Source organism: Salvia miltiorrhiza, chromosome 2 (assembly GCF_028751815.1).
Source record: "Salvia miltiorrhiza cultivar Shanhuang (shh) chromosome 2, IMPLAD_Smil_shh, whole genome shotgun sequence".
NCBI lineage: Eukaryota > Viridiplantae > Streptophyta > Magnoliopsida > Lamiales > Lamiaceae > Salvia > Salvia miltiorrhiza.
Genome location: NC_080388.1, coordinates 40,639,179 through 40,782,267, shown reverse-complemented (window position 1 = coordinate 40,782,267; position 143,089 = coordinate 40,639,179). Strand labels below are relative to the sequence as shown.

Genomic DNA, 143,089 nt, shown 5'->3' with positions numbered 1-143,089 from the left:
GTGAGGTAGGGTAGGGTCCACTTTTTGGAAAGTCAATAGTGGACAGAGAGAGAGAAAATCAGGAGAGAGAAAGTTTTGTACTAGCTAGTGCAAGAAAGAAGAATACAAAAGTCGCTATCTTGGAGAGGAGAATTACATCGGAGGTAAAGAGGCATGAATTAGACCAAAAATCTAAAAAGCAAAAACTGGGATTTACTTTTTTATCTTTTTCTCTTCGTAACGAACCGAAAACAACGACTCCCCAAAAATATCCCATCCCCGAAATTTTGCTTCTCAACCCTAATTTGTTTAATCTCACTCAATAAAAATTTACCTCACAAATCTCTCGATGCTGGTGGGCAGCGCTTCACCGCCGCTGCAACGGGAGGCGGGTGGCTGGCGGTGTGAAAGAAGGGCAAATTTGGCTAAGCTGATCAAAATCTAGGGTTTCAAACCGTCAATTAGTTACCAATTTAATATATAACACGATAATTGAAATTTTTGCAAATCGCTAAATTATTGTACTCCCACCGTCCCGTGAAGCGTGACTCACTTTCCTTTTTGGGTTGTCCCACGAAGCTTGACCTGTTTTTAAAAATGACAAAAAATTTACCCTTTATTCACCTTTTCACTTTTTCACCTACCACACTTAACACACAAAATATCAATTTCTTAATTTTCGTGCCGAAAGAAATGGGTCACGCTTCATGGGACGGAGGGAGTATACAGTTACTTTAAAAATAGGCCGAGAAATTTAACTAGCACTTTTGAGGATATAAATAAGTTATTCCTATTCCATAAAACTAAGAGTTTTATAGCACTTTTGTTGTAAATTTACAAATACACACTTAATGGTCCCACATGCTTTTTTAACTTATTCAATATTCATATAATTTGAAGAGAGAGAAAAATATGTTACAAGTAGTTCACATAATTACTATAAATTATATGATGATAATATGAGAATATTTAGATCAGAATCACTAACCTGAAGTCATGATGTATTTTGTATGGAGATTTGATCTTCCGGAATACGGTATTCTTTTGAATTTTACAGTCTCTAATGGAAATAAGAATACAGAAAAGCACTTACTGTTTTCTAGGAACAGACCCCATATATATATAACTTCTCAAGTTATCAATATTTATTATTTGATCCCTCAACAAATAATAAATACAACATTTAATATATACATAATATAAAGAATACAGAAAAGCATTTACTGTTTTCTAGGAACAGACCTCATATATATATAACTTCTCAAGTTATCAATATTTATTATTTGATCCCTCAACAAATAATAAATACAACACTTAATATATACATAATATAATAGTATTCAATTACATTAATTATATATATAGGGGTGGGCTACCGTGATAGCATATCTTAAAATAAGAAATAAGAGCAGATTCTAATGTATGAATTTTATGTAGAACACGTATGAATTCGCTGTATAAAGGTATGAATTGTGAAAAATAAATTTTTGCTACATTTGGGATTCGAACTCAGAACCATAAATCCATCAAACATGATTACGAATCAACCGTAGATCTTGATGATCTATGGGCTGAAAATGATTCTTATTTTATATCTTAAGAAATGCTCTTATTTTAGCCCTCCTCTTTATATATATATATATATATATAGGGTTAGGTTCAATGAAAAATGCCTAAATGTAAGAAAGAAGAGAGAAGTAATCTCATCCGTTGATCTTATCTAATCTAACGAACATGATTTATTCACGCCATGTTCAACGGATTTTTTCGTTGAACATTAGTGAACATATACAATATTTTTGGGGGTTCTGGGTTTCGACCCCCCATATGTTCAACGAAAAAATCCGTTGAACATGGCGTGAACAAATCATGTCTGTTAGATTAGATAAGATCAACGGATGAGATTACTTCTCTCTTCTTTCTTACATTTAGGCCTTCTTCATTGAACCTTGGCCTATATATATATATATATATATATATATATATATATATATATATATATAGGGTAGGGTTAATATAAAAACCCCTCTTAAGATGAAAACTAAGAACCAATTTAAAGCCATTGATTTAAATAAAATAGAGGGCTGAGATTAAACTACAGATGCACAGTTTCAATTGCATAGATGCACAATTTCGATTTGCTTGAGTATTTTACATTGTTGGTTTCAATTGCATAAATTGCATATTTTTTAAGTGCACATTAAAATATAATAGATGCACAGTTTCTTTTGTTGACTAAATCCTAACCATTAGATCTAATATTTAAAAGGTCAAGATTAGGTTCCTAGTTCTTATTTTAACAGAGGTTTTTATTAGAACCTCTTCCTATATATATATATATGGTGTGGTTCTAGAGAGAACTACATTATTTGTGAGAACTGGAGAACCATCAAATCTAATGCATCCACTGTAAAAATTAATGCATTCGCTGTTAAAATTAATGCACTAAAAAAATTAAAAAAAAAATGCTCCCTTCAGGATTCGAACCCAGGATCTGTATTCATCCAACAAGATGATGCATCCACCGTAGATCTTGATGATCGAATGGCTGAAAATGGTTCTCCGGTCTTCTTTTATTTATGGTTCTTTCTTGAACCTCTCCCTATATATATATATATATATATATATATATATATATATATATATATATATAGGGTGTGGTTCTAGAGAGAACTACATTATTTGTGAGAACGTGAGAACCATCAAATCTAATGCATTCACTATAAAAATTAATGCATTCGCTGTTAAAATTAATGCACTAAAAAAAATAAAAAAATTGCTCCATTCAGGATTCAAACCCAGAATCTGCATTAATCCAACAAGATGATACATCTACCGTAGATCTTGATAATCAAATGGCTGAAAGTGGTTCTCCGTTCTTTTTTTATTTATGGTTCTTTTTTTATTTATGGTTCTTTCTTGAACCTCTCCCTATATATATATGTCAACTAATTGGATCAATTTAATCCAACAAAATATACTATGTTTATTTAATTTATTTGATGGGAATTTAAAAGATATACTATTAAGCATTTCAATGCCTTTATATCTATAAAATTATATTTTTTATTTTATAGGTTATATAAGGAGCCAACTATCTCAAAATGGGTCTCTCTGAAAATTGTCACATAAAAAAGACATCAATGGATGGAAACTTGGAATTGAATAATGATTCTAGCAGTGGTAGCAGTAGGAAATTTGAAGATTCTACAATACTTGTTTACCTTCTCTCTATATATATGTCCCTTTCACTCACGAGAAAAATGAAGTTTCAACAATTAATCAGGTTTCAAAACGATTTCCATTTTGAAGATTATGCTAAAAATCACATTCCAATCTGCCAAGCATTTGCACACTAAAACACGTGACGCAACAAAAAACTAGAAACTCAAGAACTTTTCAAACCAACTTTTTCAAAAGTTTGACTAGTCTACAACTACAAGTCAATTTTTACAGTATCATATCATGTAAACCACGATTATTAAAAATTCAGACTCGTGTGAGGATTAATATAATTTGGGAATATGTTTTAAGATATTCGTCAATCATACGTGAAGAAATAAACCACAAAAATAGGGTATAATGCTTAAAGATATTCTTTACAAAATTTATTGACATTAAACAAAAAGTCAGCAATTTTTTTCAGCCCAATAAAATTTTGAAATTTTAAAAGAAAGAAAGTTAATAAAAATTAAATGCACCAGCCGGGAATCGAACCCGGGTCTGTACCGTGGCAGGGTACTATTCTACCACTAGACCACTGGTGCTTCATGCTTAATCCTCTCACGAAATTTTATTTCAACAATATGTTCCATTAAACTTTAATGTTATTGAATTTCTCTCAATATTCGACTTTCCCACATCCCTTCGGAGGACATTCTATATAAATCTAGAAACTAGTGTTTTACCCGTGCGATACACGGGATTACATATGTTGTTAAAGTTTTATTGTAATATTCTCAAAGATATTTTTGTATAATCTCTAAAATAAATGAGTTTTAAAAATATTTCATTAATATACAACTGTTATACCAATTATATTACTACTAAAATATATTTAAGACTATCATTTTTAATTACATAAAAATCAATGTAAAAATAATAATACATGAAAAGACAATTGGAAACTTCTCATCTTATTATTATAAATTTTGGAAAATTTCTTTATATACAACATTTGTAGTAGTCGAACATTCTATTTTGTCTTCATTACATATCAAGATTTCAGACCCCTTTAACTTGTCTTCCATCATTGCAAAACCACACCAATTACATCTACATATATAAATGCATACCAATAATGTAGATATATCAAAATGTTGAGTTTATAAAAATATGAATTTTGAGATTATCAATTGAATATGCATGTATAAGGAAATAATGAAATAAACACATTACCAAATAGCATATTGTCATTGCAATGGAGGCCAATTCTTCAAAACTTTTAAAGTTAAATAGTTGGCGTGGAAAACCTTCTTCATAAATTTCAACTATATGACTACTATTAATAAATTTAATATAGTAGACATTTGTCGTTGTTCTATATTTTTCGTTGGAATCATGCATCACCCAAAAAAATTTTATGGCATAAACACTGTCTTCTTTCAAGATATGTTTGAACTTGGGGATCAACGTGCGATCAAGTGTAGCATGGATGCGGTCACCCTATATTAAAAAATAACTAAATTAGAAAAACATAATAATGTTGCAAAAATGCTTAAATACGCAATAGTTTAGTGAATAGAGAATTTTTACCTCACGATCATGAAAAATACACTCATAGCTGATAACATTATTGGTGCTTTGAGATGAGCGGTTGTATGCACGCACAAGTCTCATTTTAATTGTAGATCTGACATTATTTGGTTGCAAGTTTTTTACTAAAGACCACATGGTCGGCATGCTTGTGATTAGAGAAATGATGAATATCAAAATGAGAAGGGAGTGTAAGTAAAATTTTAACACAAAAAGTTAGTTTATATAGGCCATGAGGATTCACATTTCATGGGAGATATATATGAAACTTATATATTTAATATATTATATTAAATGAGATGCTCAGTAAGAATTAATATGAGATATTGCTAGAGTTCGTAAATAAGTTTTTATTCTCTTGAATTGAAAAATATTGGCGACTTTAAATTTTAAATATTGGATATTTATATAAATTTATCTAAAAAAATATAAATTCACAAAAATAAAGGATATTTTTCACAAAACTATAAATTGCATGATATAAAAGAGCACTGTATAGATTGTAGCAAGTGGGCCCCGCAACTTATATATATCATCCTATGAATTAGTGAACTTTCTAAATATAAATCAACATTCCAAAAATAGATTGAGTAAAAGAGCGGGAAATTTTTTTTGCTAGATGGACCAGCTTTTATATATGTATAGATTTTAAATATTGGATATTTATATAAATTTATCTAAAAAAATATAAATTCACAAAAATAAAGGATATTTTTCACAAAACTATAAATTGCATGATATAAAAGAGCACTGTATAGATTGTAGCAAGTGGGCCCCGCAACTTATATATATCATCCTATGAATTAGTGAACTTTCTAAATATAAATCAACATTCCAAAAATAGATTGAGTAAAAGAGCGGGAAATTTTTTTTGCTAGATGGACCAGCTTTTATATATGTATAGATAGATTTATGTTCAAACCCCACCAATCTCTTCTCAATTAGAAAAAAAAAAATCTGACTTCCCACTTTTCCTTTCATTTCTGTTATGGTTAATTGCCAAATAAATAACGAATAGAGTCGTAAATAAATAAATCAATGATATACACCGTGATAGATAATTAGATACAACAAGAATGTAATCGAATATCACCCCTCACTAACATCTACTATAAAACTAATCTGGGCCATGAAATTATCTACAAACAGTAATATATCACAGTAATAAAAAAGAAAAAGAAATAACATCATCTACCCTCTACAACAGTAATATCACTCCAAGAGAGTGACATGGTAGAAGACATCCCCTGTCTAATTTCATCCAAAGTTGGATGCAAACCAAAACCATTTCCCAAATGCATAGGGAAAACCTCTCCATTTCTCATCTTCTCCAAGAGGTAAACACTCATATCCTCTCCTTCACCTTCAACCTCATTCCTCCCTTCAAACACCTTCACCACCTGCCTCATTGTAGGCCTTGCTTTGCTATCTGGATGAGCACACACCAACCCCAGCTGCAATACCCTCTCCGCCTCCTCCGCCTCCACCTCTCCCCTCAATCGAGCATCCACCACGTTCACCAACTCGCCTCTCCTAAACATCTCCCAAACCCAATCCACCAAGGGTGGCTTGCCTGCCTCAATAGGCCTCCTCCCACACATCACTTCCAAGATCAAGGCTCCATAACCAAACACATCCGCCTGCGTTGATGCCCTCCCGGTCTTCACAACCTCCGGTGCTAGGTACCCTATCGTCCCCACCACCTGTGTGGTCCCTGCAGCCTTGTCATGGTCGTGCATTCTGGCCAGGCCGAAGTCACCTAGCCTCGCGTTCATGTCCCTGTCGAGCAGCACGTTGCTCGCCTTGATGTCCCTATGCAGCACCTTGGACTCCCACCCCTCGTGCAGGTATAAGATTCCTGAGGCCACTTCCCTCAGGACTCGTATTCTGTTTTCGAAACCTAGCATCTTGCTCACATCGCACTCAAACACCCTTTGATCAAGACTCCCATTTTCCATGAAATCATACACCAAGATTAGGCTGCCTTTCTCCTTTTTGCACCATCCTCTCAATCCCACCAAATTCCTGTGCTTCACTCTTCCAAGGCTCGATATCTCAGCCAGGAATGCTCTCATTCCCTCTGCGTTTTCATGGGAGATTCGCTTCACAGCAACCTCTAATCCTCCATTCAGCACCCCTCTGTAAACCTTGCCATTCCCACCAATTCCAATCACATTTTCATCAGCAAAGCCTTTAGTTGCAGAGTCGATTTCTTGATAAGAAAGCCTATGAGGCCAGTACTCCATTTCCCAATCCTCCATTTCCTCTCTCTCTCGTCTCTCTCTCCTACTCTTTCTGACAAACAAGAAAACATTTGCACAACATACAACACCAAGAATCAAAACTCCTGCTGTTAAACCTGCAATAAAACCTCTAGTTCTATAAAACGGCGTCTCCGGCAGCTCAAAGGACGGCAATCCCGCCGTTATCAACCCCTCACTTAATGAAAAATTCGTATTGCTATAACTCCAAGCTAGAATTTTGTGGCTCTGAGTCATGTTCCCGGTCGAAGCAGTGAATCCAACATACATTTGATCCTCGAGAACCTGAGAAAGATCAATAGAAACATTCAACAATGGCTGCCGAGGCCTCGTCACACCCACAGGCGCCATTGTAACGCTCAAGACTCCATCAGTATAATCAATCCAAACTTGATACGTTCTCCCATTATTGAGGTCCAACTGCTCGAAGGAATTCCCCGCAGACCAGTAGCCCGCTTCACTTGAATTGAGCGATGTGAGCGAGTTCACATCAATTCCGACGTGGTTAGCGTTGATGTCGTCGAATTCCTGGTTCCTGAAAACATCGAATTCAACTCCGAATACGTGATTGTTGGGGTCTCCGTTGTTGGAAAAATTCAGGAAACCTAAATTCTGCGAGGAGGCCGACTCGATTCCGTCGTCAATTCCGGCGTAGGGGACGAACAGGAAGACCATGCCGTGGCCGGCGAGGCGGCCGGCGAAGGGCGCCATGGCGAAGATGAAGGAGGTGGAGAAGGGGAGGACGAGCGATGTGTTGGGGTCTTTGGTAGGGATTTTGGAGGGGTAGAGAGCGCGGCCGATCTCGAAGCCAGCGTCGCCGGTGAGGGAGAGGATGCGGGAGTCGAGGGTGGCGTTGCCGTAGTAGGAAACGGCGGAGTCATCGAAGCCGTTGAAGAGGAAATCGACGGCAGAAGTGAGGTGGGCGGTGAAGATTGTTGCTAGGATGAGTCGGTGGATGAGTTTCTTCATTGCATTTGCAGATTAGAGAGCCAATCCAAATTTTGGAATAACTGCATTGCTGTTTCTCTCAGTTTACATTATTTTTTCTAGAGAGAGAAAGAAAGAGAAAGGGTGGGAAATGGAAAGGTCGTATTAGCCTGCTCATTAAATTCAGCATGTAGAGTTCGACTTTGATTTGTTAAACAATGGACTCTGGATAAAGTAAATTCGATACAATTAATTTGAATTTGTTTATTCAAACTCATTCAATTTGCGTGGTTGTTTAAGTAAGCTCGTTGAATAAACTAGTTTGATATAATTTATATTTCAATAAATAATAAATATACAAGTTTTAATAATTTTATTTAAAATAAATTTTAGTAATATATTACTATCATCTTTGTGAATAAGTAGTTTTTTTAAGAGAATATGTACTCATATAGCCATATTGAGCAATTTTTTACAATTTCGATTCAAAATACTCTTGTTTGCGCCCCTTCTCTCCCTTTCTCATTGCCCCCGCTGCAACGTAGCCCCGTGGCCGCGACATTCTCTCGCGCCCTTTCTCTTGGCACAAATGGATATAATTGTGTCAAGTGTACCTAATTGTACCATCATTCAATTTTCAGTCACAAATGGACATAATTGTGTCACGTGTACATAATGAATGACACAATTGACACGAATTTATCCACTTGTACCAATTGTATCATCATAACCCTTGCTCACTATCTCGCTGCCACATCGCCCCGCAGCCGCTGGCAAGCTAGCGGTCGCACCTTCTCTCCCTCGCCTGTTCTCGCTCACGCTGCGTTGCCCAGCGGCCGCACCCTTCTCTCGCGCCTTTTCTCTTGGGCACAAATTGACATAATTGTGCCAAGTGTACTTAATGAATAAAACAATTGGCACGGATTTATTTATTTGTACCAACTAGTGTACCATCATAACTCGCACGCCCCAACCCGAACTCGAAGCCCAACTCGCGTGCAAACTCGAATCCGGTCCGCCCTAATTAAGGCAAAACAATCCTAAAGCGTAAAAAATGATTAAAATTTGTGTTTTTTAGATGGAATGCCAAATAATAAATTTCATTGCTCAATATGACTATCTCACAAGTTGATTTTTTTTAAAACAAAAAGAAATAATGAATCATAAGTTGTAATTATCTGTCGAAATATAATATTCATGTCATTGTTAAGCATATCAATCGTGATGCTAATGTATTAGCTCACCGTCTTACTAGACTCTCTAGGGACTTTCTTCTACCTAAGATATGGGTTGAGCCACCATCTGTTGTGGTAGCCAGTCGGCCTTCCCATTGTTGTTTGCAGCTGCAAGCCTGCAATTAATAAGAGATGATGTGCGAGCTTCAAAATGTTAGAGATACAGTTCTTGCAGGAGTATTACACTTGAAACAGAAATGTAGAACATCATAATTACAATGAACTAAACTATATTGAGATTACAAGAATGAAAAATCCGTAGAAAATATAGCCGAGTTGAGGAGGATCCTCTATTCGCAAGACGAGATACGCCCCGGTAGTGCTCTCGGTATGGCGTGTTGTCTCCAAAGATAAAATGGCTTCGTCTCGTGGGTAGCAGCACCACAGACCAACGAGCTCCGGCGAACTGAAACGAGGCGAGGACAAAACTCTGAACTATATGAGTGCAGAGTGAAAGCGTGAATGCAGGATTTTTCTAAGTGTGTTGGATGCATGGAGTGACTGTCCTATTTATAGGCACAGTCCACTTTATGGGGGAGCCTGCAGCATTAATTCCTATGGAGTTACAGGTAACTTCCCTCCCGTCCAATAATGACGGGAGTTACGGAGGTGTGGAAGCTTCTAGCTAGGAGACCAACGGGTCCTCCCGTCGGGTCGAGCCCCTTGTGCACGTGTAGGCCCAATCGAATTGGGCTTCGTTCTTTGGGCCGAGAAATCATTGGTCCAAAAAGATAAGGTCAGTTGCGAGCTAAGGCCCAAGGACCAGCCCAAAGACCAATTGCCAAGATCCAAGTCCACGGCCAAGGTCGGGGACTGGGTGCCGGGTGGGCGGCGGCGGTGGCGCGCGCGTGTGGGCTTTGCAACCCATCACTTGTGCACACAGTGTTATTATATGTATTGATGTAATAACTTATAAACTATAATAATTATTGTCCACAATTCAATATGGGATAAACATTAATATCTCTTTAATGCTTATCACTTTCCCACAACTCCACATTTCAAGTACCCAATTGTGGAGTGTTGGCCCAATAATCTTTATCGTTTTTGGCCCATTTCTGGGCCCAGCCCTCCCTCAGCCCATTCCTCCCTCTAACCCTAAAACAAATAACCCCCATCCGTCTCTCTACCCCCGAAAACTCGGCTGCTACCCCTTCATCTCCCTCCCCAAACCCTAAATTCCCTCCAACCCCTGGAATCCTTCCCATCGAGCTCTCCAACCCATTAATGGCTACTCCTCTTTGTGTTCCCAAACTATTAACTCCCCTTCACCCTATTTATCCCTGCTACAAATCTTTCCATCGGTGCAAGTTTTACACACTGTTTTTACTTGAAAGGCTCTGCTATTCCTTCTTGAAGTGTCACCGGATTCCTGTTCTTGGTCTCCTGTTGGTGACTGTTCTGATTGAGTGTTTGTGTAGCCAGATTCATGACCATCAAAATTCTATTGAGTGTTTGAGAGTTGACCTCCTCTGTCCACCTGAGTCGTTTGTGCTGACTGTTGTTGCCGGAAGGGCCCCCGCCGCCGTGGGAAAAATCTGAGCCAATAGTGTCTCTGAGACATAATTTTTCCCACCGATTAAACTCTGATTTCTTTCTTTATTCATTCATTTACGTTTATTCTCTGTTATTTAAAACTTCTAACCTTCTTGGTGGTTTTATTTGCAGGAAATAGGACTTGAGAGAAAGGCTCTGGAATAGTAAAGAGGAAGGAAAAGATAGAAGAAGATTTGGGATCCTAGATTGCTTGAGCAATCGTGAAGGCGACAGGACTATCGGGAAACAAGTGGTGAACCCCCGACTAGGCAAAGATACCCAACATTGGTATCAGAGCTACGGGGACCTAGCCAGGGCATCCACCAATAGCATCACCTTCACCCTGCCGCCCTTTGGCCGTGCCAACTCGCTCTCGACGAGCAAGGACTCCTGGTAAGTTCGATATCTCCCATTCCTGGGATAATCGGCTCTGGTAAATTGGCTGGAACCCTAGCTCCTAGATCTAGGCTTGGGCTTTCTGTTTTCTATGCAGAATGTTGATGTTTGTTGAGATTATTTTTTGAACTATGTGGTTTGAATGCTCTCTGTTTTGGTATCTTGCGATCTTCCCCTCGTGCTTCCGCTTATTGTTCTTCTCTGAGGTTTTCTTGCTCTTTCTCCTGTGAACCCTAACATTCTAAGCTTGAGAGCCTTGTGCTCGGACTATCTCTTGCTTACAGTCCAGTTCGTCTGGATTCCCTTAAGGGTCTCCTCGTGCGAGTAGCCTGGATAGCAAGTATAGTCAAGGGTTTTCAGAGGTTTTGTGTCTTTGTTTGGATCTGCCCTGTGTTTTTGTTCTTGTTCTGAAAATTGGTGAAACTCATTAGCTTATGAGTTTCTGTTACACTGACTTTACTTTCCTGGTCAGTTCTTGTTTGGAAAGCAAATTTAGGGTAGTCCTGAGTGAATCCTTGCTCCACAGATCAATCTGTGATGAGAATTGGGCTAGCCTCAGCACATTTTACCCTTGTTGTTTGTTTATCTGCCCAAAATGGTTCTTTCTTGGCATCTTGTGTGTTGTGCTTGTTGTTGTTTGTGTGACTTTGTGGCTGCTATCTTGAGTATTGCTACCTGCTGCCTTTTGTGTTTCCTTGACATCTTGAACAACCTGCATTTGGTACCATTTAATGGCAGAGATGATGCATTTGTGTTTCAGGATTGGAAAACCAAAATTGAGTGTATTTTGGTTAAAGAAAAGGTTAATAAAGCTATTTTAACAAAGATTGATGCATCTGTGACTGATGAAAAATTGCATGAATGATAGTGCTAGGGACACTATTTTATTGAATTTGGGCAATTATGTGGTTAGAAAAGTGTCACATCATAAATGTGCAAAAGATTTGTGGGATAATCTGACTTCCCTATATGCTGCATCCTCTTAAGTGTCTACATGGTCTTTGCAAAATCAATTTATGTCTTTCCAAATGGACCCTTCAAAAGATGTTGATGCCAATATGGATTATTTCAATAAACTGCTCCATGATTTGAAACTTGCTGGTGATGATTCCATTGAAAAATATACTCCTCAAATTTTGTTGGGATCAATCTATGAGTCTTTTGCTGAAGTCAAATCTGCTTTGAAATATGGTGGGTCTAAAATCACGTGTGATATGATTGTGACTGGTCTTAAGGCTAAAGAAAATGAACTTAAATTTCTGAAATCCAAGCCTTTGCATGGTGAAATTATATATGTTAATCAGAATAATCATAAAAATCAACACCACAGTTTTAATAAGGGCCTGAACTCTGAAAATCCTAAGGACTTGGTTGCTGAAAGGCAAAGAGAAGAAAAAAGGTTTGATCAAACTCAAAATCAGAATAAAAACCAAAACTCTGATAAAAAATCTAGAAAAGTCTGCTGGAATTTCAGAAAACCTGGTCACTTCATAAATAGGTGTAGACAACCTAAAAAGAACAAGAATTTTGTGAGTCATGAGCCTAAACAGCATGCACGATGACTATGATTTTCAATATATTAACTACACCAATGTTGTCTCCAAATCTGTGCAAAACAGTGAATGACTCATTGATTCTGGCTGCACCTTTCATGTCACACCTTTTAAGCATTGCTAAACATGCATTTTTACCTCTTGGTGTGTCATATTTGATGTTTAGTTATGAGGATTTTGTGTGTTTGATGGTTTATTTGAGCTTATATTGGTTTATGGTCAAGAACTTGTCACTTCCTTGTGTTTGAACGAATTTTCAGAAATAATGAAGCAGAATTTGGAAGAATTGGCTGAAATACAAGTTGTAGTTTCTCTCGAGAGGAGTTCGTGAACACAAACGGATCATCAATCGAAGTTTGGACGAGGAAGAACGAGCTAAAACAAAATTTCTGCGCAAAGCTGTCAGGACCTCGTCGAAAATTCGGCGCCTCATGCGGGCTGGGCGCGCAGCCGCGCCTTGGGCCGCATGACAGAACAGATTTTGCACGATTTTTCTATTATTTCAGCTATTTTTCGATCCTACAAGGTTTTGACCTATATTTTGAGACCTAGGGCATATAAATACTCCCCAGAAACATATTGAAAAGACATTTTATCAACCTTTCATCATATTTTATTTTTCCTGAGAGCTGTGAGAAACAGAGAACGGAGCAAGAGCAAGAACTGAAGATTCTCGATTCTACTACGGTTTTATTGTTGAATATTTTACAGTTTTATTGAGATATTGATTTTTAGTCATATGTCTATGTGTGGCTAAAATCCTTTTTTTAATTCCCAGGGTTTAGGGAGTAGACATGATTTGAATTGGTGACTGTTTGATTCAAATAATTGAGATTGTTATTCCTTTTTATGTTCTTATTATAATTGTTTGTTTTATTGCTTGATCACCAATTTAGCATAATCATAGGTTTTAATTTGAGATCGGGAGATGATGATTATTACCTGAACTAAGAACATAGAACACATTTATTTTAATTCTAAAGGGAATTGATAATTGTGAGGGCATTAATCATATGAACTTTTAGGAGTTACATGTTAGAAGTGTGATCCAGAGATGGTAGCCTTGCATGTAATCAACGGTTTGTATGCCACGGGAGTGGGTATGAACTAGCTTAGAGATTGCCTTAGGAATCATCTTATTAATTAAATTGAATATGTTAGTTAGGAGAATCTGTTGAAACCTTTGCCTTGGGAAATCTTCTCTTATCAGTTTCTCTGTTTCGCAGCTTGATTTATTTTGTTTCTTGTTATTTATTTATATAATTTTAAAAACAAAACTCTTAATTTCGTTTGTCCAGATAGTAGAATAATTTAGGATAGGAACTTGTTAATTCAGTCTCTATAGTATACGACCTTGCTTGCTACTGTACACAATTACACTCGTGCACTTGCGGCGTGTTAAAAAATTAGCGAACAAGCAATAAAAATTGATTGTGCAAGTCTGTTTGCATAAAAAGTACATGTGTTATATCATGCACGATGTCGGTTTGGAATTACAAGTGTGGTTGAGACATGGTACTTAAACAATAATATCTCTAAGTTTGAAATTTATGATTTAAATTATTCGAGTCAAAGATTTACCGTCAAACCCGATTAATTTAGGGGGTGTATTAGTTCAAGACTTTAATAGATTTCTACAGACTTTTAAAGTCTGGGTGTATTAGTCCAAGACTTTTAAAAGTCTATGAAAATCTGGATGTATTCGTTCAAGACTTTTAAAAGTCTATAAAAATCTGAGTGTATTCGTTCAAAACTTTTAAAAGTCTATGAAAATCTGGGTGTATTTAAAAATCTACGGATTTTATCATTGGTCTGATTCCCATGGATTTCATTTAAAAAATACACATAAACAAATCTGAGCTCGGACCACGAGAATTCACAAATCCTGCAAATCCCCACGCTCGCTGGGTTCTAACGCCCGCGGCCAAGAAGCCAGCGGCCGCTGGACCCGCGCGCCCGTTGCCAAATATGATATTAAAGACAGACAGAGAGAGTGATGAGCATCGTCATGCACGTAAATATCCAGTATGTTAATAAGTATAAATTAAAAGAATATGTGGATTAAGGTGCCACATGGCCCACATTCCATGTCTTGAAAAGAGAGTATGCATGTTAAAATTTTGGGTGGGCGTGTTAGATATGTGAATCATTTCATAGGTAGTTATGTAACACAATTTCACCAAATCTGCGTGCTCGCTGGAACCCAGCAGTCGCTGGGTATCCAACGCTCATGGGCCCCTAGCGGCCGCTGGAAGTGGGTCTAGTGCTCGTTCAATTCCCGCGCTCGCTGGGTTTGTGGATTTCAAGTCCGAAAATATCACGCCAAATTCTTGCTAATTCATTAAAAATCCGACCAAGAATTCATTCAAAATCATGAAGAATCCGTGAGAATTCTATAGACTTTTAAAATCAATGGACTTTTAAAATCTACATAAATCTTGAACTAATACACCCCCCTTAGTCAGAATTAACACAAATTGATCTATCGGCTATCATGTCCATTAAACTTAAATAAATACTTATACCATATTAAAAAAATTAAGATTTTAATTTAAAATTAAATTTAAATTAAGTGATAATTTTGTAATTATAATAAAATGAATCTATATTAAATTAGTCACTTTGTTATAGTAAAAATAAATATTGCGAGTACATTTTTTAAAAATTACTATTTTTTTATATAAAAATACAAATTTATACTTAACACAAAAATACTTAACACTTAACCATTTTTTTCTCCATCTTCTCCCTTTCTCTTTCCCTTCCGTCACCTACCGTCGCGGCGGGCGCCTAACCTCTACATTATTAATCTACGTGTTATCACTGTAATTGTTGGTGGCGATCGTCATATCCTGAGCTGTATATTTAATTTGGTGCGTGAATCTCTTGCACTTGGATAGCTTTTTTTTCAATATGTTTTCGCCATTATATCGAATAAGCTCATGTCTGTGGGGATTTTTGGTATGACATCGCCAATTTCCAAAGTCGTGCAAGTATCAAGACACACTCTTTGGGATTCGTGGGCTGTAGTTGTGCTAGTTAGATTTTAATAATCGCGGATGATGTACATGGAAATCGCCCGTTACATGTTTTGCACTCAAAATGCGGTTTGTTTTTTCTCTGTTGCGGCTGCCGAATAATAGCATCAACCAATTGGCCATGGTATGTTTGTCCTCGAGATCTCATCCTTCTCTACGTCTCTTCATGAAGTTGCCGGACTTGATTTTTGATGAATTTGTAGGCGAATGAATCTAATTTCTCTAGATCTTCATCATGATGAAATGCTTCACCATCTCCAGGTCTGTTAGCGCAACTCTTAGCCTTGTTGTCGAGTGAATTGTTGCAACTGCAACTTTGTAATGTTTGAAATGATTAATGTTCTTGAATTTACAATCAAATCGATGAATTCACAACTGAATCGTTAGTATTGGTCGTGAATTATTCGAGTTTTAAAACTTGAATTCACAACCAACACTATTCCTAGGTGTGGTTTGAAGTTTTAAAACTCGAATTCAAAACTGAGTAACTAGTATTGGTTGTGAATTCAAGCTATAAAACTTGAAATCACAACACACACTATTGCTAACTTAATTCATTTGCAAACTTAATTTAACATGAATATATAACACTACTTTCTTAACATTTAGTTAGAATGTATCACTTTTTTTTTGTTCGTCCCATAAGAATATATCATGTCTATTTTGGGACATAATCGTTTTATTCCTTAAAAATATTATATCTAAAAATAGTGAACCTCTTTCTCTACTCGACAGTCGACACATTATTTATCAAACATTTCTTAAAACTTATGTCATCTCCAAGCGAAATATTCTTAGGCGTGGTTGCAATGACAATTATTTTCTACATAAAAAAGTTGAGGATCCAACTTCTAACTAATGCGAACATGATGATTTGATAGAAAACTTAAACCCAACCTGCCATTTCAGAACCCAACTTTGCACAAATTTCAAGCCTTCAGGGAGAGAGAGTAGCAACTTCTATATTTTTAGAACCTTTTCCTTTCTTTTTCTTTTTCTCTTTTGTTTTTTTTTTCAGATTTTCTTTTCAAAATATTTTTCTCTCCTCACTTTTTTTTTTAAAATTTTAAAATTTTAGTTCATTTTATTTTTTATTTTCTATTGATTGTTTTCTATTTAACAATATATATAATTGAATAGCTAAATTAAATTAAATACATTCAATTTAATATCAAATTTAATTAAATTGAATATATAAATATACATGTATACCATGAAAAATATACAGTAATTTGATGGAACCCATACAAAAGTTGATTTTCTAGGTTCATTGTTGCAGAGATAAATTTATAAAAGTTGATGAGTTTAAATGTAACAGCCCAGTTTCAAACTTGACGGTTGTCTCCACATACCAACACGAATCTTTTATAGTGTATTTTGTGCTCAGTCGCACGTTCTCCGAGAAACTTCTCAAGGGGTCATCCATTCTGAAAGTTCTCATCGACTCCTCGAATATGCAGTCTCATACTTGCATATTTTCGGAATTCAGGGGTCATCCATTCTGAAAGTTGTCATCGACTCCTCGAATATGCAGTCTCATACCTGCATATTTTCGAAATCCCTCTCTTTTTGTTGTGTTTAAAGACCGCATCATAGGGGACTCGAACTTAAGACCTTTGACCTTAGACATTAATCCTTTATCGCTTGGCCAACACACGTCACATTAAACTTTTAATGTGGCGCTGGTGTGATACTATAAAAGTTATTTTTGTGAATTTATTGCCTTTGTGGTCTGGGGTGGAATATTATTTATGAACTTATCATGACAATAATGTTATACACTAAAATATATCTCATTGCGAACTATAAAAATTAAACATTATTATGATCATTTTATTTTGTATTTGTAGAAATCAAAGTTATGTAGCTTTCTATTTATTATTATTATTATTATTATTATTATTATTATTATTATTATTATTATTATTATTATTGAAGATTGATAATTGGATAATAAATATCAAATTTCTTCATACCATACATAATAGGTACACCGATTAAATAACTAAATACATTTTGATTTGCATTATAATCTAGTTTTCCAAAAATATTATTGAAATTAAGTGCAATCACTTTCATTAATAAAATTTAATTTGTATATTTTATTTGCATTTTATTTCACGATTTAAAAAAAGTCTCACTATATTTCCTTATCTAGTTATCTTACTACTTTTTATAATTTTCAATATTGAGTATATATTTTTTTCAAATTATATATTAGCTCATTAAAACGTTTCAATCAATAATTTCATACAAAAGAAATTATTAGTGGATAGCTTGATTATTTATATGTAAATTAGTTTTTAGTAAAATAAATACTCTTTCCATGGAATTTAAATTAGTACTCCCTTCCCTTCGTCCCACTTTAAATGTCTTTTTTCCTTTATAGAAAAATTACTTTCAGAAAGTGAGAATTTTTGGGATCCACATCACCTTTTCAACTCTATACTGTTGGGGATGAATCCAACGATTACGGATAAGGACGTCGGGGTCATCAACCTGAAACACGAACAACGTTAGAGCCCTTCTTGGAGCACCGGTGGGGGTGTCGATGGAAGGGCCTCCGACGCTCAAGTCAGTAAATAATATTAAGGAAAATTGTATTGAAAGTAATTGAAAGAAAATGAAAGAGTAAATCGGGTCGATTTGGTTAACGGAGTTGAAGAGCAATTGAGCAATGAGCGAGGGCCGTTGGGTCGTCCCAATTGATCTGATCACCGGAAAACCTAAAGCTGAAAGCGTGGGGGCAGAATAGTGCGAGTGGGGAGAGAAGGTGGAAAGAACGTGTTGGAGTGCGAATGATTGTGTCCCTGGAATGACCTAGTTGGTTATTATTTATACCGTGATCACCTGACGGCTAGGGTTTTGCTGGCACGTCTACTTAAACCCTAGTCGTTCCGATATTCGTGGGGTTGATATTCCTGAATCCTGATTAGTTTCAGCCTTCTTCTCCAAGTCGCCGCCCTATCTAGGGTTTGAGTCAATGTGCCTTGATGACCTAAAGTATAGGCTGAATTAATTGGAATTGATTCAGTTTTTTGGATTGGGCCAGACACTTGGGCTATGAACATTCATTCAAATGGGATATACGAATTTTGCCCTACTACATATACCACACCATTTAATAATGTAATTATAAAACGAAAAATAGAAATTAGAAATAGGTTTATGTCTTGTGTGTATCTCACTACCGTCTACCTGCTCTCCGTTCTCACTCTCTCTGTCGTCTCCGTCATCTCTCCGCCGCCCCCGCCTCCTCAGCTTACAGCAGCAGTGCGCCGCCCTCACCTAGTCTTCCCCGTCGCCCCACCCACCTCCTTCGGCCTCGGCACCTTCGCAGTTTCCAACGCTAAGGTTCCCAACAACAGGTAAGCGGCAGGCTATTTGGGTGTTTTGGAAGTTTGATTTCATATTTTTTTGGCCTTACCGAAGAATCCACCGATTAAGTCAAGCATTTTTTAGATCTACAAAAGTACTACGAATATTTTGTAGGTCTTATGAAAATAATGGAACATTAGACAAAGAAAAGAAATTATAGTTTTGGAAATTCGTCAATGTAAATCTAGTTAGTTTAGATTCACTACCATTTAAATTAATTACGGTAAAAATTAACTTCATTTCTTTCTTATGCGTATGAAGCTTCAGCTTGAGAGGCATATATCAAATAGTTGTCGTCTTTTTATTTTTATTTTCTGCAGAATCTGTACAAATTAGAGTCTTATCTTCATTGCTTTAAACATTGACCTCTGGTCAAACAGCGGCCAGCAACTCCGGTTACTGTACTCACTCCAGCTATAAACAAGGTTCAGCACCCAAATACATCGTCGTTTTGCTACATCACTTAGAGGCTGTGCCTTCTTTTCTCATTTCCCCCCTGTTTTTGTGGATTTTTTATTGCAGAGATATGTAATTTGGCGGTTTCAAGCATGTAAAAATATATTGGACTTCACGCTGATGTAGCAGCTGGTGTACTTCCTTTCTATTACTGCTTTAATTTCGGGTGTCAAAATGCTGAATTTAGCTTTTTTAATTTTGTTCAGTGCTTGAAATATGAGAATGTTTAGGTTTTTAGTGAATCTGTCTCCAAGTACAATTCTCTTTTTTTTTCCCATACCAACAGATTTGATGAAGTTTCCCAAAAGCAGGAAACAACAAAGAAGATGCGTGTTTGCTAGCTGCATTGTTGGCATGGGCGGCATTGGAAATACGACTCTCAGGTAATAAAAACATGAACTAAAAGCTTACATTGGTAATTAGTTAAAAGTGATCTGCACCTTGTTCTTGAAATTACATTTTGTAAATGTGATTTATGTGTTATTGCTTGCTTCGTCTATTACGTGATTTGTTGTAGGTGGCGAACTTTGTGCATCATTTGTTCATGGTTGATCATGGCTTGAATGGCAACCATATGATCATTGAGCATGTTAGTAGATAGATATGCATGTGTTAGGTAGATGTAGGGTACATATTTTTTGGCCGAGTATTTATTTAGTTAGATTTTTTTGAAATCAGGCGCAAAAACTGCCATTTTCTAGGAAATGCGTGTCTAATGCTCAACTTTAGCCGATATGATGACCTCTTTTCCAGGTGATTATTTATTTTAATACTTTAACATAGCTTCATTTACATATGTAGTTTGTGTTAGCAAGTTTCTTTAGATTTTAACAAGTTTTGGTCCACCCTTTGAACCCACGAAGTAGCCTATCTGGACTAGCCGTTCCGAGAAGGAAGTCTGAGGACCCGATTCCAGACTGTGTTCTGGAAGGCTTATTCTTTGAGTTAGCCACTGAATTTTTTACCACAAGAACCTTGATACGTGACCTACTGATCTAGAAAGTTTCGTGATTTCTCATAAGAGTCTAAGTTTACTTTCTAACGGTTCAAATTCGGTACCTCATAGAGTTCAAACCAATCTAGTTTTGGCAGCCTGTTTGCATACTTAAATAAATTTTGAGTGATTCAAGTTAGAGGTGATAGAACGCACCTCAAGATTTCTAGAATGACCTCTTGATTATACAAAAGGGGGATACTAGCTGGATTTAGTAACTTGTATATTTTCGCCTAAATTACTTTTCCAAATTTTGAAAGAGGCACTCTTGGGTGCACCCGGGTCATACCCGCATTAATATGGATACCACGCGGGTCGTTCAATTAATTTTACTTTCAGTAGATTTTTTTTACTTCACCGTTCCCGACAGAGAGAAACCGCGTTTCTACCATTTTCTTCTAGAAGCTTATCCTGCTTCTTCGTCTTCACCGTCTTCTTCACTCCTCTCCACCGTTCCTACCATTTTCTCCGGCGATAGCTGCGTGGTTTTGAAGACGGTGCACAGAGAGAAACCACGGTAAAATCTTCACGTCCCCCGACGGCGGCGATGAGCTCCTCTGTCAGGTTCTTCGGCCGGCCGAGAGCATTGAAATTCACGGCTTCTTCGCTTCTGATTCTATTTTCCGATCTCACGATCTGGTTATTCACCGCCTCCGCGCACAGCCTGCAGATCTCATGATTCTTCTTGACGATTCTCCTGCTTTTTCGTTTTCTATTGCTTGTGGCAGTCGCCTGTGACTTTGACCGTGGCGGAGCAGGCCTCGACGATGTCGTAATAGTGATTGTTTCATTATATAAATGTCATAGTTTCATTCCAATTGTTGTAGTTTTAACATGCATTTTTTCATTATATAAATGATATAGTTTCATTCCAATTCTTGTAGTTTTAACTTGCATTGTTTCATTATATAAGTAATATAGTTTCATTCCACATATTGTTTCATTATATAAATGATATAGTTTCAATCCAATTCTTGTAGTTTTAACTTGCATTGTTTCATTATATAATTGATATAGTTTCAACCGGTTCAGCATTCGTACATAATGCTGAATACTAAAATAGAATTTAGTTGTGTCATTCTCTTCGATTTTTGCCCTGTATTCTTGAGCTTTGTTCAACAACAAAGACCAAGTATCCAACACCCAAGAATGTATGAAATAAATAATCAACTTCCATAGTCGCTTGTTCTTTTGTTTATAGTAATGTATGTAATAAATAATCAATAAACACGAATTTGATGAATAAAATTTTGATGGATTTAGTATTTAGTCATTTTAGGAACTATACCTTGTTCAAGTCCTCTGGCAAACTCACATACTTTAGTTATTACGTCATCAGGTTGTATATCGCTGTCTGGCTGAGTCCACAAATGGAAACTATCATCATCATTTTTTCCCTCTTTGTCAGGTGCTGTAAAAAAATAATAAGTACATATTATCCTAATTAAGTAGATAAAGCCTATTCAGTGTTATTCATATAATGACATAATATATTTGTATTTGCATTTACCTCTTTAAATGTCATTTATTAGTATGATTTTGTTAATGTAACTTTTCTTACATAACAATTTCATTTTATATGTAGATCACTGACAACAAATAATGCTGCGGAGGATAAAAAGCAAATTGTACCTATAGAAAGGTAATATAATTTGTTCGCTTAACTAAGTTATAGCATTTTTTCTTTTTTATAATTCTGAGTTTGAAAATTAGTTATTGTTAATGAAAATATGTTTAAAGTCTTTCTAGTGTGATTTAGAAAAATGTCATTTTTTAATATACTACTGTTAGTGTCATTTTTAATGTTTATAATGTTATAATTTGTTTGTGATTTGTCATATAAATGAAGTCTCTTTGTTAGTGTCTTTTATATTGCTGAGTATTGTCAATTAAAAGTCTGTGCAGTAACATTTATTTGTGCTAGTGTCATTTTTATTGTGATGAGTAGTGTCATTTATTTGTGTTATTGTCTTTTATATTGATGAGTATTGTCATTTGAATGTTTGCGCCGCGTCATTTATTTGTGTTAGTATCATTTTTATATTGATGAGTAGTGTCATTTAAATGTCTATGCAGTGTCATTTAATTGTGTTAATAGTGTCATTTAAATGTCTATGCATTGTCATTTATTTGTTATAGTAAAATATGGAATGTTTAATCGCAGGCCCTTGAAAACAGAGGCAACTTATATAGTAAAGTGTAGGGCAGCTAGTATTTGTGAACTAATACCTTTGTTAAATAAAAGTCAATGTCAAGCTGTAGTTGAATTAGGATTTGGGGGCATTTTAGAGATTAAAGAACTCGGATACATTTCTTGGCGGATTATGAGCTAGTTTTGGAGAAATTTTAACCAAAAAAGCAGAGTCTTAAATCTTAAAAACCAGAAAACCATCGTTGTTACTTTTAACGACGTTGAAGATATTTTCATGATCCCAAACAACGAGCCAGATGTTTTATTGAATTCAAAAGAGGACTCGGACATTTTTATAGCATTTTCAAATACTACAACAAAATCCATCAAAAACTTAAATTTCAAATCAGTTTCATGTTAAGACAAATTTCTTAACTTCTTCAAGGACAGACTCCCTCATCTCATTGATTTCTGATAGTATGATCTGTGCTGCATACTTGCATCTTAGCTTTCTGCGCCCCGGAATCTGAATATAAAGAATTAAGAAACAATTATAATTACAATTAGCAAAGAAATTTTATTATGATAATAATGAGTTGTAAAATTACCTCATGCAGTATGTTGCACTGATAAACCTGTCCTGAGAAGTTCTCCATATGGTGTAACAAGAACACACCACAATCAACATTTATCGACTTCTGTTGCCATGCAAATTTCACATATTCAATTGGATATGATGTGAACTCCTCAGCCTTTTGATGGTTTATTTCTCTCAGGTACACAGCAAAGTTTTCCTTCTATATAAAAGATGCACATATACAAAGAACGAAAAACACTTTAGTGTTTGAGAAGTGACATTATATTGTTTAAAGAATGACAGTATCATCTATCACTAATATATGTATAAAAATATATATATGGTTTAAAAATTCATGTTTACCACAATTTTAACAAGCTTCCAGTTTGATGTTGCAGGATTTGCATTGGATTCTTGATTGTCAAGGTAATGTATTTTACCAGCTTCAAAATCCACTACACACCCAAAAAAGTGTCCTTGATGCCCGATTGGGAAGAAAACCTATAATGTTTAAAAATAATAGAAGATAACATTAAGCAACAAAATCATTTATAACAAATGACTTTATGTATAAAACTAATGATACTTTGAAGTTATATAATTAACACTATTAAAAATTAAACTATGACACAAAGCAGAATATAATGAAATAATAAACTATAATTACCATCTGTGTGTTGAGGACATGGGGTGTCATCTGCATATGGGAAATACATAATCTTTGATGTTTTGATTTTGTACATAATTTCATTTTTTTATTTCAATTCTTACTACCTTTTAAGCATAATTATAGTTTTTCTCTATAAATCTGTATCATGTGTTGATATCACAATTTTTTCAAATGTTTTTAACTTTTAGTTCGTGAAATTTTTCGATTGTGTGTTTTATAGTGTTTTTTTTAGTGTTTATAGCGTCATTTTCAAATACATGTATATAGTGTAATTTTTATATGAGTATAGTGTTATTGTTTTTGATAAAATGTTCTTTTAGTGCAAGTGTCATTTTGTAATAATAAAAGTTTCATTTCCTTACAGTTTATGTTTTATTTCTCAGTTTAAATCTCATACTAAATATGAGGAGGAAGCAAAGTGCATTAAAAACAAAAACAAACTATGAATCCTCAGAAGAGCAGAAACCTTGTTTGGATTTAGTTACTACAACGAAGCAAGTGTCCAGCTCAAATTATGTTAGCTGTGATGAAAAATTATCCAAATCAGAAAGAGTTCCTCTGAATAGTGTTGAAGATAATGATAAAGGTGTTTCTGAAGAAGATTCAGAAACCAATCCTGATGTTGTAATGATAGTATCACTGCTGCTAAGTGATTCTCCACGGTAATATATATGAAACACTAAATTATAACATCATTTACTTTGATAAAAACATTTTTACTCATTTATTTTCTTATACAAGATTCCTAAAAGAAAAAGAAAACCTCATGGAGAAATTGCTCGCGTTAAAGAGGACAAGCGCAAAAAGAAAATAAAAAACAACAAAGAATGTGAAAGGTAATGACTAGGAAAAGTGTTAGTTTTATATAATTATAGTGTTATTTTGTTAATGTAAGTTTTCTTAAATAACAGTTTCATTTTATATGTAGATCACTAACAACAAAAGCTAATGGTGACGATGAAAATCAAATACGTAATAGCATGTTTTTTTTTTATGATGCTCAGTTTGAAAATTAGTTATTGTTAATGAAAATATGTTTAAAGTCTTTCTAGTGTTATTTAAATGAAGTTTGTTTGTTAGTATATTTTATATTGGTCAGTAGTGTTATTTAAATGTGATTTATTAGTATGATTTTGTTACATAACAGTTTCATTTTATATGTAGATCACTGACAATAAATGCTGCTGCTGAGGATAAAAAGCAAAGCGTACCTATCGAAAGGTAATATAATTTGTTCGCTTAACTAAGTTATAGCATTTTTTCTTTTTTATAATTCTGAGTTTGAAAATTAGTTATTGTTAATGAAAATATGTTTAAAGTCTTTCTAGTGTGATTTAGAAAAATGTCATTTACATAACATTCTACTGTTAGTGTCATTTTTAATGTTTATAATGTTATAATTTGTTTGTGATTTGTCACATAAATGAAGTCTCTTTGTTAGTGTCTTTTATATTGCTGAGTATTGTCATTTAAAAGTCTGTGCATTTGTTAGTGTCTTTTATGTTGCTGAGTATTTTCAATTAAAAGTTTGTGCAGTAACATTTATTTGTGCTAGTATCATTTTTATTTTTATGAGTAGTGTCATTTATTTTGTGTTAATGTCTTTTATATTGATGAGTATTTTCATTTGAATGTCTGCGCAGTGTCATTTATTTGTGTTAGTATCATTTTTATATTGATGAGTAGTGTCATTTAAATGTCTATGCAGTGTCATTTATTTGTGTTAATAGTGTCATTTATTTGTTATAGTAAAATATGGAATGTTTAACTGCAGGGCCTTGAAAACAGAGGCAATTTATATAGTAAAGTGTAGGGCAGCTGGTATTTGTGAACTAATACCTTTGTTAAATAAAAGTCAGTGTGAAGCTGTAGTTGAATTAGGCTTTAATGAAAGAACTGGGATACATTTCTTGGCGGATTATGAGCTGGTTTTGGAGAAACTTTAACCAAAAAAGCAGAGTCTTAAGCTTTAAAAACCAGAAAACCATCGTCGTTACTTCTAACGACGTTGAGGATATTTTCATGATCCCAAAAAACGGGCCAGATGTTTTATTGAATTCAAAAGAGGACTCGGACATTTTTATAATGATCCATGAGTTCAAACAAAGATTTGATTTAAAGGAATCTGGTACTCATGCACAGCTTTTAAATATTCTGAAGCACAACAATGCTTTGAAAGATGGAGCTAATGATTTCAAAAGAATTTTCATCCTCTACATAATGTCTGCATTCTTAGCTTCTACAGCAAACCAAAGTGTTGATTTTAGTTTCTTCAAAACATTGACCAATATTGAAAGAGTAAAATCTTTTAATTGGTCCAAGTTTGTGTTAGAAAGGATGTTTTGAGGGTTTGACCCATTATTAGTGGCTGCCCACTAATACTAATTATACTCTATCTCCAACGGTTCAAATGGCTTGGCGATGCCGAGCCAACCGATCTTCCTTTGATAAAACATTGGACTGCTAAGAGAATAAAATTAAGATTAGAAGCTGAAAAGGATGCTGGAGATTTTGGAGTTGGTGAATAGGTAGAGGGTGTTTACCCTATTAGTAATGGAAGAAAAGAAACACAAACTATGGAAGAACTAGTAGGGCAAGAAGCAATGGTTGCAAAACAGGAAGCATTAAGGGGACATGAAATAGTCTCATTCCTAGAGGAAGACTGTATTGATGAGGAAAGGGATGGAGTTAGGTGGATCAAGTACTGGCTGCCTGATTATGAAAAAACAAACTTGGAGATAAAAAATATTGCCAAAGATATAAGTTAATTCAAAATACTTGTTAAGTAATTATTATGTTTTTTTATAATAAATGTTAATATTTTATTTGGCATTTTTGATAGCGCTTTGAAGAGTTATTGATGCAATTCGATCAGAACATGAAAATCATGGGCAGCAGGCATATAAAAAAGCTCTTGGATTACAAGGACCAATGTGTAAACCGTATCATGCAAAGGGAAGAATATGCTATGAAGCATAAATCCCCATACACATTTGATGAATATTATCATGATGACATAGCCTTTCTTAGCCAGCCATTGATTATTCAACATATTGATGAAGTTGTGGCAGAGTTTGTGAGACAAAATAAAGGTTATCTGAGTGAAGGTATGTATGTTTTATTAATTTTTTAGAAATATTAACTTTATGAAATACTGATGTTATGAAACTTTATATATGTAGGTGATTTGAAAAGGATAGCAAAGGAAACAGAAGATAAGTTGAAGAAAGAAGAAAAGAGAACAAGACCTGAAAAATCAAGAAATCTTGAGAAAGATGACCGCATAACTTGATAGAAGAAAGAAAGATTTAGCAGAATCAGAGTGCATAAAAATGGAAGAACTTGAGAGAAAGAAACAGGAGGAATTGAGAAACATGGAAGAACATAGAAAGAAAAATCAAGAGCTTGAGATAAAAAAGAAATAAGAAGAATCTCAGAGAAAGAAAGAGCAGCTAGAAAATGATAGAAGAAAGAAGGAGATTAGAACAAAATTTAGAGATGACAATATGAAGAAATATTAGGAGAGTCAAAAGAGAAAGCACGAGAATGAAATGAAGAATGCAGAGAGTAACAAGCAAGAAAAGGAAAAAGGTATTTATTACATCTTATTCTAAACTTACATATAACAAGCAATTTTTTTTAATAACTTTGTATTTTATATTTTTGCAGTGTATGTGAATCGTACAAAGAAACACAAGAAAGATCCTTAAATACCATCATTTGACTTGCTTATTTCATCCCAAACTGATTCAAGTTGTAATACCCCGTTTCCTCGAGCTAAGTTTAGAATAATTTTGAACTTAGATTTAAGATGATTCACGCTGGATTGAGAAAAATAATTTATTTTAATTCCAACAAAAATGATTTACAAAAGCATTTGTAAATTTAGTTATTAAATTTATAAAACAAATTATTTCATGTTCTACATGTATTCTAGGCAACTGTTTTGTCCTTCCAAAGCCGTTGACAAAAACGAACCATCTCGTATGTTGTCATCACTAAGATGGATACAAGATAACAGGATGGACATTGTCCTGAAAACTTGTGTTGGCAACTTAATGAAATATCATAATCCTTGTTTTGATGATACTAAAATCAATAGATTTCTTTTGTAATAGACTAGAATTGCTTGAACTCAAGTGTTTTTTCTAGTTCTTTTTCGGTTGTGTGCACCCGTAAGTACATGTTCAGGTTTGCAGTGCACCAGTAAGCACTTGCAGAGTGAAGTTTTTGTAGGAAGTGTTTTTCGAACCACGTAAAAATCTCTGTGTTATTTACAGATTTCAGTATTTACGTTCTTACTTGTGCTCTTCCTTTTGTAAACTGAAAATTGACTAATTGCAAAGAGAAACTTAAGACTAACAACGTGCTCAATTCACAGGCTATTGCGAAACAAAATTTTTTTGTTGCGTGTGTTATCAGTCTGACTGATTTATTTTTTGATAGTCAGTAAGATATATAACATCTCTGTTTATCAAACTCAACTGAAGCCTTACGTGCATCAGTTAAGCTCTTTTGACTTACTTGATAACTCCTTACTGAAGAGTATTCAGTATCAGTCGTCAACCCTATTTTGGTTAAAACTCTTTTCAGTAAATAGGTGTCTGAGTTTATGTTTGAAATTTCGTTTTGATCTCGTGTAAACATCGAAAATAGCCTATAGGTGTATTCTCCCCCTCCATACACCTATTCGAGACCCTCCGGACCTAACAATTGGTATCAGAGCGGGTTGTTCGCAACAACAATTTTGTTTTGATTAGGTTCTAATTGAACTAGATCATTCAGAGGGTTATTTTCACTGGTCAAAATCTTCTCAAGATTTTTCTTGAGGTTGCATGTTCTGTGCTCTTTTCTTTGTTCAAATGTTTCTTTTTCTCTTCCTCATGAACAGGATCAAGAAAGACTCATCCCGTGACTATATTAAAACTTTCTTTCGAGGAGTCAACGGGCTCGAGATTGGGCCACTGGACTCTGACCTCAACGATAGATTCATCTTTCCAGAAGAAAACCAGAGTCCAACCCACTCACCTTCAGGGGGAACTTGCAAATATGATCAAGTTCGACAAGAGTATCAAGACCTAAGAATGAGATTTGAAAATCTTCAAATCATCAGAGCACGGGCAAACAGGGACAGATCCAGAATTTTTGTGTTACGGGGGCACAAAATAATTATATATAAAAAATACGTTCAAAAAAATTACTACACGATAATTCAAGTCTATTACAATTGAAATCTGCGAGTTTTCATTGACTGAAACATTTGCATGATTGACTCATTATCAACACTATCAAAAATCTCTTTCTCAATATATACAACCAAACTATCATTCATCCACTGATCTCCCATCCGACCGCGTAGACGATTCTTTATGATATTCATTGCAGAAAATACCCTTTCAACTGTAGCAGTGGCAACCGGAAGAATAAGAGCTAGTGTTATAAGCAAATAAAGCAATGGATATACCTCATGCTTTTTCGTCTCAACCATCTTTTGTGCAAGAGCTCCAATACCTTTTAATCTTCCAAACCCATCAGTAGAACGCATATCAAGGATATAAGTTTCAAGCTGATCATCAAGTGCCTCAATCTGAAATGTAGAGAAGTCTTGAGGGTAGAATCTAGCAAGATTAATCAATCTATGCTTATCAAAAGCCGAGAATGAATCATCTGGACATAAACATGCAACAGAAAGTAACAAATCTGTATTTGCCTCACTGAAACGGTCATTTAACTCCATGAGCTGCATATCTATGATAGAAAAGAACACATCAAATCGATAATGATGAAGATTTGTAACTTCAGGAGCTTTACGCCTTGACCTGCATTGAACTACAAATTTATCACTCATATTTGGAACATCGATGTTTTCTTTGTTACAAAAGGAAGAAACTTGATCATAAAAAGAATCCCATCCTTCATCCCTCATCATTTGTAGTCGTTTCTTGGCTATTTTCACGAGAGCCATGGCATTGACAATATCTTGATCTTTCCTTTGCAATGCCTTTGACAATTCATTTGTAATTCCTAAGTTGGATCTCATCAAATGTAAGGTAAAAACAAAATCAAACGACTGCATCAATCCCAATAAATTGTTTGCCTCACCCTTTTGCTCAGAACTTACCCCGTCTTCCACAATTATCTCAAGAACCTTGATTGTAGAAGAAAACAAAGTGATCAAACTAATCAAAGTATCATAGTGAGAGCTCCATCGTGTATCACCTGGGCGTTTGAGTGTAGTTTCTTGATTTAAACCTCTTCCACTTACAAGATCACCATTGTTGAGGGCACTAAAAATTTTCTCAGCTTCTTTTTGGTGAAGAATGTCACACCTTTTGGAAGAAGCACCAACAACATTTACTACACTAGTAAATGAGAAGAATAGTGCAGAAACTAGAATATGTTTCTTTGCAACAGCTACAAGAGCAAGTTGAAGTTGGTGAGCGAAACAATGAATGTAAAAGGCACATGGATTCTCCTTCAAAATAAGAGCTTTTAAACCATTAAACGCACCCTGCATATTACTAGCTCCATCATAACCTTGACCTCGCAACCTCGAAATACTCAAGTTATATCTAGAAAAGAAACAACAAATTGCTTCTTTTAGTGCAAGAGCAGTAGTGCTAGTAACATGTTCAACACCGACAAACCTTTCAACTATACAACCATCCTTATTCACAAAACGTAGCACAATTGCCATCTGCTCTTTCATTGAAATATCGCGGGATTCATCAACTAGAATAGAAAATAGTGAACCTCCTATCTCTTCCATGATGATATTAATAGTTTTCGCTGCAGCAGCATTCACAATATCCTTTTGAATACTAGGTGCTATCAATTTGAGATTTTCAGGAGCACCATTTATAACATATTTAATATCATCATTGTGATCTGCCAGAAAATTCAAAAGCTCAAGAAAGTTACCCCGATTTGTTGAAGTCTTTGATTCATCATCACCGCGGAATGCAAGTCCCTGACGTAAAAGAAATCGAACACAGTCAATTGATGCATTTAACCTCATTCGATAATCTCTTCGATTTTGATCTGTCTGCTTGTCAAATGCATATTGGATATGTTGTTTCTGATTTTTCAAAGCTTCACACATAGCCCAAGCTTTATTGTGAGCACTATTTGGACCTCCGACATGTTCTTTCAGTCTTTCCCCCCTTTTTCTAGTTCCTAAACCCTTCACCAACAAAGTCTCCATTTGCTTGTTCTCCAGATTTTGCTTTAAAGAGATAACAACACAGGCAAAATGCAGCATCTTTGGATATACTATACTCCAACCAATTTGCATATTCAGAAAACCAATTAGAATTGAAACGCCTTGATTTTTTCCCGAAGGTTGTAAAAGGAAAATTATGCTTCAATGGTTGACAAGGACCCCTCGATATGTATGCCCTTCGAACTTCATCTCGAATATTTGGATTATATTCCAAAATCTGAATTCTTAATCCCGGATCTGTAGGAAGGTCTTTTGCATCAAAACTGTCCCTACTTGATTTGGCACTATCGTTATTTTTTCCAATAATAAATGGTGGTTCCAATGCTCTTTTATAAAATCTTTCCATGTAAACCTAAATTAAAATCATGTAATTCAATAAATCAAAATTAAAATAAAATTTTCGAAATAAACAATCATAAATCAGATTAATATATATTACTACAAATTTTCAAAATAAACAATCATACCTGCTGTCTGTTGAGAATTTGAGATAAAATGGGAGCTTCAAGCCTTCAATAGATTAGGATGAAAAGAGGAGAGAGAGAGAGCAATTCGTTTGAGGGTTTGGGTGGGATTGGGGATACTATAATTAAAAAGGAAAAAGTTGAGTGGGGAGGGGGCACGTGTGATATTGGGTTGGGCTTTGGGGAATGAAAACAAGTATATATAACATATACATATATAATTAGTAAAAAAAAAAAATGTTGTGGGGGCACGTGCCCCCATAGTGATGAACGTGCGTCCGTCTCTGCGGGCAAATCATCAGAGAAACTCTCTTTGTGCAAGATGCTCTAAGGAATGTCATGCGCTTTATCTCAGTCGAAGACGAAGCTGATAGAAGAAATGTTCAAGAGCGCAGACTGATCAACAGACTGAAACTTCTTCAGTCTCAGAAACAAGAACTTCTGCCACGTCTTGAAGAAATAGAAATGAACTTCAAAAGGACGTCAGAAATGTTTGAAGGAGTGATTCATGAAGCAACGCATCAGACTAGAAGAAAGATGAAACAAGAGAAGCAGGTGCAGTCACAGTCAAAACCGGAGTGCCTAAAGAAGAATCAGTCATCTATTAAGGGGGAACTTCCACTGCTCTTAACGTCTAATTCAAAGCTGGTTGACGTGTAAGTTTCTCTCAATGAGCTCATAAGTTTAAATGACTATTTTTCATTGACGACTCTCCACTGAAAACTGTTACAAGGCTGATTTGTCAAGATGATATATTTTCTCACTTTGTTTAATGATACTTAGAATTTTCGTCTAAACTTGGTTGTCACACGTTTGCACGATCCCGCCCTTTTTACTAACAAGCGGATTTATCCACACGTGTCACGTCTCTATTTGCACGGATTTTAAAAGATCATTGAAACCGCCTTGTGCACGATCTTTCACATTCTCTTCAAAATCGTTTCATCTTCTGTAAAGGATTTACTCAATCTCTGAGAACTCATTCGCTTCAAATCAAAAAGTGTCTTGTTTTTTTGACTCACCGTAAAATCCACAGTTCAATCTCTGTGAGTAAATTTTAAGATTTTTGCAGAAACCCTTCATCTCAAACTCATGGCAAGATCTTCGAAATCCGCCTCTCAACAAGTTGTTTGCTTCGAACTCATTGTCACAACTGAGGCTCTTCAGAAACTTTCTGAATACGACAAGATCAATGAGATCTTGAGCCGACATGGATGGACAAAGTTTCTTCACAGTGCACCAGAAGTCCTTCTCGACGAACAGACCATCAGAGGGTTCTATGACACCATTCAGATTGACGAGTCGACTGGTGAATGCACAACAAACATCGACATCTACACCAACGAAGATTTTTCAGAGTCGATAAAGTTTACTGTCAACATCTCTCAAGCAGCAAGAGAATTGTTCAACCTTCCAGCTGAAGGACCTGCACCAATCTTCTCAGATGAAGAAGCCGCCTATCTCATGAGAGATACCCTGATGAATGATGCCTCCTCCAACCTGGACATCAAGAACGTCTTGAGCATATCAAGACTGCATCCTCATCTCAGACCCATTGCCAAAATGATCAAGAAATGCTGGTTTGGCATTCTTGGATCACTTGGTCATCTGTCAAGACCACATAAACTCGTACTGATCGCACTGCTTCAAGAAGGCCCATTCAACTGGGAAAGGGCATATCTTCAAATCCTTGCTGAAGAAAAGAGAGAAACTCATTCCTCCAGACATTTACGTCAAGGGACAAGAGTGTCATCATTGATCCTTCACAGCACGAAAAAGATTCAATGCTTCTGGAAGAACATCGCCAAAGTGTCTTCAACAATTCATCTCTTTGAAGAGCAAAAGAGCTCAACCAGAGGGATTCCCTGTGTGATTAGTGAAACCCCTGTTTCAACAACAGAGGCTCACTACAGAACTCGAGGCTCAGTCAAAAGGAACCTCAACAATTCTTCAACTCCAGTCAAGATCCTTCTTGACTCTCCTCAGCAATAATTCAATGTACACTCTGAAGAAGTTGCACAAAAGACGTCAGAGGAAGTCCCAATTCCAGAAGGCAAAACTTCTCATCAACCACCGTCATCCTCTGATGTTCCTCCACAACGTCAAGAAGAACAACAGCCAAACAGGTCACAAGCGGCTGACAAAAAATGAAGCCCAACAGAAGAGCTTCATCCTCCTCTCACTGGATTCTTCCAATTCTACCTCGAAGGCTTCAACAAAAAGGTCAAGTTTGCAGAACCTGCTGATCTCGATGCTGCATCTTCATCCTCAGTGACTCCGCTCGCTCTTATCAAGAACTATCTAACACTTCTTGCTCAGCATTGTGTCTCTACCACTTTTCTTTCAATCATGGCAACCGAGCATGCTGAAGAGTTTCAAGACCTCGTCAGCTACTTCTTCTTCATCTTCGTCAAGACGATGCCCAGATCCAGATTTCATGGAATTGACGAAGTTCTTTCAAACGCTGAAATGGAAGCTCTCAAAGACAGTGTCTTTGATAAATTCAAAGTCACAAATCTCTGGGATGCAATCCATGACTGGTCTCCCAACTTTAGACAGTATCTGATATCAAAAGGTCTTCTCAAGGAAGATCACAACAATGATGATGAAACTCATCCTGAGTCTCCAACTCGTCAAACTCTCCCTTCTGATACAGTGAATGAAGACTCAGCTGATGAAGCTCCGAAATCAGCAAGGCCTCTCTCTGATGAAGAAATTCAAATGCTAGATGAAAGGCTGCTCATCCAAGAAAATGAGACCTACGATCTTAAAGTCAAACTTGTCATCCTTGAATCTACTGTCATGAACCTTCAACAACAATTGGGAATTCAGACCAAAGACAGCGTCGTGCCTGAATCTCACGACATCAAGAAGCAAGAAGAAGACAAGAAAGGAAAAGGGAAGAAAACTGCAGAGACAACTGAAAGTCCATAGAAGAAATCAAGCAAGAAACTTCGCATCAACTAAAGACAAAGGAAGGTCAAGAATGTCAATTATCTTTCAAATTCATACTTGTAAATGATGTTCTAGAACTGCTTTGGCGACCTCCTTTTGTTTAGGATTGTATTGCTATTTTTTTTCTTTTGATGCATTGAAACTGGTTAAACCTTGCTTATGTTTGTTTCTCCCGTTTTATCCTCTTCAGTCAACCTTTCTGTTGATTACTTATTGTCAAACTAAGGGGGAGCGTTGTTCAGTTCAAATCAGCTAATGATATTCTTCCTGACTTATTGTTGGGAACTTGACTAAAATGCTCTTTACTTTAACTGATAAGAGTTGAGATGATTTTATTTCTGCTGATTAACTGGTGACCATGTTTTCTTGATGAACGAGATTAATTCAAAATACCTTATTTGAACTTATCTTTTTCTGATCATCGCATGATTTGTTCTCCGCCCCTTTTTGCTAAGAAAGAGATTGCGTCAAATATTCTTCATCATTTAAAATCTCTAATTTAAAGGTATTTCTCTGACGGGCATTTATTACGGATTTCAAAAATCATTAAATACGATTTGGCGCGCAGACTTCAAACCGCTGATGTCTTTTCAATTACCTTAAGTAACTGTTCATCTTCCACGATCACACTTTGTCACCATGTCTCACATCTGCACTTTGTCTCCACAAACTACGTCTCTCATTCTCATCTCATCATCACGTTTCTCACTCTTTCTCTCTCGCATTCCAACTAACCACCCTCCACAGCCATCAACTGTGAGATTTTCCAGTCCCAAAACTCTTTTTCTGCAGAATCACAAAAATGACCAAATCCGATGGAAAGAAGTCTGATACAAAGGAAATCGATTGCATCACCAAATGAATCAGATACGAACAGACGAACAGTAGTTAGATACACCTTCTTTTCAGAAGAAGCTGGAGCACTTTGAAGCAGAAGAAGTTCTGACTCGACATCAATGGATGAAGTTCGTGACCAGGGAAGCAGATTACCTTCTCACTGATGCTGTCAAACAATTCTATTAGAATCTGCGTTTCAATGATTCTGGCGAGCTCCTCTCCACAATTACAATCTACACTGCATCAGACCTCTCTGACAAATATGAAGAAACTCTCAATGATACAAACATTATCAGAGATCTGTTCAATCTTCCGAACAGTGGTCCATCACTCTCATCTCTTCCAGATGAAGAAGCAAATGCCGCTCTCAAATCTGCCATGAAGAAACCAAACGAGTCGACCGAAGGGACTCTCGTTCTATCTCTACTCAAGTCTGAATACTCTATGTTAGGCAAAATCATTCAGAAGTGCTGGATAGGCGCAACGGGAACTCCGGATAAGGCTTCTCAGCCCCAAAAAAATATTTTGGCCGCTCTCTTGAAGGAAGGACCTTTCAACTGGGAAGAGGCTTATCTCAAACTCTTCTTCAGCGAGCGTCGCAACTCCAAGCCATCAAACTTGCTCCGACAGGGAAACAGGGTTTCCCAAATCATCATTCAAGGGACGAAGAAATTCCCTTTGGTTTTCTGGTCGGAGATGCTGTCATTTACTGACAGCTTTCGACTTCTCAAGATTGCGAAAGGTGGACCTAAGCCTTCCAAGAAGACGAAGGTAATTGTTCTCTCATCCCCTGAGTCAAATGAATCAGAACTCCCTGAACCCCCCACTTCTGAGCACCCCATTCCCCATTCCACAAACGTGCCTCGTCGTCCTCGCTCCTCTCTTCCGAAAAATACATCCCCAAACCAAAGTCCAAAGTCGTTTCCAGAACTCCAATCTCTCCCAAATCCAAAGGAAAGGCTGTACTGCAGACTCCTTCTGAACCTTCTCCCACTGGTTCATCAGCAAGAATCCAAGCAGTCACAGCAATGCAGTCTGAAGCCAGACAAGATGCAACAAATCACTTACTGCATCTTCTTGGTGATTTTGATACCTCTCTAGAAGTCTAAAAAAATATCCACAGACTTCTTACCTACACCTTTCTGAAGACGGTTCCCTGCCTTCAGGTCAACAATCTTCAAAGCATTGAAACCGAAGATTCATTTGAAGTTGAAGAAGCCTCTCTGATCAGCATCTTCCAATTCACCAGAGTGTGGGATGTAATCTATGGCTTTGACAAGTTCGCCATGGACTATCTTGAATCTCGAGGCTACTCCAAGAACACCCTGATTCTCAACAAAGATACTGGCAAATCCACTTCGAGAATCGTTGAAGAGACTCAAATCCTTGATTCTGCTGCTCCATCGTCTCCTTTTCATCAAAATCCAGAACCTGAAGTCATTCTTCAAGAAGCCCCTGCATCTGAGTCTGCTCCTCAAGCCGACTCTGCAGCTGGTTTCGCTTATCCGGATCTGCTAATGACTGATCCAATCAGTCAGTCAATGACAGAAACTTCAACTGACATGCCATCTTTCTTTGAGGATATTCAACCCTTTGATTTTGACAACGCTGAAAATCCGAGCTCTCCTCCTGCAACTGAGATGAAATCAGTTGACGATACTGATCCCTCCTCTCCGGAAGGACGTGTTGAGGACATCACAGAAACTCCTCTACCTTCCTCACCGCCAATCTTCACCACTGATGAGCCCACTCCAACCGAGGGCCACAACATCAGAAAAGCTCGCACTTTTGCTCCTTCCTCTCCCACAAATGAAGAAGGTTTCCCTCCTGCTCCAACCATAGCCCACTGATATTGCTACATCTTCTCATGAAGCTTCAACCTCTCAAGGGCAAGCACAGACACCTCTTGCTCCTCCTGAGCAACCAGATGAAGTCATCAAAATCACTCGCAAACCGGGTGTCATTCGATATGACTCAGATGTTGACACTGATGGATATCTCACTGAATGGAAAAAGAGATAACCTGTCAAGTCTCAGTTCAAAATCCCTGAAGGCACTGAGAATTCAATTGATGCTTTGCTGGATGTCATCTCTGATCAACAATTCGCAATTGAGACGCTCAAGCATGAGAGAGAACGTCAGGACATCTACGGCGCCAAGTTCCTAAGGTATCTCATTGCTGTTGAAGCACAGGCCCAAGATGGCATGATCAATCATGATGCTCGCATCATCGTTCTCCGAAGAAGAATTTTGCGAGCAGAAATTGATCATCTTACTCTCAAAAGGGACCTGATTTCAGTTCAAGAGGGATTTCCAAAAGCTCAAAAGGACATCAACGAGCTACAGCAACAAGTCCTGGAAGCAGAGATAAAATCCAAGCAACAACTTCTCGATCTACAAAATCACCTTGGAAAAATGCGCATCGAGTTCATGAAAGATTTCATGACTGCTACAGATGCTAAACTTATGATTGCAGAAGAACTCCGTCCCATCTTTGCTCGCCTGGCAAAATTTGAAAGTGAGCTGAACATGGTTCGTGATTCATCCAACCCATCGCTCATTCAATCGATGCTTCGCGACATCAAGGATCTTCAAAGGACAGTCAACTCTCTCCCTAGAGATGATGCCAAAAAGGAGGAAGAGTATTTGGAACCTGACCTTCCTGAAGATTTGGCACAGGACTTTGCCAAAGCTCAAGCTCTCTTCTCACGTGCTACCAACCCCTCTGCACAAGCTCCTTCTGCCTCAAGAGAACTCAGCAGAAAGAGATCAAGAGAAGAAACCTCATCGTCTAGAGACCCAGAGCCCAAGGCCAAGAAAGTTCTCATTTTAGGTGAAGATACTCAACAATCCTTCCCACAAAGGCTTCGAGAAGAACAAAGAGTGAAATAGTACATCAACGAAGGTCTCTTGGTATCCTACATGGATAATTTTGAGCGACAAGATCAATGGATACCAATTGAATTGAATGAATGGTGGGAAAAGCTGAAAGAATGTTACACCAAATGCGTTGTCTTCGCCAATCTCAACAGAAGTAGAGATTTCTAAAATGAAGCATGGAATTACTTTCTTGTGAATTGGCCTGAAAGAGCAATGGTTCAGAGAATGCAGTCTGCCCAAAGAAACGCTGGAATTTCGACCTCAAATTACCTGAAGACGACGGTTTGCCCTCCGAGAATCAGAAACGGCGTCAACAGAGACTCTATCAAAAGAGAAGTCAAGAGCATCTGCAACATTTGGAATGTGCCTACACACGTCAGCTCAGTTGCTTATGACAATATCAGGAAGGCGGTCTTCAGTTTGTATGGTCAGAAGCCTTAGTGTTCTGGTTTGCTTCTTTGGTTGTTCCTTACCTTTCCTGTAATTCAAACTGATGTCACATTAGTTTTTCTTTAAATGAAAAAGAACTTCTTTTTGATCTCAACCTGAAGACAATGACTTTTTGTCCAGGCTCTGATTATTGTTTTTCTGTCTTGTCCTTGTTTTGATTGAACTGTTGCGTTCTTCTCTCTAAGTACAAGTTTTAGGATCTTTTGTTAAGGGGGAATTGTTTTCACCCTGTTTTACAACTTGTGCTTTGAGTTCCGTCTTTTTCTTGCTTAGAACTGTTGTGTGGTTTTGGCATCATCAAAAAGGGGAAAATTATTGGGAACTTGATGAAATATCCTAATTCTTGTTTTGATGATACCAAAATCAATAGGTTTATTTTGTAATAGACTGGAATTGCTTGAACTCAAGTGTTAGAGTTCTTTTTCTAGTTTAACTTGTTGTTCTGAAACTGAAGAACGAAGGACTGAAGACTGAAGTTGCCGACTGAAGCATCAGTTGAAGAATCAGTTTTGACTGATTACTTAATGTGTGCCACGTGGAATCAGAGGACTGATACTAAAGTCAAGTATCAGTTAAACATTCTTCCTCGGACTGAACCTCCAACGTTCAAAGGAAGCCACGCACACCAGAAGTACAGCCGCATTAAATGCAGAGATCTCAGGATCGTCCTTTCTCTGCAGAGGTCATTCTTCTTTGGTGATTACCTTTTCAGAGATGTCGCATCTCTTGCTCTTCAAGATAGCCGTTCTCACCAAACAAGGAACCTCGAAGATTGAAGCCTCAGCCCATGTTCAAATTACTCTCTAACAGAAGAAATCTTGAAGACCTTCTCCGCCAACGGATCTATTCAAGACTTCTCCTATAAATAGCGCTGGAGGATCACTTCAATCTTCACCGATTCAACGACATAAGCTGAAACTCTGCCGAAATTGTTTCTCAGCTAAAGCCCAGACTCTCCAAAGTTTGAATCGAAGAAGAAAATCCCAAAGCCAAAAATCAGTCACTGCTGTTTACATAAATTCTCTTAGACCTTAGGCAAACCTCGTTTATTCAAAGCCTAGGTCAAACTAACTACAAAGAACTTGTTCTTTGAAGTTTAGTTCGCAAGTTTTCAAACCTTCCTTCAACCGACTGAATCGAGTGTTTGTGTTGTAAAGGTGTTCAGAAAGGCGTTCTGTCTCCGTGAGATCCTAGTGCCCAGTGCGTGCTAGGAGTGAGAAATCCAACAAGGTGTGTTGGTACTGAAGATTGGATCTTCGGTTGTTTCGGTTGTGTGCACCCGTAAGCACATGTTCAGGTTTGCAGTGCACCAGTAAACACTTGCAGAGGGAAGTTTTTAGTCTGATCAATTGACCGTGGATGTAGGAAGTGTTTTCCGAACCACGTAAAAATCTCTGTGTTATTTACAGCTTTCAGTATTTACGTTCTTACTTGTGCTCTTCCTTTTGTAAACTGAAAACTGACTAATTGCAAAGAGAAACTTAAGACTAACAATGTGCTCAACTCACAGGCTATTGCGAAACAAAAGTTTTTCGCTGCATGTGTTATCAGTCTGACTGATCTATCTTCTGATAGTCAGTAAGATATATATAACATCGCTGTTTATCAAACTCGACTGAAGCCTTACGTGCATCAGTTAAGCTCTTTTGACTTAACTGATAACTCCTTACTGAAGAGTATTCAGTATCAGTCGTCAACCCTGTTTTGGTTAAAACTCTTTTCAGTAAACAGGTGTTTGAGTTTGTGTTTGAAGTTTCGTTTTGATCTCGTGTAAACATCGAAAATAGCCTATAGGTGTATTCTTCCCCTCCATACACCTATTCGAGACCCTCCGGACCTAACAACTTGAAACTTCCACTCTTAACGGTTAGCCTTAGCAACTCTCTCAATCTCATCCTTCTTCTTTATAACGTAGCTGTTTGAAGAGCCTTTTGCGGCATTAATAAGTTCATCAGCAAGGCACTTTGCAATAGTCTTGACGTTTCTGAAGGAACTTTCACGAGCACCAGTGGTGAGCAGGTAAATAGCCTGATTGATACGACGCAGTGGAGAGATATCAACAGCCTATCTTCTCACCACTCCAGTTGACCCAATACGGGTGGCATCTTCGCTTAACCCATTGTTGATAACTGCATCAACAATTACTTGAATTGGGTTCAGGTCAGTCAACAAATAGATGATCTCCATCAATAAGCATTGGGCCTCAAGCTCAGGAGGCCAAAAGTTTAAAACGCTAAAGTTTTTTTTTTTTTGATCGGGCAAAGTCATGTTAGATGTTAGTAATTAGTTCCCCATCCACTCCAAGAACCACCTTATCTCTCCATTCACCAAAATTCACCTTATATCTCCAATCTCCAATTCGCTCCCAAGAGGGATCGAACCCGGGTCACTTCACTTAAGTGAGGACCCGGTGGCCAGTGGGCTAAGCCCCCTGGTTGTTTAAAAGGCTAAAGTAATATCATTAGTATATTTCGAACAGACCTCACAACTATTTGAACATACTCACTAACATAATGAACAAACCAACAACTGTGAACTGAAAGTCCACTTGGAAGCAACATTAGTACATTTTGAACAGACCTCTCAACTATTTGAACAAGTTTACGAACATAAAGAACAAACCAACAATTGTGAACAGAAAGTCCATTGCTAATGAGTATGTCTACTTCCATTGCTAATTTATTTTACGAGTTAAGTTCGAGAGTACACACCATTTTAAGTAGTCATAGTTCTTTGCGAGCTTTAATTACTCTACAAGCGCATTGTAAAGAAATTGATGCCCCCTTCAAGCTTGAGAAATGATGGCTGGACAAGTATCTTCGACAATGCCTCTGGTTAAATAGAAACAAAAATCATAGTATCTAAGAGTAAACAACCAAATAGTTATATTTGTTTGTAGATCGATAGAAGGTGCACATAATTCTGATCCTAGTGATGGAAAAAAACAAACAAGCACAATTTTTTGTAAGAAATTCTTGAGACTGCAAACTCAGCCAATTTCAGTACCCAGGAATTAAATTATCATGAATTTTCAGAGCCAAATACTGTTATACTCATTCCAAGGCAAAACAATAGCATTTTATCTTTTATTTAGATAACTCTACCCGTCCAAGCAAAATAACTAATCTGCGCACTTGGTCATACAATCAAATGCATTTTTGTAGTTAAGGTGATAAAGACTCACACGGAGTTATTAATCATTCGAACAGACCTCACAACTATTTGAACATACTCACTAACATAATGAACAAACCAACAACTGTGAACTGAAAGTCCGCTTGGAAACAACATTAGAACATTTCGAACAGACCTCACAACTAATAGAACAAGCTCACAAACATAAAGAACAAACCAACAACTGTGAACACAAAGTCTATTTTTCCAAGAAATCAAAATCTGCAATATTAAGAGGAGACCAAATTTTTTTTTGGTACTTCCACAGATCCAAATACCCAAAAGAGATTTCAACATCAAATATCCAAAATCATGTCGACACCCTATTCCATTTCAAGCCAAAAAGTCGAAAGGTTCAAACAAAATCGAAATCCCTTTAGCAAACAACATTTGGAAGAATGAAAATCCCCAAAATAATTCGAACAAAATCAAAAACTCTATTCCAAGAAACATGTAATACATTGTGTTCCATTTTAAATCAAAACACCTATGGAAATTTCGAACAAAATCATAAATACAAAATCGTTTACAAATCTGAATCACAACTAAAGAATAAGCAAAAAACAAAAACTCGAATGAAAGCCATGAATACATTTACTCACCTGTTCAATATTTGGAAAAATCATTTCTTGAAGCAGCAATCGAACAAAACTCAAAAACTCATTGCCTTACCCGTTCGATTTCAGCAGTTATCGAACCATCGGATTTTGAATCGATTTGTTTGGTGAAAAATCAGAACTTCAAACGATTACCTACTTGCAATCGGATTTGTGACGTCGAAATCTCCTCAGAACCTCAATTGAAACCCTATAGATCGTGGGTAGGAGGGTAGTAAATCTGTAAATTAGAGAGACGAAAGACTGCAAATATGGGAAACGAAAGGCTATAAATGGAAGTAGATTTCGAGACCTGCAGTTTTTACTAATTTGCAAAGTTACCCAAATGCCCTAATACTAATTAAAATCTAATTTCGAACAGATTTTATGCTAATTAAAATTTGGAAGCGAATTTAGTTTAAGCCAACACGATTCAGTGATTTTAAGGGATGAGATTTAATCTCTATTCTCTATACATAGAGTCATTCTTTGTTGAACTCTACCCTATATATATATATATATATATATATATATATATATATACCAAATCTAGACCACACATTTATGACATGTGGCGCATCAAGATGGTGATACGTGGCAAGACATTTCAAAGCAAAATCTGGAGAGGGGTAAAATTGGAATGTAATTTTTGAAATTAAAAAAAAAAATTAGATTTTCTCAAAATAGGTATATTTTAGATGCATAAAGTTTCATACGAGAATGCATGAACTTTCATATAAAAATGCATAAAGTTTTATATAAAAATGCATAAGATTTCACCCCACCCCAACCCCACCACCCACACCCCTGAACTCCACCCCCACACCCCAATTTTTTTTTATTTTTTTTTAAAAAAACTGATTTTCTGACCACTGACCCACCCCTACCCCCACCCCCCCACCCACCCCCCCCAAAATTATTTTTTTTTTGAAAAACTGATTTTTACATGCATAAAAAAATTACATGTTTTACATGCATATACTTTCGCACAGAAATGCATATACTTTCACACAAAAATGCATTACATTTTTTGAAAAAATATAATTTTTTTGGGCTGGAGGGTGGGTGGGGGGTTAGCGGTTAGAAAATCAATTTAAAAAAAAAAAATTGGGAGGGGGGGTGGGTGGGTCAGCGACTCAACAATCAGAAAATCAGTTTTGAAAAAAAAAATTGGGGGGGTGGGGGGGTGGAAGGGGGTGGGGTGGCGAAAATACCAGATTTATTAAAATGAAATGCATTTTTTGTATAATTTAATGCATTTTTTATGTAAAATCTTTATGCACTTTTGTTTGATTTTATATGCATGTGAAACATGACTATTTTGGGGGGTGGTAATGGGGAGGGTTGGGGGGTGGTGTGGGGTGGGTTGGGGGGTGGTGCGGGGTGGGGTGGTGAAAATACCAAAACTGTAAAAATCAAATGCATTTTTCTGTTCAAAGTTATGCATTTCATGTGAAAACTTTATGCATCTTCGTGGGAAACTATATGCATCTAAAATATATCTATTTTGAGAAAATCTAAAAATATATATATATATTTTTAATTATTAAATCCGAAAATTACATTCCAATTTTACCCCTCTCCATATTTTGCCTTGAAAGGCTTGGAAACTCCTTGCCATGTGTCACCATCTTGATGCGCCACATGTCATAAATGTGTGGTCTAGATTTGGATCTACGGATCTATTATAAGCATAGGGATCTACATGATCCCATTCCTATATATATATATATATATCACTACGTCGTAACTTCTTTTTTACTCTATTTTCAACATCTTCACACGATCTTCAACGTGAATTCTTTCTCTTTGCAACTTCTCTCTGGTTCCCTCACACACACACTTTCTCTGCAAGTTCTCTCACAACCCTCTACAAAGATTTTGATTTCTTATCTGCAAGAAATCGAAATCAATCTTCTTCAACTTGTTTATTTCTCGATTTTACATCTTAATCATAGCATATCTCAAGCATCGTCTTCAACCTCTCAATTATTGGAGCGAATCCAAATATCGTAGAAATTACGAAAATGCCTCTATGAAAACAGAAGAGTCAAAAGAGAAAAGTTGAAGGTATTTTACAACATATCTGCATATTAAAGTTGATATTAAACTTACATTATCAATCATCTAGATTATAGTTAAAATCCAGATAAATTTGTTTATTAGAAACTCGAACTTCGAAAACTGAAAATATAAGTTGAATATTATTTTTATGTACAATTTTGTGGTCCAAATGTTCATATTTGACATTGAAGAGTTCGACATCAACACCTAAACTAATAAAATAATAAACGAGACAATATTTACGTGGTTCGGTCATTAAGACCTACATCCATGGGTATTTTCGAGTTCTTCCCCTATACTTCGAGATAATTACATTTTACAAGTGTTGCTCAGAAATAAATCATGATCCCCTAATGCTAATGTTAAACCTTCTATTTATAGATGTGAGAGTGAGCCCTAACGGCCTTAGGCCCATGAACTCTAATAATTGGATTTAGGCCCTTTAATGCCTTAATACACTTAACTTTAGTCTTGGTTTGACCCATCTACGCTGGTTTGACTGCGCCGGAAGCTTCGCTATCTTATGACTGTGCCGAGACTTCAAGTCCTTTATCCTGCGCAGGTGCTTCAAGGTCTTTAGGCTGCGCAGGCACTTTGACTTCTTCGGCTGGTTCAGGTAATGAAAATAGAACTCCTTCGTCGCCCGTGCTGAGTAGTCCCCTTGAGCTGCGCAGGCGAGTCGTCCCTTTATTATCCGAGGTCTTCAATTAAACCTGTGCTGGTTGGCTTCGTTCAATAATAATAATAATAACAATAATAGTAATCAAGTAAGATGTTCTTGTATTGCTAAGCACAACGTTGATGAGTATTCTAGTCCTCATCAAACATGTTTTACAAAATCCCGATCATAAATGTACATGTTGGTGGGGTTATTTACTGTCACTGTCTAAAACTTTTGTTTATTTGGCGGGACCATTCAGTTATTTGTATGAAGATGATAAAGATGATAAACAAATGTAAAATCAGAAATGTTAAAAACCCTTGTATTCGCAGTGTTCTATTTTGTTATATACATCTAGTATGTAAGATGCACGGTTATGTTTAAAATATGCAGTGTTTGATGTTAAAATGTGCAGTGTTCTATTTTTATACATATTTCATAATATTATTATATTCAATGCAGCACGAACTAAAAAAAACAAAGATAAAAATGTGGCTATGGACTTTTAAAGCAGAGGAGGAACAACAAACTCAGACTACTGAACCAACATAAACTCAAGAAGAACAACAAACTCAAGAGGAACAAGAAACTCAAACTCAAACTCTTGACTAACTCCTGAGCTTGTTGACACAGTTGATGAGGAACAACAAACACAGACTACTGAAGGTACATGGACAATAGGAAAAGCAAGAAAGGAGCAACAAACACGGAGTACTAAAGATATAGGCACAGAAGATGAGGAACAACAAACACAGACTACTGAAGGTACAAAGAAAGCAAAGGAAAGAGAAAGATTCACGGAAGGAAAAAGGTTAAAAACAAGCCCTTCCATTAAATTGATAGTGTTATGTTTTACAATATGTAGTGTTTTGTTTTGTTATATGCATCTAGTATGTAGGATGCAAGGTTATGTTAAAATATGCAGTGTTTGATGTTAAGATGGCGCGACAGTGATTCGCAACCTAATGAGGCGGCGCGATGGACGACCAGTGACGTAGCCAGACTTTTGAGTTAGGGGGGAGGGGGGGCAAATACTCTTTTCGTCCCAACTAACTTAATCAATATTCATTTTTGGACCATCCCAGCTAAATTTATTTCAATTTTCTAATATGGAATAAATATAAGCAAAAAAACATCTGATCACTTATTCATTTTATTACCAAATACTCTTATTTTGATGGAAAAATAGAGAAAAAATATATTTTCATCAATTTTCCACCATTTTCACATGTTTATTATGATGGAAAGTTTTCTCTGGCCAGTGTGAAATATTTTATCGGGCATCCCCTTTTGACTCATTTTATCTCCAATATTACATAATATTATCCTAAGACATGGGTGTGAAAATATTTTTCAACATTTTATCATCTTTTCATCTCTAGCAAAACATATGATAAAAAAAGGAGAAAAATATTTTCTCACCTTTTCTTATCTATCATTTTCCAATAATTTTTTTTTCAACAAAAGTAAATGCACCCTTAAAACACTAGTTTTACAATCGTTCAATAGCTTATCTCCTACACGTAAAGAAAAATTGGGATTATTACTAAAATAAGAATATTTATGTATTTATTTAATATTAATTATAAAGTTACTAAAATACCCCTAGTATTTTTTGAAATTTCCAGGGGGACCCAGTGCCCCCACTGCCCCCCCTCTGGCTACGTCAATGTGGACGATAGATAAGAAAATTATGGAGAGAGAGAATGGAGTATCGATCGTTGCTGTGAGAGAGATGGAGAGAATGGTTGTTTTTAATTTTTTTATGTTAGAGATAAATTTATATATTTTCACAAAAAAATATTTTTATTTTTATTATAATAAATTGATCATTTTATATATTAACTCTTAAAATTTATTATCATAAATAATTTTGAAGTGATCTTAAATGCAACATATTGCGTCATAATATAATAATATAAAAAATTCGAATCAAATTTTTATACTCCCTCCGTCCCAGGTAGGGATGTCAATCGGGCCAGCCCACTCGGTTTCGGGTCAGCCCATTCGGTTTCGGGTTATTTTCGGTTCGGGCTAAAAATTTTCGACCCTAACCCTAACCCACTCGGTTTCGGGCTAGCCCGTTCGGGCCCGCAAGTTTTACGATTTTTTTGTATGTTTAATTTTTGTATAGATAATTATATTCTTGTAATAAAAATATGTCGTATTTTTTAAATCAAGATATTTCACTTTATTTTAGATACAAAAAATAGTGTTATTTTAACATAAGTTTACATAATATCTAACATTAATTTTGTTTCTGATAAAAATTGTATATAAGTTTAATATAAATGACTATCTTTCTTTGACTTTTATATCATAGATATTTGTTATTAACCGTTAGAAAAAATCAAAACATATTCTACAAGTTTCAAAATGTTATTTCGAATTAAAAAGTAAAGTATTAAAGTTTAAAAATAAATTATTAAGAATATGTTCGGTTAATCGGGCCAACCCACTCGATTTTCGGGCCAACCCTATCGCGCTCGAGCTATTTTCGGTTCGGGCCATTCGGGCTAATTTTTTTTCGGGCTAAAAATTTTCAGCTCTAACCCACCTTTTTATCGGTCTATTCGGGTCGACCCGTCGATTTCGGGCTTTTTTGACATCCCTAGTCCCAGGCCAATAGGCTCATTTATTTTCAGTACGGAGATTAAGAAACTCACTTTTTGGTAATTAAATGGTGTGTGGTCTACCAAAAATTAACCTTTTAAGATGACTTTCTTATGAAAAGACTAAATACTACTCCCTTATTGTTAGTTAATAAAGCCCTAAATATTTTCATATTAAAATTGTGCCTAATGAAGTGGGACAACCTAAAATAAAAAATGAGCTTATTGAAATGGGATAGATGGAGTATTTCGAATCAATTACTCCCTCCGTCTCACTGTAAGTGAGACTTTTTTTTTTTTGACACGAAAATTAAGAAATGTGTATTTTGTGTGTAGGTGAAAAAGTGAAAAGGTGTTTAAAGATAAAAGCTTTTACCCAAAAAGGAAAGATCTCACTTACAGTGAAACGCCCAAAATAGAAATAGTGTCAGATACAGTGGGACGGAGGAAGTATTTTGCATGGTTCAATAGGTTGTACCTACCCAGGTTTTTTTCAAAAATTTGTGAGTTAAGATTGTTCCTACAATTGAAAAGAGCTTAAGAAAGCAGAATCGCATGTGAACGAAAATCATCCACACTCTCTTCTCTACTCTCTCTCTCTCACACACGCACACAAACACACTATCTGTCTCTCTCACACACAGACACGCATACATAAGCGAAGCAGACAGACGAGAAAACTTGTTCCTTTCAACTGTCAAACAACACAGAGCAGACGACTTGACGTTGTATTCAAACTTCTCACTCTCTCCAAATCCCAACACACCCTCCGCTCATCACCCTTCCTTCTCCCTCTCTCTCTCTCTCTGTGCTATCAATGCAGTGAAGAAAGCTTCTCCATCTCTCTCCAAACTGATATAACAAAAAAGATTTTTGATTATGTTCAAGACTACATCCACGTGCTGCGGTTAGCCTCTAAAAAATCTCACTTGGAAAAAAGGGTTCCACCGAAAATCATATATGGGGGGCGAAGGAGAAGGGTGGCCGGCGCCGCCGCCGCTGTATCTACCGAAAGACGACCACTGGACCCACTTCGACAACTCCGTGAATGCAGTTTCTTTCGGCTTCATAGCCACCGCCATTCTCATCTCCATGTTTCTTGTCATGGCCATTTTCGAGAAATTCCTCACAACCACCTCGCCGGACCTCTCTCCGTCACGCCTCCGCCTCTCCGCCATTGAACCCCAGAATCATTTTGCTGCCTTCAATTCTAAGCTAGGTTACTACCCATCTCCTAAGGTCAGCGTCTACTGTCTCTCTCTCTCTCTCTCTCATTTTCTTTTACATATATGCTTGGATTATTTTTCACCCTCCATTTTTATGTCCTGCAATTTGGATTAAACCTTTAGTTTTGCAGGCTGTGGATGTGATGATTCCTCTTCTGACAAAAAGTTTCAATTTTTACTTTTAATCCCATCCCTTTTTTTTTTTCTTTTTTCATTATTAGTTTGACTACATGGTTCTAGCATTTCAACACCAGTTTCTTGATTTAGAATTTGCAATACTTCTCTTAATCAAGTTAATCTTCTTTTTTTTCTTGACCCCACCTCACTTTTGTGTTCTTATTGTTTTTTCTCCTTTTTTATTTGGAATGCTTTTGCTTAGTGGGTGAGGGGTGGAGAAGTTTAATTACATAGCATTATATATTGAGGGAACTTTCTTCAACTATAAACAACTATAATGCTGTTTTTGGCTTTCATTGAGGAGAATTTAAACCTATAAAGATCCCAAATCTTACTAAGAAACTGCTAAAATACCAACATTGTTGAAAGATGAATCTTGCAGCATAAACATGGGGTATAATTAATTAAGCGAAGGAACTTTGTGTTTTCCATGTCATAAAGGTCACATTTCCTTAAAGTATAAATTAACTACATGTGGTTGATCATGTGATTCTGCTACAATGAGGATTCCTCCTTGTATATGATATACTACTTGTTTAGAAAATGGGCCATATATCTACAAAGTTAGGTGCTTTATTGGTCCCTACCCCCTTTAATGTGCATTGGAGCTGCAAGCCTGATTATAGTTATTGTTACGGGGATAAGCCTCTCGTTGTCGTAAATGATCTCGATTGTTTATATATTTATGATCATCACGATCCCCCCTCGTTTGTTCCGGGGACAGCCTACCAAGGCCTTAAATTTGATTGTTTTCTTGCTACTACATTGTCTTATCATGTACACTAATTAAGCTCCTTGTGAAGTGTGCTATAGAGACTTGTTTAATGTTTCTTTGATATAATAATTGGACAATGATATAGACAGTGAGACAGTCTTAGTTGTATGTGTTTGCTAATTGCTGGTTGTTGAGATAAGGATCAAAAATTGGTTGTTTATGTTCCTTATCCCAAAAGTTTCATTGTCTTAGGATTATACAACATCTTGGATTAACTGATTCTTTTGGTCTATTTCCTTCTTAGATTTGAATTGAATATGTGACATATGTTATGTTTGAAGATGTGATATATACAGGGTGCGTGTTACATGGATTCAAATTTGTGAGATTTTTTTTTCTTTTTCTGTGTAATTCTAGATTAATTGTGGGTGTAGTTGTTTTTTTGTCAAGACATTTACAACTAAATTGCAGTGACAAAACTTATTCTGTGTGATCATCTAATTGCATATATAGTTTGGTTGTGATGGCATTATTAAGTGATATACGATGATTTTTTTAGGCAACAGAGGTTTCTGTGGTGATGCCGGGTGAGAATGTGCCGACGTTCATCGCTCATCCAGCTCCCGTTCCTTGCCCTCCGGAGCGTGGCCCGTGGCCTTCACATGATCAGGCGAGCTCGACCCCTACCGACTAGGTAAATCATAAATGTCAAGACTTGGTGTCATGATACACCATTCTAGTGTGTCAACAACTTGATGAGAGTGAGAGGCCTTATTTTTTTTGCCTATAGTTTCACAGAGGGAAAGTGTTTGTGTGTGTTTTCTGTGATGTTTTGCAGGCATTTGGTAAATAAGTAGCAGCAGCGCATTTAGAAGATGTTGATAGATGAGGCATCATCACTCTTCATCGTCAACTTGCATATATAAACATCGTATTATTAATTTTCTGGTTAATTTTAGCAATTATTTTTTGCAAGAGCTTTTCATATCAAGCAACTGTTTTTTATTTATTTGCTACTAATATAGGAGTAGTTTATTTTCTTTCATTGCATAGAAATGAATCATTGGAGTCGAACTAACTCTACACCTTTGGATCTATTCACTGCAAAACAGGATCTTGTTTGGTATTTTGTTATAATTAGAGGATTCCGCAAAGCACATTGACAATTTATTTAGGTAGGAGTTTAATCGAGCTAAAGTTTAATCCACCCCAAATTCAATTTCCACCACACATCTTATAAAATTATGGGACTATTTTTCTACTACATCAAAATCATCATCAATTTTATTAAATCTCGTGTTCAACCAAAGTGGTCTACTTTTGGCGGACGGATGGAGTATTAATTAGCGAAGCTCGAGCTTCAGTGTTGAGTCCTTCATCATCAAGTTAATTTACAACAAAGGAAAGCAAAAATCTCGATTATTGCCATTGATTCATTGGTAAAAAAAAAACTGTAAAATGAAATTGACAAAATTGATCGAGCTAGAGGTTTTATAGGCTGGTACAGACAATGCCGAAATTTTGTCAGATCGCATAATGTTCAACCTTGTACGACCTATCCAAATCAATCCAAAATATATTTGTTCACACTTAATTAGATTAAAATTAAGCTTTAAAAATGTTTGGTCCTAAATTTTGAATCCAAGACCTTTTAGTTTAATAGATTAAAAGTGAAATCACTACACTGATCCTTTATCTGTCCCACATAAGTGCACTTTTTATTATTTTGATACATTTATAGATTATAGGGTTATTATCATGTAAATACACGAACTTTTTATATTTTTTGAAATTTAACATGATTTTTATTTTTAGCCCACAAATACACGAATTTAACATTTTTTTTTTCATATTTTTGACATCGACATGAAAAAATTCTATTTATTGTTGAGGTGGAGGCCGGAATACATGACTTGGACAACGAAATATGCACTTGAATAGAGTAATTTGATTCATTACTTTGATTAGAGAGTGAATGACATGGTATACCGGCCTTCACGTTAATAGTAAATTAGAATTTTTTCTTGTAGATGTCAAAAATCAGAAAAAATGCTAAGTTCGTGTATTTGTGGGCTAAAAATAAAAGTCATGTTAAATTTTAGAAAATATAAAAAGTTCGTGTATTTACAGGCTAATAACCCTAAATTATAAGAGTGTGTATTTTTTTTATATTACCCCACCACATAATACTACAATAAAGTGAATCATTTTATTCACTTAACATTTTAATAATACTCGTGTTACTAAAAGTAGGGTTGAGCAAAAATCAAACCAAACCAAAAAAATCGACAGAGCCGATCAATTCTGGTTCTGTTTAGTTCGTATATATTTTGGTCGGTTTTTAGTTCGATTTTCATAAGTGAAAACTGACCAAATACTTCCATGGTTCGGTCGAGAATCGAAGCAAACCGATATATATATATATATATATATATATATATATATATATATATAGGGTTAGCTTATATTGAGATTTTAAATATTTTGAGATTTTGAGATAAATGAACATATCAATAAATTCTTTGAACATAACCAATATAACTCATGAACATATGAATCTATTTAATTTATTTAAAAAACACGCCACTTGTAGGGATTGAACCCCAGACCAACGCGCGTTCATAAAAATTAATTGACAAGTTCATCAAAATGTACTTATATGTTCATTTATCTCAAAATCTCAAAATATATATAAATCTCAATTGAACCAATTCCTATATATATATATATATATATATATATATATATATATATATATATATATATAGGGAGAGGTTCAAATAAGAACCACTAATAAAATAAGATCGGAGAACCATTTTAAGTCATTCGATCATCAAGATCTACGGTGGATGCATCATCTTGGTGGATGGATGCAGGTGCTGGGTTCGAATCCTGAAGGGAGCAAAAAAATTATTTTTTTCGGATGCATTAAATTTAATAGCGGATGCATTAATTTGTATAGCGGATGCAGTAATTTTATTGGTTCTTATGTTCTCACGATAATTGTGGTTCTCACTATAACCGCACCCTATATATATATATATATATATATATAGGGGGCCACTCCAATGAGACCCCCTAATTTTAGTGAGATCTAGGGCACGATCTGGTGCGTTTATTTTATCAATCCTATGGCTGATATTGTATCTGGAGGGTGATTTTTTTTCGCAGGGTTCGAATCCTGGAGGGAGCAGAATATTTTAAATTTTGTTATTCATCAGCATATACTGCATTGTTCATCAGTATATACGGCCATGTTCATCAGTATATATGTCTTATTCATTACGAATTTTTTAAATTTTATTTTTCATCAGTATATACATCTTGTTCATTAGATATACATTTTGTTCATTAGTATTATATGTCTTATTCATTGTCCTAATGTTTCACGAAAATTATGGGGTCTCACTGGAGCGCGCCCCTATATATATATATACCCCATAATTTTCGTGAAACATTAGGACAATGAATAAGACATATAATACTAATGAACAAAATGTATATCTAATGAACAAGATGTATATACTGATGAAAAATAAAATTTAAAAAATTCGTAATGAATAAGACATATATACTGATGAACATGGCCGTATATACTGATGAACAATGCAGTATATGCTGATGAATAACAAAATTTAAAATATTCTGCTCCCTCCAGGATTCGAACCCTGCGAAAAAAAATCACCCTCCAGATACAATATCAGCCATAGGATTGATAAAATAAACGCACCAGATCGTGCCCTAGATCTCACTAAAATTAGGGGGTCTCATTGGAGCGGCCCCCCCTATATATATATATAGGAGCGCGCTCTAGTGAGACCCCCTATTTTTCGTGTAACATGAGTACAATGAATAAGACATATAATACTAATGAACAAAACGTATATCTAATGAACAAGATGTATATACTGATGAAAAATAAAATTTAAAAAATTCGTAATGATTAAGACATATATACTGATGAACAGGGCCGTGTATACTGATGAACAATGCAGTATGTACTGATGAAATTATGGTATATAAAATTAAAACGACTTATAATGTAAAATTAATTCAAAACACTAAAACGACTTACAATTAAAATAGGAGGGAGTAGATACTCCCTCTGTCCCATTAAAAGCAGCCACATTTTTTTCAGCATGAAGATTAAGAAATTGATTGTTATGATTTAATTGTGTGTGGTCCACCAAAATTAGTGAGTAATTAAGACTTCCTTCAGCCTATTTTCTTTAACATATTTTCTTCTCACTTCTCACTAAGCGATTCAGACGGCACGACGCCGGATTTTCAGTGGCGGATTCAGACGGGGAAGAAGAAGACTAGCGCGACTCGCCGGATTTTCAGTGTTTGAGGCAGCGGCGCGACTCCCTCTGTCGGCGTGAAACAAATGAATGAACGAGCGAGAAGGAGAGATGCTAGGCGGAGCAACGCCGGAGCCCTAAGCCCCCCAAATCACGGCCCTATACCACCCTCAGACCCCCAAATCACGATCCCCAAACTAGACCCCCAAACCACCACCACCGCTGACCAACCTCAGATCTAGGTGTTGATGACGCTCCATGCCGCCGACCACCCTCAGATTTGTGTGTGTGTGTGTGCGCAACGACGTTTTCGGGGTGTGTGTGCGCGGACAATGAGAGAGAGAGAGAACAAAGGCGAGTGAGTGGGGCGGGGCGGCGACGCTGGTGTCGTCCGCCAGGAGGTCAAGGGGCGGGGCCGTGGCCGACGCTGCTGTGTGCGCCGGAGAAGAAGAGAGCAGGGGAGGCTTTTGGGGGGGGGGTGTGTGTGTGTTATTTAAAGAGGGAATGTTTAATTAAATTAACTAACTAGACTTAATTAAATAAGTAAATATTTCCATTTTCAGAAAGTGGCCATTTTAGTGGGACAAATCAAAATGAAAAAGTGGCTACTTTTATTGGAACCGAGGAATTATTCTAAAAATCATTTGAATTTGCAAATTCTAATTCCCTAAAGTACACTGTCGCGCCGCCCCCAATCCATATTCCCTAACTTTAGTATTTAGCAATTCCTACCACTCGTCTACTCCAGTAACCCTACCTAATCCTCTTTGTTGTTCTCCCCCCTAAGCAGCAGCGTGGCACCCGGCGCCACCCCTCTTCCTCCGCCTTCAGTGTCAGTTACTGGCGATTAGCAGCAGCAGCAGTTCCATCCAGCAACAACAGCAACCCTAGGGCCGAGCAAAATTGAACCAAATCGAACAGAAAATGGCGGCTTGGTTCGGTTTTTATGTATGAAATGGTTCGGTTTGGAATTTAAATATGGGAAAAGGTGTAGATAAGCCCTCCTAGGTGTAGCCCTTATAGCGTATACCTCCCCATTCTCACTGTGCGTGCAACTAAACCCCCTAACTCAACAAAAAGGGTGCAAATACCCCCCCTCGCCCTAATCTCTGTTTTCTCACCGTTAGTCAATATTATTTTTTATTTTTAATTTTCTGTGGGGCCCACCATCATCCCCTCCCTGAAGATTATGGTGGAGGAACGGTGGCGGCAGCCCCCCTACCGCTGCTGCTCGATCGAGAGCGATGAGAGAGAGAGAGAGTAGGGGCGGCTGGAACAGAGGGTAGAGGGAGAGGCGACAACGGCTGTCTTATCACTACTGTCGTCGAAAATTTGAGTAAGAGAGAGATGAAATCAGGTGAGGGGATTCGGCAGTGGCGGCCTATTGGCTGTCGTCGTAGGAAATCGAGGGAAGTGGTGGTAGCATTGGGGATTTAGGGCTCCGTGGCCGCGACTCTGCTGTTGCTTTGTCCGGAGCAGGGAGAAGGAGATTCAGAGGGAGAAAGAAAGGTGGAAGCGGCTCGCAGCTCGCTATGGTCGCCTGATTCTAGAGGGAGGCGGCTTACCGTCGTTGCTCCGGCGAGCTTCCGCGGCGACAGATTTCTGAGGGAGAATGAGGGGTCTGTGCGTGGTGAACCGAGAGAGAGAGAGAGAGAGAGAGAGATGGGATTTTGAGAGGTGCAGGCATTTTCTGAAGAAGAAGGGGAGAGGGGTTTCGGCGTGGAACTTCAGAGCCAATCTTCAGGGAGGGGATGATGGTGGGCCCCACAGAAAATTAAAAATAAAAAAAATAATGCTGACTAACGGTGAGAAAACGGAGGTTAGGGCGAGGGGGGTATTTGCACCCTTTTTGTTGAGTTGAGGGGTTTAGTTGCACGCACAGTGAGAATGGGGAGGTATACGCTATAAGGGCTACACCTAGGAGGGCTTATCTGCACCTTTTCCCTTTAAATATTATAAATAAATTATTAAATATATATATATATATATATATATAAATATACTAAATAATTAAAAATTAAATTCAGATTTTAGGGTTTTATACTTAGTACTTACATATATCAAATTTTAATTTTATCATCTAAAATTAAATATTAATAATAAATTATTAAATATATATGTTTAAATAAACAAAGAAATGAAACGATTTATGCCAAATCGAACCAAACTGAACCGAAAAATTACAGTTCGATTTGATTCGATTTTGGCCATCAAAACGATTTGGTTCGATTTCAAACTTTATGGGCAGTTCGAATTTGATTTTTTTTTTTTTATTTGATTCGATTTTAACCTCAACCACCTGAATGCTCAGCGCTAAGCAACCCGCGTTGACCCCGTCCATCTTTTACTTTTGGATTTTATGGTCCGGGGCCTGAGGTATCTATTAGGCAGCCTTTTTAGACTTTGATTTTTGTCGGACTCTCTTTTTTGAGCCCAGACCAATCTTTGGTGGGCTGGGCCGGGCCAATTTGCCAGCTTTATCCACCACATGCCCAATTCTTCCAAGGCAGATACACTATTATCATTATGACGCATTCGTGCAATTCCACCAAAGAATACAGATATTCCATTTTGTGTTATCAAGGATTTTGAAACTATTTTTCGAATACATAAGGAAAGTTGTAGAAATGATTCATCAAAATACATTACAAATAATAATTATTCACAAATAATGTTAGTTTTAATTACCAGATCGCTATATCGCAATGTCATGTAAAATGTTTGTGTTCAAGTTTAATTTTTTGCATTGGAGAGTTCATCGTTTCTTCCATTCATCTACTATTGTTTTAGTTTTGTTATTTTTATGTTATTGCTCTAGGACAACGAAAACAAATCCCCACAAATTAATTATTTTAAAATTATATTAAAGTTTATAATTACAGTATTGGAATGAACTAGCATGCCTTAATTCTTTTACATAATAAATCATGATATTTTTATTTGGTCGGTATTTAAAAAAAACGGTCGTTAGGCCCGTAAGTTTGGCGACCGAAAAATTCGGTCGTTATTTCCGGTCGCAGGATGCGTGTTTTCTTGTAGTGTTAATTGTCTGTGTATTAATCAACATGTATGTTTTTACTTTATAAATTATGATATTTTTATTTGAACTTGTCACATTCTCAATTGTCTGTGTGTTAATTAATGAACACGCATGTTACTTCTTTTACTTTACAATTTTGATTTTCTTATTTCAATTTAACACGATTCTTATTTACCCTTCTATACCACTAATCACCCGTTTGTACTATACTCTTCTTATTATGGTCTATATGTATAAATATCAATAATTTATTTTCATCAAAATGTGGCACTAAGAAATTTAATTACTACTACTACTCTCAAAATTTTAAAACATGCATGGTGCAACATCCTAGATATGATATTAACACAATCTTAAACTTGTATAAATATTACAGATTTTATAAATAAATTGTATGTTGTTGTTGCTGTTACAAGAATCCTTATCATAAACTGTAAATTAAATACTCCCTCCGTCCCACCATTTTAGTCCCCTCCCATTTTTCACACATATTAAGAAAATGCATTTAATTTTTATATTTTTATCTTTTATACCCTTATTTATTATTTCCACACATCCTTTTCACATTTAAGTGAAGCATTAAATAAGGTTAATTAAGTAAAAATAATATTTTTATATAGTATTAATTAGAAAAGTGGACTATCTTTTTGGGACATCTCAAAATGGAATAAGAGACTAAAATGGTGGGACGGAGGGAGTAGTAATTAAGTAGAAAAGCTATCCCATGACGATTTTAACTAGATATTGTATACATCTCTGTTTCTAAAAAGTATATACATACATATATGTATCTATGTAATATATTTAGAAAGTCACATGCATTCATATGTATTATATATACACATCTTTTAATTTGCAAATTAATAACATCTGGAATATGTTGGATCGAAAAGTAATAATGGGAAATTATTGAGTTTAATGATGATAGATTGAAAGCCTCAAATCACTTTAATAACGAAAACAGTTAAACTAAACTATAAATGCTTCATTACAGCTCTAAATTGAATAATTCCAATGAATTGAGTATGATTGTACCTGTGAGGCTGTGATACCATACAAAATTCAACGAACGACTCAGATAACTTAATCAATACATTTTTATTTTTTGTAGAGTATTTACTATTTACCGATATTAATTACTTTCGTTTTTCATATATTAATTTTACATATGCTGAATTAATTTTTGCCTGCTGCTATATAAAGGCCTTGAAAATTCAGAGTTTTTTCACCACTTTTTGAATCTTATATTTATAAGCAACAAGATTTTTTTTTCTTTTGAGAACGTTCGAAATGGCTATGAATTTGGCTGCACAAGAGAAAAAATCTTTTTCATTTTTCAGGGGGAAAAATCGAGAAAATATTGTGTCACGTTGGAAGTCGGCTGCAACCCTAGCCTCCAAGGTATACGTGTCAATGTTTATATGGCCTAATAATTGTTTTCTCCCCCTTAGAATTATAAATTTAGTCACAATTAATCTATTCTTTTTATTGAATTTTTATCTGGTAAAGTAATTAATAAAAAAAGATGGTATATATATTTTCACTGCTATCTCAGTCATTTGCAATAATCATTGTAATTAGCTTCTTAAAAATGTAATCAAGTGTGAATTAATTTATAATTAACTTGCGTTCTTCGATTGCAGGTAGGAAAGGGAGTGTTTAAAGATAAGCAATCCCAACTACTAAATGCCGAATACTGGTTAGAAGCTGTACGTGTGTATATATGAATTTATTAATTCTATTTCTGAGATTCTTATCTTTTTGTATGATTTGTTTTCCATCATTAAGCTGTGTAGATTATTTGTATATGGCAGGTAAAAATCTCAACTTATATTATGATGTATGGTTCAACAGCCAAAGCTCGCAACCGTTTTTATACTGGTAAATTCACCACAAATAACAATACATACTCCACTACAAGAAATTAATTTATTAATTTGGACTCACTTTCAATTATAGGCTTGATTTTGGAGATGGCAAAGGAATTGATCTGAAGATGTGCCCTAGAGCTGAGCTACTGCGACAACGGATCATGTATCTCGGAGTAGTGAGTGTTTCGTTAATTCACTCCATATTTTTAATTTAAAAATAAATAAAATTGATATTATTACAGAAAGAGAGACAAAATTACCAAGTGATGGTAAAAAACCCTACAAACAAAACGGAGCGTTGGTGCACACAACTGATGGAGATAAGTGGATTTGTGTTTTCAGTCCAACCAAAAACTTGTTCGTTGGCCAAAAGGAAAAAGGGCTATTTCAGCATTCGAGTTTCTTGTCGATTGATTGTGCATAATGGGATTCTTCAGGTTTTTTTGTTTTTAATCATTTTGTAATTTTATTACAAGAGTTTTTTTAATTAAATCATACGTATCGTTGTGGTGAAAGGCTATATGGGCGTATTATTGCCCCAAGGAAGAGAATTTCGCCAAGATGATTCAGTTTCTTGATGAACAACAAGTTGATTTGCAAAAATGTCAAGGTTGGTGGATATTATAATTTATAAATATCTATCTTTTTATTTTATTTTTCTCAATGGTAATTTTTGTTGAAATAAAATTATTGATTATTGGATATTAATGTTTTGCAGATGTTTGCGATAGATGATGATATTCCACCTATTCCCTCACAAAAAACAGAGAGTTCCTCCAGTTAGAGTGAAGTTTGGGAGAAACAATGAGGGAATTCAAAACTGGGAGAATTGACAATATATATATATATATAGAGAGAGAGAAACGAAAAAGAAAAGGCAACTATTTAAATTCAGGCAGTGTAATTGATTATTTTATTCAGAACATAATGTGTAGTAACTGATTGTTAGTCGCTATTCTTGAATTTAGAAAATCGCATTGTTGAAGAAATGTCATTCTCCTCTTTGCAACTCTTATTTTCTGTTTTTTTTTTTTTTGGGGTACCACAGTAAATAATGTTTGGCACGACGAAAAATACAAAGCAAGCAAGCAGGGGCGGTGGAGCTAGCCCCCCTGGAATTTTAAAAAATATTAGGATATTTTTGTAATTTTACATTAAAAATAAAAAATATATAATTTTATCTACATCATTATCTTGTTGAGCTATTTTATACTGTAATTGATACGTAAACTTTAAAGTTAAAACGTTTAGAATAAGTAAACACATAATTAATTTATGCATATCATGCTTGGATTGGATTCTAGAGATTTATTTTTTGAATTTGATATTGGTTACTTTGCCTTACAAAGTGTCATGGGATTTTGGAAAATAAAATCACGAACTATTTTGAATTTGTTAAAAAGTGTGACAAATTAAATCACTATTTTTTCAAGTTTTGCAATTTTGTCCCCCAATTTTTTTCGAGCGCTAGAGTGTTGAATTGGAGCTTACGTGATTAGTAAAGACGACGACATTTTTGTGAGGCCTAAACGACATCGTTTCGAACAATTTCAATTAAAAGTTTCTCCAAATTAGAAAGAGACTGTCATGTATTTCCACTATATATAATATTCAATATTTAGTAATTTTATTGCAAATTATATCGTAACATGAATATGAGCTTGAAAATCTATAAAAAATTTAAATAATATTATAATTGTGTTATTGATTATTATTATTTTTAATTTAATTTAATTTTTACTATTTTTAATTTAATTATTAATTTTCTTTTAAAAAAAATTCTGAACCCCCTGAATCGAAAGTCTGGCTTCGCCAAGCACATGGGATTTAGGCCGTTATCTATAAAATTATACAATATATTTAGTAAGATCTCAAGAATTATAGTATATGAGTTTTGGCCACTCGGTGTCTTGGACACTGGGTGGAAAACCGGGTTTTGGTGAGTGGGCCGGTTTTTTAATGTATTGTGTTTTTACTTAAATATCCCTCCTAAATATACTCAATTAATTGATTTGTATTTTTCGGTTTCTTTAATATCCAAGATTTTAGTTATACTGTTTCCTAATTTTTCGTTGGTTTGTTTCTATTTTTTTTTCGATTTTTGTGTCACAAAATTTTATAAATAATATAAGACGAAGATTATATGTTTTTTTACTCCGGAAATTTGTTGATTTATTTGGTGTAGCATTTTATTATTGATTTTTTTACTAATAATTTAGTGTTTCTTGTTAAAATAATCCTAATTTTTTTTCCAGCTATTATTTTTTTTGAAATTTATATTATTTAATTTTTTTTCATTTTGTTATCCAATTATTTTTTCTTTATTTGTTTCAACCAATTTTTGTGATTCTCGAAAAAATATTGTTTCGAAAATAATTTTTTTTTTCTGAAATTAATTTTTTTTTTAGAAAATTATGTTATTTTTTTCCCAGCTTTATTTTTTTAATTCGTTCGGATTTTTTTTATTTGTTTCCACTAATTGGTATATTCTTCTAAAAATAACAATAGATTTGTTTCCACTAATTTAGATATTCTAATTCTGCTATAAATAATGTTAGATTTGTTTTCACCTATGATGCACGGATTCTTCAAAAATTAGCATGTACGGCGAATCAGATTCTTTTAGGGTGCGATTCTCTCGGATTCTCGTCGGATTCGCACCCGATTCGCCACGTGGCGTATCTTTTAAAACAATTTATAAAAATAAATCGGATTCGCAAATTCCATAGGCGAAATTCACGTATCTCGTGCACGAAAGGCTTACACAAGTTTATTTTGATAATTTTATTTTCAGTTATGACTTATATATTGGACTAATAATATTTGAATCGTTATATTGTTGCTCAATTAACTTATATAATTGAAAATGCTTAACTTTTGGGTAAAATAAAATGTAAATTACATATAATTAATTTAAGAAAATTTAAATTGTATATATTTTATAAGCATTATATATCATAAAATTTTAATAATTAGATGTATTCTTGCCGAATCGCACCCTATAATTTTTAAAAACCCGTATCCCCGTACTCGTATCGTATCGCCCCCGCATCCGCACCCCCGTACCTATGCAACATAGGTTTTCACTAATTTAGGGATTCTAATTCTCCCAAAAGTAATTATAGATTGGATTACACTAATTTAGAGATTTTCCTAAAAATAATTATTTTGATTTTTTCGAATTTTATGTTAAAAAAACATTTAGAATATGATTTTTAAAAAAATGGAAAAAGGGAGTTGGGGGATTTGAACCTGCAACCTCCTTAATATGTGAATAAAACTTTGTCACCTTGTCCGGTAGTGACAACCGCATTAATCCTTGGTTAGAATTTAAGATAAAATGAATCTTACGATTGGACATCTCTAGTGAAAATAACGAAATTGAAATAATTATTCTTTAAAAAATAAGGTTTTATTAATTAATAGAAATAAATTAGTGATTTTCAGATTAAAAAATAATGTAAAATGATTCAAACGATTGGATTTCGCTCGGAAATCACTTTAAACATATACTTGAATAAAATAACAATGTATTAGAATGACGTATTAATAAAACACAATATGTCAATGAGAAAATGAACTGCTCTAGTGTAAATAAAGATGTCGAATTAATTATAATCAATAATAAAAATAAAATGAATCGTATGATGGGACATTTATCGAAAAACTAAATAACATATACTTTATGTCAATGTATTACAATAAAGTATTAAAGGCAATATAATAATAAGCAAATTAACTACTATAGTGTGAGTAATGAACTCGTAATAATTATTCTCAATGGAATAAAGTTGAATAATATAATTGAAATAAATTAGTGAAGTTGAGGAAAATTAAAATAAAAAGAATCGTACGATGATTCATCAATCAAAAAACTAAATAACATATTCTTGATCTGAATGTATCATAATAATGTAATAAGTCGGAATGATAATAAAAAATTAAATTAAGTTGAATTAGATAAGATATAAATAATGAAGGAAAATTTATTTAAAATGAAGGAATATATATGTTGGCAAAATAATGAAGACATGTGCACAATTTAATATATTAAAAATGTTGTAATATATATGTGGCCAAAAACTATGATGACATACACAAAATTATATATATTATAAATGAAGAAATATTAATGTTGAAGGAATAAATTAGTGAATTAGAAAAAATATTAATGTTGAAGGAATAAATTAGTGAATTAGAATGAAAAAATATAGTATACTCAATGAAATAAAGTTCAATTACTATATGACATACACTTGAAGACAAAGTATTACAAGAATGTATTGTAGTCGATACAATTTTAAGAAAATGAACTATTATAGTGTGAATAACAAAGTCGAAATAATTATACTGAATGAATCATACGTAGGGAAATCGAGTGAAAAACAAAGTAACGTTAGCTTTTTTAAAAATGTATTATAATAAAGTAATGAACGGGAGGTAATATTGTCAAAATTATTATTATGAACTACTATAGTGTGAGTAATGAGCTTGTATAATTATATTCAATGTAATAAAGTTGAATAATATAATTGAAATAAATTAGTGAAGTTGACGAAAAAATTTAAATAAAAATATTATTCAATTATTTAAAAATATGAATCTTACTAAATTATTAGTGTAAAACAATAAAAAATATAATTTTCGAAACAAATAATGTGTGTAGAAACAAATCTATGATTATTTTTAAGAGAATCATAAATATGTGGAAACAAATAAATAAAACATAATTTTTGAAATAAAATAAATAATTTAATCTTAAAAAAAATTAATTTCGAAAAAAGTAATAGCTGGAAAAAAACATAGGATTATTTTAACAAGAAACACTAAATTATTGGTAACAAATCAATACTAATATTTTGAAACAAAAAAAATAAAAAAATTCCGGAATAAAACTATATGATTTATATAATTTTGGAAAATAAAAAAACCAACAAATAAGGAAACCAAAAAAACTGAAAAAATAGGAACAAAAAGAACCATAAATTTCGAAAATCATAAAACAGAAAGAAAAAAAAAACGAAACAATAAAAACAATATATTTAATGATGGATAAATTAGTAAATCAATAAATCACTAAAAACCGGCCCATCTGGGCTAAATGAAAAAAAGCCGATTTTTTGCAGGTGTCCAGGACACTAGGTGTCCAAATATCACTACCCTGTGATTAAATATTACGATAACATGTGAGGAGCAAGTTTGGGTTGTTATAGCGTATTTATATCCAAATTGAAGGAACCATTGTTTATGTAGTTGTAACATCCGTTTATAAAAGTGTGGTTTCCGTTTTAGTATACCCTTATATTTCAACTTCATTTATACTCAATATTTACAAAAATTTTATCTAATAAATTATTTTAAAATTATCTAACAAATCAATTTTAATGGATCGTTTTCTTGACTCTATACACATCTTTCAACTATTTATTAAAACTGATCATACCCCTAAACCACACCACACTTTTGATGGATTAACAAAATTCATGAAGCTTTAGAGTTTACTAGAATTCAAATTATGAATATTAGAATAGAGTATATTATGAAGTTCTAATTAAAAATACTTATATACGATTAATTATTCCACCTAGTTTTTTTTTTATGATAACTTAACAGTATTAAATAAAAAAAATTGAAAGTCCGCGCCACAAGGGAATCAAACTCAAGACCTTTGGTCTTAGGCATTAATCTCTTACCGCTTAACCAACACACGCACCAAATATTCCACTTGGACACCATATATAAATATAACACAAAATCAGCAAGTAGGAGGAATTAAAGATTTAGGGCATGCACACAAACAGAAAAGTCTGTTAACATAATATTATAGATTATGATGCAAAATCCTGAGGGTACAATGGAGAATACAGTTGGTATAAGAGTTGAATTTACATACAATGGGTAGAGGTCTTTCATAGCTTAGAGACCGGCAAGCCTGCAAGAAATGAACAAATTTGAGCACATGATGTTACATATTTGGTAAGAATTGATATGATATGAGACATATATGCAAGTTGAGTTACCTAAAGCTTTGGAGTTAACAATGCTGGGGCATGCTGGTGGTGGTGGAGACTTGTCGTTGAGGAATGGGTCTACCCGGTTCGGATCCGCCCAAATCGGGTATCCCTTTATCTTGCCCTATTCAATCAAATCATGATTATGATAGGCCAGTCATGAAATTAATATTTGAGGTTTAAGACTTGTGTTCATACCAGGACATTAAGTGCGGCCAATGTGGCCATTCCTTCACGAGTCCACTGCAAATACAACATATGATTAGAGCCGATGACTTCAACATATCATGTTACAACAAGTTACCTTTGAAGCTGAGGCAATGTGAGGCACAATAATAGCATTCTTCATTTCTGCTAGCCCGGGCTTCATGTATGGCTCTTCCTGAAAACAATTTCATAAGTGGATATGATACGATAAAGAAATAATTGAATTGGGAAATGGGGTGTACCTCAAAGACATCAAGACCAACTCGAAACATAGGATTAACTCTCAAGTGGTCGACAAGAGCAGCCTCATCAATCACAGGTCCTCTGCTGCAGTTAATAAGGATGGCTTCCTTCTTCATCTTCCCCAGCCTCTCCTTATTCACCAGATGATATGTCGTCTTATCCAGCACCGGATGCAGACTTATCTGCACACCACCACACCCATAATCAATTCAAATCAATGGATTAATTGCGTCACTTAGGGGTGGAAAATCGGGTACCCGCGGGTACCCTACCCGCAAAATGCGGGTACCCGCGGGACGAAAACTGCCGAAAACGGCACCCTCACCCGACCCTCTTCCCCGATGCGGGTACCCGAATACCCGCAGCGGATACCCGCTGCGGGTATGAGGGTACCCTCACAGTCCCGCGATTTTTTTTTTAATTGTAATTTTGCGGGTTTTTGGTCCCACTGGAGGGTATTTCGTCCTGCGAGCGGGTATTTTGTCCCGCATTTCACAAAAAAAATTGAAAATATCCTTTCTATTTCATCGATTATCCATAAAACCTGTGACGAATAAAATTCCTAATATTATTAAATAAAATTATATTAGTTTAAATAATATTAGTATTAAATAATATTATTAAATAAAATTCCTATTTCATCGATTATTTAATTTTGGTTAATTGGTTTAATTCCTAATATTATTAAATAAAATTGGTTTAATTCCTAATATTTATTGGTTTAATTCCTAATATTATTAAATAAAATTCCTAATATAAAATTTTATTTTATTCCTAATATTATTAAATAATATTATTAATAAAATTCCTAATATTATTAAATAATATTATTAATAAAATTCCTAATATTATTAAATAATATTCCTATTTCATCGATTATTTAATTTTATTTTTAAATTTTGGTTAATTGGTTTAATTCCTAATATTATTAAATAAAATTGGTTTAATTCCTAATATTATTAAATAAAATTCCTAATATTATTGGTTTAATTCCTAATATTATTGGTTTAATTCCTAATTGGTTTAATTCCTAATATTATTAAATAAAATTCCTAATATTTATTGGTTTAGTTCCTCATATTATTGGTTTAATTTCTAATATTTATTGGTTTAATTCCTAATATTTATTGGTTTAATTCCTAATAAAATTGGTTTAATTCCTAATATTTAATTTTGGTTAATTGGTTTAATTCCTAATATTATTAAATAAAATTATTTAATTTTATTTTTTAAATATTTATTGCGAGTATGCGGGTACCCGCGGGTATACCCGTGGGTACCCTCTACCCGCGATTTTTGAGGATGCGATACCCGCACCCGACCCTCCACCCGAATTTTGCGGGTATCGGGTACCCGATACCCGCGCGGGTATCGGGACGGGTGAGGGTATACCCGATACCCGCAACCCGATTTTCCACCCCTAGCTTCACTACATCTATACATGCTATATATTACCACATCAGCCTCTCGGAGCACTTCATCCATGCTCGATGCCCGTTTCCACGTCACCGGCTGCTCCCCATTGGCTTTCAGGAACTGCCCGTAAGCTGCAAACACAAAAAATACTAATTATACAGAGCAGTGAAGAAACCAGTAGTGATGATGATGATGATGACGATCATGCCTGTAACGAACTTCTCGAGACGAGTGGACTGGTAGAGATCGTAGTAGATTAAGTTCATCTTGAACCCTTCTACCTATAATATTTTTCCACAAAAGTTAAAAAATTATATCAATGATTTTAGACAAGTTAAGTTTTAGGGATTAGTTGGAGACCATCATTCTTGCATATGCAGACCCAATTCGACCTGCTCCAATCACTCCAACAGTTTGGCCCTTTAGTAAGTTCCCCACAAAACTGCAGAATTATTAGTGATTAATTAAGAAAAAGAATGATTAATTATGTAATCCTTGGTGAATAGAGGACATACAGATGAGGAAGCCATCCATCATACAAGCCTCCCCTCATGAACTCATCAGCCTCAACAATTCTCCTGGCTGCAGCCAATGAAAGTGAAGCTGCTAACTCTGCTGTAGTTTCTGTCAGCACTCCCTATTTCAACACCAACCAACCAACTCCCATCAAAACTATTTCTACAAAATTAATCAAACTCTATATTAATTCTTACAGGTGTGTTTCCCACAGCAACACTATATTTGTTAGCAGCGTCCACGTCAACGTTGTTGTACCCCACAGCCATGTTGCTGAAGGCACTCCCTCCTGCTCTGCTCAATGCACTGAACAATCTCTCCCCCCAATCCTCTGTCAGCTGAAATCACAACATATTTCTTTTTTGTTTATTGTTAAAAAAATCAAGTCCAAGCAAGTTGATGATGAGTTAATTAGTTTACCTGTCCAATAACTCCATCACACTTATTCCCAATCAAAGAAATGATGTCTTCAACAGATAGTATGGTTTTCTTCTCCGTGCATATCTGCAAACAGAAACAAAAGAATTAAAGAAATGTATTTGAAAAATTATAATAATAATAATAATGAAAATGATGTTGATTAATTAATTACTTCTAGACGGCAATCTTGATCAACCAAGAGATTAATCCAGCGTGTTCCTGGCATAGATTTGGTGCTAACAACTCTGTATTTTCCATTAGGATTGTACACTTCAACTTGCAATGGTCTAGCCATGCTTTCACTTCTTGTTTTTCTTTTATGTGGAGCAGCAACGGAATTTTTTTAAATTTCTAAATTTGGGAGTGTATAAATTTATATATTATTTATACATAATTGGATGTGGTGGAGAGTGAATGGTTAGAGGCCTTTCATTTTGGCATGAGATAATGAAGTATGTGGAGTGACGCCACGTAGATATACCTATCTTTTCTTGCTAACTCACAAATTTTATTATCGTTTGTTTGTGGACGTGATTATGTGTTTGGCATGGTACATATAAGCAAGAGAAATTATTGGTCGTTTTTGACAGTTTTTGACAGCATTCAAGAATCGGCGATAGGCCGAGTCTCCTTCAATCCAAATCAGTCCAATAAAACGTAAGAAAACAAAACGGAAAAAGAAGTTATAAAAAAAGATGAAGAAAATAAATTAAAACGACGAATTCAATTATCGAGAACATAACACGCACAGAGTCACTCACCTTCAAGCCACCGATTCGATAAATCCGAGGCGCAAGACACCCATAGATAGTCGAACTTGCAGCTGAAATCACCTCTGATATAGGCTTCACCGCTTCGTTCTTAACGTTTGCACTTCAAACATCTGACGTAATCGCAATGGATAGATTCGGAGAGAAAAAAGTAATAGATACAAAAACAAGTGTATGTATACGTATGCAGAAACGCGTGCGTGCTAGAGAGAGAGAGAGAGCGGAGTTGACAGAGGGAGAAGAGGAAGGAAGAGGAAGAACCCACGTACAAAGCGCCGAAATTAGTCTTCAAATTAAAAATAAACACTTTAATTCGTTGGATTGCACTCTCACCATAATTTATACGCCAACTTTTCTCATTTAATTAACAACCCCAATTAAATTATTATTTGTTACACCATTTATTTAGTGCAGTAGTTTTGATCAATTCTTTATTATGAGGTGTATAATTAATTTGTGTGCATACCAAATAAATTATGTCAACTGTATAAGCGTATTAAAGGCTTTTCTTTATCGATTTTTATCATAGATTATCATGATATTAATATTGCGCATTCTATTCAAATTTGTAGAATGTGAGACTAAACATAAATTATTGTGACTCCTTTACTTAATACAATGAAAATGTTTGAATACCCCTAAAAACAAATTAATATGAATAAATAAGACATAACAAAAGGAGGGAGGAGAGTTTGAAGATTTTAAAAATGAAGATTTGGAAGTATTCTATTCAAAATTACATTTCGTTTATAGGGAAATGAAAATGACAATATGGCAGTAATTATGATAAAGTGAGATCAGCTACAAATGTTGGAGTAATTCTCACGTGCAAAAAGACAAACATAGATTAGGACAACTTAAATTGTTGACTTCTATTATTGTCCAGAAGGAGGACCTATGGATGGGCTCTATATTTGATGAGTGGTCACAATATTCACTCTAACTATATCGTAAAAATTTATTTCAGACAAATTATTTTTTTGATTCAAACCATAAACATGATTGATTGTTTTAAATAAATTGTACATTATACGGTAAGGCATATATGATATTTTCACATTATTAATGAGATATGGCATACTAATAATAACGAATTTAAATACGAAGAGTGTCAGACATGTTATTATTCCTAAATATTAACACAAACTCGATAGAACTAGTTTTTTTTTTTTCTACATACAAGGCATATACTAAAATCTAGGGGTGTAACCGAACCAAGCCGCTCGCGAACTATTCGGAGCTCGGCTCGAAAAAAGCTCGTTCGAAATTCGTTCGTTTTGTTAACGAGCCGAACTCGAGCCCGAATCCGAGCTCGATAAAATTATCGAGCCGAACTCGAGCCTGTTCATGTTCGGCTCGTGAGCTCGCGAATATGTTCGGCTCGAACCTATTCGTCGCGAATATGCTCACGAACATATTCGCGAATAAGCTCGCGAACATGTTCGTGAATAGGCTCGTGAGCCTATTCGCGAATAGGTTCGCGAATAGGCTCGCGAATAGGTTCATTAAATTATTAATTTTATATATTTAATTTATTGAATTTATTCTGAATAATTAAAAAATTATAATAGTTAAAAAAAATAATATTCAGTAACTTTACAAAGTATCTATTTATTAAAAATAAATTAAAAATTATAACTCATCATTAATTAGAAATCTAATTATAATAATATTAATTAGTTATATATATACTTATATTTATAATTATTTTATTAATTCTAAAAGAAGATAACTTATATTACTATTTACTAATTATAATTTAATATTTATTATATAAGCTAAATACATCTTAATTAGTCAATTAACTTTTAAAATACTTAAATATAATTGTTTATAGTTTGAAATTTGTTATATAACATAATTTTTTGTACAAGATATATAATTATTAATTAGACATCTTTAGTATAATACTAATCATATTTTATATAGATATCTTTAGGCTTTGGTATAATACATTAATACTTATTATATAAACATAACTTATAATATTTTTTTGGGAGAGAAAATATAACTTATAAGTTATAACTAATCATAGAAGTTATAATTTGAAATTTATTAAATAAGATATATATTTATATATATATATATATATATACATATATTAAATATATAATCATACAACTAATTTATAAGATGCTTATATAACTTATAAAGATGTCTTTAATACATTACTATTTATTAATTATACTTTGATATTTGTTATATAAGCTAAATACAACTTAATTAGTCAATTAACTTATAATATACTTATATAACTTATAAAGATGTCTTTAATATAAGATACTTATATAACTTTTTATAGTTTGAAATTTGCTATATAAGAGAATTTTTTGTTATACAAGATATATAATTAGACATCTTTAGTATAATACTAATCATATTTTATATAGATATCTTTAGGCTTTAGTATAATACATTAATACTTATAATCAACAAAGTTTGGGAGGACTTTAAATAGGTGGCTATTCCTAATTCTTCTACAAAAAAAGCTGAGTGTATTCATTGTAAGACGAAGCTTACAATCAACAAGACTGGTGCTACATCGCACTTTTTGAGGCATCTTGCGCATTGCACTGCTAGCAAGCTTCAGAAATCTAAGGGTCAGCAGAATCTCACCGTTACGAAGACATTATCAATGAAAGAAACAGTGTCTTCGGTGCAGAATTTTCAGTACGACCATTCTGAGCTTAGGGAGATTATCTCGCACATGATTATTGTGCATGAGTTACCCTTTTGCTTTTCAGAATATGAGTTGTTCAATTTGGCGTGCAAACCGCCACACCTCATTACCAGAAGATTAGTAGGGCTATGGCAAAGAAGGATTGCATTTCTTCTTACGAGATGGAGAAGAAGAAATTGATGGTGCAGTTGAAGTCAGTGAATCGTATGAATTTGACTACAGATCTTTGGAAGTCGGATCAAAACCTCTCGTATATGGTCATAACTGGTCACTATGTTGACTCAGATTGGCAATTACAGAAGAGGACTTTGAACTTTTATGACATTCCACCACCACATACAGGGATTGCAATTTCTGACATGTTGCAGAAGTGTTTGGTTGAGTGGGGAATAGAGAAGAAGGTGTGGACTCTCACTGTTGATAATGCTGCGAATAATGATGTGGTTGTTCGGCTATTAATGGACAATCTCTTATTCAATGGGACACTTCCCTTAGGTGGCAAAATATTCCATGTGAGATGTTGTGCGCACATCCTTAACCTCTTGGTGTTAGATGGCTTAACTCCTATTCAAGATATCATTTACAAGGTGCGAGAAAGTGTGAAATATGTAACAGCTTCAGAGGGACGTGTCAACATGTTCACTGAAATTGCAAAGCAATTGCAATTGTCTTCCAAGAAATTGGTTTTGGATTGTTGCACAAGGTGGAACGCTACATACTTCATGTTGTCGGCTGCCTTGGAATTTAAAGCGATCTTTCCACGATATCAGCAAAGGGATGCTTCTTATATCTATTTGCCTACTGAAGATGAATGGAAGAGAGTTCAAATTTGGTGAATCAAGAAACCAACACCTAACTAAAAGTGATAATCATAAGCTATACCTAGTTTGATTAGCTGAAGAGGACGAAGAAGACAATTGGAAGGCTGGAACACAAGAGAGAATTTGTTGTTGTATTGAAGATGAGAGATAGCGTGAAAAATACAATGCACGAGCTCGGGGCCTATTTATAGATTACATCGGAGGGCAAAATAGTAAAATCAGTGCTAAGGCATGCATTTGGCGTGGTCGAGGGGCATATCGGTAAATTCGCCTTCACGCGGGAAATCTCCCGCGTTTCTGGCGACTCCGCTGATGAAGACCGTTCCTCTGGCGAAAACTGCTTCTCTGGCGAAGGTGACTTTTCTGGCGAAGGTGACTTCTCTGGCGAAGGTGACTTCTCTGACGAAGGTGACTTCTCTGACGAAGGTGATTCCTCTAATGAGGGAGATTCTTCTGGTGAGTGAAATTCTTCTGGTGAGGATGGTTCCTCTGGCAAATATGATTCCTCTGGCGAAGATGATTCCTCTGACGAGTGCATTTCCTCTGCCATACTTATTCCGCTGGTGGGGCCGATTCCTCTGATTTACATTATTTTCCTACTCTGCACATATCACTCCTCATCAACCACTCCCCCCTCTAGTCTGGTTGAGTCGGGTATTCTTCGTGTTCAACCAGCGAAGTATTATTAAAGCCAGCGTTGTGCTATTTTCCTTGGTCCCTGCAAATCATGAAGACACGAGAATTCTAATATTGTAAGAAAACAAAGGTGAGCTCTGTAAATTGCTCTCTGGGATTTTTGCTACTCCCCCATCTGGTCTGACTAGTTTGCTCTGGAACGGTGCAACTAGTCAGAGGATTCGCCCGCATGAATGACGTCATCCGCATTAAATGCCCGTCCCTTCTACAGTGCTTTTTCCGTGTCTCGAGGTTACTTTTCCAGCCTTCGCATCCTTTCGCCTCCCCGTAGAAATCCTAGACCGTCGATTACTTTTTAGGGCCACGCGTCGTTCATCCCGTATACCGATGGCTGCCCGCGTACGTTACATATTCAGTTTTGAACTTTTACTTCCCACTATTCATCTTCTCCAATTTTTCCGAATTCCTTCATCTGCAATTTCCGACGATCCTCCCCCCTGTTCCGGCGTACTTCCAGCGACCCTTCCGTTCCGGTATTTACAGTCAATCTTTCTTTGACCTAGGTAACTCGCGTACCCTCCTCTCCCAATATTTGTAATTAGTTGTAGTGTAGTGGCGTAATTGTTGGTGCTCTGATTGAGCGTGCTAGAAACTCCTAGGATTAAAATTTTCGACAATGGCCTCCACTTCCGTTCCTCAACCCTCGCGGTCGCCCTCTTCCTCTCCCCGAGATTCTTCATCTTCCTCCCCCCAGCCCCAGGGTCTTGAAAACCTTCCTTCCCCCTCCACCTCTCATTATTCTTAGGCTATTCCCCGTCCCTCCCGTCCTAAAAAGAGAACTAAAAAAGCCCCCCAACCCCCTAAGCCTGTTCCCGAATCTCGCCTTAGCATCGCGGCGATGGAAAAGATGAAGAGCAAGTGTCGTTGCCCTGAAGGCTTAAAATTCATGGCCTTCTCCAAAGCCTCCACGCCCCCCGAAAAACTTCGTGATCACAAAACAGTGACCATCTGGCAAGCCCAGATAGATGTTGGCCTAAGGCTTCCTCCTCCTGCTCTCCTGGTTGACGTTTGTAATCATTTCCGCATCCCCTTTTACCAAATCACCCCTTCTGCCATCCGGAGACTATACGCCTTCCACATTTTATGCCGCGCTCACGGTGTCGGAGACACTGCCAAATTGTTCTGTCAAACCCAGTCTCTTCGTATGCAGGGCAGTCCCCTGTATAGCTTTGCCGGTCTTTAGAAATATCCCACCACCTTCCTATCTTCCTTAAATTCCTTTGACAAAAACTTTTTATTTAATTACTGTTACGTGCGCACCCTTGTTGGTTCCTGGCGTGATCACGGCAGCCTTGGAGTTGGAGTGGCATAATCCACGGACCACCTATAAACCAGCCTCTCAGGCTGCTCCTTCCGCCACTCAATGCCATAAATGAGGCCGATCCCCTACCCTGTAGATATCTCGCCGAGAACCATTTGGCTTTGGCATACAATGGTTTATTTCCCCTATATCCACAGAAATCAATAGGTAAAAAATATGGGTTAGAAAATATATTAACTTTTGTTACCCTGATTCTAACGGTGTAGAATTTTTATTTGCAGACATGTCTTGGAGGGAAAAGTGCGGGGTCAATTTGGATGTCGCTGCTTCTCCCACTCGCAGCGGGGAACGTAGCTCGGGGGGCTCTGCTTCCAGAACGGGCCCCTCAGAACAACCCACCATGCCCGAGGTAGACACCTCTCACCCAATGACAGAGACTTCTGACAAAGGGAAGAGCGTGGAGGCCCTGCGCACGTTCAGCTCAGAGGACCCAGAGGTTGACGTCAGTGGCCTTGTTCGTAGGCGCAGACGTTCTGGCACCGGTGGGGTATCCGGTGCTGATGCAGAAGATGTCCAGATTGTGTACATTACTGACGAAGTTCCCTCTCCCAACTCAGCCCAAGACATCGCCACTCCCGAGTTCACGAAGAAGAGGAAGAGGGGCTCTCTGATCTCCGTGGGTGAGAAGGAGAAGCAAGAGGGCCTGAAAAAGGCCAGCAAGTCCATGGGGCCAGTGAAGAAGTCTGCTGGTAGTACGAAGACTCTCTCCTCTGCCGCCAGAAAGGGCAAAGGCAAAGCTGTGGCCCCTCCTGTTGAGGGGCCAGAGGATTTATTCCTGGCCCGATTTCAAGTCTATCGGGGCAAGAATTTGTTGATGCCATATCCGCCCGTGTTCACTCGAAGGACAAGGAGAAGGTAGGGAAAATGCCACTAGGGACACTAACCAGTCAGCTTGGCCAGTTGGCTCTTCAGGTACCTTGCAGTTTGTACTTTTATTTTTAAAATTTTAAGTTACTAACCTCTTGACTGTTCTGGTGGAACCCATTTCTCTGATGAGAACCATTCCTCTGGAGAGGATTATTTCTCTGTTCTGACATTACCCATTTTATTTCTTTGCAGGTGGAGTCTCGGCTCTGGGGAGCTATCCAGTGCATCCACGATTATGACGTGCTGGAGAAAGAGAGAGAGAAAGAGCAGGCGGACATTGCCAAGCGTGATGATGACATCGCCGGGGTGGTGGAGCGTCTCAGTAAAGCTGAAGCAGAGATTGCCGAGCTGAAGGCTCAGCTGGCCCAAGCAGAGGTGGAGAAGGCCTCCTTGACCTCTGAACTGATGAGGATGACTAAGGAGAGTCACGAGAGCCTTGCCAGATTCAAGGCGGGGTACGAAAAAGACTACAAGGAGGCCAGGCATGGCTGGAGGAGAACGCTTGTGGAGGCTCAGAACCGTGCTTATGTCTTAGGAGCGCGAGATCAGCGTCTGGAGTATTTCTTATCTCCACAAGGCCAGCACTTCCTGGGGGTGATGCTGGAGGGTACCTTGGCGGCCTTCAAACAAACTCCAGAGTATTTGGAAGACTTCGGGCCCCTCTTTCGCTTATGTAATAAAGCAGTCCGCCACAAAGACGTTGGAGATGGCGGGGGTGACCCCGGAGCAGCTTGCTATCCTGGATCTGCGAGCCTTGATGGAGAACCTCCAGGATGAGGACATAAACAAGCTGATGGGGATCACCGAGAATTCCCCGGGGAAGCCGGGGTGGTGGTATCCGGTGCTAGAGAAGGCCCTTCCCTATTTTGCCTTTGGGGTCGGGTCTGACTCATTGCCCTATGCTCCAATGTATGTGCCTGCCTTCTCTGCTTCCCTGGTGGGCTTCGTGAACCGGCTACGGGATCCCACTGGCAACAGCACCCGGACATTTTTTCAGTACAGCATGGCGCCTCCCCTGCCCTCTGATCTGGCGGCCTCAGCTTTTGAAGACTCTGCTTCCTCTTCCTCCGCGGTGGATCAGCTTTTTACCCTGTATAGAGACGAAAAAACATATGTACAAGAAGCTGTGAAGCTGTTGGACGTGGAATCCCGTCTCCCGAAGATGAAGGAAACTGGCATGCTGCCGGTGTTTATAGAGGGAGCTCCTTCTGGCCAGATCCCTGCAAGTGGTGTCCCTCCTCTGGTTTCCTCTGCCTCTGCTCCCGCTTCCTCTGCTCCTGCTCAAGACCCTTCCATTCCTCCCTCCTGATGGCTTTGATTTCCTTTTTGACTTGACAAATATTCTTGTAACTTTTTAATTTCTAAAAACTTGGTACTTACCTCTGATTGTTCGATGTGTAAAATGCCCGCACATTTTTTGAATGAAATTACTTCACCACTTGACTCGCCCTTAGATTTCTGCGCTGGTCCTGCCTTCCTTCATGCTTTATGTTATTTTGTTGCTTGTTGATGTTGATTTATGTCTTTGTTGAAATTTGAGTGACTCCTTTGCTAGGTACTTCTTTAGTTTAGCCCTCCGTACTAGCTTCGCGCGTTTCTCTGATCTTCCTCTCGGGGATTTCCGCAACTCCTCTGTCGAGGATTTTGATGACTCCTCTGGCGAGGATTTTGCTGACTCCTCTGGCGAAGATTTTGGTGACTCCTCTGGTGAAGATTTTGGTGACTCCTCTGGCGAGGATTTTGGTGACTCCTCTGGTGCGGATTTTGGTGACTCCTCTGGCGAGGATTTTGGTGACTCCTCTGGTGAGGATTTTGGTGACTCCTCTGGCGAGGATTTTGGTGACTCCTCTGGTGAGGATTTTGGTGACTTCTCTGGCGAGGATTTTGGTGACTCCTCTGGTGAGGATTTTGGTGTTGCTTCCCGTTCAATCATTCCTTTGCTGCTTCCCATCCAAGCATTCCTTTGCTGCTTCCCATCCAAGCTTGAACACTCTGCGCGGAGCATGGAAGACCCGGGGGGGTGCAACCAACTTTCGCGGCTTACGATTAAATAGTAACCCTCTGCGCGGAGCATGGAGGACCCGGGGGGTGCAACCAACTTTCGCGGCTTACGATTTAACGAACACCCTGCACGGAGCATGGAAAACCCGGAGGGTGCGACCAACTTTCGTGACTTACGGTTAAGTGCAACCTCTGCGCGGAGCATGGAGGACCCGGGGGGTGCAACCAACTTTCGCGGCTTATGATTAAGTGCAACCTCTGCGCGGAGCATGGAGGGCCCAGGTGGCGCAACCAACTTTCGCGGCTTACGATTGAGAGAACACCCTGCACGGAGCATGGAAGACCCGGGGGGTGCAACCAACTTTCGTGACTTACGGTTAAGTGCAACCTCTGCGCGGAGCATGGAGGACCCGGGAGGTGCAACCAACTTTCGCGGCTTATGATTAAGTGCAACCTCTGCGCGGAGCATGGAGGGCCCGGGTGGCGCAACCAACTTTCGCGGCTTACGATTGAGAGAACACCCTGCACGGAGCATGGAAGACCCGGGGGGTGCAACCAACTTTCGTGACTTACGGTTAAGTGCAACCTCTGCGCGGAGCATGGAGGACCCGGGGGGTGCAACCAACTTTCGCGGCTTATGATTAAGTGCAACCTCTGCGCGGAGCATGGAGGGCCCGGGTAGCGCAACCAACTTTCGCGGCTTACGATTGAATAGTAACCCTCTGCGCGGAGCATGGAGGACCCGGGGGGTGCAACCAACTTTCGCGGCTTACGATAGCATCCCTCTGCGCGGAGCATGGAAGACCCTGGGGGTGCAACCAACTTTCGCGGCTTACGATAGCATCTCTCTGCTCTGCTGGCCGCATGATCCCTCTGCGCGGAGCATGGAAGCCCCTGGGGATGCAACCAACTTTCGCGGCTTACGATAGCATTCCTCTGCGCGGAGCATGGAAGACCCTGGGGGTGCAACCAACTTTTGCGGCTTACGATAGCATTCCTCTGCGCGGAGCATGGAAGACCCTAGGGGGTGCAACCAACTTTCGCGGCTTACGATAGCATCCCTCTGCGCGGAGCATGGAAGACCCTGGGGGTGCAACCAACTTTCGCGGCTTACGATAGCATCTCTCTGCTCTGCTGGCCGCATGATCCCTCTGCTTTGGTGGCAGCGTGATTTGTTGAGAAGCAATTTTAATACTTTAAGTATTTGTTTGCAATTTTACTCCTCATCAAAATTGTTTGCAATTTTCTCAAGGATTTCAAGAATGTTACTGATTTGATCTCAGGTATTTTAATACTTTAGGTATTTGTTTTAATATTGAATACTTGTCTGGAATATTGCAACTTAGTTGATGTTAGTTATATGAGAGTCTTGAGAATTGGTTTTAACTTCTATTTTCTTCATGTTTAACTACTCTAATTTAGAGTATGTGAATACTTAGCCTATGACTTGCATGTGAGATAATTAAAGTGGTTTGAGGTTGGAAATACTTGGTTTCCAGTTGATGGGTCTAGAAAGACAGTAAGATCAACTAGATCGTCCATGTTTACGTGTAACCCCGTCTCCTCCTCAACCAGAGCATTAAACAGAGCATTGAACTAGGGTGAAATTTGATAGGGTGAACAGAGCATAAGAAGAAAATAATCTGCTATGATGTTGTTTCCTAAACAGAGCATTGAACTAGGGTGAAATTTGATAGTTGAGAATAATTGCTACTAACTTATTCTGAAGTCCTCCGTATATAGACAATTTCATGAAGTAAATAATTGCTACTAACTTTAAATAATTCACTTTTATTGTAGGTTCTGAGTATCCAACATCCAATCTTTTCTTACCTCAACTTATTGAAATTGGGAGCTAATGTTGAAGGTTCAGGTGACTTTTTCTTGCAAGAAATGAAAGACAAAATGACAAAGAAATTTGATAAGTATTGGGGATCTTGCAACATAATGATTTCAATAGCAGCTGCGTTAGATCCTAGAAATAAGATGAAATACATTGAGCATTGTGCTAGCAATTTCTTTTCTGAAGCTGACGGAGTATTATTTAAAGTCACAGTTCGTGAGACTTTAAATAATCTCTATGCCGAGTATGTTGAGGAATATAGAGCTGGTAGTAGTATTGGAAGGAGTTGCAGTAGTGAAAATGATGTTATTGCTAGTGAAAGGGGCAGTGCTAGTGTTTTGATAGGATCTAATCCAAGTAATTATGCTGGATATCTTCAAACTGTTGATGATGTTGAAGATTTGAAATCTGATTTGGATACCTATTTTGAAGAAAAAGTCATCAAATGGAAAGAGCCTGGACATTTTGATGTCATTATGTGGTGGAAATTGAATAGTCAAAAGTTTATAATATTATCAAAGATGGCTTGTGACGTGTTGTCGATTCCGATCACTACTGTTGCTTCAAAGTCTGCATTTAGTGCGTGTGGTCGAGTTATAGAACCACATCGAGCCTCTCTAGCAGTAGATACAGTGCAAATGTTACTTTGTGCCGGGGATTGGTTGCGAGCTACTTATGGGATTAAGGGGAAAAAGAAGGTATTATTATTTATTTTATATTTTTTCTTACATTTATTCTTATATATAAACTTTTCTATATGTCTTTCTATAGGATGACATTCAAGACATCAAAGAATATACAATGTCTTGAGAGTTTTGTGAAGAAACATTGGTAAAGTTTTTTTTTTTTTTTTAAATTAACATTGGTAAAGTTATTTCTTTTGAATTTGTCTAATTTTTGGTATTACTCATTTGTGATTTTTTTATGTAATTTGAATTTTTTTGGTATTTGTAGGATGAGAATTGCAAGGAGCTTCAAGATCAAATGCCATGTTTTATAAATATTGTGTAATTTTGATTCTTTTTGTGGATTTATTTTGTGATTTTGCATTGTGGATTGAAATTTTTGGAATGACTACATAACAAATTTTATTTATTATTAATACACGAACCGAGCTCGAACTCGAGCCTGAATTCGAAATCGAGCTCGAATTCGAATTTAAAATCGAGCTCCAAAATCGAGCCAAATTTGAGCCGAGATCGTACTCGAGCTTGGATTCGAAATCGAGCTCGAATTCGAATTTGAAATCGAGCTCCAAAATCGAGCCAAATTTGAGCCAAGTTCGAGCTTGAGATAAACGAATAATTAACGAACCGAATACGAATCGAGCTCGAACTTGATATTATTCTGTCGAGCCGAGCTCGAGCTCATTTTAAAGCTCGACCTCGAGCTCGAGCCTACCCAAAATTTCGCGAGCCGAGCCCAAGCCTGAAGGTATTCGAGCCGAGCTCGGTTCGTATACAGCCCTAGTTGGGCTTACCTCAAATCTCTCGCTGAATTTTTTTGGATGACATTCTATTTCTATGTATGGGAGTAAATATAGGAGTATTCAATTATTCATAACTTTATTAAGCCGCCGAAAATCTCGACTAGGCCACGTACCAACTCTTGTTTTCTTTTTTCTTTTTTTTATGAGAATCACGTAGCAACTCTTCTAGCCAGAGTAAATGTGTGTGAAATGGAATTGGAATTCCTTTCTACAAATTATGAACCGATTCATTCAAAGATACTAATAATATAAGAAGGTCAAATGAGACAGCATCATACAAGACTTCCTCAAAAACACAGGGCTAATGGAAAATAAACCAACAAATTCTTGGCCAATAGTCCGATTATGGTTTCGTATTATACACGAGCTTGATTGTTATGGCTGAAAATCGGTGCATTCTTTGATGCAAGAAGCCAGAATTTCTTTGTTAGCTACAGGCGATCTGTCGGCGCTTCACCATGTTCTCCAAGTTCTTGGACACCAACGAAGTCAGGTTTGGATCCTCAAAATCGAGTTCTGGGCCAAATCTGCATTGTTATCAATAGGTAATGAGTGTCAACAAAGAGCAACTGTATGATCACTGGAATTAAGCAATGCAAGAGGGCACGTAGATTGCTCGGATATTGATGGTTAGTGAAGAATTAGGAAAAATGACTTGCTGCTATCTATCTGTGTAAATTATATGCGATGCACGGGCCAACATATATTGTGTAAAGATCATAAAATAAGTTGCATACTTTGGATCAAGAACCAACTTCTGAACTTCTTTAATGGCTGAGCTTGCGGCATATAATGATATTTTTCCAACCTGAATCAACCAGCAGACAACTACAATTGGTAACAAAGTAGCAAACCAGGGATTAGGAGCAAGAAAACTAGAAGAAATGTCGACCTCCAATATTTGAAGCTTCAAATCATGATCATTTGGAAGTCCACGAATTTCTTCAGACAATCTCATAGATTCAGCCAGACTTTCAGGAGAGAGAAAGTCAAGTCCCAACTGAACCGAGGACTGGAAATTGGAAAGGTAGAAGAAGCAGTCATTTTATATGCATAAGATTTTCAAATATCGTTTCACCTTGTAAACGAAGCAATCATTAAGGGATATTCATCTCTAACTCACCTGAAGATGCCGTACTTGGAAGGGACTTCCGGCAGGAATGAATACAGCTTCTCCTAAATGCTGTTCAAATGACCAAGGTTCAACACCTGCGCAAAGAAAAGGAAGAAGATAAGATGATAGAGGAATTTCAAGGAATCTTAATTTGAGTTGTGCAACTGACCGTATCAAAGAATCATAACGAAGCTCTAGCTGAACTATTAGTTCAAGAGGGGTAATGGAAAATAAATGAACAAACTCTAATTCTAAGAACATCGTATAGAACAACTAAAAATTGTGCTTACAGAATTCTTCTTTCAACCTGCTTTTATGATGTCTATTCAAGTATACTACCCCATCGTATAGAGGCCGAGATACCTGATATTGAAATGCAGTTTTAGCTACAAAGAGAGAAATGTGATACTAGGGACTACGTACATCCCTTAAACAACAAAGTAACTTACAGAATTATCATTAATATCATCAGCCTTCCCAAGATCTGCCCAGTGCAAGCTTACATACTCCATTAGTTTGGGTATATCCTCATGGCGGAAGATGTCCCAGTGAGCTCCTGCTTGAACCTTTTCCAGAACATTCCCACTGGATCTAATCTTAGAATCACTGACACCGTTCCCTTCAACTATGCTACTTTCTTCAATTCCTTTATCATCGTTTTTCTCAGAGTTATCTGAATGTGCATCGGCCGCAGAGTCCACTCCATCAGGTGATGACTTGGGCAAAACATCGCTGTTCAAACGAATTTCGGAATCACTGTGCAATTCCTTTGTATCAGATTGAATCACAGTATTTTGTATATCTATATTTGTACTCTGCGGTCCTTTTAACTTTGCTTCAAATGAGTGCACCAAAAGGAATACCTGATTCAAAAAGAAAGTGTCATTCTAACATATCCGGATTGACACAATTATCAGAAATCAGAATGTATGTGCTGCACAGTAATGGCCAAAAGAAAACATAATCAGTTGCCTTAAACGCAACGCAATTATCAGAATGCATCCATCTGAATGACCTTAATCGCAATTATACAAGAAAATTCCTCAACGGAAGTGCACTACTCACACACTGATGCTAAAAAGTATAATACTGTTCAAAATAGGTATTGGTCCATACCATGTCGCGCATGTTGAGATGAAGATTATTCCTAGAATCGCCCTCACCAATTTCTTCTACATTTCCATAAGAAATAAATATCTTAGGACCAACATCATTTTGTAAGGAATAATGAGGCAATTTTGCTGCAACATTTAGAAGACCCCACTTGGAATGGATGAACTCAAGCAGGGGAAGTTTACTGATGAAGGCAGGTCTCTGATACAACAAAAACACTTCTGAAGCACTAGGTGAAGGCCAATCCTTCAACTTTAACAACTGAGGTTTCCCATTTTCATCAACTCTACCGTCAAAGTAACCTTTTATGAACTCTTCAAGTTCTACATTTACCTGAAAATGCATTATGTCAAACGAAATACCTAGTTGTACATATTGGAGGAAACATGATAAGTATGAAAGAAAACATGATGCATCAGATGCAATTTGCAAAGAGGTAAGAAAAACTAAACCAATGCCAGCTTACAACATTAAACGGCACACCTCAGTCCAGTTAGTGCAGTCAACAGCCTTAAAAATTCTTTTAGCATCCTTCATTTTCTCTTCTGCAGTCTCTTTAATTCCTTTCCATATAGCCATAGGATCCCAGTTTGTCATTGCAGAATCATCGCAAACCTCCTTAATAATAACAGGCTTCCGTCTGCTCCACTGCATTCTAAAATCTTTAATTCCTTCACTTTTCAGATCTTCCGAAGATGGACAATACAAGAATTTATCACTATCATCTTCTGTGTTTGCAGCCTGGAGAAGCCTGGGACTACCTCCAGTTTCCTCTGAATCACCAGAATTATTTATCCTACAGCCATTGACCATTTCTTCAACATTTTTCACCAATTTAGCAACCCAGTTCATCTTGAAGATACGCTTTAGAGTTAAAATGGAGGACCCACAGCCTCCATATGCCTTTGGGGGACAATGAATACTTCCATCATGATCAGCTTTCCAACTGGAAAATCTTTTTAATAAATTTAGCTGCATATGAGTTAATCTTGCACAACCAGTCCCTTTGTCACAATCATTTGTTTCAAGAGCAATATCATTTAACTCTTCATTGACAGAAGGCGTGGATGCTTCCCTGATATCTTTGCAGCAGTTAAGGCACAAATCGTATGAGCAATTTGTGCAGTGCCGGTGATAATCAATAATAGGTATCCTGCAGAAATCACTGCAACGAGAGGAGAAGAGCACAAGTCATCATACTTTCATGAAAAAGATTTTTAAACACTCGTCCTTTGTCAAATGTCTTAAAAGAAAGACACAAGAGTGAGAATGAATTATGGTTGCAGACAGCCAGACACAACATTGGCACTCCCATTTTCATAAGGATGTCACGATGGACATTGATACGTAAAGTAACTGATATTTATGGAAATCAATGTAAACACAGGTAGCTCACCAGCACATCTGCTCATCAGCATTTAATTTAGTTCTGACAAGATCTATTTCATTTCCTGAAAGACAACATAGATATTCAATTATGTAATGCTAAATCATGAAAACTTTAATTCCAACATGCTTCTCAAGCATAATAGCATCATACCTCGAAGCCTTTTTTCCAGCTCCACCTCAAAGCACTGCTCTGCATGGATCCGTTTCACAATTGGGAGCACTGCTGATAAAAGACAGTAGAGGTACTGCAATTTGTCTTGTGCAGATATCTCTCGAATCCTTGCCTTTAAGGGCCTGTTTGATATGGGTTTAAAAGCAGGATAAGTTAAATTAATATGTATTTATGTAGTGTTTGATATTATGTGTTACTAATATGGTCAACTCCAGGTTTATCCCAAGACCCTAGCTTATTTTGTGGGATTAACCCACACTAATTATCCCACCTCCCCCATGGGATTAACCCACACTAATCATTCCACCCCCTCCATAGGCTACTAATTTAGGTATTTGATATGTTAATCCAACCTATTTCAATGGATACCAAACACTTTTTGGGATTAATTAGCAATGATATCAAACACCCATCTGAGATTAGAAATCATGACTAATCCACACTAAATTATCAGGATAATTTATATCCTGATTAATCCAATACTGAAAATCAAACGGGCCCTAAGAGTAAAAATATAAAATCCATTAGAACAAGAGTATAGTTTCCCAGACAAATTACAATTAGCTGGAAAAATTATCTACTGACAGTCGGACAAAAGGGTAAAGATGAATTCTTTAATAAGATTATCCCCTCGCATGCACACCCTGCAACTACACGTACCACGGCATGCGGGACAAACCCTCTGAATTTCCTGTACGGAGATGTCCGAATACCTGAGAAATGATGTCTCATATTACCATCTTAGGATCTAAATTTTTAATGATAATAATATTTTTAAAATTCAACAAAAAACAAAAAAAAAGGTATCAGATGATATTATCTCACCATGTCAAAATACAGTTCTCACAATATCCTCTACGATCGCATTTAAGGCACCAAACCACTTTATCCTTGTTAGTGCTCCGACATTGATGACAAGGCTGTCCCTCAGTATCATCAGATGACTCTGAACTTCCATCAGAAGTCTCCTACAAAAATCGCACAACTCAGTAAAAAACTGTGATCACTTCAAGTGAGCAGGTAACAGGTATTTCCAGGTTGAATACAAGGTTCATCCAGATCACTGGCAACCGCCAAACTAGAACTGTCTCTTTATCCAAGTCAACAACACCACACCCTACCAAAAGAAGATGACAAATAATATGCATGTAAGCATCAGGTCCTCATCTGTTGTCATATTTGTGAGGACAACTAATATTTGAGTTGATGTGATCGTCCGTCTCCAAAATTTGTCATTTTCTATGTTGACACGAGACTTTAACATAGCAATCCACACAAGCAGAGACTTAGCCTCAAGATCATGAAAGACAAATAACAGAAAGCAAATTGGACTAATGCTGTCAGCTTATTTCCTACTCACCGTCATAGGACTAATCTCAAACATCTTCTGTGATTTGCTTCTTTCTGAATCCACCACAGATGTGGGGGGCGTTCTATACGATCGTCTACTGTCTTCATAGTCAGACCCATCTCTGTCAAGATCATCAGTTGACCTCAGAGAACTTCGACCTGAAAGACTCCTGCCCGCCGGCATCTCAGGTGAGTAACTGGCCTGGGCTTTCGATGATTTCTCCTTCTTCTTCTTCCCAGAGGACCCAGAGTAATCCCCAAATTGAGAACTGAGTGGTAGATCCATATCATCACTCTTGCTTTCCAAATAGATATCACTTTCACCTACGGATTTCCTCTTAGCTTTCTTTATACTTGCACGCATTGCAGAATTAGCTGCCCTCTTCTTTGCCTGGATGTAATGCTATTCGCATACCGTCTTGTCGGGCATGGACATGGCAGTGCATCTCCACTGTTTCCCATCGGATCTCTTACAACGCAAATCATCGGGAATTGCAACATTGTCCTCACCTCCCGCAGAGATGGAACGTGGATGATCCATTAACAACTATTCTACAAAATTACAATCAAACGAACTCTTATATTTCAAATCAGCAGAAATTTGAAATCCAAATCATTAAAGGAGGTGCGTTTGATAAAGCAAAATACCCTACCAAACAAAAGCATAAAAGAAAGACTCCAAAACACACGGTAACCTAAATAGGACAAGAAGCTCAGAGAGCATACTCCAATGATCTTGGCCAACTGAAATGCCACCTAGTTTCAATGGGCTTCCAAGCATAAGAAATACGAATTCATTCAACCAATAGTTACAATTGTAATTCAGAATTACAAAAACGATTTAAATTCATTATCGTTTTTCCAATGTTGCGATAGTAGACTGAATAACAAATTTCTTGCATAGTGAAATCCGGGAAAGGATAAACCCTAATTAAACTAAATCTCTTAAACTCACAATATGGTGAACTTTCAAACATAGCATAACACAGCGTATAATAATACGTAAGCCACCGCCTTACTATACGTATCTGTAAACGGAATGGAATAGTCAAAATCAGCGATTACATACATCAGGTTGTAAACGTGCATATCTTCCCTTATGTGTGATGTGAGAGCGACATACACACATAGCGTACCTGATCAGTGAGAATATTTCAGGCTGAGGATAGATAATCTCTCTCTTCCTCTCTCACTCTTCTCTATCTCTCTCACCGTAGTTCCAGCAATTTCAATATCAGCATGGTGAAATTGGAGAAGAGAAATTTAGCAGAGAGACGGTATGCACAGTAGGAATTGGGCAAGAAGGAGAGCTAAAACGACGTCATTTTTTTTTTTAATGAAATTACATTATAAATAATACAAACCACACACACCCCACTTAGTGGTTATTGTGATCAAGAGTCGTCATATTTCTTTATTTACTTTTGGAGGAGAGCATGAAGTCCTAATTTAGCTTGAAAAATCTAATCTTAATTTTTAATCTTAATATATATATATATATATATATATATATAAAGAAATACTCCCTCCGTCCACGAAAGAACTTCTTATCTTTTCTTTTTGGGACGTCCATAAAAGAACTTCCTACTTATTTTTGGACTATACCCCACCACTTATAATCCTCTTACTTTTCACTTTTCACAACTCCCAACATTAATTATAACTAGGGCTGGTAAATCGGTTTCGATTATCCGGTTATAATCGTAACCCCACCGTGGCTATAATAGCCACCAGAGCTAGGAATTTGTCGAATCTCTCCGATCTGATATTTGATCGGTGAATTCGTGAGCTCCACCGGAATAAGCTCGGCGGTGGTTTCAGATCTTACGGCGACGGTTCCAGAGACGAGCAGCCGTGCCGTCAGGGAGCTTCAATCGGGAATCAGGGCGTTCTAGGGCTGGCGATTCGAGTAATTGGGGGAAGAGGAGGGGCGGAGTGATGGTGGTTCCGATTCGAATAATTGAGGGAAGATGAAGGAAGAGGAGGGGCGGAGGAGGGTGATGAAGATGTGGAGAAGGAGGTCGAGGATGCGACGAGAAACGCCGCCATCTATCTCCACCGCCGGATAAACCTCTCGACCTTCCTATATTCTCTCTAGTTGCCGGTGAGAGCACTGTACATCACCAGATTACATACAGCTTAGCCGATTTCCCCTGCAATCTCTGCTCTGATTATAGCTATATCAAGATCTGTATTTAATGGTTCATGGTAAAAGCACTTCCTAAGAAGCTGGGGTTGTTTTTTCAGGTCGAAAGATGATTGGTGGAAGTGACTTCGGCGGTATAAAAGAGACGCAAGAAATGCTGGACTTCTGTGGGAAGCATGGCATAACAGCTGACATTGAACTGATTCGTGCGGAAGAAAATAACCAATGGCACCCTAATTTTTTTCTATTTCCTTGTCAGTGGTTTGCCATTTTGATCCTAAGTGTATGTTCTCTTCTGTAGGGGATTATTGATCTAGCTTTTTCAAAGCCTCGTTCACCAATGGCACCCTGCTTCTGCCTTCAGCTTCCTGTTGGATACCAGCAAAAATCAAGCCCGCTTGTTTCAAATGGCAGCTTGCCACCTCCTTCAAAGTTGGGCCGGGGAAAATTCACGACTGCAGCAATGCTTCTAGACATAGTCAAAGATGTTGAACTTGCTATATCTTGCCGCAAGGGACGAACAGGCACTGAAGCAGGCGATGTTTATGCAGATTGCTCATTATAGAGCTTCTAATGGCGGTGTTGTGACAGCTGAAGAACTTGCTCCATATCTTGATGTGGAGACTACTGTAAAAATGCTACTATTTGAACTTCACTTGCAATGAGTTTGTTTAGAAAGTCTTGCTTTTGTTTTGTTGGATTTTAAGGAATGTAAAAGTGTTTTATTATTTATTAATCTTGTCGGCTAAAGACTAAGGTATGAAGCTTGATTGGCATGTTCTTGGACCTGAAATTTTGTATTCAGAAGCATATAATTCGGGTTCTTGAATTCACGATCAAATTTATGAATTCATAATTTAATTTTCTTAAATTCACGACCAAATTTGTGAATTCACAGCTTAATTTTTTTGAATTCACAACTTAATTTTCTTGAATTCACGAAAATATCTATGAATTCACAACTTAATATTTTTGAATCCACAACCAGCTCGATGAATTCACAACTTAATATTCTTGAATTCACAACTAAAACTCGATTGAGAGTATTTTCTAATTATTTTATAATGGTGGTTAGTTAATTAATTAATTGGAACATTTTGGTTAATGTTCTTGAATTCACGATTAGATCTATGAATTCAGAACTTAATGTTCTTGAATTCACAGCCAGTTCGATGAATTCACAACTTAATATCCTTGAATTCACAACTAAATCTATGAATTCACAATTTAATGTTCTTGAATTCAACCCACATTTATGAATTCACAACTAGATTTAAAAATTCACAACCAGGTCGATGAATTCACAACTTAATGTTCTTGAATTCACAACTTAATATTCTTGAATTTACAACCAAATCTATAAATTCACAATCAAAATAAATTACAGTTTTAATTGTGAATTCAAACTTTAAAAACTCAAATTCACAACCAAAATAAATTCTAGTTGTGAATTAAATTCTAATTGTGAATTTTACTGGTTGTGAATTCCCAACCAAAAAATTCTTGCTATGTATTAAATTTTGGTTGTAAATACACAACCAAAAAATTCTTGTTGTGAATTCGACTGTTTAGGATTTAGGGTTTAGGTTTTAGGGTTTAGGATTTAGGGTTTAGTTTTTAGGGTTTAGGGTTTAGTTCAGTTTCAGTTTGAGTTCAGTTCAGTTTCAGTTCAGTTGTGAATTCACAACTAGGGTTTAGTGTTTCAGTTCAGTTCAGTTCAGTTGTGAATTCACAACTAGGGTTTAGGGTTTAGATTGGGTTTAGGGTTTAGGGTTTAGGTTTTAGGGTTTAGGGTTTAGTTTTTAGGGTTTAGGGTTCAGTTCAGTTCAGTTTAGTTCAGTTTCAGTTCAGTAGTGAATTCACAACTAGGGTTTAGGTTTAGGGTTTAGTGTTTCAGTTCAGTTCAGTTGTGAATTCACAATCGTAACAATTGACAACTAGGGTTTAGGTTTAGGGTTTAGATTGGGTTTAGGGTTTAGGGTTTAATTAGTTTTTAGGGTTTAGGGTTCAGTTCAGTTCAGTTCAGTTTCAGTTCAGTTCAGTTTCAGTTTCAGTTTCAGTTCAGCTGTGAATTCACAACTAGGGTTTAGTGTTTCAGTTCAGTTGTGAATTTAATGTTTCAGTTCAATTCAGTTCAGTTCAGTTGTGAATTTAGTATTTCAGTTCAGTTGTGAATTCACAATCGTAACAATTCACAACTAGGGTTTAGGTTTAGGGTTTGAGTTTAGTTGTGTATTTAATGTTTCAGTTCAGTTTAGTTTCAGTTCAGTTGTGAATTTAGTGTTTCAGTTCAGTTGTGAATTCACAATCGTAACAATTCACAACTAGGGTTTAGGTTTAAGGTTTAGGGTTTCAGTTTAGTTGTGAATTTAATGTTTCAGTTTAGTTTCAGTTCAGTTCAGTTGTGAATTTAGTGTTTCAGTTCAGTTGTGAATTCACAATCGTAATAATTCACAACTAGATTTAAGAATTCACAACCAGGTCGATGAATTCACACCTTAATGTTCTTGAATTCACAACTAGCTCGATGAATTCACAACTTAATATTCTTGAATTTACAACCAAATCTATAAATTCACAATCAAAATAATCAAAATAACTTACAGTTTTAATTGTGAATTCAAACTTTAAAAACTCAAATTCACAACTACTTGAATTCACAACCAAAATAAATTCTAGTTGTGAATTCACAACCAACATAAATCTGGTTATGAATTAAATTTTGGTTGTGAATTCGTTTGTTGTGAATTCACAACACACGCACCAAATATTCCACCTAGTTGCTAAGGTTTGTTTAGATCTTTTTCCCATGCGACGAAAAAGGACACCATATATAAATATAACACAAAATCAGCAAGTAGGAGGAATTAAAGATTTAGGGCATGCACACAAACAGAAAAGTCTGTTAACATAATATTATAGATTATGATGCAAAATCCTGAGGGTACAATGGAGAATATTATGAGGGTACAAATAGGATTTTGCATCATAATCTATAATATTATGTTAACAGACTTTTCTGTTTGTGTGCATGCCCTAAATCTTTAATTCCTCCTACTTGCTGATTTTGTGTTATATTTATATATGGTGTCCTTTTTCGTCGCATGGGAAAAAGATCTAAACAAACCTTAGCAACTAGGTGGAATATTTGGTGCGTGTGTTGGTTAAGCGGTAAGTGATTAATGCCTAAGAGCACTCCCAGCAGATCACCTAAATGTATCACTAACTCTAAATTTAGGCTAAAACAATTGAAAATGAGATTAAAAAAAAAAAATGCATCCAGCAGATCCCCTAAATTAGATGGGACCCACAAATTTTTTTACACCTACCTAAATTCAATCTTAAATTTACACCCACCCTAAATTTATTTTAAGCTTATAATTAGTAGGGCCCACACATAATTATTGTTTTTATGTAGAAAATAGGAGATCTGGTGTATGAATTTATAAAATCGAGATCCTAAAATTAAATAGAGAAGCTTTAGGAAGAAATATAGGAGCATAATTTTGGAATTTCTGCTGGGAGTGCTCTAAGGCCAAAGGTCTTGAGTTTGATTCCCTTGTGGCGCGGACTTTCAATTTTTTTATTTAATACTGTTAAGTTATCATAAAAAAAAACTAGGTGGAATAATTAATCGTATATAAGTATTTTTAATTAGAACTTCATAATATACTCTATTCTAATATTCATAATTTGAATTCTAGTAAACTCTAAAGCTTCATGAATTTTGTTAATCCATCAAAAGTGTGGTGTGGTTTAGGGGTATGATCAGTTTTAATAAATAGTTGAAAGATGTGTATAGAGTCAAGAAAACGATCCATTAAAATTGATTTGTTATATAGATAATTTTAAAATAATTTATTAGATAAATTTTTTGTAAATATTTAGTATAAATGAAGTTGAAATATAAGGGTATACTAAAATGGAAACCACACTTTTATAAACGGATGTTACAACTACATAAACAATGATTCCTTCAATTTGGATATAAATACGCTATAAGCCTATAACAACCCAAACTTGCTCCTAACATGTTATCGTAATATTTAATCACAGGGTAGTGATATTTGGACACCTAGTGTCCTGGACACCTGCAAAAAATCGGCTTTTTTTTCATTTAGCCCAGATGGACCGGTTTTTAGTGATTTATTGATTTACTAATTTATCCATCATTAAATATATTGTTTTTATTGTTTTTTTTTTTTTTTTTCTGTTTTATGATTTTCGAAATTTATGCTTCTTTTTGTTCCTAATTTTTCAGTTTTTTTGGTTTCCTTATTTGTTGGTTTTTTTATTTTCCAAAATTATATAAATCATATAGTTTTATTCCGGATTTTTTTTATTTTTTTGGTTTCAAAATATTAGTATTGATTTGTTACCAATAATTTAGTGTTTCTTGTTAAAATAATCCTATATTTTTTTCTAGCTATTACTTTTTTCGAAATTAATTTTTTTAAAGATTAAATTATTTATTTTATTTCGAAAATTATGTTTTATTTATTTGTTTCCACATATTTATGATTCTCTTAAAAATAATCATAGATTTGTTTCTACACACATTATTTGTTTCGAAAATTATATTTTTTATTGTTTTACACTAATAATTTAGTAAGATTCATATTTTTAAATAATTGAATAATATTTTTATTTAAATTTTTTCGTCAACTTCACTAATTTATTTCAATTATATTATTCAACTTTATTACATTGAGTATAATTATACGAGCTCATTACTCACACTATAGTAGTTCATAATAATAATTTTGACAATATTACCTCCCGTTCATTACTTTATTATAATACATTTTTAAAAAAGCTAACGTTACTTTGTTTTTCACTCGATTTCCCTACATATGATTCATTCAGTATAATTATTTCGACTTTGTTATTCACACTATAATAGTTCATTTTTTTAAAATTGCATCGACTACAATACATTCTTGTAATACTTTGTCTTCAAGTGTATGTCATATAGTAATTGAACTTTATTTCATTGAGTATACTATATTTTTTCTTTCTAATTCACTAATTTATTCCTTCAACATTAATATTTTTTCTAATTCACTAATTTATTCCTTCAACATTAATATTTCTTCATTTATAATATATATAATTTTGTGTATGTCATCATAGTTTTTGGCCACATATACATTACAACATTTTTAATATATTAAATTGTGTACATGTCTTCATTATTTTGCCAACATATATCTTCCTTCATTTTAAATAAATTTTCCTTCATTATTTATATCTTATCTAATTCAACTTAATTTAATTTTTTATTATCATTCCGACTTATTACATTATTATGATACATTCAGATCAAGAATATGTTATTTAGTTTTTTGATTGATGAATCATCGTACGATTCTTTTTATTTTAATTTTCATCAACTTCACTAATTTATTTCAATTATATTATTCAACTTTATTCCATTGAGAATAATTATTACGAGTTCATTACTCACACTATAGTAGTTAATTTGCTTATTATTATATTGCCTTTAATACTTTATTGTAATACATTTACATAAAGTATATGTTATTTAGTTTTTCGATAAATGTCCCATCATACGATTCATTTTATTTTTATTATTGATTATAATTAATTCGACATCTTTATTTACACTAGAGTAGTTCATTTTCTCATTGACATATTGTGTTTTATTAATACTTCATTCTAATACATTGTTATTTCATTCAAGTATATGTTTAAAGTGTTTTCCGAGCGAAATCCAATCGTTTGAATCATTTTACATTATTTTTTAATATGAAATTCACTAATTTATTTCTATTAATTAATAAAACTTTATTTTTTAAAGAATAATTATTTCGATTTCGTTATTTTCACTAGATATGTCCAATCGTAAGATTCATTTTATCTTAAATTCTAACCAAGGATTAATGCGGTTGTCACTACCGGACAAGGTGACAAAGTTTTATTCACATATTAAGGAGGTTGCAGGTTCAAATCCCCCAACTCCCCTTTTCCATTTTTAAAAAAAAAATCATATTCTAAATGTTTTTTTAACATAAAATTCGAAAAAATCAAAATAATTATTTTTAGGAAAATCTCTAAATTAGTGTAATCCAATCTATAATTACTTTTGGGAGAATTAGAATCTCTAAATTAGTGAAAACAAATCTAACATTATTTATAGCAGAATTAGAATATCTAAATTAGTGGAAACAAATCTATTGTTATTTTTAGAAGAATATACCAATTAGTGGAAACAAATAAAAAAAATCCGAACGAATTAAAAAAATAAAGCTGGGAAAATGTGACAGCCCAAGTCTAGGGGAAAAATAAAATAAAATAAAAAAAGGCTTATTATATAGATGGTTAATGATGACATAGAACGAGTTCATCATACGGAGAAATCCCCAAGGATCTAAAGAGGTTTAGTTTCACAACTCTGATACTTTAACATTCAAACGAAACAGCGGGCTAGGAATAATGAGTCTGAACTCAACATATTTAGACTAGATGTTATTAAAAGATATAGCTAAATTAGCTAAAGGGTAGATAGTCGTTGGAATATGAAACACTTCCCAGCTCAGCACCGTGCGCACCAACCGTCTAACCTGAATAACATTTGAAATAATTTGGGCTGAGTACTAATGTACTCAGTGGGCACAGGTTTTCGAAATATTTTTATGAAGAAATCGAAACAGTTTATCCAATATCAAAATCATGACTTAGAAGGTTTTAAAACGGAATCCCACTTCTAAGCATGACAAAAATATTTTCTTGTTGAGGGCGCCCATGTACGTTCGATTGTTACTCACTTTCTCCCCACATTCACTGATCTCGGGACGCACCCAGTCAGATCCAAAATCTGTTATTGATCTCGGGACGCACCCGGTCAGAATCAATAGTCTTAATTGTGCTCCGGATAACCTCCTATCAAGCACCCACCCTCATAACGTTCTAAATCTGTTAGTGCACGATGGCGATCAACCCATCGAGCCACTAACCCTGTGTACACAATCCTCATTTAGCGTGTTAGGCCAAATGAGAATCTCGATCGATACTAAAGCGAGCCTTAAACAATTACAGAACGCACATAAAAACATTTATATTGGATAAACAGATAATTTTCATGAAATATCAGAGCTTATATAACTCAAGATACATTGTATGTAAAATATAACCCACCTCGATGTGGAGATTCAGTGCTTGCTCTGCTTGAAGCTCTAATGCCCTTGGTTACTCGAACCTATAAGAAATCTATTCTTAAATAGGTCTCGAGGTGTCATCCTAATTTTCTAAGTAAAGTGGGGATTGCTAACTATTGATACATTTTGCCCGAATAAAAAATCTCTATAAGTGAATCAATAAATTCTTTATACATAATTAGTACTCCCTCCGTCCCGCGAGTCTTGACACGTTTGGGTTCGGCACGGGAATTAAGGAGTTGTAGATTAGTGTTTTAAGTATGTAATTAATAAAGTATAAAATTGATAAAGTAGGAGAGAGAAGGTAATAAAAGTGATAAAGTAGGAGAGAGAATATAATAAAGGTGGTAAAGTAGGAGAGAGAAAGTAATAATTATTGCCAAAAAAGGAAACGTGTCAAGATTCGTGGGACGGCCCAAAAAGGAAAACGTGTCAAGACTCGTGGGACGGAGGGAGTAATTTAATAAATATAATTACCGCTAAATTTATAAATAATTAATAATTTTAAAGATAATATAAACCTTAATATTGGGAGAAAAATTAATAATTTATTATTAAACAATTTTCAGGCTCAAGATAATAGTTAAAACCCAAGATAATAATTTAAAGGCCTGTTATAAAAAAGAGCAGCCCAAAAATAACCTAGGAATATAGTGAAGCCCATTCAAAAGATTAAAATAGGTCCAGTGCTCATATTAAAAATCGGCCCATTGATTTTAATAAAACCAGCCCATACCAAAGTAATTAGTAAAGCCCAAAATAAGAGTCCAAATTTTAAAGAAATAAAGCCCTAAAAATAAAGGAATATGGAAACAAATTTCTCACTCTCATCAACTCCCCCTCCCATCGGCTCTCTCTCTCTTTTTACTCACGCCTCTCTCTCTCTTTCTCTCTCGCTCAATCGGCCTCCATTTCCAGTCCAGTCGCGCCGCCGCCGTCGCCGCTGCAGCCACTCCAGCGAGACTCGCCGTCAGCCGTCTCGCGCCACCCTCCTCCTTTGCGTCCTCTGCGGCGGACGGCCGAGGAAGACTGCCGCTGCTGCTGCCGTTTTCGCAGCGGGCAGCGCGCCTGGCCTCCGGCCGCGCCACCGCCAACCACCGGCGCTTCCTCTCACGGCCCAGCCCCCCCTCCGTCGTCTCTCCCTCTGCATGTGGTGGTCAGCCACCTAGGCGACGTTTCCACCACAGCAGCGCTGCCGCCCAGCCTGCTCTCCCTTCTCCCTCGCGGCCGGTCGAGCAATCGGCGTCTTGGGAGTCGCCGTGCCACCGCCGTCCTCACATCGGGCAGAAGACTCCCCCCTTTTTCTCTCCGGCCATTACCAAAGGAAAACGGAAATTCCCTCCCCCCTTTTCGACAGTTCATAATCAGTCCAAAGGAAGAAGAGGATTTGTTTTTAAAGGAAGATATGATTTCGAAGAAAGATTAAATCTTGGTGAAGGTTTAGGTGCAGATTCGATTTCTTTGTTTCTTCCTTCTCTTGTATTTCTTTTATCGGTTCAAGGCAATACAGTGAGCAAGATCATGCCAAAGTTTTTGTTGTGGTCTTGGGGTTTGAGTTCTAAGTCCAGATTTTATCAAATGTAATGGTAAGAAAATGCAAGGTTTATAGAATAGAGAATGAACGAACCTTGTTTCGGATTTGTTTGGTGTGACTGTATTTTGTTGTTTTGCTGTAACAAAGATGAAAGCACTATAAAATTTTTAATGAATGAGACAAAAAGAAGGTTAGTGTTGTGGTCTTGAATTCCTGAAGTAGAAGTAGAATAGTGAAGCCTCTGCCCTTTTGAGTTGAAAAGTATGTTTAGTGAGAGTGTGAAAGTGAAAGGAGGAAGATGAGTTATTGCAGATTTGATGCAAAAAGGAGTGAGAATGTTCTAGCAAAGTGATGTGTTGCAAAAAGGAGTGAGAATGTTCTAGCAAAGTGATGTGTTGGGAAGAGAAAGGGTTTGGGCAGATTTGAAAGAAAGTGATTTCCCGGTAGATGACGCTGGCAGGGAAAAGAAATCTGATCTTGATCTTGTCAGATTGTTAATCTGATCAGATTGTTATCATGCGCTCTCTCCTTAATAAATAAAACTTCTAATCCACAATTGTTTGGGCTTAAAGACACCAAAGTTTTTCACATAACTATTAAAAATATATGTACATATATTTGGGCCTTAGACTCAAAATAAAAATAAATAAGCTAGACGACAGGTAAATGATTAAATAAAACGAGGAATATTTGTAATAATATTTTTCACATAATTCGGCATTTGATTAAAACTAAAATCGATCGATAATCAAATAAAATAAAATAAAATAAAATAAAATAAAAATATTGTGAGTATATCTATATCAGTTTCCTTGATATAATAAAATTGTTAAATAACGGGCGTGTATCAATAGTATACTAATTTTCTATATTTCATATCAATAGTATACTAATTTTCTATATTTCCTATGAAAAGGTCGGGATATCACATGCCTCCCCCCTTAAAGAAATTTCGTCCTCGAAATTTGCGTACCTTGGTAATCTAACTCGGGGTACTGAGCTCTCATCTTCTCTTCCAGTTCCCACGTGGCTTCTTCTATCCTATGGTGGTGCCAGAGCACTTTAACCATAGGTATTTGTTTGTTCCTTAAAACTTGAACCTTACGATCAAGTATCTGGACAGGCTTCTCTTCATAGCTCAAGTCTTGGGCTAGAACTACCTTCTCATGCTTTACCACGTGTTTTGGGTCAAACACGTATTTCTGTAATTGCGAGACATGAAACACATTATGCACGTCTCCAATGCTTGGTGGCAAGGCTAATCGGTAAGCTACTTTGCCCACTCTATTTAGGATCTCGAATGGACCTATATAGCGGGGTCGCAGCTTACCACGACTTCCAAAATGGATTACTCCCTTTGTGGGGGAGATTTTGAGAAAAACTCGAGCCCCCGTGTTGAATTCTAGTTCAGTGCGTCGTGTATCGGCATATGACTTTTGCCTGTCTTGTGCTTCCTTGATCTTCTGTTTGACCTGGTCAACTTTCTCGATCATTTGTTGAACTAGTTCTGGTCCCAGCAGTTTTCGTTCACCCACTTCATCCCAGAAAAGGGGTGATCTGCATTTTCGTCCATACAGTGCCTCGTAGGGAGCCATTCCGATTGAGGACTGGTAACTGTTATTATATGCGAACTCCACGAGGGGTAGCAGGTCCTCCCAATTTCCTCATTTGCCTGTGACGATTGCTCGGAGCATATCTTCCAATAATTGAATCGTCCGTTCAGTCTGTCCGTCCGTTTGGGGGTGGTATGCTGTGCTGAAATTTAACTTGGTGCCCATTGCTTCTTGTAGACCCCGCCAAAATCTTGATGTGAATCTGGTGTCACGATCAGACGTGATCGACACCGGTACACCGTGAAGGCGCACAATTTCTTTGACATATATTTTCGCAAGCTTTTCCAATCCAAAAGTCATTTGTATGGGGAGGAAATGTGCTGACTTCGACAGGCGATCCACGATCGCCCAAATGGCGGTATTTCCACGTGTCAACCTTGGAAAGCTTACCACGAAATCCATGTTGATATGTTCCCATTTCCATTCCGGAATTGGTAATGGTTGCAACGACCCATATGGTTTCTGGTGTAGAGCTTTGACTTGTTGACATGCAAGACATCATTCCACGAACACGAATATGTCCTTCTTCATTCCCTTCCACCAGAATATCCTCCTCAGGTCTTGATACATCTTCGTGCTTCCCGGGTGGGCTGTATAGGGCGTGTCGTGTGCTTCACTCATGATTTCATTCTTCAGCGCCTTGTTATGAGGCACACAAAGCCTATCTTCGAATTTTAGAGCATTGTCCTTATCCTCTGTGAATCCATTGGGTTCATTTGACCTTGTTGCGAGTCTCATTTTTTCCAAAAACCAGTCCCCTCTTTGTGCTTCAATGATCCTTGCTCGCAAGTCCGGGACAATTTCCATAGCAGCTATGCAACCCGATATCGTTTTTGGAGGGTGTACTATCTCCAGTTTGAGTGCAGCCAAATCACGTACTAACTCCTCCTGTTGGATGATTAGGCTTCCCAGTTTTGCCCCAATTTTTCGACTTAGGGCGTCTGCCACAACATTCGCTTTTCCTGGATGGTAGTTGATAATGCAGTCGTAATCTTTTACCAGTTCCAGCCATCTTCGTTGTCTCATGTTCAAGTCTTTCTGCTCAAAGAAGTATTTCAGACTCTTATGGTCCGTATATATTTCGCACTTGGCACCATAGAGATAGTGTCTCCAAATCTAATTTAAAGATGCTGGCAGAGAAAAGGAAATCTTATCTTGATCTTGTCAGATTGTTATCATACGCTTTCTCACGCTATTGTAACACTCTTGGGCCTTAATAAATAAAACTTCTAATCCACAATTGTTTGGGCTTAAAGACACCAAAGTTTTTCACATAACTATTAAAAATATATGTACATATATTTGGGCCTTAGACTCAAAATAAAAATAAATAAGCTAGACGACGGGTAAATGATTAAATAAAACGAGGAATATTTGTAATAATGTTTTTCACATAATTCGGCATTTGATTAAAACTTAAATCGATCGATAATCAAATAAAATAAAATAAAATAAAAATATTGTGAGTATATCTATATCAATTTCCTTGATATAATAAAATTGTTAAATAACGGGCGTGTATCAATAGTATACTAATTTTCTATATTTCCTATGAAAAGGTCGGGATATCACAGAAAAAAATAACATAATTTTCTAAACACCTATGTGTCTAGACACCTAGGTGTTAACCGGTTTTTTTGTGGTTTTTTAATTGAACCGATTTTTTGTTAATTTATGGTTTTACTAAAATATCCTTCCTAAATTCACTCTAATATTTTCGGTTGTTTTTCCAACTTTTTCTTTTTTTATTGTTTCCTTAATTATAGGTTTTCTTGTTACCTTGTTTATTTGTTTTTTATTTTCGAAAATTTTATAAATCATATAATAATTTGAATTTTATATGAGTTTTAATTGCTGATTTTTTTTTCAAGATTTTATTATTTATTTTTTGAAATTAATTTTTTTTTCGAAATTGATATTTTTTTTCGAAATTAATATTTATTTGTTTCAATATTTTATTATTTATTTTTTGAAATTAAATTTTTATTTCGAAATTGATATTTTTTTTGAAATTAATATTTATTTTTAATTTTTTTTCGAAAATTATGTTATTTTTATTTGTTTCCACTAATTTAGAGATTATCCTAAAATAATCCTAGATTTGATTCCACTAATTTAGAGATTTTCATTTCTCCAAATAATAATCCCAGATTTGATTCCACTAATTTAGGGATTCTCCTAAACTAATCCTACATTTATTTCCACATTTAATTTATTTTTCGAATTTTATGTTAATTTGATTTGTTTCCACTAATTTAGGGATTCTCCTAAAATAATCCTAAATTTGTTTTCATTTATATATTTTTCTCGAATATTTAAAAAAAACATTTCGAAAATGATTTAAAACACAAAAAACCGAAATAACAAGAAAAATGTGTTTCATATATATATATATATATATATATATATATATATATATATATATATAGTGAGAACCACACTTATCGTGAGAACATAAGAACCAATAAAATTACTGCATCTGCTATACAAATTAATGCATCCGCTATTAAATTTAATGCATCCGAAAAAAATAATTTTTTTGCTCCCTTCAGGATTCGAACCCAGCACCTGCATCCATCCACCAAGATGATGCATGCACCGTAGATCTTGATGATCGAATGGCTTAAAATGGTTCTCCGTTCTTATTTTATTAGTGGTTCTTATTTGAACCTCTCCCCCTATATATATATATATATATATATATATATATATATATATATATATATATATATATATATATATAGGGTGCGGTTATAGTGAGAACCACAATTATCGTGAGAACATAAGAACCAATAAAATTACTGCATCTGCTATACAAATTAATGCATCCGCTATTAAATTTAATGCATTCGAAAAAAATATTTTTTTTGCTCCCTTCAGGATTCGAACCCAGCACCTGCATCCATCCACCAAGATGATGCATCCACCGTAGATCTTGATGATCGAATGGCTTAAAATGGTTCTATGTTCTTATTTTATTAGTGGTTCTTATTTGAATCTCTCCCTATATATATATATATATATATTCGAATATTTTTTAAAAAAATAGAAGATGATTTAAAAAAAAACAGAAATAACAATAAAAATGTACTTGGGGGATTTGAACTTGAGACCTCAATAATATGTGAATGATACTTTGCCACATTGTCCGGTAGTGGCAACCACATTAGTCAACCGTTAGAAATAATAATAAACTGAATCATACGAAGGGACATAGTTCGAAAAAAAAAAATAACATATATTTGGATTAAATGTATTATAATAATGCAGTAAACGTGATATAATAATAAGAAATAAATTTTAATTAATTAATTGAAATAAATTAGTGAACTTGAAAAAAATAAATTGTGAATACATTGGGATATTGGTCGGAAAAGTATATAACATATAATTGAAGACAATGCATTGTAATATAGTACTGATGTCGATTTGATAATAAGATAATGAACTACTATAGTGTAAATAATGATGTCGAAATAATTATACTCAATGAAATAAAGTTGAACTAATTGATTGAATTAAATTAGTGAAGTCAATACCTATATGACATATACATGAAGACAATGTATTATATTTTAGTATTAAACGCGATATAATTATAAGAAATATTTATACTCAACGTTCATTAAGTTCAATTTATTAATTCAAATAAATTAGTGAAGTTGATAAAAAATTAAAAAAATGAATCATACGATGGGATTTTGCTCGGAAAACTATGTAACATATAATTTATTTCAATATATTATAATAAAGTATTGTAATCGATATGACAATAACTAAATAAACCACTATTGTGTGATTAACGAAGTTGAAATAATCATTCTCAAATGAAATAAAGTTGAATTAATTATTGAATTTTAAAAAAATGAAATAGCTTGAATTGTATAAGATATATATGTAATGAAGAAAATTTTATTAAAAATGAAAGAATATTTATGTTGGCCAAGTAAATGAAGACATATACAATATTAAATATATTACTATAAATGAAGGAATATGTAAGTGGGTAATATAAATTATCAAAATTATAAAATTAAATATTATATAAATGAAGGAATATTTATATTGTAGAAACAATTGAAGTTGTTTTACGAAAAATAAAAATGGCCTTGAATATATTATAAATGAAGTAATGTATATATATGTTATCAAACAATTGAATATGTTTTACCCTAAAAAACATAGAATTGCATAGAATAGATTATAAATGAATAAATATATTACTCAATGGAATTATGTTGTGCAATTTAAAATTTCACTTAAACAAAATGAATCATACGATGAGATATCGTTCGAAAGAATAAATAACATATATTTGGATTAAATGTATTATAATAATGCAATAAACGTGATATAATAATACGAAATAAAGTTTAATTAATTAATTGAAATAAATTAGTGAACTTGGAAAAAAGAAATTGTGAATCATACGATGGGATATCGCTCGGGAAACTATAAAACATATACTTGAAGACAATGTATCATAATATAGTATTGATGTTGATTTGATAATAAGAAAATGAACTACTATAGTTTAAATAATGATGTCGAAATAATTATACTCAATGAAATAAAGTGTAATTAATTGATTGAATTAGATTAATTAGTGACATTTTTAAAATAAAGTGAATCATATGATGGGAAATAGATCGAAAAAATAAATAACATATACTTTATTAAACGTGATATAATGATAAGAAAACGAACTACTACAGTGTGAGTAATGATAAGAAAATTTTAAAAAAATGAATCAAACGATTGGATTTTGCTTGTAAAAGTATGTAACATATACTTTGTTTGAATATATTATACTAAAGTATTGTAATCGATATGATAATAACTAAATGAACCACCATTGTGTGATTAATGAAGTTGAAATAATTATACTCAATGAAATAAATTTAATAAATTATTTGAAATTAATTAATGAATCTGGAAATAAAATTAACATATAAAACTATTTAACATATACTTGAGGGAAATACAATGTTTTATTGTAAATAATTAAACATGATATACCAATAAGACAATGAACTGCGATAGTGCATGTAACGAAGTCGATATAACTATTTGTTATAAAATTATGAGTTATTAATTAATTTAAGTTAAATTAGTGAATACAATATATAAATAAATAAAATAAAGTGAAATGATTCATACGATTGGATTTCCGTCGCGTCACTATTTAACATATACTTGAATGCGAAAGAATGTATTATACGATGGCATTTTGCAATGTATTGAAATTAATTAGTGAATTTGGGATAAAATAAAATAAAATAAAATGAATAACTTACTTAATAATTTTAAATTAAAGTAAAAAAAAATTCTTTCATTATTTACAAGTATTAATCTTACTTAATTATTAGTGGAGAAAAATTCAAAAATCACCATTTTCGAAAAAAAATAAATAATAGAAATTTTGGAACATATAATATGTGTGGAAGCAAATCTAATTGTTTTTTAGGAGAATCCTTATATTAAAGGAAACAAACAAAAAAAATAATACAATTTTCGGAAAAATAAAATAAAATTACAGAAGTAAAAAAAACAGAAAACAGAAGGAATTAAAATCGAATAATACTAAAAAACTGTTGAGATAATTTTGAAAAGGATATTCTAGTGGAAACAAATAAAAAAGAATAATACAATTTTCGGAAAAATAAATTTGGCTGAAAATAGAACCCTCAATAATCGAACAAATTAAAAACAAAACATAGTCAATTCATAAATTTTCGAAAAAAATAAAATAAAATTCGATAACAAATAACATAAATTTAAAAAAAAATTGAAAAAAAAATCATTTTCGGAACAATAAAAAAATAATATATGCAAAAATAATTACTATAGTATTATGTTTACAACAATTCATAAATTCGTCGGAAAAAAATAATAAAATCTCAGAAATAAATAAATAAATAACAATTCGAAAAAAAAAATCATAAAATTTTCACTTTTCAGAAAAAAAATAATTTTTGAATAAACAGAAAAATAGGGAAAAAGAAAAAAATACAAGATAAATAGGATAAGATTAAAAGTAGTTGATGAATTTAAGAAAGGAAATTTTAAAAGAAAAATAAAAAAATTCGAAAAAAAAAAATAATTCGAAAAAATATATAATTTTCGAAAAAAAAATTGGCAAAAAAACGGCAAACAATATGGAGAAAAAAAAATACAAAAAAAAAGATAAGATTAAAAGTAGTTGAAAAATATAAGGAAATGATATTTTAGTAAACCATAAATTAGCAAAAAAACCGATTCAATTAAAAAATCACATAAAAACCGGTTAAAACCTAGGTGTCTAGACACCTAGGTGTCTAAAAATGACTACTCATTTTTCCAAATAGTAACCACTATCCAGTGACCCACAATATTCGTATATGATCTAATGAATAATTTCATACATGTGGAATATTATAAATCTTTATTTTTTAAAGAAATTTAGTCAAAAATCTCGTAAATATGTCAAAGAATAACATACCACACTCCACACATGCAGCATCTGATGTCAACATGCTCAGTCTTTACTCACCAAATTATATTCAAATCAATATTGATTTTCTTACTATAGAGTGAGTGTATTCAAAGTATTACAGTTGATTGTTGTACATTAATGGGTCAATAAATCAAACAACATGAAAGCAATTAATTACACATCAATGGCATTAATATACCTAATGTCCCAACATATAATGAACTTTAAAAAGTATATATGAAGTAAAAAAAAAAAAAACTTTCACCCTTAAAAAACTTATTAATTCATGCCTAAATAAAACTTATTTCACCCCTAAAATAAAACTTGCAATAATAGAGGTCGTACAATCTTTAACACTGAGGGTGAAACAATAATATTTTGAGCGAAACATATAAGTAATTTCCTCCAAATTACCTCCTTTTTTCGAAAGGCATTGTCTACTTCAATTCCATGTCGCATCAATTACATAAGCCCTATTTATTAGTCCATCAATTAAAAATGCAACTTTCAATTTGAAATTAATTTTAAAATTAAGTAGGAATTTTTTTATTATAATAAAAATGAAAGTTTATTTGTGTAATGTATTATTTTTCTTCTTTATCTTCTTTTTTTATTATTTTATTTATTTTCTAAAATTATGAAATTCGATTAATTATAAATAATTTGATATGTACAAATAAAAAATCCCGACAAGAGCTTTAAGTTTATATATTTTATGTAATTAAATGTTAGATTTAAAATATAAAAAATATTTTTATATAAAATTAAATTTTAAAAAACATCTCTCCTTTCTCCTCTTATTTTAAATAAGTTCATTTTAATTCTTTTTTACTTTTTTGTCTTTTTCTTTTAACTTATTTTCTTTAATATATTAATTTTTATTTATAAAAAAACATAAAAATATTTTATGTGCATTGCACGGGTGCAAATGCTAGTAGATATTATATTACAAAATAATTTTATAATACAACTATAAAATGTAACAAAATATATGAATAATTTAATGAACTAAATACATGAAAATCGTTTTTCACCAATCACTAAATATATTAATGCCTTTACTTAAATGACAATTCTTTGAAAAAACGTGTCTATTGATGTTGTGACTCGTATTACATATATAATTAATTTTAACAAAAGATAAATTTGAACTAAATCTACGCATTATCGGTCGCATTTGGAACTAAATTAAAGGACTGGGTGAATTAAAAATTAACTACTAGTATTTTATAATTCAACACTAGCATAAAATATTCTTATAACAAACGATATGATAAACATAACACATGATCCGACAGTAGATCGTGGAATCTAAGGTGGAGGGTAAAATGGTAAATGCGTCGAGAATGAAACATAGAAATCTTTCCCTCCAAAGTTTTATCTTTTGACTTTTATTACCGTCAATGCGAAAAAATCGAAAAGTAAGACCATTTTTCCATACCCAAAATACCCCTGATCGGGCGCGAGATAACCTGATTCTTACTAGAGAAAAATGAAACACTCCAAGGATACGAGGGAACTTTCCAGCAACTCATTATTTGTCGGTGGCTCTATCTCCGCCTCCTTCCCCTTCCGGATCCTATCGCCCGACCCGTATTCCTTTCGACCCGGATAGTTACACGTTTTCCCCGTATCAATACCCGTTTTCGATGTCCCGGAATCCGAACGGGTCACCGGCGACCTCGGCCTCCTTCCGGAGCGCTCTCCTCCGCCCGTATTCATAACATTTCCGGATCCTGGTTTGACCCGACCAGGAGACGTGTCGGACCTCCGCGCCGGAGATCTCCCCGCCGCCTTCTCTCTCTTCACCTCGCGGGGAAATGGCCTCTGCTGACGCAATGCGCCGTCGTTTTCAACCTCGCTGTGGATCTCGTAGTCGGAGGGCTTCTTTGCGGCGGCGGCGGTTCTCTCAGTCTCATGGAATCTTGGAATGGGCAGCAATCGGTGTTTGGGGATGGCGGGGGTCTCGGAGAGGACTTCTTTGACGGTTTCTTCGTAGACGGGCGGCGGGGATTTGCTGCCGCCGTCGTGATGCGTGGAGTTGGGAGTGAGGGGAGTTTTGGGCGGCGGCGCGGCGGAGTTTGTGCCGAGGCAGCTGCCCATGTTGGTGGGTGGCGTGCTAACTTGCGCTGGTTCCGGTATTGCTGGACATGGCGGAGATGGTGAATGTGGAGTGGTTGAAAAGAAGAGGGTAAGGGAAGGGGTTTATTTATTTGAGATTGGATGAAGCATTGGAGCTCCTGTTCTTGTATTGGCAGTTGAAAGGAGAGACAAAATTGATGAGTGAGAATAACGACATTACATCCAATTTCTCTCTCTTTATTTTGTTTAGCGTCAAACAATTACTCACTAACCTTAATCAAGTCGAGCACATAATGACTGACTATGGTGCTGACGCCAATGAAAAGTTTATTAATGCAAGAAAATTTAGAAAATGAATATAGCTTCAGTGTCACATTCTAAGTTTTTAAGTAGAGGCACACTTCCGTGCATATAGGGAAGGACTCAAGTTTCGGAGTTTCAGATCTAAGGGGAAAAATTGAAATCTTATTTGATATTGGATGTACGGTAGCAATGAGATTAAAATAAACCGACCAATTTCGTCACTCACACTAACAAGGATGAACAGTGTTACATCCTCTCCAACGGGCCCCAACATTAACTAAATTGTGCTACCAAATACGCAATATTCGCGAGGTAACTAAACAAACCAGCATAAACTTGGCTACCAAAAGGACCCAAAATATGTTGTATATTATTACGGTATAATTTATTATTCTATATAAACTACAACCATTGCTTGATAAAATCACAATGGCTATCATAATTTCATTTTGAATTAACTTATAATTCTATTAAGACAGTAAAACAAAATCATATTTGAAAGATTGACTAATATGTGGAATTTGTGGAGATAAGAGTACCATAACAAGTGCTTTGCTGGGAAAGAACATTCACATGAACATCGGTCATCTGAGGGGCCTCGTTCAAGGAAACAATCCACTATATGGAGATAAGTTACAAAAAAAACTTACACAATAAGACTCTGTCCTATTACGCCTAGTAATTTTCCAAATATCAACCCACGGTGAAAAGCTAATTGTGTATGCGCACACATACAATTTGGACGTGAGTACTAACACTCATAGCCGCACCCCTCAAGAAACAAGAATCAAATAAACAAGAGTCTACAACTCCTTACAATTTACCATCAATACTGTTTACTTCACCAACACTCTAATGCTATAACTTTTACTGTTTACTTCACCAACACTCTAATGCTATAACTTTTACCAGAACTCGTATAAGGAACAATACTACTGGCAACACATTCGGGGGAAACACTTAGCATGAACCAAAGACAGTTGACACATTGTGCGAGATTAATTCCATTCAGCACGAACTCCCCCATTTTTTTGAACGAAAGTGGGTCTTCTTATATAGTCTTCAAGCCCTCAATCCTCTCTTACAATCCAAAAATGATAATTTCCTTGTGAAATAGATCTTTGACTTATACAAGAACTTTTCTTCTAGATAGATTTTTCTTATTGAGTAGATCTTCATATTTTGTATGGTAATCCATATCTCAGGACAATCTACATTCCTTTTATGAATAAGGAAATTGTCATAATTAACAGTTACGACGTTTTGGCACTCATGAAGACACTCGTACCTTATAAGAAAGTATCGCGGGCAAAGAAACTTTGTCTACATAATTGACAATATACTCTAATAATATTAATAATTATTAGGATTGAGTAAATACTGTAAATTAGCTCAGTAAATAAACTTATATATAAATAAAAGGCCCAATGGCCAGACGTACATCAAAACTTTAATGTAAGTGTTAGATTTAATCTCTCTTTTAGTATTAGAAAGAGAAAAAAAAAATGCATAGAGGTCATATGTTTAAAGATACCCATATTGCAAAAAATAGTCAAAACAATAGATAAATTATAGTCATATGTTTAAAATTTCCCATGTTGCAGAGTTTAGTCAAAATAATAAATAAATTATCAAGAATTAAGTTAATTCTAACGTTAATCAAAATTATAAACATTTGAGATTAATCTAATCACTATAAATTGTGTATTGATTTATTGTAGTAATTAGAAAAAAAAATATTATTGTACATTATAATTCATGATCACTTTATATAAATTAGAGTTAGGATACGCGGACAAACGAAAATAATAAATTAAATTATGTTTTTGTGCACGGAGGGAGTATAAACTTTCGATACCTATACATATAATAAATAAATGATTGAATTTTAAATATAACAATTACTTTAAAATAACATTATTCTTAAAAAATAATCTCATCGCACAGGCATTATATGTTATAGTGAATACTTCATTCCATTACATGACTATTTGCTTTGGTGGATTGAATAAGATTAGTTTCATGATATCTTGTTCGTTTAACATACGCAAAAGTATAACATATTCATATAATTTCTACATAAATATACAATTAATATTTTTTGTGGACAAAGGGAGTAACATACTAGCATATGCTTGTCGTTGTTTGGGGGTGTTAAATGGGCTAAACTTCACTCTCAATTCCACACTATATGACATTTTTTACATTTGTTTCAATCTATTCCACATTAAATTTATTTAAACTTCATCAATTCATAACCTAAATAAAATGCTCAATCTCCATGAATACATTAGCTCATCTATCTTTCCCACATTGATATTCTATTAAATTTAATCATGAAAAAACCTAGATAAAGAATTACTTATAATATGTATTTCAAATAAATAGTTTTCCATATTTTTTTATACTTAGTTTTTCACATCAAATTTATATTAAACTTCATAATTCAAAGTCTAAAAAAAATGTAATTAGATTTCAATATTTGCAAACCTAAAAATAAAAGTATATATGTTTTTGAAATAAATAGGTTTTTCAATTGAATTTAGTCGTATAAAATAAATAAAATAATACTTAAATGTATTTTAAATAGATAAGTTATTCAATTTAATTTGATCATATAAAATAAAGAAAATGATACTAAGATATATATGAAATAAATAAATTCTTCAATTTAATTTGGTCATGTAAAATAATTTGAAATAAATCTTCATTCTCACATTAATCTCATAATAATATATCTAAATAAAAGGCATAATTTCATTCATATATTAGCTTATCATCCTTCCGACATTGATATTTTATCATTCCCGCATTGATCCTTATTGAACTTCACCATGAGAAAAGGGCAAAGAGAGAGAGAGAGAGAAGATACTTTTGAGATGCATTTAAAATAAATAGATTATTCAATTTAATTTGATCATAAAAAATAATTTCAAATAAATTATCATTCATTGGTCTAACACATTCTCATTCTCATTCTCATATACATTTAATCTACACAGCGTTGGTGATATTAGAACTTTTGCTCTCCTCTCCTTGATATATTTGTAATAATATAACCATTGATTGAAATTACTGATATTATAAAACCAAAGAGAATGAAATAGCAGATACAAAAATCCTAACACAGCGTTGGCCCAAGGACACTTCTTCGCTGGTCTGCAAATGAAACCTGAGACTTTAATGCACCAAAATTAAATTTTAAATTTGAAGGATAGTTTTATTTGTTTCTTTTAGGGAAGAATGCTTTATTAAAAAAAATCTGTATAATTTAAAACACTGCATTTACTCGTTATGTAAATCATTTCGAGCATTCACGTGATTTTGTTTTTTGAATGGCAAACCCTTTTTTTCAACAACACATTTAACATTAAATAACTATATATACATGGGGATTTTACATACACGTATATATTAATATATACAGATATCAATGATTCATACTGAAATTACAAGTTTTTCTTTTATAAAATCGTAATTTAATAAACATACTGAAATTACAAGAATACAAGTTTGTAGTAATTAATCCTCTACTTAATATTTCCTCCATCCCTAAAGAGTGTGTGGTGAAATGAAGGTGATAAACACTCATTTTGCATAGTTTATATTGTTTATATTCTGCGTTTTAAGTCGATTTTATGCCCGTTTCATTGTCGTTTAGAGTTTATTGCATATTAATTCATGATTTCACGGTCTGGTATAGTTTTGGCTGTTTTGATGCAGGAATGAGTGTTTCCTTGGAGCATGGTTAGTAAGGAATATGTCTAAGGGAATAGATGTAAGAGAATCGAGCTTGGAAATCGAGAAAAAGAGGAGAAAACGAGCTAGGGGCGCGAGAAAAGGATGGAACGGCGGTCAACGGCGAATTGGGCAGAAACGTGAAGGATTTCGGCGGGCAGTTCGGCGACCGCCGTCCAGGTCGCCGAAGCCTCTGGAGAAATTTTATACTTGGATTTTGGAGCAACTCGGCGGGCGCCGAGTTTGACCTCCGATCCGGGAGTTTGCGGGCTCTTTTTCCGGATTTTTGATTTGTTTTCGTTTTTTGTTTTGGCCCTAGACTATAAATAGGTCTTCTTTTGACCTATCAAAAGTTCCATACATTATTCCCTAGTACTATAACTTTAGTTTTACATTTGTTTTCCAGTTCTCAAGGCTTGGATCAAGATTGAAGATTCAAGCTGCTACAATTGTTCTTATTCGGTTTTTATATAATTCAGTTCTTTCAATTGCGTTCTTATTAATTATGTTTATGCTTTCTTTCATTATGTCTGGCTAGTTTCGTTTAGCTGATTCTAGGATTTGTAAATAGTTGATTAAATTTAGTAATTAATTTGTTAATACTTGTGTGCCTTTCAGTTTATGATTCATAATTCCTGGTGCTTGATTTCTTGTGAATTATCAGATCAATAGTTTGCATGTTTAGCTATTCGGTTTGAGACCTAGCGGAGATAATTGTTTAGCGGATTCAGGAATGTATGATATGATTTTAACCTTGTGACCTAGCGAAGATAGGTGGATCATAGGGAGCTATTCTTATGCGCTTTTGGGAGTTAGTAGATTTTTTGAGACCTAGCGGAGATAGAAAATATGTTAATCTACGATCGTTGCTGCTCTAGTGAGAGTAATTGATTAATTAAGTTATCTCTCATCATAACTGGATTAAACTGGTACACAGGATTAATAGATTAATTGTGTAGATTTAGTTAATGAACTTACTACCCTAGGATCAGTTGTCTTTATTTATTTGATTTAGATATTTACATTGTCTATTCTTTTGTTTGCATTTTATTTTGAGTGATTCGACCTCTATTTTCTGTTGCCTATCTACTATTTTTGTTTGTTTAGGAGATAGCTAGAGTGATTTCGATATTTCAATCCATGTGGAGACGATATTTTACTTGCTATTTAGTATTACAATTACACCGTGTTAGTTGCGATTTGGTTGCTAGAAAAATAGTACATCAGAAGGGCATGTATTTTAATACTAAAAAATTGAAAGATGTGATTTTAGTATTAAATGATAGCATTAGGCCCACCAAATTGTAAAAGTAAAGGTTGACGAAGCCGTCGTTTGAGCTTCGCTCAAATAAAATATCATGTGCCCACAACTAGACTAGCTAGTGGTAAGTCCATAGTTGAATCCACATGGAACTGAGCAGTAACTCCTCCTGCAAGGGTGTCACTAAGAAGGGTTTGTATTCTGATGGGTTCTGACCACAACGTGCTTATGGGCAGAGCGGGGTTTCCAACTAAAACTGAAATAACAAAGGTAAATGAATCAAATAACAAAACAATCCTGACTTGGGTTCCAATCACTAAACATGAACTAGGCACTCGATCATTGGTGCAAAGATAAATCACTATACTCGCATACCAGTGGTTATAGGCATAAGAATTGTTGAGCCCCTATTGTCACTCGTCACGCACGCAAAAACCCCTTGCCCAATCTATCCTTTCAGTTTATGATCCCTTAGAAGGTTCAACTAATGGAAATCAACTACCCCGGGCAACATCCACGCTCTCTGCGATGGCCTATCGCTAGTTGTGCTTTGCCCAGAATGCCTTAAGAATTAGATAGACCCACTTGACTCTTACGCAGATATTTCACCGCAGTCACGGCTCCAACACTCGTTGTACTATTTTGGAGGTCGATGGTGTCTCGCCTTTTGCCCAAAGTTTACTTGTGGCCAAACTCCCTAGTTAACTAGTGATCAATTAATTAACCAAGTTATTACAATCTTATTGGAATCAAACCTAGTGTATCGGGAATATGCTCGTATAGTTATTATGCCCAAATTAGACCTCTCTAGTTAAGTGTTCATGCTTAGATCATCTTGCCCAAATCAGAATAGAAAACTAGCCAGACATAAAGTAAATAACAAAAGCAAAAGACATGATTAAAAACAAACTGAAAATACTTAAAGAAATAAAAGAGTGCTTACGGTCAAAAGTGCCGCAAAGAACATAAGCAATGTAATCTAGACTACGCCCACAGCCTGGGCAAGCTTGAACTCCAAAAGCACGTAAACAAAGTGCACAACAGCCGGTTCTTCAACACCCTTGGCTTCGAAAGCTCATCGGGTATATATAGGCGCGACTAGGGAAACGAAAGACACAACCCATGTTGTTGCGGCCGGATCCATGCAAGGCATGGAGATGCTATCCACTTTCAGACCTAGTATCTTGAAGATTTCTTTCCTTTCGGATAAGGCGGAGGTTTAGCCTTATTGGTCTCTTCTTGGATGCTGCCGCCTTCGGCCCATATCAAGCGCCTACTCCACAGTCCTGCCTCGCCCGTTTGCTGTGCTTCCGACTTCCTTCCCAGTTCTCCTCCTCATGCATGTCAGCTTCCGTGCGGTACCTATGGGCATAAGGGATGGTTTTGCCTCCGAATCCCCCTTGCTTCCGGCACATGCCTCTTTCACGGAAGGTGACAGCAGTTCTGACCTCTAAAGCACCTTTTGCCCACAAGCGGGTCCTGCCAAAGAACTACGCCCTTCCAGGCGACCAAACAACACAAAATAAAAGGAAAAGACTCGATCTAGACCTAAAACAGACACGAAAACAGAGCACAAACTTGGGCTCATCAAATGTGTATTTTGTAAATACTCCCTCCGTCCACCAAAAAGAGTCCCATTTGGGGTTCGGCACGGGTTTTAAGAAAGTTGTTAAAGTTGGTGTAAGTGGAGAGAGAAGTAAATTTATAGGGGTAGTGCTAATATGACTTTTCAAGTTCTTTAATCCTTAATTAACTTTTGATGGCAATAATTTAACTTTAATTAAAAACTTGAATTAATTACATAAATTAATTCATTTTAAATCGATTACTGAAACTAATTTAACTTTTTAATTTGTTTACTGAAATCGCAACAAATGAACAGCAAATGGAACGAAATAAAATTAGGCTGAACAAAACTGAAAGGTCACATATTCCAAGGCCACTAATTTCATTTGCCTCTAAAATTTCAGATTAACTTCACAAGTTGGAGCCAAATTCGAGAAAGCAATTTTCCTCCACTAACATCTATAAATACAAGAGCTGCTCCAACAATTCACAAAAGCTGAAACCTAAACTAAATAGACACAATGGCAGACAAACGAAAAAAGGCCAACTTGACAGAAATTGAAAGAAACAACATTGCACAATGGCTTCTCCAAAACAACAAGGACTTCAAGCTTCGGTACGGCGCGAAGAAAGAGGCAGCAGCTATGTTCAACATCGATGTGAGGACGGTTTGGCGACTGTGGACAGCAGCACGCGCACAAAAAATGATGGGAAGACATGTACAACTCGTTTCAATGAAGAAGGGATCAACACATAGCGATAAAAAGGTAATCGACGTGGAAAAAGTAAAGCAACTATCCGTTCTAGAGAGATCAACTATAAGGAAAATGGCAAACAAGCTTGAAGTTAGTAAAAGCTTGGTTGGTGTGTGGATAAAGGAGAAAAAGATTAGAGCACATACCAATACAATTAAACCTCTTCTAACACAGCAAAATAGATTAAGTAGGCTCACTTGGAGCCTTAGTCAATTAAGTGCAATTAGTGCAAATGGAAGAATCAAATTTCAGCCTATGTATAACACAATACACATAGATGAAAAATGGTTTTATTTAACCAAAACATCGGATAGGTACTACCTGCTGCCAGATGAGATAGAGCCTTATAGAGCATGCAAATCTAAGAGATTTATTGAGAAAATCATGTTCATTTGTGTGGTTTCAAGGCCACAATATGACAATGAAGGTAAAATGATTTTTGATGGTAAGTTTGGGATATTTCCATTCACTACGGTGGTGCCGGCAGTTAGGAACAACAAAAACAGATTGAGAGGCACGTTGGAAACAAAGCCGATCCAAGCAATCACAAAGGAAGTGAGCAAAGATATTTTCATCAACCAAGTGAGTTTTTAGACTATGCTTTTAACTATCAGAATGCATTACATGCTTCATCATTTAGCATATTCAGTTACTTACCATTCAATTTTCAGATTATTCCAACAATTAAGGCCAAGTGGCCTCGTGGTGCAAGTAGGCATATAATTATACAACAAGACAATGCGAAGCCCCACATTAAAGGTTCAGACCCTGACTTTGTAGCTGCTGCCACATCAGATGGATTTAACATCCAACTGATATGCCAACCACCGAACTCGCCGGATACAAATGTGAATGATCTAGGGTTTTTCAGAGCAATTCAGTCCCTACAAGATGACAAGTTGGCTAATTGTGTAGATGATTTGCTCAAGAACGTGAAAGATGCATTTGAAGAGCTTGAGCCACACAAGTTAAACAACGTTTTCCTCACACTACAGGGTTGCTACCATGAAATCATAAAATGCAGGGGCAACAACAACTACAAGATTCCACATATCAATAAGGAAAGACTCTCAAGACTTGGAGTTCTCCCAGAATGTTTGGAGGTGGAAGAACAGCTTGTAAGAGACTGTTTGGAAGAGTTAAGACAACAGCAAACTGAACAAGGCACAATCTACAACCTTGATCAACTAGTCGAGGGACTGCAGCAGGTTGTTTTGATGGATTAGCAAGTAATGTTGACAATTTTTTGGGCAAGAATGTTTACAAAGTCAAACTTTGCATATATGTTTGTAAACACTTTTGTAATGTCTCAGCTTTTGAAAACATGATTTTTTTGCATCATCGACATTAATTTAACCCTGAATTCAACCTCCAAAACTAGGAAATTCATAGTGGTGGCTAGAACTACAGGAGCTGCACCCTCAGACATTATGAAATTATTGTTATCACAGGGTAATTTATTTCAGCCAACATATACCAACATATATAACAACAGAGGGGAACCTCCTAAACTAGGGAAAACCTAGTGGTGGCTACAACCTCCTAATGCTTCATCATTTAGATTATTTTCAGCTGCATATATGTTTGTAAATAGGGCAGGCAAGGCATCAAAAGCAAACCAACAACAAGAAATAATGAATGTAAGGCATCACCAGCCACCAAACACCACCATATAGGGAATCAGAGGCATCACCGGCCATCAAACACCAACAAACACCAACAAATAAGGCATGCAAGGCATCACCAGCCACCACCAACCCAAAAGCAAATTAGGAACAGAATCACCTGATTAGATTAGGTCTAAGGCCGCCGGGCAGTACCGAGAAAGCAATCGAAGGTACCAAATCCTTCTTTCATTGCTCCAGCCCCTCCAATTATCAAAAGGTTCCGGCTCCACCGCATCAAAGGCCCGACCTTCTTCATCCTAGATGAAGCCATCCACGGCCCGATCTTGGGGTGTTTCCGGCACCACCGTATCAAAGGGCCGGCCTTCTTCATCTTGGATGAAGCCATCGACGGGCAGATCTTAGGGTGTTTCCGGCACCACCGTATCAAAGTGCCGGCCTTCTTCATCCTAGATGAAGCCATCGACGGGCAGATCTTGGGGTGGCTCCGACGCTTCCATTAAGACCGTTTCCGGCACCACAGTGTCCGGCTCCAAAGCCCAAGATAGAAAGGACAAAGCTTCAAAGTGGGTCGCCGTCAAAACGTCTGAAAACGTCGGAGAAGACTCCGTCATTGGCGCCGTATCACCGAAAACCAAAGGGGGGAACAACAAATCGGGTGATTCTTCGGTAGAATCACCGGTGGTTCCGAGATCCATCGGAGATGGTAACAGATCCGGTGATTCTTCGGTAGAATCACCGGCTGAACAGAGAGAAGTGAGAATTTGTTCTTGATCCATAAATCAGGGTTGGGGCAATGAGAAATTGGAGGCCGAAGGGGAAATCGGCGAGGAAACAACAAATCGAGTGACGCCGAAGGAGAAATCGGCGAGGAAACAACAAATCGGCGAGAAAAGACTTAGGGTTTTCAGGGAGAGAAATGATGCGGCGCTGATGAACTTAGGGTTTGAAGGTGAATGGATTTTTAACATAAGTGGCAGAATAAAATATTGGGGGGTGGGATGATTTAATTTTCGTTCAGGGTCAATTAATATTGGGGGGGTTGGTTTTAATTTGACACATTTTCAGAGGTTAATTAAGAGTGTTTAATTAGGTATGACTTTTTAATTAAAGGAGTTTAAATTAGATTTGTGGTGGGCCCAACAATGGCAATTAAAGTGAATTGTGATGCAAAATAAGGGTAAATTTGTCAAAATAGTGAAACAGGACTATTTTTCATGGACAAAAAAAGAGGGGAATCAAGACTCTTTTTCGTGGACGGAGGGAGTATTGAATATGAATAGGGTTTAAAGTATAAATGAGGTTTTTAAGAAAAGAAAAACACACAATCTTTGTAAATGAACGAAAATATTAATAAACACACAAGACGGATAGAGTGTATATATATATATAGGGTTGGGTTCACTAGAGAATTATCTTTTTATTCATTATGAACAAATCTATTCATTTTACGAACAGATCAACATAAGTAATGAACAATCGTATTTAGTAAAAATAAAGAAAAACTTGCCACCAGCAGGATTCGAACCCTTGACAAATTGCTGTTCATGTGGTACATTGATCTGTTCATTAAAATTATGGATCTGTTCGTTTTTATTTTACGAATTCTCTATTCTTCATAATATTTAGCTTCTCTGTTGAACCCTTATATATATATATATATATATATATATATATATATATATATACACGGAGAGTAATTACTAAGGAAAGTGACCATTACGTATTTATTATACTCTTTTTTTTTGAAGTGTTATATAATCGAATAAATTCATGATGACATGCATACGAAAAATGAGACATTCTTGATATATCGCTCCAAATTAAATTGACTTAGAAACGAAATCTCTCTCCAAATAAAAAATATGCACTCATATAATTATATTGGGGATTAAAACTTAATATTTGATCATTCATCTTAAAAATATAAATTTTGACATTTTTTTACAATTTCAAATTATATTGCCCTTAATTTGGACAGACCGAATAGGATTGGGCGAGGGTTCGAGTGATACTTTTGGCATTAATGCTATAATTTATGCTAAAAGTATCAAATTATTTAAAACAAAAAAATACTAATTAATTTGGTACTTTTGGCACTAATATTGTCATTTGTTCTAAAAGCACCAAATTGCTTGATTTTGTTTTCTTATTTCTATTAGTACTTTTGGCACTAATATTCTTATTTGTTCTAAGTAATTTGGTACTTTTGACATAAATTATAATATTAGTGCGAAAAGTATCAAATTACTTAGTATTTGTTTTGTTTTGTATTCTGTTGGTACTTTTGACACAAATTACTCCCTCCGTTCCACTTATCTTGGCACACTTCCCTTTTTTAATTTGTTAAATGGCACTTTCCAAAATAGTATTTGGTTCCTACCATTTCTACACACATAAAATAAGTGGTGGTCCATACCCACTTTACACTCTTAGGCTGCGTTTACTTTGATAGATAAATTTATCCATGAAAAAAGATGGATAACAAAAATTTATGCTTATAAATACCTCATTTCGTTTCCCATATTTTACACAAAAGAGAAGTTCACAATTTTTCCTTCCTTATTTTCACTTCGAGTATGGATAATATTATCCCTCCATTTCTGGTGTGATAATATTATCCATCATTGAAGTGAAAATAAAGAAAGAAAAATGATTAATTTCTCTTTTGTGTAGAATATGGGAAAAGAAATGAGGCATTTATAGGCATAAATTTTTGTTATCCATCATTTTTCATGGATAAATTTATCCATCAAAGTTAACGCAACCTTATTCTTGATTTCTGTGTCTAAAGTAAATGTGCCAAGATAAGTGGGACGAATGGAGTATAACATTAGTGTCAAAAGTATTATTCGAACTTGCGCGCCCAACTCGATTCGGTCGGTCCAAATTAAGGATGTTACAGTTTCAAATTGTAAAAAAATTATCAAAATTTATGTTTTTAAGATAAATGACCAAATATTGAGTTTTATAATTTGATATGGCTATTTCTGTTAGGTCCGGGGGGTCTCGAATAGGTGTATGGGGGGGGGGGGGGAATACACCTATAGGCTATTTTTACAACGATCTACCGACCTCAATCAGAGGGATCTCAGTCAGAGTAAAGCGAAACTTTACATGCAAACAAGACACCTGTTTTACCGAAATTAGTTTTGACCAACAGGGTTGACGACTGATACTGAAAGCTCTTCAGTAAAGAGTTATCAGTTAAGTCACTAGAACTTAACTGATCCACGTAAGGGCTTCAGTCGTGTTTGCAAAGATAGAGATGATATCACTCTTCCTTACTATCAGAGGATAGTTCAGTCAGATTGATATCATACGCAGCGGAAATTAAACTTAGTTTCGAATAGCCTCGGTGGAGCAGATAGTTGGATTAAGGTTTCTCTTTGCTGTTAATCAGTGTTCAGTTTTATCAATTGAAATCGCACAAGTATTGGATGTAAAACTGAAAGCTGTAAATAACACAGAGACTTTTACGTGGTTCGGAAAAACCCTTTCCTACATCCACGACTGGTTGATCAGACCAACAATCCACTCCGCAAGTGCTTACTTGGTGCACTGCAAACCGTACCCGTGTGCTTGCCTGGTGCACACAACCGTAAACTGAAGATAAACTCTCTTCAGCACCCACACACCTCGCGTAGGATTTCCCTGCTAAGCACACCTCGTGCTCAGACTTCCCACTCAGAGTTCAGAGTACCTTCCTGAACTCCGAATCACCCAAACACTCTTATGGAGGAGAGGTTTAAACGAGTGCCAACTATACTTACAAAGAACAAGTTCTTTGAAACAAGTTTGACCTTTGGCTTCTGGGTAAACAGATATATGCCTAGGGTCTAAGAGAATGTATGTAATCAGTAGAGACTGATTTTGGCTTTGGAATTCTCTTCTTCGATTCAAGCTTTGGGCGGTTAAGCTTTAGGCTGAGTAGCAATTTCGGCAGAGCTTCAGCTTATGTCGTTGAATCGGTGAAGATTGAAGTGATCCTCAAGCGCTATTTGTAGGAGAACTCTTGAATAGATTCGTTGGCGTAAATCGTCCTCAAGATTTCTTCCGTTGGAGAGCAATTCGAATTTGGGCTGAGGCTTCAATCTTCGAGGTTCCTTGTCTGTGTGGAAACGGCTCTCTTTGATGGACAGGAGAAGTGACATCTCTGAAAAGTAACCACCAGATAGGAATGACCTCTGCAGAGATAAGATATTGTGATATCTCTGCATTTAATGCGGCTGTACTTGTGCGTACGTGGCTTCCTCTGAACGTTGGAAGATCAGTCCTAGGAGGAATGTTCAACTGATACTTGATTTTAGTATCAGTCCATTGCGCGCATTAAATAATCAGTCTTCAACTGATTCTTCAACTGATACTTCAGTTGGTAACTCCAGTCTTCAGTCTTCAGTCTTCAGTCTTCGACACCGCAACTAAACTAGAAACGAACTCTAACACTTGAGTTCAAAACGATTCTAGTCTATTACAAATAAGTCCTATGATTTTTGGTATCATCAAAACAAGGGTTAGGATATTCCACAAGGTTCCCAACAATTTCCCCCTTTTTGATGATGCCAAAACCACACAGCAGTTCTAGACAACAAAAAGACTAAACTCATAGTACAAGTTCTAAACAAGAGGTGAAAACAGTTCCCCCTTAACAATAGAACCTAAACAACTTGTACTTAGAGCAAGAACGAAAACATTTCTAAAAATAGAACTTAAAGAAGACAGAAAAACCATAATCAGAGTCTAGACAAAGAGTCATTGTCTTCAGGTTGAGATAAAAAAGAAGTTCATTTCATTAATAAGACTGATAAGCCATCAGTCGAGGTACAGAGCAAGACTTACATTGGAGTAAAAAGAAAAACAAAAACATCATGGATAAACCATGGACTCCAGCAGTCTGCTTGGCTGCGCCTTGAACTTCTTGATCTTCATCTTCTGTCTTCATGTCTTCGTGTTCCTAAGCTTGTTCCACTCTCACTTGTGTTCCGTTGATTTGAGGTCTCTTCTGAAACGTCATCCTTCTGGTGATTCTTAGCTATCCCATCTACAGTCAAGAAATAGGGACAGGAGTAACCCAAAGGAAGGGTTGCTCACTGACTCTGACTTCTTTTCCCCTTTTTAGCAACATCAAAAAGAGAGATGACCATGGAAGCTGAAATCAAATGAGACAACAACTCCAATTCTCAAGTTGTGGTGACAACTTGAGAAGAGGAAAGGTCCCAAATATGCAGAAGGAGGAGGACGTCAGGAGTGGGTGGAGAAGGATGAAAAAGAGAGGACGGAGAAGGCGGAGAGACAGAGAAATGAAGAAGAGCAAATTGAAGGAAAGGAAAGTATGCATAGCATCGTTAGAGATAGTCATGAGATACAACTATACATTCGATCCGAAGAGCGAGGAGACAGACGAGAAGAGAAGAATTATAGGAGTGCGAGAGGAGGGGAGGAGAAACGAAGAAAATGCATGACGAGGCGTGGATGAAAGAAAAGGATCAAAACACGCTTTGTCATACATGAGAGAGAAGAAGATGTGGAGATAGAGAATCGAATCAGTGGTAGTCGTGAGGACTAGCACTGTCGATTTTGCGCCGGATGGCAATGAGCTTCTGCGCATTGCTGTTGCACTACATAGAGGCTTCACCAAAAGGCGAGGAGCTTCCTGAGAATCAGGTGAAGTTTGTCCATATTCAGACAGGAACTTCCAATCCATGTTCCGGGCATGAGGATGGAAGACACTCGCTTCGCTGGATACAAGTGAGGGTAGAGCAAACTTTGACGCCGGAGAGACGTTGAGATCCAGTGGAAGGGTCCGGTGAAGACCAAGACAATGAGCATCAATCTTCCACTCCATGACTTTGCAGTCATAGATTTCTCCTTTAGTCGGAACAATTTTTCTCTGCAACTTTGGAAATAATTGAAGCTTTTTCTCACAGTGAAGGCTGTGGAGATTTGTTAGTTGATGCAGAAAAAACATGAAGACAACATGGTATAAATAGGCAGAATGTGAACCATGTAGAAGATGAAAAGGTTTTTCGAAAACTGTGCCTAAAATGCAATTGAAGAAAAAATTTCGCGTCCGCCGTCACTGCGAGGGACTTTGAAAGGCATCATTACATTATGTCATGTCAATGAGCGTTTCAAGAAATTTTATTGCAGAGGCAAAAAGGTTGGAAGGATTTTTGGCAATAAGATCAGGACAAGTTCAATCAAAACAGATTTTCACTTTATAAAAATCTTGTCCTTTTCGGATATTCCATATTCCAACAATTCCAACAATCAGTTAAAGTTTTTGAAAGAAACTGATCAGTTAGAGAAAATGTTTTGAACTAAAAACTTAAAGCTCTATACTGAAATAACTGATTTTGAAAAGTAAGCATTTAAATACTTACTGATCAACTGATCATCGTAGTCAGTTGATACCACGTGATCCTGGTAGATTCATCAGGATGACTTCTTCTTCAGATGAGCATTCGGACTTCATTGCTTTCCACATCGGCGATCGTAGAGGCCGCAGTTGGTTGACCACCAGTCAGCATGACTGTTTGAGAAAATCTTCAAACACAGCATCACTCTTCAGGGTTGATGAGGTCGATCTTTGCACATAGATCATTGAACCTTTCTTCTGGAAGAGCCTTGGTCAGTAAGTCCGCTCTCAGAATAGCAGTGGGAATCCATTCCACAGAGACATTCTTCTTTTCGACATGATCACGAATGAAGTGATGTCGAATCTCAATATGCTTGACTCTGGTATGATGAACTGGATTCTGGGAGATTGCAATAGCACTGGAGCTGTCGCAATAGATAGGAACTTCCTTTTCGTCGATCCCATAGTCCTTTAGTTGATGGACTAACCACAGGATTTGTGAACAGCAGCTTCCGGCAGCAACATATTCAGCTTCAGTTGTAGAGGTGGCGACTGAAGTCTGCTTCTTTGAAAACCAAGAGATGAGCTTGTTGCCTAGGAATTGACAAGTTCCGAAGGTTGATTTGCGATCAAGCTTGCATCCACCGAAGTCTGAGTCTGAATATCCGGTGAGCTTGATGTCGTCGTCTGCTGGATACCACAATCCTAGATTGGGTGTGCCTTTGAGATATCTCAGAATTCGCTTAGCTGCATCCAAATGAGCTTCCTTAGGATCTGATTGATATCTTGCACATACCCCGACTGCAAATGCGATATCTGGTCTGCTCGCAGTCAAATACAGCAAAGATCCAATGATTTCTCTGTACTTCTTCGAAGGAACAGAGCTTCCTGCTGAATCTGGATCAACTTTCCAGTTTGTATTCATTGGGATCTTGATTGACTTCATGTGCTGAATACCGAACTTAGCTATCAGCTCCTTGGCATACTTGGACTGGCTGATCAGTATTCCTTCGTTGGTCTGCTTGACTTGCAATCCGAGGAAGAAATTCATTTCTCCCATCATGGACATTTGAAACTTGTTGGTCATGATGTCAGCAAACTTCTTGCACATGTGTTCGGATTTGGATCCGAAGATTATGTCATCGACATAAATTTGAACAAGCAAGAGATCTTCTCCTTCTTTGAGAGTGAACAAAGTTCTGTCCACAGATCCCTTTTTGAAGCCTTGTTCAACCAGATACTCCGAGAGAGTATCATACCACGCTCTTGGTGCTTGCTTCAACCCATAGAGCGCTTTCTTCAGCTTGTACACCTTTTCTGGTCCAGCAACCTCAAACCCTGGAGGTTGTTCTACATAGACTTCATCTGTGAGCACTCCATTGAGAAATGCACACTTGACATCCATTTGGTGTACCTTGAAACCTTTGTGAGCTGCGAAGGCTAAGAAGAGTCTGACTGCTTCCAATCTGGCAACTGGGGCAAACGTCTCGTCGTAGTCGATTCCTTCTTCTTAACTGTATCCTTTAGCCACAAGCCTTGCTTTGTTTCTCACAACGTTTCCTTCTTCGTCTTCCTTGTTCTTAAAAATCCATTTCAAGCCAATCACCTTTGCATCGTCTGGTCGATCCACAAGCTCCCAAACTAAATTCCGGTTGAATTCATTGAGTTCTTCTAGCATTGCGATGACCCATTGAGTAGACTTCAGAGCTTCTTCAATATCCTTGGGCTCTGTAGTTGATAAGAAACAGCTGAAGTTCTTATCTTCGTTGATGCTGTTCTGGTTGATGTCGAAAACGAGGTTACACATTGATCTCCGAGTCTTGACGCCTTCTGATGGTTCTCCAATGATGTTCTCCTTTGAGTGGAGTTCAAACCATCTTCGATACTTCTTGATTTCTTCAGGGGAAGAGCAATTCGAATTTGGGTTGAGGCTTCAATCTTCGAGGTTCCTTGTCTGTGTGGAAACGGCTCTCTTTGATGGACAGGAGAAGTGACATCTCTGAAAAGTAACCACCAGATAGGAATGACCTCTGCAGAGATAAGATATTGTGATATCTCTGCATTTAATGCGGCTGTACTTGTGCGTACGTGGCTTCCTCTGAACGTTGGAAGATCAGTCCTAGGAGGAATGTTCAACTGATACTTGACTTTAGTATCAGTCCATTGCGCGCATTAAATAATCAGTCTTCAACTGATTCTTCAACTGATACTTCAGTTGGTAACTCCAGTCTTCATTCTTCAGCCTTCAGTCTTCGACACTGCAACTAAACTAGAAACGAACTCTAACACTTGAGTTCAAAACGATTCTAGTCTATTACAAATAAGTCCTATGATTTTTGGTATCATCAAAACAAGGGTTAGGATATTCCACAAGGTTCCCAACAATTTCAAAAGTTGACTCCCACAAATATATAGCTCATACACTTTTGTTCCCTCGTTATGTTTGAAACCTACTCAATTTTTTTTAATTATAAATCTAATTGTGAAGCTTATTTAAGCAAGCAATTAAAACAATTTGGAGAAAACTATGGCTCATGATGCGTGACTCTCAACTAATGATCTATACAATGATGATAATAAATAAAATTTGTATTTACAAAACAAGCATCAATGTTTCATAAATAGTTATGATTAACACATAAGAAAATATTTGATTTAGTTAGTTGTATGCATGAAGCAAAAGATTCCCTCAACTATACGCATCAATTGTTTAGTTGTCCAGTCAATATAACACGTAATTAATTTATTGCCCTATTTGGCAAGTTTGATTATTAAAGACATAGTTTATCTCAAATAGTCCGTCCGTTCACGAGAGAATTTCTTAAAGTGACACGAATTTTAAGAAGAAAAAAGTTGTTTAGTGTATTAAAAACGAAAAAATTGTTGAGCGTATTAAAATTGATAAAATGTTATTTTAATTAATATTGAGAGTGGTTGGGTATAGTCTAAAAATAGGTAAGAAATTCTTTTGTGGACGTCCTAAAAAGAAAAAGTATGAAGTTCTTTTGTGGACGCAGAGAGTACTGTTTTAACGTGTGGATTTTCCATCCCCTTTTCTGTGACATTTTTCTCTCTGTTATATATATAAATTATGCTCCCACCGTCCCCAAATTATTTATCCCAATTTTCTTTTTGGAATGTTCCTTAAAAATTTGTGTTGATATCTTTACTTTATATTATTGTACATGACTCAATCATCAACTTTATAATTACAACCCTTTAAACACTATTTTCGTATATGATCCCACCATTAAATAACTCTTTTTACCAACTTTTATTAAAATTTGTATCGTCTCTTAGGGCAAACTCCAAAGTTTAGATTATTTTTCTGTATTTTTAAAGTTTAGGCCAATTTATAAACGACTTCAAAATTTTGCCTATTCATTTGTATTTTTAAAATTTCAGGTCATTTTTACAATTGGCCCCAAAGTTCGGGCCATTAGAGATGGCAAACGGGCCGGATCGACTAGGCCGGTTCGAAATTTGATCGGGCTACAAATTAGCAAGCCCAACGCAACTCTCATCGAGCTACTGAGCGGTCAAACAAAATTTACCCAATATTTTTTTTGTTGAATCATATGTTTGCTATTAAATGCTGAAAAATAAAATAAATTAAATTAACTAGTATAAAATCAAATCATTGATTCATAGATATAATTATAAATAAAATAAAAATATATTATTGTAGGTCAAATACAATAATAATAAATGAAAACTCGATAATAATTATTAATAAACAACACTTCAAAGTATTTAAACAAATTTAAAGTTCTAATAGTAAATAGTAAATAGTCCCTCCGTCCCATGAAGCATGACACACTTCTTTTTGGCACTGGAATTAAGAAATTGGTATTTTGTGTGTTAAGTGTAGTAGGTGAAAAAGTGAAAATGTGAATAAAGGGTAAATTTTTTGTCATTTTTAGAAACGTGTCATGTTTCGTGAGACAGACCAAAAAGGAAACTGTGTCATGCTTCGTGGGACGGAGGGAGTATCATCAACAATCAAAATATTCAACCTCAACGACCTTTGAATCTTATTTGTATAATTGTATTTCTCCATCTTCTTGCGTATCTATATTAATAGCTAAAAGGATACACTTATTAATAGATTTAAAAAAATTATAAATAAAAAATAACTATGTTAAATTATAAGTGGATATATTAGTAGATTAATGAGTGATGTTAGTTTTAGTTCTTTTCTATTTTAATATATTTAAATGTAGGGTTGAGTATCAAATAAGCCCCTAACATAGAGACCCTTATCACGTTTAGATCTTCATAGTTGAAGTTGGTCCAACTAAACCCTCAAACTACTTAATTTCGAATAATCGGGCCCTCTGCCCAAACGGTGAGTTGACGCCGTTTGTTTTCATTTTTATTTTTTTTCGCCAAGGTCGCCGGAACTGAACTCCTCGATGGCTCAATAAGCTCATGTGCATAGAGATAAACGACTTTCTCCTCGGAGCAGAACGCTGCGACAGTGCGGATGTTGCTCACGGCTTCTCCGGCAAGAATGGTGGAGTGATCAACCACCACCGTCTTCAACAACGTCGCCTCACTTTCCAGCCGCGCGGACCAAAAGAACTACCTAAGCTACGTCGGCGTGGGGAGCTTCAGCAACATGGGCGACAACGGTGGTGTTGGCGTAGGTGGCATTATCGGCACCACGCCTCAAGGTGGCCTTGCTGGTATCGGTAGTGTTATCCCTGGCGGCGTCAGCAGCTTCGACGGTGCTGGTGGCGGCTTCCCATCTATTGGCAGTGGATTCCCCGGCGTTGGTGGCACTACTGGTGGCTTCCCTGGCGTAGGCGACGGTACCGACGGCTTGCCCTTCCCCTTGAATTCCGACGAGTTTCCGACGACATTGTAGGGTCGTCATTCAATTAATTGGTAGAAATAAACTACAAACTACAATGATTTTCTGGGTTTTCGTGTTCATATTGACTGCAATACATTTGCTTACACTCGATTTATGAACAGCCTTTTGTTTGAATCTTGCAAGTGATGCCATCTATTTTGTGATGTGAGATATCGTTGTAGTGGTTGTTGAAATGGAATACCTCCTGCGTGTTAAAAATTTGACAACATCAGCGCCCACCAACTGTTTGACAAAAGTACCAAAAGAGGTTTTTTTATTTCCGGCGACCTTGGCGAAATAATAATAAAAAAAGTTAAATAGTTAACGGCGTTAAACGGCAGTTAGGGCAGAGGGGCTAATTGCAGAAATTAAGGACTTCGGGGGTTTAGTTGGACCAACTTCGACTATGGGGATCTAAACGTGATAAGGGCATCTATGTTAGAGCCTTATTTGATACTTAACCCTTAAATGTATAATTAATTAAAAATGGGTGGGGCAAAAAGCTCCAAAACCCCAAACTTTTGGCACAATTGGGCGAGCTTTTAAGCTGAGTTTTTTGGTCCTTCAATTTATCTAGTCCAACCCAACCAAAAAGCTCTAAAATCCCGAACTTTTTAGTCTCGAAGTCCGATTAGCCCGATTGGGCAAGCTTTTTAGGCCTAAATTTTTTGGGCCTTCAATTTATCGAGCCCAACCCAACCCTAAACTTGGGCGAGTCGGGTCAGCCCATTAGGCCGGACTAATTTTTTCAGCTCTAACTTGGCGGGATGGACCGATTTTGCCAGCTCTAACTACAATTAATCATACTTATAAATAGTAAGTATGATTCTAATTAAATATATTTAGAGCCAACTTTTGAGATAGTCATATTGAGCAATGAAACTCAATATTTGGCCATCCATCTTAAAAACATAAAATTTGGCAAGTTTTTACAATTTTGGACTGTATTGTCTTTAATTTGGGTGGATCGGAACGGGTTGGCTGATCGGATCGGGTTGGGCGCGCGGGTTCGGGTGGTACTTTTGGCACTAATGTCATAATTTGTGGCAAAAGTACCAATAGAATGCAAAACAAAAAAAATAATTTGGTACTTTTGACACTAATATTTTTAATTTGTGCCAAAAGTATCAAATTATTTAGAACAAATGAGAATATTAGTTTAAAAAATACCATAGAAAAAAAAAAATCAAATAGTTTAATACTTTTGACACGAATGACAATATTACTGTCAAAAGTACCAGATTACTTGGTATTTTTTATTCTAAGTAATTTGGTATTTTTGACACAAATAATAACATTAGTGCCAAAAGTACCACCCGAACGCGCGCCCAACCTGATTCGGTTCGTCGAAATTAAGGGCAATACAATCCAAAATTACAAAAAATGGTCAAAATTTATGTTTTTAAGTAGGAGACCAAATATTGAGTTCCAATCCACAATATGGTTATATGAGTGTATATTTTCATTTATTTATATACTATTTCTTTATATATATATACATATATATATTTATATATAAATATATATATTAAAATTAAAAATTAAATTTAGATTTTTCAAGCTAAATTAGGACTTCATGCTCTCCTCCAAAAGTAAATAAAGAAATATGACGTCGTTTTAGCTCTCCTTCTTGCCCAATTCCTACTGTGCATACCGGCTCTCTGCTAAATTTCTCTTCTCCAATTTCACCATGCTGATATTGAAATTGCTGGAACTACGGTGAGAGAGATAGAGAAGAGTGAGAGAGGAAGAGAGAGATTATCTATCCTCAGCCTGAAATATTCTCACTGATCAGGTACGCTATGTGTGTATGTCGCTCTCACATCACACATAAGGGAAGATATGCACGTTTACAACCTGATGTATGTAATCGCTGATTTTGACTATTCCATTCCGTTTACAGATACGTATAGTAAGGCGGTGCCTTACGTATTATTATACGCTGTGTTATGCTATGTTTGAAAGTTCACCATATTGTGAGTTTAAGAGATTTAGTTTAATTAGGGTTTATCCTTTCCCGGATTTCACTATGCAATAAATTTGTTATTCAGTCTACTATCGCAACATTGGAAAAACGATAATGAATTTAAATCGTTTTTGTAATTCTGAATTACAATTGTAACTATTGGTTGAATGAATTCGTATTTCTTATGCTTGGAAGCCCATTGAAACTAGGTGGCATTTCAGTTGGCCAAGATCATTGGAGTATGCTCTCTGAGCTTCTTGTCCTATTTAGGTTACCGTGTGTTTTGGAGTCTTTCTTTTATGCTTTTGTTTGGTAGGGTATTTTGCTTTATCAAACGCACCTCCTTTAATGATTTGGATTTCAAATTTCTGCTGATTTGAAATATAACAGTTCGTTTGATTGTAATTTTGTAGAATAGTTGTTAATGGATCATCCACGTTCCATCTCTGCGGGAGGTGAGGACAATGTTGCAATTCCTGATGATTTGCGTTGTAAGAGATCCGATGGGAAACAGTGGAGATGCACTGCCATGTCCATGCCCGACAAGACGGTATGCGAAAAGCATTACATCCAGGCAAAGAAGAGGGCAGCTAATTCTGCAATGCGTGCAAGTATAAAGAAAGCTAAGAGGAAATCCGTAGGTGAAAGTGATATCTATTTGGAAAGCAAGAGTGATGATATGGATCTACCACTCAGTTCTCAATTTGGGGATTACTCTGGGTCCTCTGGGAAGAAGAAGAAGGAGAAATCATCGAAAGCCCAGGCCAGTTACTCACCTGAGATGCCGGCGGGCAGGAGTCTTTCAGGTCGAAGTTCTCTGAGGTCAACTGATGATCTTGACAGAGATGGGTCTGACTATGAAGACAGTAGACGATCGTATAGAACGCCCCCCACATCTGTGGTGGATTCAGAAAGAAGCAAATCACAGAAGATGTTTGAGATTAGTCCTATGACGGTGAGTAGGAAATAAGCTGACAGCATTAGTCCAATTTGCTTTCTGTTATTTGTCTTTCATGATCTTGAGGCTAAGTCTCTGCTTGTGTGGATTGCTATGTTAAAGTCTCGTGTCAACATAGAAAATGACAAATTTTGGAGACGGACGATCACATCAACTCAAATATTAGTTGTCCTCACAAGTATGACAACAGATGAGGGCCTGATGCTTACATGCATATTATTTGTCATCTTCTTTTGGTAGGGTGTGGTGTTGTTTACTTAGATAAAGAGACAGTTCTAGTTTGGCAGTTGCCAGTGATCTGGATGAACCTTGTATTCAGCCTGGAAATACCTGTTACCTGCTCACTTGAAGTGATCACAGTTTTTTACTGAGTTGTGCGATTTTTGTAGGAGACTTCTGATGGAAGTTCAGAGTCATCTGATGATACTGAGGGACAGCCTTGTCATCAATGTCGGAGCACTAACAAGGATAAAGTGGTTTGGTGCCTTAAATGCGATCGTAGAGGATATTGCGAGAACTGTATTTTGACATGGTGAGATAATATCATCTGATACCTTTTTTTTGTTTTTTGTTGAATTTTAAAAATATTATTATCATTAAAAATTTAGATCCTAAGATGGTAATATGAGACATCATTTCTCAGGTATTCGGACATCTCCGTACAGGAAATTCAGAGGGTTTGTCCAGCATGCCGTGGTACGTGTAGTTGCAGGGTGTGCATGCGAGGGGATAATCTTATTAAAGTATTCATCTTTACCCTTTTGTCCGACTGTCAGTAGATATTTTTTCCAGCTAATTGTAATTTGTCTGGGAAACTATACTCTTGTTCTAATGGATTTTATATTTTTCCTCTTAAAGGCAAGGATCCGAGAGATATCTGCACAAGACAAATTGCAGTACCTCTACTGTCTTTTATCAGCAGTGCTCCCAATTGTGAAACGGATCCATGCAGAGCAGTGCTTTGAGGTGGAGCTGGAAAAAAGGCTTCGAGGTATGATGCTATTATGCTTGAGAAGCATGTTGGAATTAAAGTTTTCATGATTTAGCATTACATAATTGAATATCTATGTTGTCTTTCAGGAAATGAAATAGATCTTGTCAGAACTAAATTAAATGCTGATGAGCAGATGTGCTGGTGAGCTACCTGTGTTTACATTGATTTCCATAAATATTAGTTACTTTACGTATCAATGTCCATCGTGACATCCTTATGCAAATGGGAGTGCCAATGTTGTGTCTGCAACCATAATTCATTCTCACTCTTGTGTCTTTCTTTTAAGACATTTGACAAAGGACGAGTGTTTAAAAATCTTTTTCATGAAAGTATGATGACTTGTGCTCTTCTCCTCTCGTTGCAGTGATTTCTGCAGGATACCTATTATTGATTATCACCGGCACTGCACAAATTGCTCATACGATTTGTGCCTTAACTGCTGCAAAGATATCAGGGAAGCATCCACGCCTTCTGTCAATGAAGAGTTAAATGATATTGCTCTTGAAACAAATGATTGTGACAAAGGGCCTGATTGTGCAAGATTAACTCATATGCAGCTAAATTTATTAAAAAGATTTTCCAGTTGGAAAGCTGATCATGATGGAAGTATTCAATGTCCCCCAAAGGCATATGGAGGCTGTGGGTCCTCCATTTTAACTCTAAAGCGTATCTTCAAGATGAACTGGGTTGCTAAATTGGTGAAAAATGTTGAAGAAATGGTCAATGGCTGTAGGATAAATAATTCTGGTGATTCAGAGGAAACTGGAGGTAGTCCCAGGCTTCTCCAGGCTGCAAACAGAGAAAATGATAGTGATAACTTCTTGTATTGTCCATCTTCGGAAGATCTGAAAAGTGAAGGAATTAAAGATTTTAGAATGCAGTGGAGCAGACGGAAGCCTGTTATTATCAAGGAGGTTTGCGATGATTCTGCAATGACAATCTGGGATCCTATGGCTATATGGAAAGGAATTAAAGAGACTGCAGAAGAGAAAATGAAGGATGCTAAAAGAATTTTTAAGGCTGTTGACTGTACTGACTGGACTGAGGTGTGCCGTTTAATGTTGTAAGCTGGCATTGGTTTAGTTTTTCTTACCTCTTTGCAAATTGCATCTGATGCATCATGTTTTCTTTCATACTTATCATGTTTCCTCCAATATGTACAACTAGGTATTTCGTTTGACATAATGCATTTTCAGGTAAATGTAGAACTTGAAGAGTTCATAAAAGGTTACTTTGACGGTAGAGTTGATGAAAATGGGAAACCTCAGTTGTTAAAGTTGAAGGATTGGCCTTCACCTAGTGCTTCAGAAGAGTTTTTGTTGTATCAGAGACCTGACTTCATCAGTAAACTTCCCCTGCTTGAGTTCATCCATTCCAAGTGGGGTCTTCTAAATGTTGCAGCAAAATTGCCTCATTATTCCTTACAAAATGATGTTGGTCCTAAGATATTTATTTCTTATGGAAATGTAGAAGAAATTGGTGAGGGCGATTCTAGGAATAATCTTCATCTCAACATGCGCGACATGGTATGGACCAATACCTATTTTGAACAGTATTATACTTTTTAGCATTAGTGTGTGAGTAGTGCACTTCCATTGAGGAATTTTCTTGTATAATTGCGATTAAGGTCATTCAGATGGATGCATTCTGATAATTGCGTTGCGTTTAAGGCAACTGATTATGTTTTCTTTTGGCCATTACTGTTCAGCACATACATTCTGATTTCTGATAATTGTGTCAATCCGGATATGTTAGAATGACACTTTCTTTTTGAATCAGGTATTCCTTTTGGTGCACTCATTCGAAGCAAAGTTAAAAGGACCGCAGAGTACAAATATAGATATACAAAATACTGTGATTCAATCTGATACAAAGGAATTGCACAGTGATTCCGAAATTCGTTTGAACAGCGATGTTTTGCCCAACTCATCACCTGATGGAGTGGACTCTGCGGCCGATGCACATTCAGATAACTCTGAGAAAAACGATGATAAAGGAATTGAAGAAAGTAGCATAGTTGAAGGGAATGGTGTCAGTGATTCTAAGATTAGATCCAGTGGGAATGTTCTGGAAAAGGTCGAAGCAGGAGCTCACTGGGACATCTTCCGCTATGAGGATATACCCAAACTAATGGAGTATGTAAGCTTGCACTGGGCAGATCTTGGGAAGGCTGATGATATTAATGATAATTCTGTAAGTTACTTTGTTGTTTAAGGGATGTACGTAGTCCCTAGTATCACATTTCTCTCTTTGTAGCTAAAACTGCATTTCAATATCAGGTATCTCGGCCTCTATACGATGGGGTAGTATACTTGAATAGACATCATAAAAGCAGGTTGAAAGAAGAATTCTGTAAGCACAATTTTTAGTTGTTCTATACGATGTTCTTAGAATTAGAGTTTGTTCATTTATTTTCCATTACCCCTCTTGAACTAATAGTTCAGCTAGAGCTTCGTTATGATTCTTTGATACGGTCAGTTGCACAACTCAAATTAAGATTCCTTGAAATTCCTCTATCATCTTATCTTCTTCCTTTTCTTTGCGCAGGTGTTGAACCTTGGTCATTTGAACAGCATTTAGGAGAAGCTGTATTCATTCCTGCCGGAAGTCCCTTCCAAGTACGGCATCTTCAGGTGAGTTAGAGATGAATATCCCTTAATGATTGCTTCGTTTACAAGGTGAAACGATATTTGAAAATCTTATGCATATAAAATGACTGCTTCTTCTACCTTTCCAATTTCCAGTCCTCGGTTCAGTTGGGACTTGACTTTCTCTCTCCTGAAAGTCTGGCTGAATCTATGAGATTGTCTGAAGAAATTCGTGGACTTCCAAATGATCATGATTTGAAGCTTCAAATATTGGAGGTCGACATTTCTTCTAGTTTTCTTGCTCCTAATCCCTGGTTTGCTACTTTGTTACCAATTGTAGTTGTCTGCTGGTTGATTCAGGTTGGAAAAATATCATTATATGCCGCAAGCTCAGCCATTAAAGAAGTTCAGAAGTTGGTTCTTGATCCAAAGTATGCAACTTATTTTATGATCTTTACACAATATATGTTGGCCCGTGCATCGCATATAATTTACACAGATAGATAGCAGCAAGTCATTTTTCCTAATTCTTCACTAACCATCAATATCCGAGCAATCTACGTGCCCTCTTGCATTGCTTAATTCCAGTGATCATACAGTTGCTCTTTGTTGACACTCATTACCTATTGATAACAATGCAGATTTGGCCCAGAACTCGATTTTGAGGATCCAAACCTGACTTCGTTGGTGTCCAAGAACTTGGAGAACATGGTGAAGCGCCGACAGATCGCCTGTAGCTAACAAAGAAATTCTGGCTTCTTGCATCAAAGAATGCACCGATTTTCAGCCATAACAATCAAGCTCGTGTATAATACGAAACCATAATCGGACTATTGGCCAAGAATTTGTTGGTTTATTTTCCATTAGCCCTGTGTTTTTGAGGAAGTCTTGTATGATGCTGTCTCATTTGACCTTCTTATATTATTAGTATCTTTGAATGAATCGGTTCATAATTTGTAGAAAGGAATTCCAATTCCATTTCACACACATTTACTCTGGCTAGAAGAGTTGCTACGTGATTCTCATAAAAAAAAGAAAAAAGAAAACAAGAGATTTTCGGCGGCTTAATAAAGTTATGAATAATTGAATACTTCTATATTTACGCCCATACATAGAAATAGAATGTCATCCAAACAAATTCAGCGAGAGATTTGAGGTAAGCCCAACAAACACTTGCTTTTCCTCTCCTCGCTCATCAATTCCTTCTCTCTCCTAAATTTTCAATTTATTACTGCATTGTATATGTAATGTAACGTCTCCCGTCGTCTATGTCCGTCTATCAACTATTCATGCTAATCTCTCTCTCTCTCCAACAATTGAACAACGAGCACGATGATTTCTTCCTATGATCAATTGAATTGATTCAGATAATTGAAATTTCAGGTGTTTTTTTCCACCACCAAATGCTAAATTAAGGGTGTCCCAAAATCCTAGGTTTTGAGAGGTTCCCCAATTTCACGGTTAGAGGATGGGGGCGGAGGCGGCGGCGGTGTGGGGCACGTGGGAGGATCTTATTTTGGGTGGCGCCGTTGTGAGGCACGGAACGGGCGATTGGAACGTCGTCGCTTCGGAGCTTCGTGCGCGCACCCTTTATCCCTATGCCTTTACTGCTCAGGTCGATAAATGTTTCTAATTAATGTCTAATTTTTAAGGAATTTCAAATAGGTATTTGACGAGCTAGTTAAATAACATAACATTTATAAACCGAGAATTTTTTGGAAGTTAATTTGTAGATATTTTAACTTATACGGATGTCTTCTTTAATAATAATTGTAATAGATTAACAATCTATTGGCCGTTTCATGCATGCTGCATGCAACAGTTGTACGACGTCGTATGACACATTTGAAGTTTTGAACAAGAGGTCTAGGATAGCAGCAATGCAGCATTTGATGGAACCACACATAAATGGCTATTACTACTACTCAAAGACTTGAAGACTTGTCAATAACCACATAGTTTTTTGGACTCTGTTTTGACTGGACAATAGAGGATCGATATGGTCAAGAATATATTAGTACGCTCTAGTTACAATTTATGTGATAACAAAATGAGGTAATATTAATGGTTGTCTCTCTACAAATTTGTCATTTCTGTGGTTGTAAAAGATGGCACATGTCCCTATCCCCGATTTGTAGTTTTGCATTTGAAATTGGATTATTTGTCTTTTGGGTGAGTCATGTTAATGGCGAAAGCTTGATTCTTGGTTAGTGAACTTGTTCACTTGTGGTATGCCTAATATTGATTAGCTGAAACAAAACCTTTTTCATCCGACCTATTTTCCATTATTGATTCACAAGCTTAGAATTAGAGATCACAAGAAAAATGTTGAACAAATACACTTAGGTTTCATGTTGTGCACCTATGGATGTTCGTATACCTTACTCCTTATTGTTACGGATTTGTCTGCATTCTGCCACTAAAAGCTGCAAGATGCAGATTGTGATATCTAATGTATATCTGATTTAGTTCAGTTACATGTTACAAAGTTTATCTAGGATTTGGGACAGCCAAGAGATTTTGGGTTCAATAAATTTTCATCATGAGTTCCGGAAGAATATGGCTTCTGGAAAATGAAATACAAGGAAGGTATTATGGGTTGCACTAGCCAATATATGCATCTTTTCTAAAACCATAAATCCAAACTAAAAAAAGAAGAATATAAAAAGGAATTACAGGTTGCTACTCATAAAATTTGTAGAATGCTTATTTATTCCAATGGAAAGATGTGCCTGTGAAATGAAGTAGGAAAGGAAGGGGATAAAAGTTAGGAGCTATTGGTTGCTGATTGCTATAATAGTTGCTAACTAATGATCGTTCTCATTTAAAAAATGTATCTTTCACTTTTATCTTTTACTTGGAAAATGACAGACCCACCAATAATTGCAGGCTTGTAAAGAAAGGTACGAGGACCTACAAAAATGTTATTCGGGATCCACGTGAGTCATACTTTCTTATGATGATCTTGCTTGGTTTGATTGACATTCATAATTCATCTGGCTTTTAATGATTCAGATTTCTGCTTTAGCATGTTAATGTCTCCAAATTATATGTTTTAGTGCACTGATTTCTGTGCTTTTTGCATCCCTTCATCGAACCCTCCCTACTTTCCTCCCCTCACCTTCAAGACATGGCTGACCGTCTAAGTAGCAACTAATGTTTTCTTGCGAATGACTCAGGGCTTGGTTTGAAGAGCTGAGAAAGCGTCGTATGGCAGAGCTCAAGCGAGAACTGGTTAAATCTGAAAACTCAATAGGGTTAGCACAGATGTATACATGTGTTTATGTGAGCATTTTAATACAATTACGTATTTTTCTATCAATACTGTGTGGCTAAATTGTCTGCATATTCTTACCAATATATACATGTAGCTGATGATGCTATAGGAACCATACGTTTGGACACTAGAGATTATGTGTTGTTAGAACTGTTCTAATAGTTTGTGAAGCGTTAAAAACTCATAGATTAGTACTATTTGGTGCTTGATTTGGATGATTGTGTTGTGATTCATGTTTTGACTTTCGGTGCAACTTATCGTGGTGCTTCCATTTTTCTTTCAATAATCTCTCTAGTGTTGTTGATTTCCAGATCTCTTGAGTCAAAGATCAAATCACTGGAGGGGAAGAAACAACGCTCCAAACAAGGTGATTACGGTTTGAGCGAGACCGAATCACCTCTACCCGCATTGGATTCAGAAGCCACAGAGTCAATCAGCAGACAGACATCAAATGGTGAAAACTCTGTTGGCAGCTTCACAAAAGAAACGAGCACGAGGGCAAGCTGGTTGTGTGACCGTCAGCCTCAAGCAGTGGAGACAGAGACAGAGACAAAGCCCAGCACTTCTGCCTGTTCCGAGCAGGGAAAGGATTCAAGCATTGAGAAGTTCCCTGAGGTCGGCTATGAGCACGGGGTCATCATTAGGAAGAAACGAGGTCAGAGAAAGAGAAAGGACTGCAGTCGAGCTGTCAAAGAAAGAAGTGTGGGTGAGAGCGACAACTTAGGTTCTTCCAATTCTGTTTCAACTGCAAACAAGGAAACATCAACCAACGAATGTAAGAGAACGAGAATCCCCGGTTCCAATGCCACCAGAAGAGAGAGCTTGATCGAAATATTCGAATCCGTTGCGCAGAGTGAACCAGCAGCAGTCTTCAGACATCGAATGGACAGTCAGGTAATAAGACAGCAAACTCACTACGCAGGAAAAAATAAAAAAATCATTCATCTTACTGAATCTCTTGACATTACTGATGACAGAAACGAGCGCGATACAGAAGAGTGATCAGGCAGCACATGGATATTGGCACGATAAAATCAAGAATCATCGGTCAGTCAATAAAATCAGCAAAAGAGCTCTTCCGCGACTTGCTGCTGCTGGCAAACAACGCGCTGGTGTTTTACTCGAGACGCACACGGGAGTACAAGGCGGCAATCACTCTCAGGCAGCTAGTGATGAGAGATTACAAGCTGCATTGCAGAGGGTATTGCCATGAAGCCACGTCGGCCTTCATTTCGTGCAATCCTCCGGTGAGACCACGGACAGCTCGTCCCCGCCCTCACCCTCGTCCTCCACCGTGCAAAGACAAGGAGGCCGCCTCGGAGAAACCTTCGAAACCGGAGAATGCTGTTCGTACCACTCCGGTGGGATTGGGAAAACAATGTGATTCCGGTCGCAGTGTGTTGAAGCAATCCTTGTTGAAGGCTAAGAAAGGATTGAAGAGACCTGCCAAGTTGAAATCTGAATTAGGTACTGATCCACCTCGTAAAAATACACCTGTAAAACAAAGGAAAAGAATTAGGAGATGACTGTGTTATTTCAATCAATACAATAAAAATCTGTGTAAGAGGAAAAAAGAAATTATTTTTTATGTAGACTTTCTTCTATAGTATTATCTTTCGTTTGAGAAATTTGTTGTAGTTGAAATTGAACTTTGTGGTTGGTTAACATATATAATTTCTCTACCACTTTGAAAATGGGTCGGTGGTCTCAACTGGAAGAGCAAAAACATTATTCAGACAATTATATAAGGATGTTGTGGAATACAAAAGCATAAGTAGATCACATAGTATATTTTAGACTTCTTGAGCAACTAGTTTGTCAACTACTAGTTCAAGTGTTTTTTCTAGAAAATCTTCAACTTACCACCACCATATGCAAGAGCTATGGTCAGATAGCAACAACTAACAAAGATAGACAATGACAAACAAATAAATGATAAAAACGCACACACATACACACAAAACCATCATAATATTAATTATATAACTTGTGTAGTTAATAATGGGAAAGTTGTAGAAAAATTCATAAAAAAGATATATTAAACTGGTCGGTGAAGAAAATTTACATATACCTCCAACATATTATATTTTCATTTTCATAGCCCTTATTTAGATTTTGCATTTTAGAAAATAAAATATCTTTGAACCGTACAATAAAAACAAGTGGAAGATAACGTTGGACTTTGTTCGTCCTTGTATTGATGTTCTTCTTCGTGCTTCTCTACAAGATTGACATTCTTTCTCTACAAGAATCACGTTCTTAAGATTTTGAATTGAGGGCTATGCCAATGGACATATTAAACTAATTTATTAGTATTTTCAATATTAGATTCAAGATGTGGATTATACGTGATTTATGTATTAAAAGATTATACATCAATGTCCTATTATTATTGGCCTATTTCTTTTGAGCATGGGTGTTTAGGAAAAGAAGATTGTTGTGTAAAATCATGTAAAGGTGTGTTGGGCCATATTGTTTGTAGTGTAAACTCATTACCAAAATAGAAACAAACAAATATTAATGGGACACTCTAAAAAAGAAACAAGCCAATAATAATGGGACGGAGGGGGCATTTTTTAAAAATATATTTTGATAGTACTTATTAATTTATTAAAAGTTTAAAATGGAGATTATAAGAATAAAATAATAAAATCATAATTATCTTTTATCACTTTTAAGCAAGGGGCTATAATGAAAAAAATTGGGTTGGGTTTAAAATTAGCCTTCATAGTATGCTTCAACCTACTGTATGTAATGAATAGTTGGGTTGGGCCCATAAAACTCTTAAGTAATAGTAAAAGAGAAAATACATATCCTTGGGTTTACTCACCAAAATTTGTCAAATTTTATCTTTGAAATTGGAAATATGAAAGATTTTGGTTCTGATTCTTGTTTTTCATAACTTCAAATGACAGAAATTTCTTCTTCTATAAAAAGGTACTCCCTCCGTCCCGGCTTTTGGTATCCAGTTGAGAACGGCACGAGTTTTAATAAAGTGATTGATGTGTTGTGAGTGGAATAAGGGTCCCACATTTTATGTGAGAGTTAAAATAATTAAAGTGGAGTAAGGGCCCCACCTACTTTTACTAAAAATAAAAGTGGATACCAAAATATGGAACGGTCAAAAAAGGAAAGTTGGATACTAAAAACTGGGACGGATGGAGTATATAATAGCAATTTATGGGAAAATAAAAATGAAATGGGAAATATATTATTACAATGCTTCTTTGTCCTTCGAAATTCGTTTGTTCATCTTTTCATTGCGAGCTCTCTCTCGAATCTCGATCAAGCATATATTAAACCCCAAAAAAATTATTTAAAGCAAAAACAAACTTTTTCTAATATTCATTTGTATTCCTAACACTCACTTTTGACAGTTGTACAATTATCAAGAAACTCCTAAAAACGACCAATAACTAAGGTGAAGATCGCAAAAGTAGAACCTATTGTTATAATAGTGAATTTAAATACACTGCATCTGTAAAATACCGTAAAATTAAAAATAAAAATCTTGCATGAAAACAAAAAACGGAGCAATTAGAAAGCAACAACACTATACGTTGCATGGAGAACACGTGGAGGAACAAGACCCGGGTCTGCTGCAAAAACAAAAGTAAACAAATTACCTCGTAATACTTACTAGTAGTAATAAATATCACAAACATTAAATTAAATATATAGTACTAATATTTCACACTGCATCATCGTATGATGGTACCCCAGCTGTACCAATTATAATACCAACTCGTGTAATTATTGAGGAGTGAGAAACCATTACACTAATATTTAAATTGGGGGTTAGAGTTGGAAATCCAAAGTGGGCCTAAATTCTATAATTTGATAGGTCAAATTTTGGTGCTTAATTAATGTACTATTTAGGAGCAATTGCGGTGGCACGCTAGTTAATGTTTGTTATATTGACATTTGTTTGGTACAATAGTTGGTCAACAATTTCATGTGGGTTGATGAGTTTTATTTTGAGAAACTATAAATTTATACAAGTTCTTTTTGGAAATTAGAACAATTAAATAATTTATACAGTATACAAGAACTCATATCGGGCCCCTTTTTCTTTACCACTTTGTTACTTAAGTTTTACTAATAAACTTGCATTTAACACCTACGCTGTTTGTACAGTGATAAACCTTATATATGTGATGCGTACGGAACTATTAGTATATCGTATACAATGTATGAATAAACAAATTATGATTACTTAACAAAACTTGGTTAAGGTTATAACAATGAAACATTACATATTTTAGCAACAATGATAAAAAATTTTACACGATTTTAGTAACAGTAACTCAAAATTAATACTCCCTCCGTCTCAATAATAGTGTCCCATAACTTTTGGACACAAAGATTAAAAAGTATGTAAAAAGTAGATAAAGTGGATTGATAAAAATTATTTAAATATTAGGTATAGATAGAATATATTGTCAAAAAGAAAATGCGACATTTGTATTGAAACGTCTCAAAAAGGAAAGTGGGACATTACTATTGGGACTAGAGGGAGTAATTACTCCACATAATTTGGCGAATATACAACCTATTACTTATATAATAGTTAAAAATGAATGGTAGCAACAGTGTACAATTAATAAAGGAAAGCTATGATCATGCAAAGATGGCGGTAGCATTCAGAGGGGATCAGAGGTGGCGGTGGCGGTGCGAGGGATGATGAATTTGCAGCAAAATCGGCATGCGAGGAAGGAAGAAAGGATAGACAGCTATGGCACCAAGAGAGAGAAAATAATCTTGTGACGACCTTTGCAACGGAACCTATGTCTGTAGATAAAATTTAATAAATAAAATGAATATATATATTGTAATGATTGAATACTTATGTCGCATAACACATATAATATAGAAAATAAATTTTAAATCTGACGACGACATATGCCTGTCGCAAATAAAATTTGCATGTACCCCCTCCGTCTCATTATGCTTGTCCCGTTTCTTTTGGGCACAATTATTAAGGAGAGTATAATTAGTATAGTAAAAGTGTGTAAAGGTGTGTGGCCATATTGTTTGTAGTGTAAAATCATTACCAAATATAGAAACATGACAAGATCAATGGAACAACCAAAAAATGAAATAGGACAAGATCAATGGGACGGAGGAAGTATTACTATATGAGTCGAGAATTATTAAAATTACTTACTAATCGAGGTTTGGACTAACAAAATTACATGAATAAATGAAATATCTAAAGTGTTGGAAATCTGTTTACTAGAAGACTGACAATTGGAGTTATGATTGAATATAATTTCACATTTGATGATGATCTCTCAAACTACAGACTAGATGATGCTCAAAACTCAATTATGGTTTTTCAAGTTTCAGACGAGATATAATGCCCATAAGTTAGAGGTGGTCTGTAAACATTCAGATGAGATGATGCTCAAAACTCGATTGGTCTTTCAAACTCTAAACAGTATGATATTCAATAACTTAGTTATGGTCTATTACACTCTAAACAAGATGATTCTCATATATAAGTTAGATATGATCTTACAAGCTCGGGATGTTATGATACTCACAATTCAATATGAGGCTTAAAGGTCCAATTAAAAGGATTGTACAAAATTAAAATATCTTGTAATTGCAAATACGTCAAATGAATCTTTTTAACTAAAAAAATATTTAAATTGATCATTTAATTTTAGACAGGTTCATACATTTTAAATGAAAATTTACATTATCCTATATTTATAAATTTAAATTGAATTGGATAACTAATCGAATCTAGGATGAGTACATGTATATACATTATAGTCAGCATTAAACATTAACGCATTGTAAAATCACCTTTTAATCGAATTTGTTATGGATGCATGTGTTAAGATAAACTTTTTAAACAATTAAGTAAAAAAAAAACAATAAACATTCTCTTTAACCTATTTTTCTATTATAATTTTATTTGTTTTCTAAGTATTTTTTTAATAAATGATCTAATATTATGATATTAAAATAAAATATTAATTTATTTTTTTAGAATCATATTTATAATTTATAACGTAAAATGATTTCACGTCGACTTTCGACGGGTTACTCACTAGTTACTAATATAATAGTTAAAAATGAATGGTAGCAACGATGTACAATTAATGGAGGAAAGCTATGATCATGCGAAGATGGCAGTAGCATTCAGAGGGGAGAGGTGGCGGCAGCAGTGCGTGGGATGATGAATTTGCAGCAAAATCGGCATGCGAAGGAGGGATAGACAGTGATGGCAACA

The 143,089-nt window shown here is 35.8% G+C and overlaps 13 protein-coding genes, 1 long non-coding RNA gene and 1 other non-coding gene across 54 annotated transcripts in view; 7 read left to right on the top strand and 8 right to left on the bottom strand.

Annotated features, from left to right (window-relative positions):
* Positions 1 to 441, bottom strand: part of LOC131013439 (serine/threonine/tyrosine-protein kinase HT1) — a 4,790-nt gene extending 4,349 nt beyond the window's left edge. Inside the window, exon 1 of the mRNA XM_057941521.1 lies at positions 314 to 441. The gene's annotated coding sequence lies outside the window, so the exon portion shown is untranslated. The remainder of the gene's footprint in view (positions 1 to 313) is intronic.
* Positions 442 to 3,675: 3,234 nt separating this feature from the next.
* TRNAG-GCC (transfer RNA glycine (anticodon GCC)) lies at positions 3,676 to 3,746 on the bottom strand. Its single transcript has one exon. It is a non-coding gene; the product is annotated as a tRNA-Gly (tRNA).
* A 2,011-nt stretch (positions 3,747 to 5,757) lies between these two features.
* Positions 5,758 to 8,122, bottom strand: LOC131013438 (L-type lectin-domain containing receptor kinase VII.1-like). Its single transcript, XM_057941517.1, has one exon. The coding sequence runs from the start codon at positions 7,962 to 7,964 to the stop codon at positions 5,922 to 5,924; it is 2,043 nt and encodes a 680-aa protein (XP_057797500.1). The 5' UTR covers positions 7,965 to 8,122; the 3' UTR covers positions 5,758 to 5,921.
* Positions 8,123 to 18,828: 10,706 nt separating this feature from the next.
* LOC131013435 (uncharacterized) lies at positions 18,829 to 27,811 on the top strand. Of its 34 annotated transcripts, none has more exons than XR_009097682.1 (11): positions 18,829 to 19,048; positions 19,379 to 19,483; positions 19,581 to 19,646; positions 19,826 to 19,897; positions 22,094 to 22,150; positions 23,257 to 23,415; positions 23,615 to 23,642; positions 25,051 to 25,107; positions 26,729 to 26,993; positions 27,069 to 27,477; positions 27,556 to 27,811. XR_009097682.1 is itself a non-coding variant. In XM_057941509.1 (10 exons), the coding sequence occupies exons 4-10, from the start codon at positions 19,869 to 19,871 to the stop codon at positions 25,830 to 25,832; spliced, it is 738 nt and encodes a 245-aa protein (XP_057797492.1). In that variant the 5' UTR covers positions 18,829 to 19,048; positions 19,439 to 19,483; positions 19,581 to 19,646; positions 19,826 to 19,868; the 3' UTR covers positions 25,833 to 26,639. The 34 variants fall into 34 exon arrangements, 14 of the variants coding, with proteins under 14 accessions (XP_057797492.1, XP_057797490.1, XP_057797491.1 ...); XR_009097683.1 differs by adding an exon at positions 21,848 to 21,916 and having other exon boundaries at positions 19,581 to 19,897; XR_009097684.1 differs by adding an exon at positions 20,193 to 20,267 and having other exon boundaries at positions 19,581 to 19,897.
* A 1,296-nt stretch (positions 27,812 to 29,107) lies between these two features.
* Positions 29,108 to 31,147, bottom strand: LOC131008458 (uncharacterized). The gene has a single exon (XM_057935334.1). It carries the CDS (start codon positions 31,145 to 31,147, stop codon positions 29,108 to 29,110), a length of 2,040 nt encoding a protein of 679 aa, XP_057791317.1.
* Positions 31,148 to 40,554: 9,407 nt separating this feature from the next.
* LOC131008457 (40S ribosomal protein S5-like) lies at positions 40,555 to 40,881 on the bottom strand. Its single transcript, XM_057935333.1, has 2 exons — positions 40,771 to 40,881; positions 40,555 to 40,722 (listed from the first exon to the last, which is right to left on the bottom strand). Exons 1-2 carry the CDS (start codon positions 40,879 to 40,881, stop codon positions 40,555 to 40,557), a joined length of 279 nt encoding a protein of 92 aa, XP_057791316.1.
* A 7,444-nt stretch (positions 40,882 to 48,325) lies between these two features.
* LOC131013434 (uncharacterized) lies at positions 48,326 to 50,894 on the top strand. The gene is made up of 3 exons (XM_057941501.1): positions 48,326 to 49,040; positions 50,479 to 50,613; positions 50,758 to 50,894. Exons 1-2 carry the CDS (start codon positions 48,762 to 48,764, stop codon positions 50,611 to 50,613), a joined length of 414 nt encoding a protein of 137 aa, XP_057797484.1. The 5' UTR covers positions 48,326 to 48,761; the 3' UTR covers positions 50,758 to 50,894.
* A 14,025-nt stretch (positions 50,895 to 64,919) lies between these two features.
* Positions 64,920 to 69,019, bottom strand: LOC131013433 (glycerate dehydrogenase HPR, peroxisomal-like). The gene is made up of 12 exons (XM_057941500.1): positions 68,117 to 69,019; positions 67,945 to 68,028; positions 67,722 to 67,862; positions 67,524 to 67,645; positions 67,369 to 67,450; positions 67,217 to 67,289; positions 67,048 to 67,139; positions 65,592 to 65,774; positions 65,447 to 65,524; positions 65,341 to 65,385; positions 65,152 to 65,266; positions 64,920 to 65,063 (listed from the first exon to the last, which is right to left on the bottom strand). The coding sequence occupies exons 1-12, from the start codon at positions 68,237 to 68,239 to the stop codon at positions 65,041 to 65,043; spliced, it is 1,161 nt and encodes a 386-aa protein (XP_057797483.1). The 5' UTR covers positions 68,240 to 69,019; the 3' UTR covers positions 64,920 to 65,040.
* Positions 69,020 to 71,153: 2,134 nt separating this feature from the next.
* Positions 71,154 to 80,042, top strand: LOC131013431 (zinc finger BED domain-containing protein RICESLEEPER 2-like). Its single transcript, XM_057941499.1, has 4 exons — positions 71,154 to 71,248; positions 78,901 to 79,641; positions 79,715 to 79,774; positions 79,898 to 80,042. The coding sequence occupies exons 2-3, from the start codon at positions 78,994 to 78,996 to the stop codon at positions 79,751 to 79,753; spliced, it is 687 nt and encodes a 228-aa protein (XP_057797482.1). The 5' UTR covers positions 71,154 to 71,248; positions 78,901 to 78,993; the 3' UTR covers positions 79,754 to 79,774; positions 79,898 to 80,042.
* A 616-nt stretch (positions 80,043 to 80,658) lies between these two features.
* Positions 80,659 to 86,904, bottom strand: LOC131013430 (E3 ubiquitin-protein ligase JMJ24-like). 2 transcript variants are annotated; one of them, XM_057941496.1, is made up of 14 exons: positions 86,707 to 86,904; positions 85,581 to 86,122; positions 85,046 to 85,188; positions 84,834 to 84,933; positions 84,200 to 84,332; positions 84,056 to 84,110; positions 83,143 to 83,824; positions 82,663 to 82,992; positions 81,996 to 82,409; positions 81,837 to 81,909; positions 81,556 to 81,641; positions 81,325 to 81,444; positions 81,170 to 81,240; positions 80,659 to 80,959 (listed from the first exon to the last, which is right to left on the bottom strand). In XM_057941496.1, exons 2-14 carry the CDS (start codon positions 85,932 to 85,934, stop codon positions 80,860 to 80,862), a joined length of 2,661 nt encoding a protein of 886 aa, XP_057797479.1. In that variant the 5' UTR covers positions 85,935 to 86,122; positions 86,707 to 86,904; the 3' UTR covers positions 80,659 to 80,859. The 2 variants fall into 2 exon arrangements, with proteins under 2 accessions (XP_057797479.1, XP_057797480.1); XM_057941497.1 differs by having other exon boundaries at positions 85,581 to 86,117; positions 86,707 to 86,884.
* A 726-nt stretch (positions 86,905 to 87,630) lies between these two features.
* Positions 87,631 to 88,452, top strand: LOC131013429 (uncharacterized). Its single transcript, XR_009097677.1, has 2 exons — positions 87,631 to 87,674; positions 87,818 to 88,452. It is a non-coding gene; the product is annotated as an uncharacterized LOC131013429 (long non-coding RNA).
* A 6,144-nt stretch (positions 88,453 to 94,596) lies between these two features.
* On the bottom strand, positions 94,597 to 98,023 carry LOC131008456 (uncharacterized). Its single transcript, XM_057935332.1, has 2 exons — positions 97,402 to 98,023; positions 94,597 to 94,694 (listed from the first exon to the last, which is right to left on the bottom strand). The coding sequence occupies exons 1-2, from the start codon at positions 98,021 to 98,023 to the stop codon at positions 94,597 to 94,599; spliced, it is 720 nt and encodes a 239-aa protein (XP_057791315.1).
* A 15,964-nt stretch (positions 98,024 to 113,987) lies between these two features.
* LOC131008455 (uncharacterized) lies at positions 113,988 to 115,447 on the top strand. Its single transcript, XM_057935331.1, has 2 exons — positions 113,988 to 114,803; positions 114,893 to 115,447. The coding sequence occupies exons 1-2, from the start codon at positions 113,988 to 113,990 to the stop codon at positions 115,445 to 115,447; spliced, it is 1,371 nt and encodes a 456-aa protein (XP_057791314.1).
* Positions 115,448 to 128,660: 13,213 nt separating this feature from the next.
* LOC131013426 (E3 ubiquitin-protein ligase JMJ24) lies at positions 128,661 to 134,531 on the top strand. Of its 4 annotated transcripts, none has more exons than XM_057941491.1 (14): positions 128,661 to 128,857; positions 129,442 to 129,983; positions 130,376 to 130,518; positions 130,630 to 130,729; positions 130,845 to 130,977; positions 131,067 to 131,121; positions 131,345 to 132,026; positions 132,177 to 132,506; positions 132,760 to 133,173; positions 133,260 to 133,332; positions 133,528 to 133,613; positions 133,725 to 133,844; positions 133,929 to 133,999; positions 134,210 to 134,531. In XM_057941491.1, the coding sequence occupies exons 2-14, from the start codon at positions 129,453 to 129,455 to the stop codon at positions 134,307 to 134,309; spliced, it is 2,838 nt and encodes a 945-aa protein (XP_057797474.1). In that variant the 5' UTR covers positions 128,661 to 128,857; positions 129,442 to 129,452; the 3' UTR covers positions 134,310 to 134,531. The 4 variants fall into 4 exon arrangements, 2 of the variants coding, with proteins under 2 accessions (XP_057797474.1, XP_057797475.1); XM_057941492.1 differs by having other exon boundaries at positions 128,662 to 128,857; positions 129,447 to 129,983; XR_009097675.1 differs by lacking the exons at positions 133,929 to 133,999; positions 134,210 to 134,531 and having other exon boundaries at positions 133,260 to 133,315; positions 133,725 to 133,779.
* Positions 134,532 to 134,587: 56 nt separating this feature from the next.
* LOC131013427 (uncharacterized) lies at positions 134,588 to 138,473 on the top strand. 3 transcript variants are annotated; one of them, XM_057941493.1, is made up of 6 exons: positions 134,588 to 134,724; positions 134,952 to 135,183; positions 136,458 to 136,507; positions 136,748 to 136,825; positions 137,157 to 137,739; positions 137,823 to 138,473. In XM_057941493.1, exons 2-6 carry the CDS (start codon positions 135,037 to 135,039, stop codon positions 138,369 to 138,371), a joined length of 1,407 nt encoding a protein of 468 aa, XP_057797476.1. In that variant the 5' UTR covers positions 134,588 to 134,724; positions 134,952 to 135,036; the 3' UTR covers positions 138,372 to 138,473. The 3 variants fall into 3 exon arrangements, with proteins under 3 accessions (XP_057797476.1, XP_057797477.1, XP_057797478.1); XM_057941495.1 differs by lacking the exon at positions 134,588 to 134,724 and adding an exon at positions 135,391 to 136,157 and having other exon boundaries at positions 135,059 to 135,183; XM_057941494.1 differs by lacking the exon at positions 136,458 to 136,507 and having other exon boundaries at positions 134,681 to 134,724.
* Positions 138,474 to 143,089: the final 4,616 nt, after the last annotated feature.

Coding starts and splice junctions, on each gene's coding strand:
- LOC131008456 (XM_057935332.1), bottom strand. CDS start 98,023: ATGGCTCCCTACGAGGCACTGTATGGACGAAAATGCAGATCACCCCTT. Junction 94,695..97,401: donor CCCCGAGTTAGATTACCAAG/GTACGCAAATTT, acceptor TTGTGTACACAG/GGTTAGTGGCTCGATGGGTT.
- LOC131013427 (XM_057941493.1), top strand. CDS start 135,037: ATGGGGGCGGAGGCGGCGGCGGTGTGGGGCACGTGGGAGGATCTTATT. Junction 135,184..136,457: donor CCTATGCCTTTACTGCTCAG/GTCGATAAATGT, acceptor CAATAATTGCAG/GCTTGTAAAGAAAGGTACGA. Junction 137,740..137,822: donor GACATCGAATGGACAGTCAG/GTAATAAGACAG, acceptor TACTGATGACAG/AAACGAGCGCGATACAGAAG.
- LOC131013434 (XM_057941501.1), top strand. CDS start 48,762: ATGGGGGGCGAAGGAGAAGGGTGGCCGGCGCCGCCGCCGCTGTATCTA. Junction 49,041..50,478: donor GTTACTACCCATCTCCTAAG/GTCAGCGTCTAC, acceptor TGATTTTTTTAG/GCAACAGAGGTTTCTGTGGT.
- LOC131008455 (XM_057935331.1), top strand. CDS start 113,988: ATGGCAGACAAACGAAAAAAGGCCAACTTGACAGAAATTGAAAGAAAC. Junction 114,804..114,892: donor AAGATATTTTCATCAACCAA/GTGAGTTTTTAG, acceptor TTCAATTTTCAG/ATTATTCCAACAATTAAGGC.
- LOC131008457 (XM_057935333.1), bottom strand. CDS start 40,881: ATGGAGATCATCTATTTGTTGACTGACCTGAACCCAATTCAAGTAATT. Junction 40,723..40,770: donor GTATTGGGTCAACTGGAGTG/GTGAGAAGATAG, acceptor CGTATCAATCAG/GCTATTTACCTGCTCACCAC.
- LOC131013430 (XM_057941496.1), bottom strand. CDS start 85,934: ATGCGTGCAAGTATAAAGAAAGCTAAGAGGAAATCCGTAGGTGAAAGT. Junction 81,642..81,836: donor CAGGTTGAAAGAAGAATTCT/GTAAGCACAATT, acceptor TTCTTTGCGCAG/GTGTTGAACCTTGGTCATTT. Junction 81,445..81,555: donor TCCAAGTACGGCATCTTCAG/GTGAGTTAGAGA, acceptor TCCAATTTCCAG/TCCTCGGTTCAGTTGGGACT.
- LOC131013435 (XM_057941503.1), top strand. CDS start 19,731: ATGAGAATGTTTAGGTTTTTAGTGAATCTGTCTCCAAGTACAATTCTC. Junction 24,549..25,050: donor CTGCTAAGTGATTCTCCACG/GTAATATATATG, acceptor TTTTATATGTAG/ATCACTGACAATAAATGCTG. Junction 25,108..25,660: donor CAAAGCGTACCTATCGAAAG/GTAATATAATTT, acceptor GTTTAACTGCAG/GGCCTTGAAAACAGAGGCAA.
- LOC131013433 (XM_057941500.1), bottom strand. CDS start 68,239: ATGGCTAGACCATTGCAAGTTGAAGTGTACAATCCTAATGGAAAATAC. Junction 67,451..67,523: donor GATGGATGGCTTCCTCATCT/GTATGTCCTCTA, acceptor ATAATTCTGCAG/TTTTGTGGGGAACTTACTAA. Junction 67,140..67,216: donor TCTCGAGAAGTTCGTTACAG/GCATGATCGTCA, acceptor TTGTGTTTGCAG/CTTACGGGCAGTTCCTGAAA.
- LOC131013438 (XM_057941517.1), bottom strand. CDS start 7,964: ATGAAGAAACTCATCCACCGACTCATCCTAGCAACAATCTTCACCGCC.
- LOC131008458 (XM_057935334.1), bottom strand. CDS start 31,147: ATGCTGCATTTTGCCTGTGTTGTTATCTCTTTAAAGCAAAATCTGGAG.
- LOC131013426 (XM_057941491.1), top strand. CDS start 129,453: ATGGATCATCCACGTTCCATCTCTGCGGGAGGTGAGGACAATGTTGCA. Junction 129,984..130,375: donor TTGAGATTAGTCCTATGACG/GTGAGTAGGAAA, acceptor CGATTTTTGTAG/GAGACTTCTGATGGAAGTTC. Junction 132,507..132,759: donor ATCTCAACATGCGCGACATG/GTATGGACCAAT, acceptor TTTTTGAATCAG/GTATTCCTTTTGGTGCACTC.
- LOC131013431 (XM_057941499.1), top strand. CDS start 78,994: ATGAAAGACAAAATGACAAAGAAATTTGATAAGTATTGGGGATCTTGC. Junction 79,642..79,714: donor GGATTAAGGGGAAAAAGAAG/GTATTATTATTT, acceptor GTCTTTCTATAG/GATGACATTCAAGACATCAA.